Source organism: Balearica regulorum, chromosome 13, assembly GCF_011004875.1.
Source record: "Balearica regulorum gibbericeps isolate bBalReg1 chromosome 13, bBalReg1.pri, whole genome shotgun sequence".
Taxonomy (NCBI): domain Eukaryota; kingdom Metazoa; phylum Chordata; class Aves; order Gruiformes; family Gruidae; genus Balearica; species Balearica regulorum.
Window position 1 is genome coordinate 9,453,858 of NC_046196.1, and position 144,179 is coordinate 9,598,036.

The 144,179-nt window shown below is 37.5% G+C and overlaps 1 protein-coding gene across 11 annotated transcripts; it reads right to left on the reverse strand.

Annotated features, from left to right (window-relative positions):
* Positions 1-7,611: 7,611 nt before the first annotated feature.
* CDH11 (cadherin 11) lies at positions 7,612-86,874 on the reverse strand. Of its 11 annotated transcripts, none has more exons than XM_075765866.1 (15): positions 86,723-86,874; positions 46,369-46,442; positions 46,060-46,190; positions 29,780-29,852; positions 26,344-26,739; positions 25,065-25,359; positions 24,168-24,287; positions 23,498-23,665; positions 20,390-20,577; positions 18,629-18,882; positions 17,504-17,640; positions 17,183-17,304; positions 16,263-16,380; positions 9,917-10,168; positions 7,612-8,921 (listed from the first exon to the last, which is right to left on the reverse strand). In XM_075765866.1, the coding sequence occupies exons 5-15, from the start codon at positions 26,569-26,571 to the stop codon at positions 8,425-8,427; spliced, it is 2,379 nt and encodes a 792-aa protein (XP_075621981.1). In that variant the 5' UTR covers positions 26,572-26,739; positions 29,780-29,852; positions 46,060-46,190; positions 46,369-46,442; positions 86,723-86,874; the 3' UTR covers positions 7,612-8,424. The 11 variants fall into 11 exon arrangements, with proteins under 11 accessions (XP_075621981.1, XP_075621983.1, XP_075621974.1 ...); XM_075765868.1 differs by having other exon boundaries at positions 29,780-29,870; XM_075765859.1 differs by lacking the exon at positions 29,780-29,852.
* Between the last annotated feature and the right edge of the window lie 57,305 nt (positions 86,875-144,179).

The window sequence follows — 144,179 nt, forward strand, 5'->3', positions numbered from 1 at the left end:
ACAGCTTTCAAGAGGGGTGGTGGGTTGGTCACAGCACGCTGCTCTGGCAGCGGCAGCTCTGCAGCTGGCACACCGGCGCTGCTCCCGAGGCAGCCGGGTGCCCCCTCGCCGGGCAGGGAGCCCTGCGTCTCTCGGCCGTCAGTGACTAGTCCAGCTTGTGACTCCCGGGAATATCTCATAAACGCTGCCCTTAGACTCTGCAGCCAACACAAATTGGTAGCAAAGAATGATAACGCCTGAGGCTTACAAGGCAGGTCACAAGAAAGGACATAGTCTGGGCTCTCAGAGACAGATTATTACAGTGACCTCCATAGTGCCGAATAAACCAAACAGCTGACTGTTACTGAAATTTGGCTCACCTCTTGTACGTGTGATGGGAAGGGGCTGGTTCTGCAATGAATCGCTGGCACGCAGCTTCATACGCTGCATTGGAAGGGTTAGCACAGGTTTCCAGTTTTATAGGTGCAGTGGGAATCTAATGCTCTTTTATTAGCACAACTCTATACTGACCTCCATGCTAAAAAAAGCAGGGACTTGCATATTATCTCGTAATCCACCAAGGGCAAATAAACATTCAGAAATTATTTCTTTTTTCCCAACTCTCATTAAACCTGTGGTCTCTGTTATTATCACGCAGACATTTTGCACTAGTTTTTTTAGTACAGTCAATGCCCTTTTTATTTTGAACCAGTTAATAGCAAAGCTTGCTTGCTCAAGTTTCTGATTAGCCACCATAGCTGAGTTTACCAACAATAGTCTCCTGTTATGCAGAGCTTTTAAGTCTTTAAAGAATTTGGTGACAAACAGCTTGTTTATACTGTGATCTCATCTGAAAAGCAGCCAGCAGATTTTTTTTTTTTTTTGAGTGTGCTTGTCCACTTCTTCCATGACCAAGCCGCTGGTTCAGCATCAGAAACATGAAGGTGGTAATGCAAAAGCCGTGCTGCGTATTTACAGATCGACCCGGTTAGTATTAGGTGGTTTTACAATGCACTGCTGGGCACATAAAAAAAAAAAAAAAAAAGCCTCGTATCTCTGTTCTAGGTGCCGGTGTGGTTGTGTGTTCAGTCAGATGGCGTCTGACCTCGCATCGCTGCACCTGGAGCAAGTTTAGTTTTGCAAGTGTGATGGGAAAGGGGAGGGAGCGGACAGCAAGAAAGCAAGCCTTCTGTTTTATCTACATCTTATAGTGGCTTGATAGTAGGTGCTGACCTCGCTGGTGATTTACAGTATTTCTCAGTACAATGAATTCCTGCTGTTTTCTTCTTGCTTTTTCAAAATGTTTTAAAGCAAGTCCTATGGCTTTATTTATTTTCCTCTTCTATTTTTCCCCTTTACTACAGTTGCATATTGTTACTTACATGAATGAAACATACAATCAGTTCTCTTTGGGTGGCCATGACAAAAAAAAAAAAAAAAAAAAGCCATTTTAGCAGTTCTTAGTGAGACACTTAGGTGTTATTGGAGGAATTTTTCTCCATGAAAGGAATTTTACATGACACCGGGCACTTCAGAGTAGTCTGCAGTGCAGTGGCAGTATGTGTAGGTACATAAAGTGTTCCTATTCTTTCATTTAACGATGTTTCAACACAGTGCGAGATATTAGCTTCCAGTAGTGTGGGAGCACTTAGATTACAGTAGTGTTACCTCATTATACTTACTATTATGATTGCTACCATTTATTCACAGTAGTAAACATTGTGCTAAATAGTAAGTGTATACAGGATCTAGGCTTTAGAAAATAATACAATTATGAGTACTGAACATTTTTGAGAGATTGTGTTTAGTGAAAAGCATTTGCTGGAGCACTGTGTAAAGCCACAGAAATAGGCAGTGCTCGGTTGTCAAAAACCTTTCCCTTTGTTCCCCCCCCCCCCGATAAAATTCTGAAAGAAATTAAATGTCTGAGAGTAAATATGATTCATTAGCAACCAAAACTGCAGAACCTAGGGGAGTCACCCATTCTGTCTTTGACCTCTTCTGAGACTATTAGCAAGGGTGACGATAGATAGTTGGGTGATGATGGTTTTTGAAGTGCAGATTTCTGCTAAATAAATGGACAAGCTATGTCAAATTTCTAGTCATTTCCAAGAACTTCTGACCATCACCACACAAATAGCTACTCTTTCATTCAGTATTGTGCTATACTAGAGCCACATAAATTAACACAAGAGAAAATTATGTTGTGTGAGTTTTTATAGTTTAATGCATCCAACTTTCCATTTTAGAAAGCAAAGAATGTAAACATCAGTTTTGCTTATATGTCTGGGTAACTTACAACAGCTCCATAATCAATAATAGAAAATGTTACTGAAAGGCCCGATAGACCTCAAAGAGATAATGTGAATTGGCCATTAACAGTAAGTCATTATAGAACTTATTAAGTGAAGCCTTGGGGCTGTCATAGAGCCTAAAGGTTGACATAAATTTTTCATACACGTTGAACTTTGCTAAATGTGCTTGCATTTGATTAATGATGACTTTCTTCAGTGAGCTAATAAGAAGGAGGAAAATACGAGCTCAATCTGCAGCGGGGAGAACAGTCTCCTGGAAGGAAGGCCATCTTTGGCAGCAGGAGAACAATGGGGCTTTCTAAAGACGCCCTGCCAAGTACGAGGGAGTTTATTACTCCCTGAAAAAATTGCTCCTTACCACCCAGAGACAGGGCACTGAGCACAGCATGCGAACATGGAAAGCCAGTTGTGTAGTTGTGGAAGTGAAAGCATCATAGCTCCAAAACAAACAAAAAAAGAATCCAACCCACCCCCTCCCCATCCCCCTTCAGACCTCCATAGATCACAAAGAACAATACAGAAGCACTTCATATTTATAAAGCAGCTCTGTGAGAGGAGCGGTATTGTCTGCAAGGCCTGCTGGTGACAGAGCTGGAGGAAATTTGCCTTGGCAGCCAAAGCAGTGAGTCATGGACTCATGGAATGATTTAGGTTGGAAAAGAAGACAACAAGCAGAAAATAAACCTTTCACTTGCAGAAAGGCCTGGAGAACAGCATATGGATTTGGTCAATTAAAATAAACATGTTTTTCGCTTGTTTAAAAAAAAAGGAAAAGAAAAGCAATTGGCAACCTCGGTCCAGTCACAAAGTCTAAGTCTCTTTCACTAACCGCCAAAAATGCTAGGCATGTCTTAAAATTCAGGGGATAGCTTTAAAAAAACTATAGAGCATTTTTTTTCCCTCTTTCTAGTTTTATACCTGTTAAAGATCACACTATTAAGTTTTTTATTTGGATTTATTTTAAAAGAGCACTCCTGTAATCAAGAATCTAGCAAACAGTCCTAGCCAGGAGGAATCAAGATAAACCAAAAGTCTCCTAGACTTAGATAGCTAATTATTAGGTATTGGTCCTGATTTTACAAAGACGAAAGGAAAAAAGAAATGCAGAAAATGTGAGATGCATCTATTCCTTCTCACCTCCTGGCAGTATGAGGTAGAAGATGATGTTTTATTCCCCATCGCTACCCGCTATGAATTAAGTGCCACTCCAAAGCAGATTTCCCCCAGCCATGGAGTGCTTTGCCTACCTGCCTGGCTGGGTAGTTCGGCTGTTGCTGGTCTTGATGCAGTTATAAGCTACTGCAAATGGACTAAACACATACGAAAAAGAAAAAATCAGGTTTTGAGTTTGGCAGTTAGAGACCTCACAAGGACTTTGATAATCTCAGGTTCAATTCCCTGCCCCAGTTCATATTTAATTATTTGTAGAACACAAATTAGCTTCAGTGGAAAGTCTGAAAGACTCTTGAAAAGGACACTTCTCTGACCCGTAAAGAGGTCTTGGAGTCACACACAGCCCAAGCGAGTCTCCTCCTCGTTGGGCATCTGCGTTCTCTTTCTTTCCACAAAGAAACCTGAAATGCTCCACATACGGTGCAGAACACCCACATGGGTAAGCACTTGCCCCTGGTGTGTACAACCCACCGCCTCTGTCCGGGAGACAGGAGGTCTTGGACATCGGCAAAGTCCACTGTGGATACGCACACATGAAGTTAACTGTGTTGTACATGGCAAAGCTGCTATCTATGTGTGAGGTCACGGCTTCTGCACTTCCTCTGCTGTGAGAAGGCAGAAGACCTAATTTTGGAAGGAGTTACTGAGGGAAGGAGTAATAAATACGGAGCTAAAGCTGGTGAGCAGGCAAGGCCCAGGACTCTGCACAGAGGTGCGAGCAGCGTGTTCTTCAAGTGACTATGGATCTATGAATCTCGATTGAGAAGAGGTCGGAGATGGTTAAAAATTGTTCTTGTGACTTGGGTATTCATAGCCAGCCCTGCTCAGTCAGTCAAGGATTTGAAACAGCCTTCCTTATCAAATGTTGAGATTAATGATATTAAATAATAGGAAAGTTGTTCACTAACATGTCGTGGCATGGAACCGGGTCAAACTGGTTGATCTCCAGTCTCAGCCCAAATTAGTGGAAACAACAAAGCTCCAGAGACCTGCATCTAACTCATTCTGACAAGCTCACTCATTCCCTTTCACAAGCCATTCCTTTTTTTTTCTTTTGTGGGTTTTTGTTTTGTTTTGTTTTGTTTCACTGTGGTTTGTTTGGGTTTTTTCTATACAGAATGTGATTTTGGTGCCGATTGTTCAGGTTTGGTTACAGTAGCTCAGTATTTTGATCAGTCACCAAAATGGAAACCTGCACAGGGTCTACCTAGATTTTTGTTTATTGAGCCTTTCTGTAAAAACATGTAATTCTGAGAATTCTGCTGGATGGGGAAGACATGAAAGAATTCCAGGCTTTTGGTCCCAGAAAGCTAAGGCTGCCTCTTTGTAAGCCTGATTTAAATTCCTGTTCTTGACTTATTCTGTAAGCTTATCAGCACCAACATGGTAAAATTCAGCATTTTATTTTGTCAGTCAATCAACAATATGGAGCCAAGAAAACATGCAAATTATTTAAAAGCTTTTCTCATCTGTGGTCATATCAGTTTCTGAGGCATGATCTCACACAAGATCATGCAAATGGTGGCAAGCTTGCAAGCTTGTACCCCTTGACACAGTATCAAAAAATGCTTGACAGAATGGCAAGAACATGACAGAGGCAATCTAAAAAATCCCAAACAAACCTTCCCCTTCCATATCGGTGTAAGTTTTGAGAGTTCCCTTAGCAACCAGCACTGAACTTGCATACTTAATTGCTTCTTGCCAGCGATGAGAGAAATTGTGTACAAACGCGCCGCGGATATACGTGAGATGGGGGGCACATCAACCTTGCTCAGATGCAAGTTCTTCTGGTGATAAGCTGCTAGACAAGGAGCCATTTATTGTTGCCAACACGAGCATGCACGTGTACTCAGTTCACAAAATAACCATCACTCCCGACTAATGTCACACTGTTACTCAGGGTATCTGGAGGGGTTTTGTTGTGTGTCTCCCCTCCCCAAATGATGTCTCAGGCAGGACTCACAAGAGGGAAAGAGAGGCCAAAACATCATCTGCACTCGCTACTGTCCCTTACCTTACCCAGCTCAGTCGTGGTGATCCTCCTTTTAATTAGGGTTTGTCTTCAAACCCACTGAAGTTGTAACTAATCTTGCAGTTGCCTTCCATGGATGTGAGGCTCAGTCGGGAAGAGATCGAGCCTACGCTAAAGGAGCTCGTGCACGTAAATCCCTTCCCGGGCTGCTGGGGTCCTTGGGAGCAGTGGGACAAACTACAGCCCCAGCCCCAGCCCCGATCTTCTCTGATTTATGTCGGGGACTAATGCAGTGCTGCTGCGCTGGGCTGGTTTGTGCGCTGCCAGATTATACACCCAAGGCTCCAGCAACCACTGCTGTGAAGTTTCACACAAATCAATGTCCTGTTGCTGTGCCAAAACACGCTGTTCGTTAGGGGTGCTGCAGATGATACGTAATGAGTATAATTCCCAGCATTTCAGAGGTTGTGTTGGCTGAGATTAGCAAGACTAACTTAATAAAACACTATAATAGCTGCACATTTGCTGGGAAGGGGAAAAATAATCAAATGAAAAAGGACAAAACCAGCAGGGAAAGAAAATTTATTTCCAAGCATCTACGAGAGTGCTACAAACAATAGAGACTAAAACTCAAAGCATTTAAAACTATTAAAAAATGTAGTTGACAATGTCCTTCTTAAAAATTAAACATAAAAATGTAGAAAATGCAGTTATTAATTCTAAAACTTGCTCAATAGTGAAATAAACCCAGATAGCATCAATGAGGATGGAGTCCTACAAATGACTTTTTTTTTTTACTTTATTTCCGTTTGTTAATTTGTAAATTGATACTCATTTCATTTTTAATGTTTATTTAAATTTATAATGGAGAAATGTGCAAATCTAGCAAAATATTCTTTGGATTATAAACAGAGAAAAATCAACAACCAAAGAAATTGGAATTGAGTTAATAATAAACTATAGAATTATATAGAATGCATACAGCTAGAATAAAGTGAAATATTACAATAAACATTGTAGAGCAAATCTGCTGATTTAGCAAACTGCCTTATAAAACATAGGGATATAATGGGACAAGTGAATATGTTATGAATATAGAGCTGAAACATCATTCATAATTTTAACAAGTTAAATTTTAATCTAACTACATATATGGGGGGCTTCAGAAAAGCAATACACCAACAAATCAGATTTCCTCTCAGATCAAGCAGTTTGGTACCTGACTGCAAATGAAGGACAGGGTCTGTAAAATGAACGGTAGAAAAATGTATATCATTTCTATTTATTGCCTCTTCCCATATTGCAGCTGCTGATCTCTGACCCTAAACAGCAAACTATATTAAATTTAGCAGAAGTACAGCTGTACACAGATGCTGAAAATGTTGATGCGCGGAACATATTCCAATCCCTTGCTCATTCTGAACTAATATAAAAAAAAGTTATAGATCATTTTTCGATTAAAAATATACATTACAAAGAACAACTCTGAAAGCACTCTGTATTTCTGTCATCACAAATTAAAATGTCTTCCTATCAGTAGATGATGCTATTCTACTGCAGTAAATGAAAAGAAAAAAAAAAAAAAAAAAAAACAAAAGAAAAAAAAAGTGCCAGAATCTTAATTACTACTCAGGTAAGGTAATTGTCAGGTAGAACAGTCTTTAGGGAACTTATAGTTAAACTGGGTCAGATTTAAGTCTCTGGAACCCACAGAAGCTTAGCACAGATACGGAAATTCACAAGCCTGGAGTAAATTGTAAGTACAGAGTACTCCTGTCCACTTATAAAATTATTTCTGAAACCTCTGGAATTTCTAAGATATAAGATAAATGCATATTACATGGGAAATATTGAAAAGTATTACACTTAATTTAATCCAGAAAACACAGTAGTATTATACGAAGATTATTACTGTGTTCTGGGAGCAGCCACAAGCTGTAGATAGAGAGGGTACAAAATGTTCACCAGACATTACATTTGTTTTAATCTAAAAAACATCTGTAAAATGTACTTGATTTTTAAATAATCACTTAACAAGGCAACAAACCAACTACAAACACATAATAAATAAGGCTATTAAAAGGTCACAATTGTAGTAAATTAGTCAGAACTATAAATGGGACATTAGAAACACTATGTTTTTCCTTATATGCTTAATAACCAGAACAAGAATTAAAAAAGAATCAGTTTATTTCAAAGTCTGCTTCTTATATTGAAGCACATATTAAAGCAACAGTACAATGTTCATAAAATATAAGTGTGATGCTGTAACATTTCTTACATGTCAGAATACTGATATTTGTATGTATACTAAAATAAGAATTTTAAAATTGTACAAATAGATACATTAAAAATGACATAGAAATAGGGCGCCTCCCACTGCAACAAGACAGAGTTTTTATATCTGGCACGTATTAGTTCAAGATGAAAGTATAAGCAAAAAGATTTACAAGAATCAGCAGTAACAAGTTTGATGCTCAAGAGACATAATAATTGTACATTGTACTGTACATACATCATATGGGTTTAAGCTGGCTGAATATTATATATTTCAAGTTTAAAAATGCACTACCATATAGAGTGTCCATAGTTTAAGGCGAAATTACAGCTCAGAACTGTTATCTTTCTAATTTGTGGAAGCTTCTTTGACATAAAAGATTTAGATGTTCATAATACATAAAAGATTCCCCTTATCTGTAGGTTTGCTTTTAGCATTTTCCTTCATTTAAATATTTTGTTTTTCTTAAGTGGGTTTTTTCCTCTAGTGAAGTTGGCAGCCAACTTCTATGTTTGCCTTTTGTAGGAAAAGGTACTTCACAGTATTTACCACTTTTATGTCCTTTTTTATCAAAGGAATCCTCTCTGTCAAACTTAAATGTTTAAATGAGATTTTTCTTGATTTTTAAAAAAATACCTGCTTACATTTCTTCTGGATTCTTCAGAACATCGGACACAGTTCTTAAGGCCAAATCTTAAACTTTATTGTTAAGAATCATCATCGAAAGTGTCTTTGGAGCCATACAAGTCTGCAAGTTTCTTAAATCGAGGTCCCCAATTTTGTAGATAGTCATAGTCCAAATCAGAATCTGTTGTCGCTGACTCTAATGAGCTAAGTGAACCAGCCACTGAGCCTCTTCCTTCATAGCCATAGATCTGAATAGAGTCATAAGGAGGAGCAGTTGGATCATTATCAGCCTCTTGTATTCTTGTGTTGATGAAATCATCAACATCAACACTATTAGGAGCCGGCCGAAGCCCTGGTCTTGGCATATACTGATACTCAGGTTTTATGTCTTTACGAGGAATAAATCCATTGATGCCATCGGGGTTCTGCAAAGTAGCTATGTCAAAAGCTTCCGTATCTTCCTCTCCTCCACCTTCATCATCATAAGTAATAATGTTCTCTCGGACATCTTCTTCTTCAAAAACAATCAGAGGTTCTTTTTTCTGTCTTTTCAGTGTTACAAACAACACTACAATGACTGTAGGAAAAAAAAAAGGCAAGTTAGACTGCCGTCTTAAAACAGTAGCTGCTCTATAAATAGATTATTGCATTCACTGAAACCTCAGCTTTTGTGCTGCAGTTCATCATGTATTTTTGCTAACATATGCATTTTTAACATACTTAGCTAGGTAAAAGCATTGAGGTTTGTACACAGAATTGAACATACTGATTTGAGGTTTTCTGTTTGGGCTGAATGCCATTCCTCTTACTAATTGCTCATTACCGCAAGACTAATTCAAGAAAAGCATTTGTGGGCCCCCAGTGCTGCATGAACAGTGTGGCACTGCCTTTGAGCAACCCAATCACATGTATATCTGTAACAAAACAAAGATGAATCTTTATTGTCTCCTGTATTCCCAAAGCTGAACTCTAATTCCATGTTGCATTTCCATGAAAATAGATTTTTTCTTAAGCAATGCCTCAAAACACATGTCTTTGTGTTGTGTTCCTTCTCACTTCAAATTTCTATAAAATAACTTTAAAATATATAAGAAAGACTATAAACTACTATGGGCAAATTAAAACATTTTATATAAATATTTTCAAATCATCAGGAAATGCTTTACAGCACTTTCTTAAAAACAGGTCTTCTGAGCCATTCATTTGTCTTCAACACAAGAGGAGTTAGAGGGAAATAGCTGGCAGGAGCCATTAATCCTGGCTGACCTCAATAAGGAACCTGTCATCCAGGGAAGATCACACAACTTAAAACTGTGTGTCATGACCTCCTTTAAGCAGTGTCCCTGATTAACTGATATTGGGCCGCAAAAGGACGTTCTCTGAGCACACCTAGACAAATTCATTGGTGTTTGCTATTGCAGTTATCATATACTGCATTTCAGCTGGGCAGATTAGTACCTTCTATAAAAATAAAAGCTAAGAAATGAAGATTTATTTATCCATCTTGGAGCTGAAGGCAAGGTTAAATTTTTAACACAAACAAGTGTAGAACAGTAATAAGAACTTCTTTACCTAACAAAATCACAATACAAGCAAGAATGGCAACTAAAGCTCCAGTGCTTAATCCAGCATTGAGCGTGTAGGCTTCGGCATTACAGGAGACCATGGAGCCGTTGCTGTCACAGCCGCAGACCCGAATGGTGAGAGTGTTGGTGCTGCTCATAGGGGGGAGTCCACCATCACTTATTACAATAGGAAGAAGGTACAAATCTTGCTTTTGGCGACTAAATCCTTCACGTCTAACAAGAACACTTGCTGTGTTATCTGTTTAAAGAAGAGAAATAGTCATCATTATTTTTTCCAAAGTCATCCTCTTAGTAAATATTGAAAAAATATATCTTGCTATAATGGCTCTGAATTATCAGATGTTTTAGCATTATTTGTGTAACAAACCAGTACAATGTATCGCTTCCTAACGACCCAAAAGCAATTACAGTATTGTAATTCAGTATTTCATTCATACAGTACCACACTTTTTTAATTATTTTAGGGTTACGCAAGGAACATAAAAAAAAATCTCTGTTAGTACCTCCTTTTAGAACCCCACTAACTTCTTGGGAAATTCACAATATTTCGTCAACTACCAGAATGACTGGGCTTTGGCATTGCTGTTTGAGCTGATTCTAGTCCCTTTCCAGAAGTAAAGCCTTCAGTGGAGGAGAAAAAAACAAATCCCCCTGATATTGTTCTTGGTGTCAGACCCACAGGAATGGAAGGCAGAAATCAGTACCAAAATGGCCTGTGTTAATGAGACTCCCACCAAAATGAAAAGCCAACATTTGCTGTGTGTCAGCAGGTTGGACCTGTTTCAGTAAGAAACACTAAAGTAAGCAGTATTTCGTCAGAACCTGTTTTTCAACCAAGCTCCAAAAGCCAGAATACATAAAGCTTGATCGTACATACACAGAATGTCTGGGCAAATTTTGAACTACATGGATGTGAGGAAGAGTCAAAGTATTGCTCTAGCACTATTTCCAGTTGTTCTCACTGAGCAGTTGCCTGCCATGGGCCTCCTGGTGCAGGGGATGGAAACCAAGCTGCCATCTCTGCCCAGAAGGTCATTTTGGATAGATAGTCCTTCACGCTTCCTGGGCAAAGGCGTTTGAAAGGGAAGTGTGTGACGTGAAATGCCGGGGTGAGACAGCCAGTGCTTCCTGCTCCCAGCCACGCCGGACAAAGGCTAGGAGACACAAACAGCATTTCCTTACTGTGCTCCTTGTTTCTCAGTTCTCAGACTGAACCAAAGTTTATAAAAATGTAAACATCCTGAAGTACATAAAATGAAACAATCATATCCGTGGTTTCCAGACCTTCAAAAACTAGTTTATATTGAAGATTTACTTCACACAATCTTTTCTCTTTTGCCATGTTATTTTTCACTATATAATGGAAAGAAAAAAAAAGAATGGTTCTTTTGTCTACTGAGGGAGGGCTATTCACCTCCAACGGTACCCATTTTACTATTGCCTTAGGGTACTGCAGAAGATTAATCATTTTCCTGTTGAAGAGTCAGCATAAATTTCAGAATTTAATAATGCAAATCATAAAACCTCTCTTAATGATCTAATCACTGCTATTTCCATGAAAGTTTGTGGATAAATTATACCAAAAGAGAAGTATTCTTGCTTTATATTAAACACCCTTGCAGGCAGTACACCCCCGATGTAGGACAAGGTCTGAAACTGTCCCCAAATTTGGTGGACACAGGTCAATTTATGGGATGAGAAGGATGTTTGCACTAGCACCCTGCTTAACTAACTCTCCCACTAATAGCTTCTACAGATCACACCAGAAAGGATGAATCTTTTTTAGGACTGTCCTAAATAGGATCTGTTTGCTACATGCCAGATTAATTCAACACCCCATATCTACACCTCTCCTGCCGGGCCCACCATACCTGATGCCCAGTGTGGTCACCTCGACATGACAAAACTGTAACCTTTGTGATACTGAAGTCTCACAAAAATAATGTCTGGATAGAAAACAGCTTGTTAACTTCTCCTTTGCATGATGGTCATATTTGCTAAGGGCAGGGAAGCTGATAAGGTCTGATTACTTATTGTGGGTTTTGGAGGTGGCCTTTGTCTCTTTTCAATTCTTCTAACCTCCTAAATGTTTACATGCAACATTTGCCCAGCTAGGCTTTGTAGCACAATTTTTTAAAGGACCTTAGTGATATCAATGTATGTGTCATAGGTGTCTTATTTTAGGACTTCAAATTAATGGGCTCATAACAATTTGGTATAAATAGAAATGTAATATCTAATATCTATTAACCTATCAACTAATACTTGAACTAATATGTATTGATATAGAATAAAACTATTCCACAGGGTTCTATAAAATGCATTTAATAATTCATTTCCTCAATATGAGAACAAAGATCTGCTCTATTAAATGAAAGATCACGATAGGACAGATTATTTTTGTAAAAAAATACGAACTTCAATAGTGGGATGAGCTACAAGTGCCTAGAGGCTGCAAAGGCAATATGGAAGGAAACACAGGCAATATCATATATTAGTATATTTAGTCTGTTGGCTACACATTTTTGATTATATTATGTTACTTCATACTGTATCTTTCTTGAATTTTAGGAGCTTAAATAGTATTCCTAACTAGAAATAAGAAAAGGATGGCAAATTATTCAGTTGTTATACAGACCAGTCAATTACATTATACTAAGGATGAATTTGATCCAATGGTTGATTTATCTGGTTTAACTTGAAGTGATTTCTAGTTTAATTTAATTTTTTAAAAAGAAAAATCCAGTCAATGTGCCCAGCTAAAGTTCAAAAAGGACTACCATATATCAACACTAAAAGGTCATTTTTTAAACTTTTTTTGTTTATGTTCACTTCTCTACATTTAGAAGAAACATAATATCCATAAGAAGAAAAAAAACTCTTTTACCTAGATAAAAGATAACATATAATCCTAGCTAATATTCTCATCCTTGCTTTTTCATTATTTTCAAGTCCCAGGACTATAACTATAATCCAGGTATAATGGCATCTTTTAAGCCAAGAAACAGAAGTTAAATGTCAATACCAGCTTAAAACTATTACTTAACACATATGGGAGCTACTTGACTGACAGTCTTAATGAACACAATGGGGGTTAGCACAAGACAGAAGGAAGAAAATAGCCATCTCCACACCATCCAGAAAAATACATATGCTCCTATTTTTCCAGCTATTATCGTCTGGGCTATCCAATATCCAAAAGTGTTGCAAGTGAAGATTACCTATACTCTCCATGAAATCGTCACAATCAGGAGTTAAAATTGCATTACTTTATGATGATCTTTATAGTGATCTTCCTGACCTTTGATTTTTGTCTTTTTCTCTGGTGATCTTATTGTTGGTTTTCCAGTTTTTCCTCTACATACTGGCAAATGTAGCTTAGCTTTTGGGGGCTTGCTAACATATATATTTTGTAAGAAGGCTTCTAGATTAGAGAAGCTGACTGCAGTGTGAACATTATCACCTATATCAGAATGCGAGTGCCGATTCAGCAAGAAACCTAAATTTCAGGGGTCCACCTGTCTAAAGTCATTACCAGGCAGTGGCAATTGCTGTGGATAATCCGTAACTTTATTGTTCATATGTTTCAAAATGTCTTGATTAAAAAGTCTGAAATTGAGAGCCAGAGGACATGTTTTTATTAAAAACATGGATTTTAGTCACTGATTTTAGTGGACTCACAAATTTAATTTCAGCCTTTGTAAAGCACTATTCTTGTGTAGTTGAGAACATGACTACACCTCGCTTTCGCCATCGGGGTGTAATTCGTCCTTGCGCAGCATGGCAAAGCAAGGTGGCTGCAATCCTTCCAGCAACGCTGGCTGTGTGCCAGGCTCTGCACAAGGTGAGCGAGCCCAAGCAAAGGGCATTTCAGTATAGGACAGAGCAGGATTAAAAGCAGGAAATCCATTTGCTAAAAATCCGTCTCTCTGCTGTGAAGTGTCATGAGCCTCTACTGCTCTTTTGAAGCTCTGACTTCAATGGGAGTAAAATTGAACAGAGCCTGGGCAAACACAGTGCTGTTTATTTACGTGTGTTTTATCACAGCATGTGATAAGTCATTATCTCATGTTTTCTATGGAAGATAGTCTCAGCTGAAAAACTTGGTAACACAGTAGGCTATTAATAGGATGTAGAATGTGATTACGTTTTTTGGATTACTGCAATATGTGATTACTTTTAGGAGCTGGTAGAAAGAAACTCTATTAAATGATAATTATAGGACGGTATTCACTTTAAAGTTCTGTAAAAGACCCAAACATTGGAGTTTTCATTAACTGTTCTCCACAGTTAATAAAGCCATTTTTCTTTGAAACTAGCAATTCCCTCTGAAAGTGGTGGCATGGTATATAGACTATTCAGATTTACAACTGAAAAAAATCAAACCTTTAAATGATCATGTAAATTATTTTTCTTCCAAATGGTAACACACTTGCTCTGACAAATGCTTTTATATACAAGTACATAGAATTTTAACTTTTTTACTTTGTCCTCTACCATAACTTACTTAACTACCCCAACCCTTCGCCCCAAAATAGTTAAATTAACAACATCACTGCACTGAGGATTGTACAAAAATGAAGGAAAGGCAGGATGGAAAGAAATTGATTTCATTACACTATTCATTTCCCAAACACAAAATTATACAGGAAGATTCAATCCTTAAATACTGTCTTGTTAAAATAACCTTTTGCAGTATTGTCAGGTACAGTCACTATATTCAACTGACATCACCGTTTCAATTACAAAACATTTTTATCTGGGTTAACTTTGTCATTAAAAAAAAGAATGAATTTGCTGCATATGGAAATGAAGGATTAGTGGAATTGGCTGGATTCAGGAGCCATAATACCATTTGCCTGCAGCTGTATTAGAGCATCTCAATTTTGACCTATGCTTCCTCTGTTAGATTATAAAATCTAATCCATTTTTGAGTTTGATATGGTGACCACAAAATATTTTTTAAAGAGAAACTTAGCCTCAGGGTCTCAAGCAAAGAATAATTTTTTATTTACTTATTTCTAAAAATATATTCATCAATATTTCAAAAATTGTGTTTTACTGCTTTAAAGAGAATAAATATATCCCCTCCACTGGATCCTTTATGAATTACTTATGTATGTACAAGTGTCAAGCACTAGGCAACAGTAGTACTTTGATCCTTCAAAAATAACAAATTTTGTTTGGGAACTCTGATGATAATTACCCTCACTTCAGATGTTGATAGAGATATAAAGTATGCCACAACATAACACTTGAGAGAAAAAAAGTTTTTACTGAAATCATGTATCTGGATTATGTTGCCTTTTGTACTTCTGGCAATCTAGAAGAAATCATTTGGATTCGTTATTTAAACCAGTTCAACTGAGTTCTACTTTTCAGAAAACAGTCAAGTTTCCTTCAAACATTAAAGCTTGCTAATTAAAACCAATTTCTTAGAAGCTGAAGCAGCTCTTTCCCTGTACAGGAAAATAACAAATGAACATTGAATGAGAATATCATATTGATTATCATTAAATAAACAGAATAAATATGTATAAAGGCTGAACCTGTCTTTTTTCTGTTTACTCCTCTCTGGCTTCCTCAACCTTTGGTAAGTTAGGTTCACTGATGCCATTATGTTAGATGATCATAGTTTTGATGCTCAGCTATGCCTGGGGGTTTTTGCCTACAAATTTCTCACATCTTAACATCAATCTGAATGCAAGGCTATACTATATTTCATGAACAGAAAATTGGCACAGGGATCAGGATATCCACATCCTGAGATACACCCCATCCGGGTATGTTTTACAATAGAAATCCACATGTGTATTTACTACCAAAAAGTTAGCATGGCATTGATTTTATTCCATTAGGAATCTAGTTCATATCTCCATATGATTATGATCCATAATTTACAAAAACTAGCAAGCAAAGTAAGGTGAACAAATACAAGCACTCTAACAATTTATCCTGCCTCAGCTAATTTTAACTTAGCAAGTAAGTTTTCCCTAAATCAAGGAGATCTACCAATTACATGTAGGGAATGTTTTTGTCAGTTTTTTACCCTCCTCCTGGGAGATAAAATGGCAGTGAGTTTTCATGTAGGGTATTGTTATGTAATTTAAAATATGTATTCAAGAAAATGAAAGTGAGTTAACAAGCACTACATTATTCCAAGAACATCCTTGTATTTGTGCTATATTTTTTCTGCCTTCCTCCCCTAAATCTCTGGAAAACAGACACACTGTCAAACTTAATGAAAATGCTGTTGGATTACATTATGTTGGCTATTAGTTTTACTTTGTCATTTCCTTGGACTCTACTATAGAGGGAATCTTCACACAAACCTCTGTTGTCTCTGAGTGTAAAATTTGGATTATGAATAATTTCAGGTGGTAAACTGAAGATAAATCTTGGTCCGTTGGCTGAGTCATCCCTGTCATCAGCACTAATTGTAATAAATTGCTGTAAAAGAAAAGTATTCTGTAAACAAATGGCTCCTTCTCTGGATACATAACATATATACAACATTCTGAGAAATCTCTTGAATACAAAGAATTTTGAAATAGCAGAAACCCCCCGAATACCTCAACAAATGTATGCAATTATAGATGCAGAGCAGACTCAAAACTAGAACAGGCAATCTTTATTTTCTATTACATTTAACCAACACAGAATTCTAAATATAAAAGAATACACCTATATATACATTCTTATATACAAATGCCTGCTAATGATAACTTTATAGACAAAATAAAATTCTGCAGAAAATTCAGCAGCTCAGAGGCAGTTAGCACAATGTCCTTTTCAAACTGCTACACTAACTGCAAAAGTGCAGATAAAGTGCAGAGCCATATTTCTGTACGATACCTAACCCCTCCCATGTTCAGGGATAAACCTGTAGGCTAAACTCTACAAGCAGCGTACTGTGGTTTTCCCCACAAGATGCTGAGTATATCTGTAATATCCAAAACAGGCTCACAACTGGGAAAGCTGCTCCTGACCAGCTCCATTGCCCCTGTGATGGTGGATACTCAGAGTCAACACCAATCATCTTCAATGCACAAAGTGCTGTATCTATAACTGTTGATAGCAGTTCAAAATAAAAACATAGGAAAGTGCCTTTCTGTGTGCTCTAGGCATTTTGGCCAAAATTTCAAAATAAATGTTTGTTTACTACTACTCATTTGAGCTGCCAACAAAAACCTGGGTTAACACCCTGAAGAAAGAAATTCATGTGCAGGGAAGGCGGCGGGCACAGACGTACCTGATTGCTTCGAGCATTCTCACAGACAAATGCTTCATAGGCTGCTGCAAACTTTGGAGCATTGTCATTGACGTCAACGACCTTAATTGCGACTGGAACTTTGGCTTCCTGGTGTTGTTTGTCTATGGGAGGAAGAAAAAACAAAATGAAATAGAAGCAGGAAAATGCCTCAAAACAAACAAAATCCCAGCTGTATCCAGGTAAAAATGAAATAGGCTGAAGTATTTCTATTGGGATTTATTACAGCTTATCAAACTGAGACAATTAGAGGACTACAGAATTTATATCATTGATTACTAAATACCTCAGTGAAATACTTACGGACTTCAACTGCAAAGACAGAGATATTATGCCAAGCAATTTCTTCTCTATCCAAAGCTTTTATTGTCTTGATATTGCCATCTTCTGCATTAATAATAAAATATCTTTCAAGATCGGTGTGACGATCAATTGAATATCTAAAGAAGATTGAAAGTCGTGATAAAAGAAGGACGTAGTAGTTTTATGCACCCAAATTTGTTCTATGTCATTATTATATTTAAATAATTGTGAGCAGTACACTTATTGCTACCCTTAATATCATTGTCATAGGGATGATATGCATTCTTTTAAAAGGAGATTCACCTGGTTGATTTCTACATTTAGAAGAAATATTACATCAGAATCTTTGTTGTAAGTGAAAATTATTGGGTTTTGAAGTATCTATATTAAAACACCAAAATATTCTCTATTTTCTTCTCTTATAAAAATGACAAAAATATCTACTGAGATATTTATGTTTTCTTCTGTTTCATATTAATCATGAAGATCTTTTAAGTCATCTGATCTTTTGATTACTCAGAATGTTAATTGATTACTAAATAGTAGCCAGTATCTACACATTTGAATGGCTTTAAACAGCTCTGGTTTTCGAATCTTTACCTTGCAATTCTTTGAAATGTTAACTATACCCACAAACCAGAGTTTCATAATTTAATTTACACTGAAAACATGACAAAAAAAAATAATAGAAAACTACCCAGTGTAACTGCAGAAAGTAGGTGTGTGTGTATGTGCTTGTCATTAGCAACTATCGCTTAACAATTATCCAACATAGTCTCTAATCTACTGCATAGACTTCTACCTTTTGAGAAAAAACATGCTGTGACAAAAGCATAGGATATTTTATAGAAAATATAATTTAGAACAGAGTCTAACAAAGATGTCCTTAAGTACGTTTTAGTTAGACATAGCTATAGTATGCTTTCTTAGTGATACAGGCTTTGAGAAACCAGTAGCTTATGGAACAAGACATAAAAACAATGCTGCATGATGAAGGTTATTAAAATTCTGGGTTAATTTTAAATATTACTGTGCTAGATCTATCGTCACACTATCTTAATAACTTGCATAACAATTCTAAAAGCTAATGCTTAGAAAGAAACAGCCTGCTCTAATGAAGCATACCTTATAGCACTGTTTGCAGCATCAGGGTCTTTGGCATGTACTTTTCCAACCACAGTACCAGATGCTGCATTTTCTTGTATTTCAAAAATATAACTTGGCTTTAAAAACACAGGTGGCTCATCAGCATCTTCCACTGATATCTTCACTGTTACTGTGTCCTTGAATGGCCCATTGCTGATGAACTTAGGATCAATATGTACATTGGCTGCCTCTACCTTCAGGCTGTAGGACTTTTTGGTTTCAAAATCTAAGAGCTGCAAGAAACAACAAGACAATGCATTCCACGGTTAGGAAAACTAGAGTGTAAAAGCAGTCGCCTAGTATTCAATGACGTAAAACAAATGTGAGCATCTCTCAACAAGCTTGGACTGAAATGTGTGTATTTAAAAACATAAAGACTCAAATGGAAGGAGCTACATTCTATGTACGGAGCAGCATAGGAAGGCACTCAAAAAATCACGACAGAGTCCTTGTCTTGCGCTTTGCTTGCTGTATCACTCAGGAAATCATCTTTACTGGGAAAATTAACCTTTTCTTCATGCAGCCTTCCAGGTAGCACAAAAGAGCGATGGATAGGAAAGGGGTTCCCACAAAATGCCAGGCTTGGTCTATCCCAAGCTAGCAGGCATTCCTTTAGAGATATGGATGTGGCTTGAATTGCTACTGGATACGCCATGAGATAGGACACAGAGAAATTAAATAATTTAAGTAGTAGGGGAAATATGAAGATGGTTTGCAGTACTTTCATTTCATAGTTCTTTCCACCCATAGATCTCATAGCATTTTACAAAGGGGAGGTGAAATAATGCTGCATGAGGTAAGTCCTTTTGAGAGCCTAATCAAAGTCACAGCATATCTGCATTGTCATTGACATGAAATGGTTGCAGTGTTGCAGTATTGTACCCTCAAAATGATCATGCAGGTGCCACCACAATTCGCAAAGTATGCTAACACCATAGACTGAATGGTGTGACAGTTCACCCACGTTTTAAAATACACAAAAACCCCACTCCCACCTCCAGAACAGATACAGTAATTGAACCACAGCATAGTTTTGACCAGAGGAAACCTCTGGGTCTCTTCCTGAGTGACTGCCCTGATGTACAGGACAGGGCTAACTTTGAAGTTAAGTTGCCCAGGTCTTCTCCTTTGAGTTGTCATTATGTCCAAGAGAGGTGAATAACTATAAAGATACAAAGGGCAAAATAATAATGCTTAAATAAATGAATAAGATTTATGATTTATAATTTGTAATTTAAAATTCATTTAATAGCATTTTTAAAGATCACACTGATGGATTGTATATGAAATCACCTTGGTATTTTTGCTGCTTTTCGCATAGTCTGTGACTCCTTCAGAACAATATTGTGGACAATGCACAGCTGAAGAATTCAAACTATAGGGCATGAGGCTATTCAGACCAAACATAAAGCAACAGTGAATGTCTGCTACTTATCAGCACTAGGCAAAACTTCATTAACAATGAAGCTGATGGCATTGTATTTTACCGTGACTTTTTATTATGAATTCATTTAGTTTGTGCAATTAATCCACTGTACAGTTTTTATGTAACTCTTCTTGGTTATTTTCTTCCATTCCAATTCAGCTACTGGGGAAATGGAATATTAAGAGTTAATCACAGCTTTAGAAACAAATTAAGTGAAATTGCATTTACTGATATTTTAGCTTAGGTGGTAACCCATTATTACCAAATATTCTGTCAGCAACAAAGAATACCACACATTAGTAGGTATTACTCACCTTCTTAAGCTTTACAACACCTTCCTGAGTCTCATAATCTGTTGTAATTTCAAACATATCCATGCCATCTCCATCAATGATGCTGTAAGCTACTAAGCCATTTTCCCCAATGTCTGGATCTTTGGCCTTCACTCTTCCTACTTCCTCTCCTGGGACAGCTGCTTCAGACACTGACATCTGGTACACACCTGGTGGAAGAAAAAAAGGCATTTGCCTTAAGTATGCAGTCTGTTCTCCAGTTGTATATTTACTCATTTAACTTGTAAGTTACAAATAAACACAGTAATTTTTTACATTTTCAAATCCCCTGAAGAAATGTTGTATTATAAAAAGCTCTGAGAAGCAAGTGATCTGTGAAATCTTAAAACACATTGCTAATCTATATAACATTACCTTCTCACTGATGTTTTACACAACATCTATGTACCTCTCTGTTCAGGGTGGGTTAAAAAGACAACCAATCATTCAGAATGCAGAAATTGTTGTGACATCAAGGTTATCATCCTTATCAGAAATGTTATGACAAAAATGGGAGGGAAATTCTCTTTTATATGACTCATGGTATGGCCTTCAACTCTGTAAAGTCCAGAAGCGTTTCTTCTGCCCATTCATTCAGAAGACACAAATTATACACAACGAATTGGATAAGACCTCTCTGCTGTGCTAGCTAAAGAATAAATCTGCTGCTTTCTATGGCTTTAATTTGGAGTATGAGCATATAGTAGCAATGATTATTAACATCTAACACAACAGAGAATACATACTGATTTGTATGGGATTTCATACCAAACAAAAAATGGCTTGCTTTCATCAAACTCCAATAGGAAAACCATTCCCAAACTTCCCACAGATGTGTTGCCATACAGGTTTTTCCTTGTGTATTCAGGAACACCCAAAGAGAGCAATACTGCTCCTAGATAAATCTCTCCAACAGTTGTCCTTTAGAGGCAGCACTGATTCCAGGACCTTCCCAACCCACTCCAGAGTTCAGATAACATAACCTGATCCTAAATGTACAAATCTATATCAGCATTTTCTGACACTTCATCAGCATTAATATATTGGAAAAAAAGGCATGAGAAAATAAAATAATTTAATTTATGTCCCCCTCCATAATTGCTCTTTATTGCTATAGGAACACCCTAGGAACATCAGGAGACTTACACCAGGCAGGGACTTGGCTCATTACCCATAAAAACAATTGGCACATGTCATCAATATAGGTCATTAACTCCAGTCACAAAGAACCCAAAATTTAAATTTAAGCACATAACTCATTAAGGGTTTGAGCAATGAATAAAAACAAAACAAAAAAACCTAAAAGAAGAATAAAAAAAAAAAATCAATTGCTTGGATGTTTATATAAACAGGTCAAATCCTGGTTTTGAGTTACAAAGCATGCCAAATTAAGATTTTAAGTTGGAGGTGAATGATTAAGTAGAGTAACTGCTCTTTGGCGTTTCTAATAATTTTAAATATTCTCCCAAAACGCTCTGTAAACTGGCTTGAATTTGTAGACAAAAAAACACCATTTGATGGAGTTACTCAACAAAATACCACGTATGGGGGTCCCAGGTTATGATTTGGACTGAAAAGGTACGTTTTGTCATTTAAGCTCTTGCGTGAGGGTCCAGGAAGCTGCAACACTGGAAGAAGAGTTGTTGGAGAGATGGTCATGTCAAGGACGCATCAGTGTCATAATGGTTGCTCAGAGGAGAAACAGGGTGGGCTGGGATGGTGTGTACACTGTGCTCCAGAAAAAAAAAAAAAAAACAACCCGTGCAGAGATGAGATACAGAACAGATGTGTGGGACATTAATGTACTTCCACCCAACTGTGAACACTGAATCTGTTAATGTCAACTCTGATTAATTTTACATGTGAAAAATAAATAGCACAGATATAAAAAATTACTTTATTTGACCACCAGCAATACACTTCAACCATCAATTAAAAAATGTAATTGCACTAAATTTAGTTTGCATTGCCATGGTAAATATAAGTCTTGAGGAGTATCCAGTCTTAAACTTTTATCTTTATGGACATTCACCATTCACTGAGAGCGTTTATAGAAGTAAAGAATGAAGCATCAACACTTAAAATGAAAGGCTGTATGAGATAAAAAATAATGCTCATTCACTTGGAGGTCTGTCAAAGACCTGAAAGGGCATAATCAGGATCTGTTAATGGATTGTGCAACACTTTCATCAAGGGCCAAGAAAAGCAAGAAACTTCATGCTTGAGAAATACATCTGTAAGAACATAAAGTAGATCTCCTTCCCTTTGCCTATCTTCATTGAAAAACAAAGTGGATTTGTTCATTGAAAATGACTATCATAACTATGCCTGCAAATAGCTATGAACTTGGTGTACTGAAAGGCATGACATGAGATGATTAGAGACTGTTTTCAAACACTGTAAATCTAACTGGAGAGCTTTCCAGTGCATACACGCTATTTGACTACTGCATACTGCAACTCTCCCAGCACAGAAGAACCTGTTCCTACCCAATACACGCAGGGATTTTTGTTTTAATCTCCTCCTATTTCCCCGTAATGATTTCTTAAAGTTCTTGTGGCCTGAACAGAGTAGTAAACTCTGCTTCATTTTTTAAAGTGTCTTTTACATCCACACTATAATTATGAAAATGGGAAACAAAGTAAACCAGCTTATCCCAGCACTGCTGCAGAGCAGGTACCTTTTCTAGTATTTTTGACCAATTTGGTTTAACACAAAAGAGAGCTGTCAAGAAATGGGCATCTTTCTCCATTAACAGAGAAGTCCAGACTACGTTTCCCTGATCAAATCATAGGTATATTTATAATATAGCATGATCCAGTAGTTTTAAAAATGAAGTGTAGGGTTAAGAATCTTTGTAATCTAATCTTGACCTTAAAAAAAAAGTTTCACTTTGCAACGCAAAGCAAATAATCCCGTTATTAAAGCTCTATATGTTACTAGCAAAAATACGTAAATAATATTTATCTATTCCCATGTGTGCTGTAATAATCCATCGGTTACTGCTTTTTTGAAGCTTTGAATATGTCTGATACTATACAAATATGGGTATTAGTAGTAAATATGAGCAAGGATTTTGTTGTTACTTACTCTGTGGGAACTTTGGTGGGTTGTCATTGACATCTGTGAGTGTAATTGTCACTTTGGTTGTCCCTGAGAGGCCTCCCATGTGTCCTCCCATATCTTTTGCCTGTATTACAACATGATACTCTTCCTTAGCTTCTCTGTCCATATTCGGAAGGGCAGTTCGGATAATTCCTATAAATACAAAGAAAATATGTCACATACAAATTTTCACAGGTTCACATCACAAAAATTGGATACTGCATTTTTAGCTTGCATTAAAATACAATAATTAATATTGTATTAATTAATATTTCAGTGATGGTGCAGATTCTGTTTTCCCTACACTGTGCATCATGCTATGCAAGGAAAGTAGCCCAAATATTCAACACAGTTGAACATAGAACAACCCTGGAGAATTACAGTTCAGCACAGAAACTGCCATTTCTGTCATATCATGTCATATCACAAAAGCAATAGTATCATCTTTCTAGTGTACTGTACCCAGAAGCTCTACCAAATGCCAAGGGACTAACCTGCGAAAGAGCTTAGCTAGAATCAAAAAAGAATGAAGGAAGCTTTGCTCAAGCACATCAGTAGACAGACCCAACTGTACTGCCTCAGTCAATACATTTAGTTCTTCATTTTAATGCATTCCAGTTATGAGGTCCTACTCAAATAAACTGCTCAATAATACCTGTTTGAGCTTCCACCGAGAAGTACGGCTGACCTTCAAGAATACTGTAAACCAATTTGGCACTGTTCCCATAGGTAGGATCATCAGCATCTGAAGCTGTTACCTGAATAACTGATGTACCTAAAAATGGAAAGCAAACACAGAAGGAATACAGTCAGAAGCAAACACGTCTGTAAGAACCGTGTAGAGATGCTTTCAGTGACACAGCCTATTTCTTAACTGTTTTTATTTCCAGGTTTGGTAAATGAAAAAATTTTACTTGGCAATTTATATACAACAAAATAAGACTCATATGATTCAAAAAGATTTGTCACCAGCTGTGATGTGGGATTAATGTTCTAAACAGTGAAGATATAAAAGTCAGAAGTCACTTTGTACCATTACGGTTTTTTTCCTCAGTAGTTTAAGCATTATATTGCTTTTTGTCGTTAGACAGCCAAACAATAGAGTTTTCTTTTTACATTTTCCTCAGTAAGTTTCAGAGAAATCATTCCTGTAAAAATCTCTGAGACAGACACAAGCTCAAACAGGAGATGAAAATGGGATAGTGTGGCAGTAATCCTTAGCTTTATTACACAGCTCTGCCAAAGGAATGATCTTGATGTTTACACCAGAGAATTCACAGCCCATAGACTCCAGGGGACCCTCAAGTTCCTTCCTAGGAGGAAACAGTCTTGTTCTAGGAACCATCTAGAGACACTTCAACCACGACAGTTAGTAGCTATGCAGGGTTTGATTTGGTCAGCAAATTATATAAATTGACTGAGTCGCTGGCTGAGCATGAAGTAAATTTTAATTCCCAAAATTGCAGAGAATAAATTAAACAAAGCCAAGACATACTGACAATGCGACATCTTCCAGGAGGCCAGGAACTGAAGTGTACTTATGAGTACTCACCTACATTTGATCTCTCTGGCACATTGGCATGGTAGTTTTCATGAAGAAACTCAGGTGGGTTGTCATTTATATCTTGAACTTTAACAATGAATTCAGAAGGTGGTTCCAAAGGTCTGTTAGTGTTCCTGTCTACAGCTTGTGCCGTGAGAGTGTACTGAGCTCTCTCCTCCCGGTCCAGTGTCTTTGTTGCATGGATGTTCCCTGATTTGTCATCAATAACAAAAATGATTCCAGCTCCTTCACCTGAGAGAATGTATTTAATGTTTCCATCTCCAGAATCAATATCTGAATGAAGCTACAAAATGAGAAACAGACATACCTTAACAAGATTGTATACATTTCACGTATGTGTTTATGAAATGAAAAAGTTCATGAAATTACTATAATTTCATAGTTTTCAAAAATCTTGTCTTACATCATGCAATAATCCATACTCAGGTACATGCTGTGAACACATCTGCCCTGCATTCAGAGAAGCTGCCTGCACAGATTTGCACGCTACCACACGTAGGGTGCTGCTGAGACCCAAGCTTTACGATTTAAGGAAGAGAATACATGAAAAGACAGTTATAACAGGTTCTTTATTCAAATGAAGGTGAAAGGAAGAGTCATTTTTACAAAGATTTTGTACACTTCATACTAATCATATTCTACTAGGTTGCATGTAAAAAGCTGTTAAGTGACAGTTGGGATGTAACAAATGAGCCAATCAGCGATTGCCAACTAGTTTTTAATTACAACCTCTTCAATATAAAAGAAGTAACAGATGCTTACTAAACACTCTTACTTTCGCAACCCAGGCACACTTCAGTTTGATGAACGAGGGAAACATTGAGACAAATTACAGATTTATTGATTTGATATTGACACCTACAAATTGCACAATACTAAACATCTTTTAAACCAGAATACTCAGAACAGCATTTGCTGTCATTGATCCTGTTCTCCACTCTTTGTGCTGGGGTTAAGTCAACACAGTTCTGCTGAGAACTTATAAAGTGGTAAATATACTGCTTTGTTTATGTATTTATATTCTGTTAGTGTTAAATAGTAACAGAATAAAAAATTATTCCAGGATGAGTGTACATACACAGGTGCACACAGATATATATCTCCCTCTATAATTACCCCTCATATATTTAACGTTACTGATAACTTGAAAATGAAAGGATGAAGAGATACCTATTGAGCAGTACACTTTTACTGAGCTGCTGGGTTAGACATTACATTTTTGATTACTATTTTTAAATTGATGAATGAAAAAGAATTTCTTTCTTACCCTTCCTACTAGTACAGGATCTGGTCCCGTATACTCTTCTATAACAAAGAACTGATTCCACACCCAGCCTCTTTTTGAACGATGCAGAACTTGTCCTTCTTTTCCTTTTTCATGGTGACCATGAAGTGATGGCCTTGCATGGTTCAGTTTTTCTGTAGTTATGGCATGGCTGTAATACAGCATGCCCAGGCAGATAAGAGCGGCATGTAAACAATTGTCCTCCTTCATTTTTGGTTATTTTTTAGGCACAGGAGTATCCAAGAATCTACCCCTTCCACCTCGGAAGTCAAAAAGTTTGGGACTACTGAAAAGTTTCAGATAAAATGTTCTGCACATAGAATGCCACCACACATTAAACACATCACTTTAATTCTCTGCAGCTTCCCAACTTAATTCCTGAAAGAAAGTAAAATGGAGAAGATTGTCAGTTCTTTTATGTCTTTGAGATGCAACAATTTTTTTATTAAGCAAAATAAAACTAGGACTACATAGGGAAATTTCAAGAGAATAAGAAGATTAAAATATATTAATAATTAGGAAATACTGAGTAATGAGCATATTTGGTGTTTTGTTACATGTAACTGCCACCTTGTAAAATCTCCTGACTTGCTGGTTAGGGCACTCGTTTGGAAGTTGAAAGATAGAGAATCATATTCTCTCATGATCCTTCCAAATGAATTTAACCCAAGATGCAAGATAACTGTAGAAATACCTAATTTATGTCTAAGCCCTCTTTGGAGCTTAGATATAAGCCTTAGATACAAGCTGTTAAGTCATAGGTTTAGATAGAAGAAAGATACCAAGATACTTGCTTAGCAAGAATGGAATATTTCTACTCATGTCTGGAAAAAGGCCTTTTCATAACCAACAGATTTTTATGCTGAAAATAACTACCTATGTTTTTCTAGGCAGGAGCAGTGGCTCACAGAGCTCCAAGGACCTGCATTTTGGATTTAGACCCTTGAAGTAGCCCTTCTACCTCCCTCTGAGGATGAAGTCATCAAAGCGGCAAAGCAGCATTGATTACCAATTCTGCTTTGTGCTGGTGACAATAAATGCCACAAACCAATAAAAACATATTCAGATACTTTTGATAATATTACAATTGATTTGGCTATTTATTCCTACTTTTCCTGTGATTTAAATTACCAGAATTATATGGATTTCTTACTTTCTAATAATTCTTAAAACACTAGATCAGAATTAATATTTGAAGCAGAAATTGCATAATACAGTGAAACCTGAACTAAGGTCTATACCTCCAGCAGCTAACAATCCATCATAAAGGCCACTTTGACTTATCCCTGGGGTTTGCAATATATTCTCCTTCAATCTTTACAGAACAGCCAATTTTTACAAGGTCCCTACAATGTTTGTTTCAGTTTTCTGTGTAATTCACTTTACTGTTCTCCAAGATACTGACAAAACACTCAATGTTATATTCATACAGGCATATTTATAAATATAAGCTACCATTTTCTTTAAAACAGGATGATTTTTTATGAGAAATAAGGGGATCTTACACACACTATTTGTAGCAGAGAAAATGTGACTATAGGGAAAAGCTTGAACATACATCACATTCTATAACTCCAGCAACACATATCTCACTAGTATCAAACTCATCTCAGGATGTCTTTCTCAAATCCTGAGGAGTCATATCCCTTTGCGCAGTAACATGGACAGACAAGGGCATATAAATAATTAATAAATAAGGAATTAAATATTTGAGTTTATTTCCCCCCCAAAAAATATAAGTTTTCATTTTTATTCTACTGAAAACTGAAATCACCTCAATTACACCACCACAATGGCTCCAGCATAATGAATTAAAGTTATACATATAGCTGCAAGCATAATCTGGCTTTCCTAAGCATATTTATTAAGTACAATATTTGGTGTATCCATTTGATCTTTTACTATTGTTATGTCACATTACAGATGACTCATTCCAGTATGAAAGACATGAAAAAGAAAACAATCTATATTATTTTGGTCAGAAAAAATGCTTTTATTATGACACGATATATGTGTGTGAAGTGTGGAGCATTAGGTCTGCGGCTTTAGAGCTAATTTCGTATCTCCATTTTGTTCAGGTCTATAAATAAAGTGGGACCTGAAAACTGAGATTTAACCTATTTTGGAAATGGCTTAAATATGAAAAGCCTTTCAACACTAGTTATTATAGTATCTTTTTATGGTAATAGTTAATTCTAAAAGGAAAGGACACTTTTTTCCCCTCTGGTTTTGCATGGAAAAAATAAAATTCAAGCCCCTAGTATGCAGTATTTACTTACCAAGCTTCCCTATCATTTAACTTTATTAAACCATAGTAAGTCAAGCCATCAAATTCTCTACTCATCCCACAGATGTAAAATGAGTTATTCTGTCCTGTTTGGTAAACGCCTCTGGATTTACATCCTTGTAGCAGGTGTAAATTTAACCCCACAGCAAGCAGGCTCTGAGGTTACCTCATCTGGCTGCTTTGTATACAGAAATCTATTGATGCAATCAAATTCTACACATTAAGGCCAGTTCAGTCTGCTTCATAATTGCATTCAGTTAATCAATGATATTGCTATTTCAGATGTAGTTTGCTATGCAGTATCCTTTGAGCCAAAGAGTCTTCAATGCCATGCCCAGTATAGCTAATTATGCTGGACAGGTACCCTTGCTGTAGGGATGTACGGCATGTTACTCGTGTGCAGCAGTTAGAGGTACTTGGGCTCTTGGGCTGTTAAACGGGGCCTACACGCTCCAAACAGAAATTGAATAGGAAGGTACACCTAGACAGCTGTATGTTTTTAAACCTGCTGTGAAAAAAAAAGTAAGTAAACTGCTTACATTAATAGATTTTGGATGCATTTGAAAATTAAACTCACTGATAATTATTCTTCATTAACATCACATAATGATCTCAACAATGAAAATAAGTAAACAAATATGACCATTATTCCCAAACTTCTCAATACTGTTATGTAAATTAGTAAACACATTATAAAGATGCTTAACAATAATGGACGAGTCAAGCTGATACATATGCTGCTTATTATCAGCTATTCAAGTGTGAAGTGCTGGAAACAAAATATTAATCACACATCCATGCTTAATTTACTAATAAGGATTTAAAGCAAAAATTGTTTGCTACCTTTTGTTTTATCGTCTGTATATACACGCATAGAGAGGAAGCAATAAGGCTACATGTCTTGAAGATAAAGAATACTATTATCTCTCATCCACTACTTGGGCTAAAAAAAAAAAAAATCACTAAGACTGTTTATGGTAATTGCTTCCATTCTGAGATATAATGTGAAAGGAGTCTATGCTAGTAACACCAAGTCGGGTGTTTAGTAAGTGACCTACTGCTAGATAGGCTGCAATTAAAGCTGGAGCTGCAGGCAATAAGGTCTCCCTGGCCTCCTCGTGCCCCTCTCACCTTCTCTCTTCCCGAAGCTCATACTCTCTGTTCAGTTGCGTAGTGGTTGCCACAGCGGTAAGCCCTCTGACTCCTATCGGCACAAGAAAAGCTAATAGAATAAATCAACAGGGTTCCACTGAAGTCTATGAAATTACTTAAATTCAAAACAGCTACAGTTTGGCTTTTTATAAACTACTTTCTTCCTAAAAGGCAAGGTGCACAAGATGCTCTTAAGTTAAAGCTGAAATAAAACTTCATTAAAAAGCAAAGCAGTATTATTAACAAGAAAGAAGTCCTTTTTTTCTTCTCTCTTTTTTTTCCCCAAAACAATCTACTTCAAAAATTTCAAATATTTTAACGTTAATTCAGCTTCTGAAAGCCTAGAGTTTCCTACTTCTTCAAGCAGAAAAACAGCTGAACAATTTATAAAGCAATTCCTTTTCTCTTGTGGAAAAATACCTCATAATCCTGCACGCATGAAACACAGATCTGCGGACAGCAGTTGCCACAGCTGACTGGACTGCTGCTCTGGTGAGTGTCCGCAAATTCTCCGTGTGCGGCACTTTTGTGCAGACACTGTACAACGCTACGCGGGTAGTGAACTGTCAGAATCATTTACTGTGAATGCTTCTAGTCTTTTTAAAAAAATCACAGTCTTAGAGATATCCTCAACATTATTGTGATTTCTGCACATAGATTATATTCCTCAACTACAGCAAAGCAAATGTCAGTGAGCAGTTGACCAAACTGCGCATTTTTCTCCATTGTGTTTAGACTTGTGCAATGTATAATTTTGCAATTCTAAGCTTTCCTAAGAAATCTGCAAAAAAAATCTGCTTCCCACTTCCTTAAACATAATGGATGCCAGATTCGAACTAAGGTGGTCTTTTTCTCAAAAGGAACAATGCCATTAACATGTTTTAACTGCATACAAAGAAATGTTGCAATTTTGGTACTGAATAATAGCTCTATCGGGGGAAAACAAGAGTTAACCAACCACCGCACAAAATTAAATCACATCAGAGGCACATGAACACGGTGAGATTCCCAAAGGCTGCCCAGGTAAGTTGATCAGTCAAAGTATGCGGGACTGAGAAACGTTAAAACAGTATGAAGCCCACACTCTGAAAAACAGCACACACGGTGAGGTGTAGACACAAAATGTTTGCATGGAAATAGAAGATCTCCCTAAACAATTGTGAGAACATGCCTTCAGGGCACTTCTACCTACACAGATAATGTCTGTGTTTTGTACTTGTAATTGTTACTTCTGGAAATGCAAAGCTATTAAGTTTCAATTTTAACATAAGAAAAATCTGTTCCACAGTTAGAAAATAAAATCCATTGATATCCCTAATGGAATTATGCTATTCGACTAATTAAGAACACATCTATCATAAACCTGAAAAATGACATAACCATGTCCACGGACTACGGCATGGAGCGAAGCCAGGGTCCGGACTGCTCCCCAACGCATGAACCCCATGCTCCTTGCGCACCCTCGCGCTGGGAGCCCGCGAAGCGCCAAGAGTTGATGCGCAGCACGGCGCAGCAGGGAGGTGGTGGTATGGGGCTCTCCCCGCTCTGGCCAGCTAATCGACAAAGTCGCTCTGCTCTACAAAACTTCACATGCAAATTTGAATGATTGTTTATAGATGACTAATAGACTAAAATAAAGAGCCGGCAAAGATTATTTTAATGACAAGACCAGTCGCGGAAGTGAAGTCTAGCCAATTTTAAATTTCTTTCATTATATTTATAGCAAAAATAATCCCAAACATTCATGCTGACTTCCTCTGTGCCATTAAATGACCATGTGCCAAATTATAATAGACTAAACAATTTTTCTGATTTGTCTAGGCCATAACTTCTGGATGATACGTTAAAATACCAATTGTTCTTCAGGAATACACTTGGCAGAAACCAGCCAAGAGCACAGTGTAGCAATATAATAATAGCTGATTATGTTCTGAAATGTTTTGCAAAAGTACCAAGTAAATATAGCAAAGTTCCAGTCCAAATGAGAGTTTAGCTGTAATTAGAATTAGCTGAAAAGATGAATGATTTATTTTACAATAATTTTATCATCAGACAAGGAAATGAATAGTTTTTTAATGACAGAATAAATATTGGATCATATTAGTTCTGGAGTTAAGAGTGCCTGAGTTTTGGGCATAAGGATGGAGGGGAGGGCACAGCTGGCTGAGGCCCCGCTGCCCACGGAGGCAGGGAGGGACCTGCTGTGGCCAGGCAAGGCACCACGCTGTGCAGGGGCCTCTCCTCCCTGTAACTCGGCACAGCAAAGCTAACGAGAACCTGGGCATTTTTCTGCTTTTGGGACAGGGCTGTTCTGAGCAGCCTCAGGGCTCATACTCCGTGGTTTAACTTAAATGGTTACCTGAGAGACTTTCTGCCTTGAATACTGTAATCGGGGTCATGAAAAATGAGCAGTTCACATGGAAAGAAGGTAGGAAAAAGATTTCCCGATCAAATAATCTGTCGAGTCCCACTGAGCCCATACTGGTTAATCTTTAGGGCATATCATGAATTTAACTCCTTTGGGAGTTTTTAATAAAATACATGAATTGAGGGATGTGGAATAGTTCTGTGCACAACTGTTTCATTACTCCTGTGCACTGGTGAATGTATGCATAGCAGTGTGAATGGAGGAGCTCAGTCTGGCACGTATTTTTATCCTCTTGTAGATTGCTGTATTCAAATACCTGATGCCTAAGTATTTTCAAGAAATTTATATAAATTAATATGAAAATATTTTTGAAGGATACTAGTTCTTGCTGCAGAAAGCTATTCAGTCCTAACCTCTCTAAATGCCAGGACTATGGTCCTTACCCATCACATACAAAACAGGAAAATTAAAAATTAAAGGACTCCATAACCAGCAAACTGACTTTACAAATATGACTAACCCCATGAGACTAGTCATGTATGTATGTCTCTACAGGTAATGAAGCATTAAAGGCCAATATGCAGTAGCCTGATGCAAAACGTTTTGTCTGAATGGCAAGAACTCTGATCTCTGATACAGAAAAAGATTTTCATGCTGTACATGTAACTCATTTTTCCCAATGTGTAATTCTAAAACAGACCGCCAGCAACTAACTCCCTGTGAGCTTTTCTGAAACACTGAATCTCTCTTCTTGTTGAAGCATATTTCAGGTCTCACTGGAGCGAACAGCAAATAACCCTCATCTGAATGCAAATTGATATCAAATCTTTTGTGTCATTCACAAAACATAATTAGTCTTATGAGACAAAAGTATTTAGTCCAGAAAAGGAAATTTTTCATATTTAAAGATACTTGGGAAAAAAATTCTCTCAGTTATTGCACTGAATAATGAGAACCTCACACTTTCCCAATTCATATTCTGCTGTTTTGCATGGGAGCATGGGTTGCAGTTCTGCAGAGCTAAGTATATATATGTAATTTTTATATGGTGTGCAAACAGCCAAGATTCTAGGCATGTCCTACTACAGAGGGATTCTAGGTCATGGCAAAATTTGTACATACCAAATACATAAATAAAATCTTTACAGAACTGGCGATTTTCATCTTTAGCAATAGAAGTTACCTTAAAAATGCAAAGTAAGTTTTGTAGAATCCTATTCTGAGTTCTGTAGAATCCTATTCTGAGTTTTGTAGAATCCTATGAAAGGAAATCATAATCCTTTGCATTTTTAAATTATGTTTTATAGCACTGTATTGGATTACTGAGATGTTTAAAACCAATAATCCCCAGCTGCTCCAAAGAATAGTTTTTGAAATGTAGCCATATTTTGGTGTAGCAGCTTTGAGACTCAGTATTAGGAAACCATAGACAAAACCATAAAATGATGGCTCTTTGAAAATAGAAGTCATTTTGCAGGAAAGAGGAAGAAAAATAACCTCCTGACTAATATGACGTGATATATCCTTCAGTATCCATCTCTGAAATCATCATGGAAGGAAAGTATTTTCACCAGGCTCTGATTTAATTTGTACTCTTTCAAGAAGAGTGAAATTGCCATTTGGCGTGCCTCATACAAAACAGTAGAAAGTAAGAAGACAACTTAGGACATTATGAAGTGAATGACATAGAAATAAGCCTGAGAGAGTGATATTAAAAGGCTTGGGAAATGAAAAATGGCTGTAAACACAGTTTTACATTTACTTGCTGCCCTGGGGAGATCCACTTAAGATAAATGTGACAGAGGCTGTCTGGTTTTAAGCATAAACTCTACAGGAAAACAACTAGCATAGGAAAGGTAGTCTTATTAAAGAACATAGTGATTGATAGAGTCATTTGAAGTAATGACTAAGCTCTTGGTAGAGTTTATTTTAAACAGTAATTGTGTTCTTGTGCATCTCAAACTGGAATTCTCATAATTTCCTGTATACTCAAAGGCAAATATAGCTGCAACCTATGTCCATGCTCGTTTCAATATAGTTTGCTATTATGTACGTGGCTATAAATGACACCCCGAGGAGGAAATAAATGACAACTAAAGTCAACTTACTTCCAACTACTAATGCTATACTTACATGCTAAGCCAACCCTGATTTTTTTTTCTCTAAGAATTTATACTTATGAATGGTTAAATAACACTTGTGCTGTGACTGATGGTCTTCTTGGTTCATGCCAAAAATGAAACAGAAAGTCAAGAGTGATAACTGAAAACCTATTAAAAAGTAACGACTACAGGCAGGCCTATTCAGCCACCAACCCAAACCAGAAAGAATTCCAACAAGCAATCCATTTCTGTTCTGCTCTATAATCTCTTGCTGAAGGGCTGACAGCCTCCATGCAATCAGAAATCTAAACTGAATCTGTGGTATTGTACTTACAGCTTCATTTCTAGAGGCAGCTTCAGCAGTGCTGCTGAAATGCCAAACTACTATAGCATCTCATGTGGTCTTTATATGACCGATGTGTTCCTCTGCAAAACATTTTTCCACTTTGAATATAATTCTACTAGACTACCTGATCCCCTTCGATTTGGCGTCCCTCAAGTAGAAAAGTTTCTGGTAAAAGATTGCCACTTTGGAAGCGCATACAAACCACCCTGACAGCAGTTTGTTTAAGTCTAACAACCATTGTGACTCTCATTTAGAGAGGTTCACATAATTAGATTCTCTGTAACACTTATCTTTATAAAACTTGACAAGTTAGTCAATTACCAAGAGTTTCTTTTTCAAATACCTTTGCTAGGAAAAGATAGATGAGAGCTAAATTTCTATTCAAAGAGCCTTCTCCTTTTCTCAGCTTTCCTGGAGCTGCAGAGGGAAGAGTTCAGATCCTTCAGCCATGCACAGGTAAGGTTCTTTTTGATAGTTTGCTTAACTGTTCCGGTTTAGTGCAAATCTCTTTGATAAAGAGCATAAAAGCCACTTTGAGATTTTTTTGAATGAGTGATTGAATTAATTTTTTCATAGGCAGAGATTGTCTGTGAAGAGACCTATTTTGGCTCGATAGCATGAGATAACAACATCAGAATATTCAAACACATTCCTAATACAGCGTCAATAGCTCTAATAAAGGAGACCATCACTGTTTAAATACCTAATGGCAGGCCACAGCTCAAAGGACCAAAACTGCAAATTTAAATTATTATTTACAATCCATTAAATCACAAGATTATAATTCAAACAATATTTGCATTAATATCTTGTGAGATGCCTTGTTGTAAGTGGTCACCATAGAATGTTTCCATTTAACTTAAAAAACAAACACACAAACAGAAAGAAAACATCACCTTCATTAGATACAACCCTCCCTTTGGCTTCCTATGCAGCCTGAACTGCTCTGAGCGTAAATCAGAGGAATGATCTGTACTTTCAGTGCTCCAAAGCTGAAGGACTAGACATAATTCCCAATATTATGATACAAAACCAAAAATGCAACAAGAGGTGTTAAGGTGCTGCGATTAAATGCTTAGCATATAAAGAGCACAAAAAACCCATGCTTGTCAGCTTGCAATTAAAATTTCTTTTTCATGCAAATGATACATTTGCAAAAAAGGGCAAATGATTCAGTATATTTTGCATGAACATAATTCATTTTGAGTTAAACCTGTTCATTACATAGTTCTGATTGATCATATGAAACATGAATACATCCCAGAGATTATGGATTGGTACTATTTCTGACCTGTAATTACAGATGATTGTGAGAAAACATTTCATTTCTATTCTTCTGATAAAAACCATTAACAACAATAGTTTTAAGGCAGTGCCTTGCTACAGATGAAACGATGTTTGGCACCACGATATCACGCAGAAGAGGCAAAATTTAAATACCTTGAACCTATAGTTGTTCTTGCATAAAAGCCCTAGTTTCAGAAACTGAAGCTCAGAAATTGGCAAAAATGGGCATTTACTTATTTAGTGTTATTCATAGATGAAGCTATGAATCAGCTATAATTAGATATATTCCATAGGTGCATTATATGTTTTGGAGAGATAAATACTCTACCTTTTGCCACCATTTCTCTGATGTCAAGGGCAAGTCTTGACCTTAAGAGTGCAATAATCAGGACTTGTGGCATATATCTGCATCTTACATCATATATCTTACATCATGAATCGTAGACTTCTGCACCTTAGATCATCAATGTCTTTTTTAACCAACAGGACAGCGAAAAAGTACTTGAGTGTGAATGAACGTTTGGAAGCTTTAGCTTCCAAATCAATAACAGATAGTTTTGTCCCTAATTAAGACCAGTGAAGTGTTACTTAGAAATGAGCTTGTGGAAAAGAAAGAGGAAAACAACCTGACACTTGGTAGAACTGCTGGATTGAGAACAGTATAATTTTTGGATGGAATGACCTTAATATGAGGCAAGTACAGGGGAAAGAATTTATATTCATAGAGGATAAATAGAGGCAAATAAGAATAATAAAAATTAACATCTGTATGTGCATATATATATACACACACACACACATACATAAAAAAGACTGAAATCTTCAGTCAAAAGAATAGGATGAGGCATCTTCTTTTCACATTAAATATACTCTTAAATTCAGCATATTTTCTACAAAAATGTTCTTTTCAAAAAGTTTCCGGGGTGATATCACTATTTCAATCCAACCAATTTCCTTTGAAGTCTCCCATAATGGTAATTAAATAAATTGCTCTTGCAGTAATTATGTTTTTTCTGGGAAAGGAACTATTAGGGTAAAGAGAGATGAGAGAGTCCGTCACCAAACATAATCTTTCTAAATACATCAGTACTTGCTACATTTATTAGAAGAACGATGGGATACTTAGAAACTTCGGACCTTTTTAGATTTTGTAAAGGAAATGTCGACTTGATGGCTGAAATAAGAAACAAACTAAAAGGACTGCTGACAGTCCTGGGAGCGCACAGACAAAGAAAATGGAAGTTGTGTCAATAGAAAGCTTTTAAAGACCATATGTGTTAAGCCCAAGAGAGCTAGTGTGAACTAGAAGCCCAAATTACCATGTTAGAAGGAAGTAGTTGGTGGACAAGATGAAGGTGACTGAAAGCCCGGGACTAAAGAACAAGTGGATTGTATAAAATGGCATTCTCCATGCGAGCACAAATACATCATGTTTGCAAGAGCACGAAGCCTTGGAGACCAAGTTACTACAGTTCTATTAAGAAGGTACTGTGTATGGCAATTCGTCCGATCAAATACCTCTCATCTCTGTGAATTTTATCATCTTTGATAGACAGAAATGAGGCTTTCACAGTTCCAAGTAATTTCCAAACATGTAACTTTATGTTTCATCTGTACTTTTCCTCTTGCTTAGAAGCCAGGCTAAAATTGTTAGTTGTGGTGTTTGAGTGTACCATGAGTTTCATTTATGTTTTTTCTCAGATTAAGTGTTTTTAACCTTGCTAAAGATTCCCCTATTATCTGTGGAAATTTGCCACATACCTGCTAAGCGACCTGTAGCATCCACCGATGTAACCATCAGAACAGACTGACAAAATCCTCTATCTTGTTCTCTGGTCTAGTCTCAGACTTCACAGGCTCTAAATGCAATACTAATGCTTACTGCTTTTCTTCACATTACAAAGAATCTGGAGGGTTTTGTTTAAAAGCCTATGCAAAAGTTCAGAGAGTATGTTTTGCTTTGTGCATAATGCTGAACACTCCCATCTTCCTTTTTCCTTTAAATTTCTTTGGTAAATAATATAAGGTTGCATAAGACTAACACATATGGATTAGTATGTGAATTTCTTTTTGGTGTCTTTACAATATCACATCCAGGCATAGTGATACAGTGTTCTTCTATAATGCTAACCCTATATTTTCTTGCCACTTTGAAGACCAAAAGACAGTGTTTTCAACTCAAAACCTCACAAGAGTGAGCAAAAGGAAAAGGAATGATTTGATACCGTTTGTACTTTACCTACAATCAAAAATAGCTTCCTGGAAATCCAGTGGTCAGAGAGAATAAAGCACCAGACAGGCACCAGCTGGAGAAACTGGATCTGGGGATTCATCCAAGGACTGGGAACATCTTTCTGAACAGACAGACATATTTCTTGTTCAAATGTAATGGCTGCCAGGGTAAACATTGCCTTAAAAAACTTAACACTTTTTTTTTTTTTTAACTTTTTGTGCAAATTTTGTGCACCCCTTCTGGCTTAAGCTTCAGTAAGTCAGCTTAGAACCAGACCCAAAGAATGATAAATATATATTATAAGCAGGAAGAAGTCATTATGAAGGTCACACACAGGCACTTACATTATGCTATGCCATTTGTAAACACAGCTATAACTAAACCCAACTATAATATGTGACATGAATGGTTGTGTAAGAATAAGATTGCTAATATGAATGTTTACTAAATACCTATTTAATAATGGGGTTGAAATAAATAGTGTAAAATATAATTTTCCATGTGTAACATGAACTTTTTAAAATTTCAGAGCTTTGTAAGCCAGTAAAATGGTGTTACCATTGCTTACAACATGCCAAAGGCTGTGTGCAAAGCTGACAGCACAGGCATCAGGGCCCATTAGGACTTGTTAGGCTTCATCGGGACTTGTCTTGGCCTGCCTGGGGCTTGGTTTTGGCTAACTTACCTGGCTGTAACAGGTTAGCTAAGGACCAGGTCACTATTGCCTAATTTGTTTTGGCTTTTGGCTTAGCTTGGGAAGACTGTATGTTGTAATACTATTGGTTTATGTATATATTTGTATATAATATGTATATATTATGAATAGATAACAATTCGCTATTCTACAATTCACTATTCTGCATAGAACAAACTATGTTTGGCCCCTGAATCAAATGCAGAGTAGAGACAGGCATGGGATAATATGAGGAGATTTGAAAGTCCAGGTACAAGACGACAGTGGAGGGCCCAGGGCTGTAAACTACTCACCAGGGGTCAAGCTACTGGCCATTGAACAAGTGCAACCTTGGAAGCTGCACAAAACCAGTTTGAGAGATAACACAGACAACAAAGGACAGTATTGAATATACGTAAAACACACCATTCCCAGTAAAACTGGATGTAATGTGGAACTACAGACCAAGGGAGAAAGTGCAAGGTGTGGAGATGTGGAGCATGTAGCAAATATAAAAATAACTCCAGATGGATTCTAGAGTGAGGAGGAAGAAAGAATCATGATTGCATTGCTCTGGGATGGAAGGGCTCTCCACCTCTCTTTAGTTAGACTGTTAAGACTTTAGGTGAACAGTACATTCTTGGATTTACACAAAAGTTTTGGTCCTTTGGCCTAGATGAGCCGCACAAGCTGTAGCATAATTAACTGATGGAGACTTCAAGCAACCTAGTCTGAACCCTGGATGCAACACACCAGTAACTACTCACAGGCAAAGTAGTTCAGTCGAACAAAAGACAATGTTGTCAACTGTGTGTAAGCTCATGGTAAAGGAAACGGAGTCTGTGCTGAAAGGAGGTAACAGCATGTGGGGAACAGAAGTAACCTGGATAATGACTGGGCCAACAGAGCACGAACTTCTGCTTAGGAGTTGTTTTGACAATTATTAAAAAAGCCATTACCATTCTATTCTTTGCTAGGAAGTTTTCCCACTTAAACATTTAATTGATCTTTTTTAAATGAAAGCACTTTTTAAGCAAATCAAATCACTACAGATCTACAAGGAGAAAAAAAGATCATTCCATCTGATGCGAGGTTTCTTGAATGCACAACTATTGTATTATTCTGTTTATGCTGTAAGCAGCAAAGTAGCAGTAACCACTGGGTCACCAGCTTTACTATGAAACAGCACATCACAGTCTTTGTTGAGCTTTCTTTGGAGTGAGTCATTGTGATTCACTGAAAGATGGGTCCCTGTGATGGGGCTGTTCCCTCCTATCTCTTATGCCAGGCAGACTGGGAGAGGAGACAGAAGTGGTACCTTTGGACACGTAAGCAGAAGAACATAGCGGTGAAGTCTGCAGTTAGTACCCAGTCTTGAAATGAACAGCTCATTAGTGAATGCTACATGTTTGTGCAAGCACATTCCCTTTCAAAATTAAGAGAAATATTAGAAATATTTTTCTCTCCAACATGCTACAACTCATACAAGTTGCCCGCAGTGAAAGTATGAAAACGGCTCAGAAGGTTGAGGGAGAGTCTTTTGGTTGGTTGGTTATTTTTGCTTCAGCGGAGCCTCAGTTCACAAAATATAGCTTATAGCATGAAACTAAGCCAAGATAGCCAGGAGGCCTCTCCAAATGACCAGACTTTGAGGTTACATAATCTGTTTTTCTGTCTTGGGGGGAGAGAAAGGAGAATGGGAGGCCAATTACCCAAGCTCTCCTGTACAAGTAGGTATAAACCTGTAAAAGTACAAGATCCCAGAACCATGACTTTTCAGTATTTTAGGCAGTTGTTTTTAAAAGAAGACTGTGTTCATAAACAGAACCAGAGAATATCCTGGAGGGTCAGTCCTGTACTTGATTCCAAACATTATATTGGCTCGGACTTCCCTTTTTCTGGCCTCTCCTGTTATACCAATGAATTCATTAGAAGGTTGTGGCTACCAGCCAAAAGAAATGGTTAATGCATCCCAGAGCCCATATTGTTTGAAATATCTTCTGAGAGAGGAATTTATAGCATTGCTATAATAAAACTCAGATTTCAACATTAAAGTGTAAGGCTGTGGACTTGCCACACATACCAGAATTATACAGAAAATCTGAACCATGAAACTCTGAGGAAATTAGGAAAATATGCACTAACATCTTGAAAGAGTCCATTAGGATTTGGTTATACCTCTAAGAACAACTTTAAGCAAGAGATAAATCACATATGATGTTACACAGGCAGCGGCAATGGACCTAAAAGAAATGCCATTGAATCGCAAATCCTGTTTTTAGCCACACTGAAGTACAGCTATTTTAGACTGGTCTAGAGCAGTTACTATCTTAGATAAGAAAAGATGGGGCTGAGTCCTGATTCCTCTCTCGTTTTGCCCCTCCACGCCTCTGCCTGTCTCCAAGAAGGCTAGTTTTTTTTTTTCTTTTATGTAACTGTTTAGTATGTTCTGTTCTATACTATTTTATATTATGTTTGTTATTATGCATTCAAAGTATAACGAAATATGTGCTTTCTGTGCCAAAAGAGCACATAGTAATCTTCTGCAGGAATTACAAAGTATTGCTTTTATAGACAAGAAACTGTATAGCTTTTTCCTGTAAAGGAATACAAGTATAGACTTTGCCTAAAACCTTGGAACAAACCTTCATTTACAAGACAGGGGAATCATTTTTATTCCACTACATGAATTCAGTGGGCTGCCACAGGCCAGTCATAATCTGTTATTGTTTCCCTGCAACCTTGTACTATTAATTTTTCTTTTTAATGAAGTGTCCAGCCTAGTTTAGCTATGGGAACTATGATGGAGCTGCAATATAAATGGTTTATGTCATGCCTTTGTCAAAAGGCTTTCCCCTACAGCACTGAAATGTAATTGAAAAGCCATTTTAAAATAAAGTAGCAGAATGGTTGCAAATGCAGGTTGTCAGGAATAAAGCGGGAAAACCCTTTGCATTACATTAGATTTTACCAATCACAACTTGTGTGACTTTATTAGTGTTTATACAGATTGGTAAAGCCACATAAATTGCATATGTTTGCATGGTTATATTAGCAAGTATTCCTGAAAGATACTGAAACCATTTTAAAGAAGTTTTTCTTCAACTGTGACTTACAATGCAGTAATTGGTTTGTTTAAGCACCTGAAAAGAATTAAATACACCTTTTTTTTTTTTTATTTTATAGCATACAGAGTTTGAGACAGTAAACGAGCTTCTGAGCAGAATTCAAGACAGCTTTCATTGCATATGAAACTTTGAACAGCTGAGTACGCAGTAATCTTTTTATATATAATATATATGTGCAAGACATAATTTAGTTTTCTCTTATGCTTATTTGTTCTCACCTTGGGGGGGTGTGTGTGTTCTTGGAGGCATGACGGTGTATATTTTACTAAATGCTATTAATATTGTTATTATTATTAAAGCCTGAAGATAGCAACTATAAAGAGCATTTATAGTTAAAGCTCACATCAGTTTTCTCAGTAAATCCCCATCAAAATTGTTTCTGAAACACTTTGATATAGCTTTTGGTTCACACTTCTCACCTTTAAAATAACTATGGAAATTTTGTCAGAAATTAATTTTATCAGAACACATATTTCACAACTAATCCAAAAATATTTGAAGTTGTTTTGATTCACAAGCGATTGGATTTTTGGTGATTATTTTAGTCAGTGTATCAATCTTTTAATGCCTTTTTCTCCCCTTGTGGCCAGTCTCTGCAGTTTGTGCAGTGGAGTATCTCCTTTGCTTAGGCAAATCTCAAGCCTTGAGGGAACCTCAGGAGTTTCCCGTGACTTAGCCCAGCCGGGCTGCTCCAGCCCACACCACAGAGCACGCTGCAGCCCAGACAGGGCTGGGAATTCCCAGAAGGCTGAGAAAATGCAGACGTGAGTGTTCGATGACTCAGTTGTTTCAGCATTTGAGCTGAAACAAACTTTTTGGTCACCAAGACCTGAATTTCAGTTCAGGTACATTCCAACAACAAACTACACGTTTCAACACATCAAGATTCTTTCAAGGCAACAGTACTTCCCAGAAATCATTTTCTCTTAAAAAGCAGGTAGGAAAATCTAAAATGTCCATATTATGAGGTGTTAAGACTATAAGAGATAGGGCAGTATGAACATATTTCACTCACCACTTGATGTCTTTTAGAAGTCTTTGTAATTTATAACAAAATAACCATTCTTCTTTGGTATCTGTTTGACCAGGATATGTGTCTTATAATTATTCTAACAATATTTCTAAAGGTGTTTGAGCTCAAGCAAATCTTGAAGAGCACCAACAAAGCAGAGGCAACAAATTCAGACTACATGAAATGAGACTGACACAAGCAGATTGTTCTTAACATTCCACTCTCAGGCCTTACTTTAAGAAGAACCTAATGTTTTGATGTACTTTGGAGCATCATTCTACTAAAACCAAAGCTTTTGCCCTCATATATGAGCCTATTTCATTTAGACTACTAATATCCATCCAAAAATATATGCAATTAGGTAATCCTGCAGATATACTAGGTGTTTGTTCTGTGTTGTAGTTCTGAGGGTTGAAATTGAGAATTCAAATATTCAGGTCTTAAAACCTATATAAATGGCTACTTGTATAGAAGTGAAGTGAGACGTGTAATACAGGTTAAAGCAGGCAATTGGAGATGTAACACTTTCTGTTCGGATATGTAGGTCTCATTAAACGTGCTAGCACTGTAATAAGGCAGGGTAACTGAAAACTAATCTTCTTTCCACCTGGCATTTGTGCAGAAACAAAGCTATACTGCGATTTCCTTCCAAGATCTACTTTGTATGTCAGGAATACCATGTTTTTCTCATTATAGTCTAGGCTTACTATGTGAGGATTAAAAACAAATAATAAAAAGGATGTTATATATGAAAGAGGCAAGGTATACATTGTACAATAGTGATGCATATATCCAGTAAGTGAACCTCAGTTTCTCATTTATATGAGAGGGATTTTTAAATGTGGCAGTATTCTTTTTTGGAGGTCTCATGAACTCTTTATTCATATGTAATGCTTTTCAGAGTAATATAACTGAGAAGAAATTTATCTGTTGTGCCTACTCTCACTCCCTCTAGACCTTCAGTATAGAAAATCCAAGCAGTATAGGAAGGAAATCTCTAGTCAGGATATTCCCACTTGAAGCTACCTGCCATCTTCCAGGGTGACACAGTAGCCAAGTCTATGTTACAGCTCCAAACAAGATCAGTAGTGCCTTTCTGTCTGCCCTGTTGTTCTTTGTTCCATTAACAATAGTTAAACATGAATATTTACCTTCTCAACTGATTATCTAGATGCTGTAACAGGAAATTTGCATTCCTGAACAGGCACAGCTGAAAACAATTTAAGAAAGAAAGATCTTTCAAAAGAAGAGAATTTAAGAAGCATATGGATGCCCAGGTTTATGTGATAATCAACAAAAGCGGTGCTCGTTCCTCCTCTTTTGCAGGGAGGCACTTCACACTCCAACCAGAGGGAACGTCCCACAGTCACTCTGCAGGAAGCTTTCTTTCAGAAATTATTTGCTTGAACTCTGAAATGTAAAAAAGTCTACAAAAATAGACAAAACAGTTTTTCAGCTAAGACATGAAAAAAACTTGAGTAGGGATCAGTTTGTTAACATATACTAGTGAGAGTGATGGGCCTTCAAGTTTTCCTTTAAGGTTATTCCTCACCTTTAATTTGTAAAAATTAAATGTACTTGGAAGCGTAGCTCTGAAGTAAGAACAAGAAGAGTAGACAGAGGCCTGAACTAAACCTTGAAGGGAGATACAAGAAAATACCAGAAAAGGTGAACTGAAACAGTGGCAAGAAAATTCACATAACACTGCATGGAGGGGAGACTCACAGAAACTGAACACATAACTAATTTAAGATATTTTTGCTATGTCTTCTGATACCCGTACATGAATTTGAAACCTAGTCAGGAAGTCTTCAATCAAACCAAACACTCCTTAACTTTGTTCTATTGAAAAGCTGTATCTGAACAAGAACTGAGCATTGTTTGCAAAATGACAGGATAAGAATCTCACATGCTGAGCTACAGCTCTTCCTAAGAAGCAAAGGAGCTTATACGTTTTCCATCTAAATTAAATTGAATGCTGTTGGTACCACTGTCAAATACACTCTGTTTCTGCCTGATACTAATTGCTGCAGTCTACCTTAAGAAGTCGGTGGATACCATAAACATATCTCCTATGTAGCTGCTCACAAGGATGTTTAAGTGTACGGTCCATTTGGCTGCCAGAAATAAGATTATCATCATTCAAGGACATTTCCACAGAAATGAAGCATCTGTCAAGCAGGACTTGAGTGCATTGAATGCAAAAACTGTGAATGAGTCAGCTAGACAAAGAGCTTTAATATCCTGGCTTTATACTCTTTATCCTAGACAATTCAGATGGGATCATGCCTTTGTTTCTGTAAAAACAACAGTATTTACATATTTATTATCTATTATATTTAATCTGTTTCTGTGCTAATTTTAAAAAAGCATGGATACTCCTGTAAGTGGACAATTCTCAACTCTGTGGAATCACCGAGTTCAGTAATAGCATAACTGAAAGTCACAGAGGATATGAAAAATTAAAGGCATCAGAGCAGCAGATATAACTATTTTTAGGACTAGGGTTTTCCATACTGCTCTATTTCCACACTTTACACAGCTGCCTTCTCTGAAGCCTAAGAGTCACCACTAAATTCTTTTTCTAACCCAAGTCTGAGCTGTTATATTAAGCTCAGTGGAGTAGCACAATATATTGGAGAATTAAACCAAATATGGAATTAATCACTCATTCATGTAGGCCTAGAATAAGTAAAGTGTGAATCTTTTTGACTGGTAAAATCAAGTTGGATGCATAAATATTAGAGAATTTCTTACATTCCTATTCTTCAGTGCCACATGGCTGTGAGTTTTCTAGAGGTTCTCTGATGTTTTAAAAAAGAAATTTTGTTTTGTTTTAGAAATTTTGTGATCCAAAAAATGCACCTCATCAAACCGTGCTTTGCAGACATCGAAGGATGGTCAGTGTCCTACAGCATCAGCTCTCCTAAGTGACAATCAAGACCAATGGATAAACTCTATGATGCATGAGAAAAACTGGCTGACAGCACATATCAAGCGAGGGATTAGTCTTTGCAGAAATATTCCCTATATTGTAAAATATTGTAGACACTATGGAAACAAGAGACTGACATCACTCAGTAGACCGTATGTTTGGAGGCTCTACTTACCTTCACCCACTGGAAACTTGTTGCCAATTTATGTAGCATATTCCACACATTTGAAATACTGCTTAATGAGACTATGATGACGATACAGATGTAAGCTTTCTGCTGCCACTTATCCAGTACTTCAGCTCTGGCTGCAAAGAATGAAAAAGTTCATTTGAAATCCAATGCAATGCTGGTATCATAATAAAACTAAAGTCTAGCCTATAAACCATCACAGTAGCCTAAAGAGAGTTTAAAGACTAGCAATTAAATAATACTTATAATTCCAAGGAGAAAATTAATAAATAGCTTTTACCTTAACAGACTTACTATTGCAAGAATGTTCCCATAACTAAAATGCTGGAGGCCATATCAAAATTCCTTCACATCTTTTCCGTTATCTCCTGAAAAAACAGAGTTCTATGGAAAAATCTGTTCTGGGAACATTATCCAATACAAGACACACTGTAGGGAAAAAAGTAACAGCTGCAGATACCATTAGCCAACAAGATGTGCTTTGAACATTTCTAAGTGCTCTAAAGGCATATTAGAAAATTAGTATTTTTACCATTACGATGGAGAAGGGAGTAGATTATTTTAGTAAGCAAAACTACCACTACAGTAGGAAAATGATATCTAGGATAAGACATTTGAAGGGAGAAAATGAGCAAGAGGTACCTCTACCTGTAAAAAGTTCACCTATGGTTGTTTTGATGGTTAAAATTCTTTCATAAATGGATAGTGAGTTGAGACACTCTGTATAAAAGGTGCAGAAATGAAATGAGCTGAATCATTTCTTATGAGGTAAGTCTTTTCTTGAATTTAGATTAGTAAGTTAAGAACGCTCACAGTTTCACAGAGCAGTCCCACATCATCCTATGTGTCTGACATGTTCTCACACAAGTAAAAAATAGAGTTAATGTGATTGAATGCAAAAGAAATACTCAGTCTGATCTATTGTTATGTACTGATGTAGATGCTGTGTTTCTGATGCTCGTTTGATACCTTGATACGCTGTCAAATGGGTACTAAATGTACCTAGGACTAGGATTCATTCTAGCCAAGAAAATCAGGCTGGATTACCCAGTACTTTCAAATTTATTACTTGAGAATTTCTAGGAAGAATTATTGCAAAATAGCCTCTATAATTTGGGTTGATACATCCAAATCAGTAATTTTCTGCAGTATTTAACTGTTAAAGCTGTCTCATCTATATCAATCCTCCGTTTTATACCCACTTTTCACCCCCATTAAAGCAATCGAGTTTTACTTGCAAAAAATAGTTCAGCAGCACAGGCCAAATTTCAAAGCTGCTAGCGAAAGTGTTGAGGAGAAATGAATAAGCGTTGTCTGAATACTACATATTCAGTATTGCCATATGACACAAACATATTTCATGCTTCCTCCATCAAAGGAAGAAATAAAATCATGTGGCTTCTATTGCCAGTTGTGACTGCAGGTATGTTGATTCACTGTTTTGAAAAACATTGTGGTACACATACAATAAAAACCACACTCCTAGAAAGTGAATTTTGCTAAGATAGGGTCTATGAAGTAAGGTATGCTTTGTGTGATGACTGAGTGACCAATATATAAAGCACTTGGTTTATAAAAACACTCTACACATGCAACATATTTATGCAATTTGCTATGAAGTACATATGGCATTTTAAAATATGCTTATTTTGCAAGCAAATAATTTTTTTCATAGATGACCCTTTTCAACTAATACACAATTCATACGAATGAACGAAAAGAAAGACTAAAACTGAATAAACTTTCTCACTTTGATAACTTGTTCAATATCTTTACAGATGACAACACGTTTGCAGATGACTCTGCAGCTCAAGATTCCTTTTTGCCAAAGAAATTTGAAGTTGTTTAGATATGTATTTCCTAAAATATCCTCTTACATATCCCTATCGTCTAATTTTTTCAAGACCTGCTTTTGCTTTTAAAGGCAGCAAATAGTTGATGATAGATAGTACCAGTCCTCAACCTGACCTGCTGCACTGTTAAGCTTTTTTCTGTACGTACACCTGACCACCAGACAGTGAAGTGCCCATGTACATAATAATTTAATTGTCAAGTAAAGGCTCCATTTTCCAGTTACATTGCATTTAAACAGACATCAGAGGTTACAAATCAATATTTTTTGTAGCACTAATCATTATTTCAAGCAAATAAATCTTCATATTAACATCAAGCAAGGAAACTCCTCCAGATATGAATTTTCACAAAGAAACATAATTTAAGACTGCCGAATTATTTCCATCATTACTATAGCACAAGCAGTAGTTTAGCTAATTGATACATAGGTATCAGATATTACTTTTACTGTATATTATGTTTTTATTTTCTTATTTCCTGTTGCAGTTGAATATGGCTTTAGTAGTAAGGTTCTACTAACTCTATAACCTTTACAAAAGGGAACAAAGCCAAAAGAAAAACAACTGCTGTATTTACAGAAGGCTGTTTCAAAGTACAATTATAATTACAAGAAAACTCAAAAAAACATCCATTAAACAGTTCCAACGCTCCAAATAGATTTGACACAGTGGCACTTTAAATCAAATTTCCTAACAAGATTTTTTTTCTTTTGTAAAATAAGCCATGTCTTCAGAGTCGGTTTATACAAAGTGACAACTCAAACAATTTTGAAATGTTGCTAGTTAGAGGGGAAAAAAACCCCAAACCCATTGTCACTATGGTAATTATTTCACAATGCCTGATGTTAAATGGGCAGTCCTGTGGCCTCAGAAGCAGCTGAATCCTGCATTGTCCTTGCATGATAAAAAGATTTGAAAGTCTGAAAAGCAGAGGAACGGAATCTCACAGCTTCTTAGACTTCGCCCTGAAAGGGCCATTGTAACATCATCATAAATCCTGGGCTCCCCAGGCACTTGACAACTAAAGCAGTGGACAATAGAATTCTTGTGTTGAACAAAACACTCCTTGTCTGCCAAAGGGCTTATCTGCTTCATTTACAAATGTCTTTCATTGTACCAAAATAATTCCCTATTAGAAAAACTATTAGAAACAGAACTAAATAAATATTCACAGCTTTGTGGTCTGTTTGGCAAAATGAATAAACTAATACAATCAAGGAGCATGCAAAATATGAGCTTTAAATCAAGTAAACCCAAAACAACCCCAAACCTCTATTTATTTTTCTCTCTTCATTTCCCTTTTACTGATTGCAGGGAATTACACTGAATACATATTTGTCTCTAAAAAAAGACCTAGGTACATTACACTCACTACAAGGGATGAAAAACATCAGGAATCTACAAAGATCTCAGATTGGAGCAACAGTGTATCCACTGTGCTTTTAAAGTTAAATATTTCCAAAAGAGCAATTACAGAAATAAACTTGGGAACATATTGGAGAGAGTTTACTGAAATAGAGACAAAATACTTACAATCATAAAAGGATTTAAACTGTGGATTGATAACTACATATGTTTAGGTCCTTGTTACTGAGACACACAAAGGCATTAGGGATCAGTTTCTGAAATGAAATGGTTGCCAGATTATTGCAACTTTTTTCAAGCCCAATGAAAATTCTGGTAGCTATCATAGAAAAGAATGAGAATTAAATATTCCACATATATATATATATGCACAATTTCAGAAAGCATTTCTAACACGGTCAGAATTCCATTGCATCAAGGTCTCCACATAAACAGTTATTTGATTACAATTTACTAGAAAAGTGCTTATGGAAAGACAATTTAGACCATACACAATTATTAAGAAAAACCCCTACCAATCTAAAGTACTGCCCAAGCAAACAGCACTGACCATATTCAAAGCGTCAGAGTAACCCGTACAGCTGAATTAAAACCTGAAGAAGTTGAAACTTCTTGACTGAATTACTTACCATAAACTACCTATTCAAATCCAATATGGAAACAATGCTTTCAGACAGCCCAGGCAAATAGGCTGAGTGGCTGAATAGCTTTTTTCCCCCGTGTCTAATTATTACCAGCTGACAAAACATACAGGTATTTCTAACCTGCATATTAAACAGATATTCGAGTGAGGAAATTAAATATTCAGAACACACACAATAAACAACAATACTGTTAAAAATGAAAAAAAAAAAAAAGAGTCTAACAACATTTAAAATAAAAATAACACAGGTTTAAGCTCAGAATCACAAAACAGAATTCAAGATTTAGGAATATGTGAGCTTTCCATGGTTCTACTGTGAATTTGCAGTCTGACCCTGCCACACACCACTTAACCTTGGAGCCATTTCTAAGAGTGAACGAAGGCACACTATAAAACATTTCACCTATGAAAAACGTACTAATCAGTTTAAAAATCAGAAGAGAGAGGCCTGAATTCAGACCTCCCACACGCCAGCTGAGTATCTCTAGTGTTTGGGTGCAGAGCTTCACCATTTTTTCTCTCACCTTCTCTCCTCAGTGAATAATTAACTGTTCTAAAGATATAGGTATAAGTTCTGATTTAACATAAAGTTTAAACTTGACTTCTCGTATGCCATTTTTTGATGTTTGCTATTCTATGCCATGCATCACTGAAACTCCCCTCCTCTTGAAGCTGTATCATCCGTATAAATATAATTTGCATAAAGTTCTAGTTCTTCTCATCATTTAGGCAATTCGTAATTCAGGAATATATCTTCAACAAAATCTGTTTCCTGCCAGCTCTCATAGCTTTATTCTAGTTCCTACTACATGACACACAACCACACCACATTTTTATATAATCAGTAGTCTCTGTTTAGGTGTAAAAAAATGGATCTGCACTGAAGTTTAAGTCTCTTAGTGCAAAATCAGCATTGAACCCTGCTAGAGAATATATATCTGAGTGCCTTGACTAGGAGGGTAGTGTCCTTGGCTATGTATAAATTGCTCCTGCAAGCTATTATCTTAGCATCTAAATAAGCTTATGCTCTGAATCACCTTCCAGGACAATCTGTCTTTTTCCACTTACTACAGGCATCTAAGTCAAGTTATGTGAATCCCCACACGCAGCAACCAATATAGCATGCCAGAATAATTTAGGTAGGAAGGGACCTCTGGAGGTCATCTGGCCCAACTCTACCACTGAAAGCAGCACCAATTTCAAAGTTATTTTAGGTAATTAAGGCTGTCACTTCATCAATGTTAACAGCTGAAATTAGCAACGTGACCAAGGTCTCTGGGCATGAACACTTTAAGGGTTTACCAACTTATGCTGAAAGACGGTCACATGAAAAGTAATAGAACAAAACAAAGGGCAAGCATTACATCAGAAAGAATAAAAAGGCAATCTTGTATAATTTGCCTTATAAATACATACATATGCGCTTACAGATCTATTGGCAGGTCAGGGCCAACGACTGATCCCCTAGGGTCTGGGGGATGTTTGCACTGCTCTGAGTGTGCTCCTGGGCACCCAGAGCACCTGCAGCAGACCTAAGATGCACCCCATGTTGAGCAGCAGTGATGGAGGAGCACACACTTCCTCTATTGTACTTGAATGCTTCAAATTGTTTTTATTCCCTCCTGGTTCTGAGGTAGGAAAGTGTTAATATCTGTATTTTACAGCACAGAATTCAGTCCCAGAGGAGCTAGGTTTTCAACCCATGATTCGCATAAGAAGCCTGTCATAAAATGAGGCTTGAAAACAGATTTTGAACCAAACAGTTGTACTGTCCTGTACCTCCTACAGAAGGAAAGAAGGACCTTGCCACACAGGGGGATGCCTCGTAGAAGGGAGGACACGCAAGAAAAGGACAAAACCCAAGAGCTGCAGAGAAGGTCTGTTCACACAAACAAGGTCTGTTCAAACCAGGTAAACAGCCTGTTTCTCCTTCTTATGAACTACGCTGACTTTATATTACACTCTCTACCAAAATATTTTCCCTTGGTGTTCCTATCCCTTCACTGTGCTGTTGAGTACTGACTAATATTCAGCAGGTTGCAATGCCACAAGCAGGGAATCGGTCAGCCTGACTGCTTCCAAATACTGAAAAGTATTGAAAGCATTGAAAAGTAGTTGACCATCCTGAACAAAAAGCTGTTAGACATGAAGGCCACGAACGATGGTAGAAATTAACAAACTTAGAAGCAGAACAGCTCTATGCTCTCACAAGAGATAAAAATACATCTTAATGCTTTTCAGAATATTAACAGAATGCAGACTGAAGCCCAAATCTCATATGTCCAAGGCCAAATTAAATACCAGTAAGAGAAAAGGTTCATGTGGACTCACAAGGAACAAATTAGCCCTTCTCAAAGAAGCTCTTTACAGATCACATGAGCGCCCAGGCCCTGTGCTCACCAAATACAATATGACTTCTTGTTTTTTCTTGCTTTTGGGTCACAAGTGCCTGAAGGTAGATGATAGGCCCTTGAGGATAAAGTCTGTATTAATTAGCTTCATGCTGCTCCAGTCCCGTCCTATCCAGGTACTAAGAATACAAGTGGATTGGGAGGCCTGAAGGCAGGTATGTTCTGTCATTTTAAATATCATAAATCAAGCCCCCTATTTCAGTGTTTCCAACTTCTCTGAGTTTCTTCTAAAAACTAAATTTGGAAGAAGAGGATCCACAGCAAGTAGATACATACATGCCTATATAGATATATATGCATGTAAATAAATCTTAATAAAAATATTTTGTACAAATTTTTCATGCATAAACAAATATTTCTGTCTAGCTCACTGGATACAACTTAAATTCACTGCATTTGGAAAAAGTCTTCATTTGTCCTCTAAAAGTTTGACTCTTTACATTTGCTATCTAACAGATTAACTTAAATGTATGTTCTTGAACCACCACCTCCAGTAAAACGCTCATATATATTCTCTCTTAGATAAATATATTAAATGTACTAAGCATACAAAATCAGTTAGTACCATCGCAAGAGGCATACAGAATTGCTCTAAAGCCTTCTAAGTCATGCTGGAACTCAGCTTCCACCAGGAGCAGATGTCAGAGAATACTGGAGCGGGATATTGTCATCATCGAAATATTTACATGGCAAATTTTCCCTGCAAATTTTTGTTTCGTGCTTGTTGCCTCCCCTTGCCATATTCATATTCATAGGTGCTTTTCTTCCACTAAACACAAGGTCAGATCCTTCTTCTAGAGCAAAACTATAGCAAAGACTGTCTTCGCTAGCATTTGGCGGTCTATTTATCTTATCTTTCGCTGCTGCCAGTTTCAATAGGCTGTTCTCTATTTCTTTCCTCTGGCTTTCTTCTGCTCTCTTTTATCAATCTCTCCTAGTGACCTGAAAAGAGAACCTAAAAATTGAGAGCCACTGAACTATATGCTGAATGGCCCCATTAGCCAAGCTGTAGGGGACACAGCACAGAAAAAAAATTCAACTAACCTTTCAAAAAATCTTTATATAAATGTTCTACAAAATCATCCTGCTGGTTCCAGGTCCACTGGAGACGCCCAAGAAAGAATAATTCTGAGACATCAGAGATATCATAAAGGAGAATAGCACAGAATTCGTCCAAGAGACTCAAGAGAGATGGAGTTCTTTGGTCTTAGGGACATTTTTTTCCTACCTTCTCCCTTTTATTAATAAATAAAGAAGAGTTGTTCAAAGGCACCACAGAGATCTAATGTTTCTGAATTTCTGTGTGCCTCATTCAACTCACTGAATATCTCTGTCATCCCAGAAAGATACATGATTCGTTCTGGGAAGCCTATTGCAAACCCTGCAATGACTCTTCAAACATTTGTAAAGCTTTTTTTAAAAGTTTAATTCAGTCTTATTTCTAGACCAAATACACCTCTTTCCCTATTCCCCCTATCCTCCACACAAACTCCCATAGGTCATAGCTTGTCTAGATCTAGGGAGGGTGGAAGGAACAGAAAATGGATAGTAAACTCACTGTAGGTCAACCAAAAGGCATTCAGTCTCTGTCTTTCCTAGTTGTCTTTTCCTCATTTCCTTTTGTGTTTTCTCAAAGGACATTACACAGTTGGCTCTTCAATCAAGGATAAGGCAATGTCAAACGCATTAATTTGTCCATGAAACAGCCTTTAAGTGTTGACAAAAGAAAGCTTAAAAAATGAAGACAGACAAGCTAAACATTACTAATTCCAAAACCAAGCCTCTTTAAATGATACATTTCAGTTTTCAAGACTGAACAATACTGATCAACCGATATGTTGATACTGTCCTCAACAGTACATAATTTTTAAGAAATTGCAATTAAAGATACAGCAAAATATCAGTGAGTAAGTACAGAACTTGGAAGATGTGCAGGCACTAAAAGCATTTCATGATGCCTGGTGGGCAGTTCCTAGTCACAACTATTACAGCTTTCCAGAATTTCGGCAATGTTTATAGCAAGGATGACATGATTTTCCACCACCTATCATTTCAGGATATTCCATTCCAGAAATTCCAATATACTTTTTTTTTTTTTTTTAAATGGAGTTATTTTGTTATTTGGTGACATATTTACCTATTTGTTCTTGAGAGTTGAAACATTAACAAAGATCAGTATTTCATCTGTATCATGTAATGAAGTACTCATATCACTGAAGTTCACAGCCAAAATTAACCAGAATATTCAACAATATTAATATTTAACATTTGTCTGCTATTCATTATGCCTCCCAAATACCACCGAGACTTTAATTTTCTGTAGTGTAATTATTATAACCTATGAGCAAGTGCATTATGAGGTTTCTTCAAAACAATGATTGTGAAATAGAAATATGCATAACCAAATAATAACAGAGCAAGTGCTCTGCATATTCAGGAGAAACTGCATAATTAGGAAAGAATTCCTACTGATATCGATGGGAGTTTTGCTTGATGAAGCTAGTTCTAGGTGCTATAAAGGCATTTGCTTTAAATAACAATAAATGAGCTCCAGAGTACTGCACCACTAGCAATCATCTAGCAAATTCATATTCAGCCAACCAAGAAGATATATTTATGAAATAATAAGGATGATAAAAAAAAACAAACAACAAACCCAAACAAACAACCAACCCCTAGTTGGTTGAAAGCCGAGAACCTATCTCCACTATTTTAAATGACTTCAGAAATGCAGGTACTCTCTAAGTTTCAGTTGCTTTCTTTTGGGACTCAGCCAGGAGTGCCAACATTAACATAGCAATGTTAACATAAAAAGAAAGTCTGCATACAGAAATAACCTAATGCCTAATAAAAATCAAAGATAACTTCAGAATAACAACAGAAGTTTCTTTGCCAACTGTGCAGAAACGTGACTCTCCAGCAAAAGCATGGAAAGGTCTATTTACCAAAAGTTTAACTAAAAACATATAAGTGGAATAATTTTCATGCAACGATAACTTTTTTCCTTTTCAGCTGAATTGGACAGGGATGGAAGAATATTCCAGGCCATAAACTTAAGTCTCCTGGGTGGCCTTGGGCAGATTTGCTGGGAGTATCTACACAGCGTATTGCTGGCAGATGTGAGCTTTTTCTGCCCAAGTTCCAAGCTGAGTTGAAGCTGAATAAATGTGGTTAGCACAGCACTGTGCCCAACCCACCAAGTCCTACTGTGAGCCGAGGCATATGAGTTTGTGATCAAGACCTGCTAATTCAGATTTGGCACCATGATAAACATGTTTGTGTAGCTCTAGTGGGCTGAGATTCCATCTGCCAACAATAGACTTTGTCGACATGCCCTCTGCTCCTCAGCTCTGTCACTAAACTGGAGGTAATAATTAACGCCTGTATCTGAAAATGATATTGTGAAGGTAAGTTAATTTACTCTCACAATGGATGCTCTAAAACTAGAATCATATAGCTGTGTAGTTATTACTTAAGGGAGTAAACTTTTTTCCATATGTACGCTATGGAACTGAGCCAAAATAAGGCTATATACATACTTAATGTTCAATTTGGTGAGCCCTCCATTTGGATGATATGAATAGGTACTCACGTCTTTGGTATTATCTTCAGGTTCATGAGACTTACAAGTATTTGACAACTCAACATATATAAACAAACCTGTTGCTTTGTTTTCAGAAAGCATCAGCCTAAGCGAGTTGTACGGAAACAAGTCACCTAATCAGTTTACCGAAGAGTGTGGGCAACTTTGCTTCAACACCTTGCTGATGCTCCGCATTCACAGCCGTTGTAATTACAATGTAGCCCTTTTTAACAGACAGCATTCTGCACGCTAAATTATGGCAGGACACTTCAGAAAATTCATTTGAGAAGTTTCAAATGACAATAATAAGCTTACTCTCTCCCTTTTAAAAAAGAAATCTAATTATTCATTCTGTCAATCCCATCCAAAATGTTCATTGTTTTTACATTATTGTGTACTTATTACTGTAACTGTTGTGCACAGAGAAAGAGAGAAGATAAGGAATAAACCACAGAAACTCCACTTAATGTTGGATTTTTCCTTTTATATTTTGTATTTTATTCACATGCCCTGAAAAATAAAAGCATAAAACCAGCACAGGAACTTCCCCAACCACATTTGAGAAAATAAACCTCAATAATCCCCCACATCAAGACAGTGTGAGTTTATGCATGGTTATATAAATTATCTTCCAAAATACTTTGTGAAGAAATATCTTGTGGTATTGAGAAATACACAATGCTGTAACTTAAAAGGTCAAGATTTCATGGTTTAAAACACTGCACATCCATGAATATGGTACAACAGATTGAAATAAAAATGACTGAAAGTTGCAAGTTTCAGAGCAAAAGCTTGTGCTGCACCAAACAGATAAAGTTAGATGACAGCAGGGAAGCCCACACATCCGCACAGCACCAGGGCAAAGCATCCTTTCAAAATGCACTGCGAGGTTCCCCCCAGACGCTCGCACTGGAGCACTGTGTAACTCAGCCAAGGCGCAGCCACGCGCTCCTCTCCTCTCGGTACACGATAACCCACTCATTTACACAAGCTTGCACGGTGCAGGCATGGCCTTAACAGCCTTTGGAAACACATAAGCCCGCAAAGCTGGACTTTATGCTACACAGATGTTAGTAAGTGCCTTAGAAACAGGATGTAAAATTGCGTATTATCAGAAATATGAAACACAGACAGATGGAAGTGGAGTTGTTGAGCTGTACTTTTTCCCTATGGATTTCTTCGTGCCCTGAGTTTCCAGAACTAGTTACCTCATTACAGCAATATCTCAACTAATTACAGAAATATTTCAATTAAAGGAAAAAATAATTGCAGGAAAGGATACTTACAGGGAAGAAAAAATAATCCAAAGCATCAAGGAGATTGAGGAGCATAAATTCTATTGAAAGTCTTAAGTTCTTATATGATTAAATCACCTTGACTTTGAAAAAAACATGTGATCCTGTGAATTTGAAGATCTCCCCTCCCAACAGCAAACTCAAACCTCATAGTTAAATGTAATAAACCCACAAGTGCAATGAAACTTAAGTGCAACTGTTCAGTACCTTTCAGCAAATGTCATTTATTTTAAGTTTCAAAATCAGAGGCAGCATTAGGTTTGTGCTTTAAAGAGTATACTTTCCCAGAAACTCTCCGGGCAGGGAGGAGATTGCTATCTGAGCTCCTGTATGTACAGGGCGAATGACCGTGTAAAGATACTTCAGCGATACACCAATGTCAGGAACGGTCTCAAGGGACACCACATTGCACCATACCTGCATTTACCAATCTGCCATCTCTAGGAACAGGCATGCCTGCTCTCCCATGGCAGGTCGGGGCCATACAGGACTCCAGACTTGCTAAACTCAGCTCTGAGTTGAACAGAGCAACTTGTGAAATAGAAAGACAAGTTTAGCTGTCTTGAGGGGGGGGGGGGGGGGGGGGGGGGGGGAAGGGAGCCTTAAGAATGAAGCCAGCAAGCTTTGAAGAGCCAGCAGGCTCCCATGTTAGCCATATGCCTTCATATGTCTGTTCTGTGGGAGTGTTACAGCTCCTGCTGTTCCATTCTTCACTTTTTAAAGAAAATGTTACAAGGCCACAAGGACTCACAAACATTTGTTGACATTTCTTCTGGGTCAGCCTTAGGAGGCCTGCAAGAATTTAAACATATGGCAGTATTTAGTTGCATGAGGGAATGGGTTGTTTCAGAGAAAAGCTGTATTTAGTTGCAAAACAGTTTAATCCACCATAAAGGTTTTAATTTTTTTGGCCAAAATCCAAACTTTTCTCGTTATATTTTTAACATTATATTTTTAAAGCAACAGCAGCTTATCAGTTTAGCTGGTATTATGAAATATTTCACAATATTTTCTACTGTCCTCCACACAAATAGTATCTTGATCTGGGGCTCCAGCTCAAACAAATTTGATTTACGTTTAGAGTTGAAAAGGGGAAAAAAAGAAGGGACCAACTGACTACTGAAATGAAGGTTATATCCCAAACTTGTCAAAGGACACAGAACCGTTACCATTTTCAACCACAAGATTACCTGAACTGGGTTCACAACATGTTTCAGTAGCAGTACATATGCATTTGCAAAGCTGAAAAATGGGATTTCCAAGGCTTTGTTATTCAGATGACATTGTTCTAAGTCAGTTGCTAGTAAACGCACAATAGCTCACTTGCTGGCACTCTTTATATCTTGCTGTTAAAACCAAAATGCATTGCATACAGAGATTTGAGCAGAGGTTTGTCTCAAGCCATGAATAAAGGGCAGCACAATGTTAAACTTGCTCAAAGACACGCTGGGAACACACCTGATACAGCTATACTGACCGAGCTACACTGCGGCATCAGGTGCAGACCATAGCAACCTACCTCACAAGTAAAGCTAAAAGCCTTGTGCAGACTGTTTTTTCTTCACTGCTTATCTCCTTCAATATTATAGCATATTAACGAAGGAGCTCCTGCCGCCCTTTTCACTTGCATGACATTAAAGAGGCCACAATCCTATTAATTGTATAGCACAGTAATTAAAATGAGTAATTTAAGCAGTTGAAATGAAAGGTCTTGCATGGAAAACAAGGATGCAAGAGCCAGTCTCTATTAAAAAATATTTTTATTTTTTCCAAACTATACAGCAGGTATGGTTTTTAAAAGGTAGACCTGACCCAGAAATTTTTCCTAAAATATTCAGTTAACTAATATCTAATCTAACAAATTAACTAATATGGACCACAAGTTGTCAAACAAGCTACTAGGATTTTGGTAGAATTTCTGTGCAAGCAGGCATGCTGCAGCATTTTGAAACAATTCTCCTGTTTACCAAATACCTCTGGTTTTGAACAACATTTTGATGCCTAAAAAGGAACCCAAGATTATTTTGGTGAAAACAATTGTAAAAAATTCATTTATGAATGACTGAGATGGATAAGGGAATTTTATAGAAATTATCAGGGAAAAGCAAGGTTAACAGGTATATTGCACAAATAAATAAAACATATGGATGAAGAAGTTCAAAAGATAGAGGTAGTACACTTTTTGTATGCATTTCCTCGGGAGTTTATTAGCTGGCAGCAGGCAGGGTAAGGTGAATTATCTGTGGTGTTAGCTAGAAGAATGAAAGTTGCTTATATGTGTTATTTTAACCCGATTATGGACTGGAAAAGCATCCGACATTCTGAAATTTAAAACAATTGAGAGGATAAAACTTTGTCATTACAAATTGTGTGGACATATAAGCGATGTGAATAAAATTCCAAGGTCAAGTTACTTTTATTAACTTTCCTTCTCTCAACGAAACTATCATCCAAATTTAGTTAGAGAGATAACTATCCAAAATGTTGTGGACTTTGCAGTCCTTAAGAAACAGAGCACGTTACATCTCATAAAGCTTTGCAAAAAAAAAAAAAAGTTTTTATAATTTTGCTAAAATTAATTTGACATTTCCTGAAAGTTATCAGCCTACATTTAACCTTTATCCAAAATTACCTTTTATTCTAAACTGTTCAGTAATAAACTATATGAGGCATTCTGATATAAAGGGAAGGTAAAGACTGAGTTTCAGAATCCAGTTATCAGCACTGATCATAACTAGGCAAAGATTACTACGAGGAAGAACCAGTAACTTCAGAGGAAACAGTAAATCAAACAAACTGAGATTGTTAGTCACCACATAACGAAACCTGATAATTTAGGGATGGGAAGATTTGTGCTTAAAAGCTGAATTTGGCCATGATGGAAAGTTCTGACTGTACAGAAGACACATTGCACAGTATGAAGAAACTAGTGTCCTCAATGGAAACCAGCAGTAAAGATTTTAGTCAAACGCACAGTTGATGCAGTAAATAAAAAGTAGTAGTTGAAAACAAATAGTCTAACACAGTCGTTCCCAACCTTGCAGCTGAATTGAAAGCCTAAGAATATGTGAGCCAGATGGATCACAAAAGATATATCAGCAGCATGGGGAAAATAATGAAACAATGAATAAAAGAGATTGTATGACTCACTTAAATGCCAGTTAAAAAATGGCATCAGAGAGCTGAAGCCATCAGCTCGTAACAATAACTAAAAGGTTAAAAATAAGTTTTACATATTCAAAGAGTAGCAGGAAGACTTAACTGCAAACTTCTCGTTGCCTTCAATGGCAAGGCTGTAAATCAATTAAAGCTAGGAATTATAAAGAAATTTTTACAATGAAATTTTTATACAAGCAGTTGGCATTAATTCACATTCTTCCCAACATTATGATAGAAGGCAAGAGACACAAGACCATTCTTATCTCTGAGTAGGGCAAACAATGGAAATATTTTAAGTACCCCAGCCTGAGAAAAAAAAGACGTCAGATTCTTTAGTCTACAAATCAAGGGCATTTTTCAAGAAAATGATGGATTCAGTTCTGGATCTGGACAGAATATAAACGAATGTAAAAATAACAGCATGGAGTATAGAACAACAAAGCTGTATTGGGTGAGGGGATCCTACAGGAGTGACAATTTCTTGTAGGATGCCAGTGGTACGCTAAGGGTTTTCTCAAACGCTTCGGTTCAGAGCAGCGTGGGGTGCAATGCCCGGGTGGGCAGGCTGCTGCAGGGAGCCAGGGAAACTGCTCTGCACCGGCACAACAGTCTGCCTCGTGCTGCACCGCACAACCGGGGCTATTTATCACGGGTTTCACTGGTACAAGGCTTTGTCTTACAAAGATGAGAAGTTGTGCTTTGGACTCTTGGATACAACTCTAGCTATCAGTTGTATTAAGGAGAACCTAATTCCAGTTATCTGAAAGCAAAGAAGAGTTTGTTTCTGCATTTAGCTACTTACCCCTATCTAATTCGTTCCTTTCAAATTATAAGAAAATAGAGATATTCTGATATACCCATGAGCAATTATAAAAGCTATGCAAATATTGCCAATGTAACTATAAATATTCATTTCATATTAAATCTCTTTGATCAGATTCACACACTTTCAGATTCTATTTCTGTAAATATTTCCCTAAATTCAGATTATCAAGCATGTTTGCTGAAACAGCATATTTTAAGTAACTATTCACAGCAGACTTTCAACTTGTAATTGCTAATATTCATGTCAGAAACCTAACTCAAAGAACTACACTTATCCATTTAGGAAACTGAAGGTTATCACATTACTTGTACATCCCATCAACACAGCTCAAAATGCATCAAACGCCTCACAAAAATGACCAGAATAAAATACAATTATGCTAACGATGCATGTTAGTGACCTTGTGCAAGCAGTCTACTGAGATGAGGAAAGCTGATGACATACAGAAGTGTTTGCTGAATATTTTGCTGAAATTAACTAATTTTCAATGAATATATTAGTATGTAACTATTGCATGAAGATACTGCAAATGGAAAAGCAAGATGACCCTCATTTAATGAATTCTTTGTTACAAATTAACTATCTTCCTATAAAAAAAGACTTAAAAAATTCAACTATATATACATAAAATGCTTCTATATTAAATGGATTCATAATGCCTTATTAAAAGATACAATTCTAGAACAAACAACTAAAAATTAAGTTGATGTGGTTTAATATTGTTGGGTTTAGACCCAATGTACCTCCAGCTGAAATCAATGCAAGCCAGTTAAATAAATGCTCTTGGCAGCTACTTGTTTGTGCCTTAACATATTAGCCATTCTTTTGATTAAATCAATATTTATTAATGATTTTTTTCACTTTTAAAACACTGCAATTGTTTCTGAAAGTCACCAAATGTATACTGTCTTCTACACAAACACGTAGACAAAAATCCTTGACTATCAAGTTCATAATTACAACACATCAACACATTTTCAACTCCTACACTTCTATATTATTCTGTGGTCAATATTCGTATTCCTTTGCCTGCTCAGCATGAGACAGTGCTTCGGCTACTTGTAGAGACTCTCATCCAGCAAAGCTACCTCTGAGGCAGCGTTTGCTCTTATTGCTTTGTTTTCTTAATATAACCCATCAGCTGAACATGCATCCGTATTCCATCATCGTTAACACAACCATGACGAATCCAAAATCTCAGAGAGAGTTGTACTGTATCTAGTAATAACTTTCATTTGTATGAAGGACTATAAAACATAAAAAGGCCTAGCTAATATTAGATTGTTGTAAAGCTTCCTTAGCTGTCTGTTCTCATTTCAACCATTTGTAATAAACATCCCAAGATGTTTTTAAGACCAACTCTCGGTGGCACAATATGTGCTAACTTCTGTTTCAACCTTTCATACCATGGCTGATATATGTTGTGAGCCAGATACTGTGGAGATATATAGCTATTGAGAAATATCATAATAAAAAAACCCAGTAAAGTTCTGTCACATGTGAGTTTAAATGTTACATCCATTTATTTAATTTTAACTTATAAATTCTGAGGAAAGGAGAATACATGGCCATGATTTTATGGCAAGTTAGGACCATCCGTTAGGATAAACTGCAATAATCATAGCTAGAATTTCTCATTCTCTATGTCCAGTTGAATGCCCAACACTTCTGTTTGTCAAATCTAAACAAACCGCAGCCCAATTTTGAGCAATAATTAGCTACAATTAGCAAACTTGATGGCTGCCTCAATCAAAAACATCACAAGTGAGGTTTTGTAATTCCCACCACTTGGGCTGAAATACAGATTTAGTCAAGATAATTTCCACTGATATGAAGCCTAATAAAATATATCAACTCAAGAAACTATTATTTTTACTATCCAACAATATAAATGGTTTTGCTGCACTGAAAGAGCAAACATGGTGAGAGCTATTCAGACGACATCTGATTTAAACTCAAAATTTGGTCCCACAAAATTAGGAAAAAATAGATAAGCCAAGCACAAGTTCAACTCACTACTAGAGTTTTTAAGAGATCAAGCCATCCTGATGTATTACCAGTACTACTCTGCAACCCTGGCAAGCTACTAGCAGAAGCTCGGTTTGCTGCCTGTATTCTCATTAGGAGAATCTCTGCAGTATTTAGCAAGCACTTCATCCTCTTTCATTATCATTTAGTACAATCCCAAATAATTCATACTGTTCAAGAGTAAACTCTTCCTGCTCTTGGGAAGGAAGAACTCCAATAAATTTATATTAACCTTTTTACTGTCTTGCACTAAATATGCGCATGTTTTCAGTAACAGTTTCAGTTCAGATTTTTCTCAGGTGGTTTCTGGCTGAAGATAAAACCCCTTGTAACTGCTATCTGTTTAACAAGAGCTGAGAATTAACCAGCTTCAGCTAGAAGGCAAGATGAAGTTGACTGTGTTTTTAATAAGAGCACAACTTTTTCTCCATGGACAAAATGCCAATGCTAGGATCAATTCAGTACAGCCACTGTGCCAACATATCACCCTCCTTTCATCCCACGCTGAGCTAGTTTTACGTCTTTTAAAATTTACATATTCTTTTAATTTGCCATTTTCACAACCTTCAGTATCTTTCTAGCATTTGCATTCATCATTTTCCTGTTTTGGCCTAACTCACCTTCTTATTCCTAAATCCCAAAAGCAAAGAACATGTTTTTCTTAATTCACAGGATTTTTGTATGTAGGAAAGGTGACAAAAATAATAAAATTCATAGCATTCTATTAAATACAGACAGTAACAAAAATATGGAACATATAAAATTCAGTCAGAACTCTCTCACACATACACAAAGAAGAAACCAAATCTGCACTCCGTTTTCATTAATTTTTGGAGAAAGAACAAAAACAACAACAAAAAATTATCAGGAATTCATGCTAAAGGACAATACTACCAAAAAGAATATGTTTGCCAAGCACTTTTCTCAACCTACCAGCAAAGAAAAGTTCTAGTGTCAGGTGATTCTCACTCTCCGTATTTCATTTTCATTCGCACTGAATGTCCATAGCATAAACTCACAGATCCATTGCATGTAAGCCAATAATGGTGAGGAGGAAAGAGACCCTCAAAAAGCTTCCACAGAAAGGAATGCTGCTAATATTTGTATCTCACGTCACTTCCATCTTTTATCTACTTGAACATCTTCCTTAGTGTCTCATTTCTGCTCAGCAGCTCTAGCACACCTGAACCTAAGACAACCGTAACCCTGGACAGCTCTGACCTAAAGAAATACTAGCCAGTCGATTTTGAAAGAACGACAACTTGGCATTGATAGTTTCTCACTTCTCAGCAATAATGAAGTGCTTTTTGCACAGCAGAAAAATGCTAGAGCGCCATGTGTGCTGCAGTAATATTAGCTTTCTTGGTGGGCAAGAAGCAAAAGAGCTGTACCGATTTAGCAGTTTTACCTCCGTGTAACTGCTATTGACATATCCAAAGACTGATCTGTAACAGGAGTTTGAGGGCTTTTTAACTTCTTTTTTCTGTCCTAACTCTCCTTAAACAATCATACCTTCAGACACAGACAGAGAAAAACGCCCCAGGTCTGGAGTAAGTGTGTGTTGCACTCAAAAGCTTATACACAGAAGAATGGAAAATGGTGCTTAACCATAAGCACTAAGGATTGTATCATACTGTGTATGGATGACATGTGTTCCACCAGCCATCTATTAGTCACATTTCCAAGCTAAGGAGTGATTAACTTTGCAAATTTAATGTTGATGCATATAGTTAACTATAAGTCCTTCTAGAGGTTCTGAACTGAAGGCCACTGTTGGCCATATTCACACTCAGGCTATGTTATATCCACAGGTTTTTAGTCTCCCGCACAAGGCTTTTATCTAAGAAAACTCTTCAGACATTTTAGATTACTTAGATCGGAAATTATTCCTGGTTTGACAGTAGGACCTATTTCCCTAAAGGCTATTCATTTCTAAAACCATGTGCAAAGGTATTATAAGAGATGGGCACAGCCATCTGGGAAGGTGTAAAGAGATGAATGACCTGGATAAAGGCCAGAAAATAAGTCATTAAAAGAATTCACAATGGTAGAAGAACCCACATTTTTTTCTAAGATGCCTCTAGATTAGAAAAATGTGACATTAACCCATATACTCTATCTATCAGTCTTTTGTGTCAGTTTGTACAGGACCTAAAATCCCTTTTCGCTGACACCTTTTTCTGTTGGTGATATCAGTGTTTCTTTAAAATTGTGACTTAGAAATATATTTTTTTTTAAATAGCAGAAACTCAAGAGAGATGTCTAAATTTGCAATGTCTCACTTTCTCTGCTACCCTGAAAATATGGGCCCAGCCTACATCAGTCAGAGATGTATGGTTTCAGCCTCTCCTCACTGACAACGGTGTAAGACAAAAACCTGAGAAGTATTTCAGTTGGCAAAGACGAGTCATTTCTGCTATATGAGTTTTATTCATGAACTGATAAAAGTATTCCTTTGCCAACACATGCTGTGCTTAAAATAAGGATGGTTATTGATATAGATATCCTAGCATAACTATATTAACAAACACTTTCTACTGCAGAACAAGACCAACAACGTATCTTCTTCACTAGAATTTTTTTCTTTTTTAATTTTGAACCACGAAATACTTTAAATTTAGAGCAGGTTTGGAGAGAGTTAAGTTCTTTAAAAAGTAACATCTTTTACTTTTGAAGTAAATGTTATTTTCTGCTACTGTCCTGACCTAAAATTAATTACAAATACTAATATGAAAAAAAGAAGTAATTTCAGACATCTTACCTGTAAAGGTCACCTCTATATTCTGTAGTTCCATGACTCTAACCTTGTGGATTTTCCCTGTTCTCATCATGCTAAACAGAAACAGCTACTACTGATGTTACACAAAAGAAAAGACTCTCCCCACTAACTATACATACATTTCTATATATCCATATGACTTCCAATATATTCATATATTTTGTCCTATACAGAGGCAAGAAGTAGACAAAGAAATAAATTTGGAAACTAGTTTCAGTTGAGTCCAACTGACATGATGTGGGAGCTAGCAATTCCTCTTAAGTTCAATCTTCCATCTTATCAAAAGGAAGATTTGGTAATGACTTTGAAAATTCTTACATGAGTCATTTGCTAAGAATACTAAGGGATGGAATTAATTTTCCTCTGAATTTTTTTTTTTTTTTTAATTTCAGGAAAGAAGTATCTAAAACCACAGCAAGTCGGTTGATTTATGATTTTTGCCTATTTTAGCATCTGAGAAACAATAACTTCAAGGTAGTAAATGTCCTTTCTTTTCTGCATAAAGAATTGCAATTATTTGGCCCATGGGTGAAATAGGTACTTGGTAACATTATGCTAAAAGAAGCTGGAGAAAATAATAACAGTTCAAGAATAAGGAAAAAAGCTATTGAAATTCTATACAATTATATCTGGAGAAAATACTTGGAAGATATTATTAGCCTGTATTGATTTAATGCTCTTTCTTTTGAAAACCGTAAGAGTTTCTTGGGAGACTATTACAGCCAGCTTTGTCTGAATTTTGTCTCGTTCTGTGGTACCTTCATCACCTCCTTGAGAAACAGTTTACTGCAGAAATAAAATATTTACATTTCCTCCATTTTAAATCTGATGAAAAAAAATAATCAGAACTGAATTAGTAGCACTGAACTTCTTAAAAAAAAAAAAAAAGAATTGGAGAAGAGCAAATTTAATGCAGGGAACATCTTGTGATCTGATATATTTTAAAGAGTTTTCACAAAACTTGTTTTTCAATGGTAAGGACAAGACTACAGATTTCAATAGAGGTCAATTGATCAAATATACGCCCTTTGGTTTTCTCAGGATCTGTGAGAATATAAAAAAATATGTACTATTTGAAAGAGCACAAGAGTTATTTTATACAGAAAAAAAACACTGAAGACAGAGGTTGTCATCTCTGAGCTGAAAGATGTCGAGCAAACCCGAAAAAGATAATTGTAACAAAGAAATTTTACTGTTTATTTTCTTATTATCAGAATCTTTTAAGAAAAATGCTGGTATTGCCTTGCTAAAAGATCCCTATTCCAATAGTGTTTCTTTCAACTGACGTTAGAAGCAACAACTCACACCAGGATGTTATCGGGGGTTAAACTATTTAATGACTGCAGTTCAGAAGAACCAGACTGATTTAGTGGGTTCAGTCCAGGTTTAGGTAATTAAAGCGTGTACAGCTGAATGAGTTGGATGGACTGTAGCAGCTTTATCTTGATCATTCAACAGGAGAAACTCTTCTGACAACCATTTAGGCTCAGTGCCATGTAAATATTCTGGCATAAGTAATTCAGTTCGCTCAGCTTCCTTGCAGCAATCTATGGCCTCTTCAAAAGACTTCTAATACCATTGCTTCTGAGGATGGTAAGATGCACATGATCTGCCTATTTTAGTCTTTTGCAGATCATTTAATACTCCTAAAATTTTGAAGTACATAAGTATGCTTGAAATAGTTAGAATCATAGTTAAAAAAATAACACAAATAAAAACAAGCAACAAAACCAAAAGAAAAAAAAAAGGTGGTAGTGGTGGAGGAGATCCCTGTAATAAGTGTGCTGGAAATTTTGAACTGGGTTTGGGAATCCACTGTACGTGGCACTCTGAACACTTAGACCTGACCCATTTAAAGTTCAGCAGTAAAAACCTCATTGAGTTCAAGGAGTTCAAGAATGTGGAAAGGGAATCTGTGGTATTAGTATATTTAAAAATGGGCGATAGACACATAGGTTAAAAGAAGGATCCAGGCACTGAAAACATGAAAGACTAAGCCATATGGGGGTGAAAAGTCAAGAATAAGAATTCATTTTATCTCTGTCTTCTTTAATGCAAGAGGAATAAAAGGAAATTTTATTTGACAGAGTGCATATGGAGCAAAGAAGATTCATGTTCTTCCCAGCTCTGGCACTGCTTACTCTATCTTTTATTTCAGCTCTCACGATGGACCCCATAAACATAGCTTGCTACAGAATAAAACTTAACATGAAACAGAAATTTTAAGTACAAGACCTCCATGATCTCTCCCTTTGCCTATACTTAAGCATATTAATCCATCCTCAAAAGTACTGATGCCTTCCACATAAACATGTGCCAAGATTGCTTTGATATCCAAGAATATATAGTTGCTTATCATCCCCTATCACAATGCTATACCCTGACCAAAACTCACTGATAGCACTTCAGAAAAGAGAAACCAAGAAACTGGTGTTGGTAATATCCCTGCATTAGTCATATTTGGAGTCAAGGGTCCCTTTCCCCATAAACACTTAGAAATCATAGTTTCACAGATAAATTCTTTGGAAATTTCTCGAAGGACCACTGATGCATGTCCTGTATTCAATGACATAAAGCAAAGCTGAGAGATAATTATCCTGTGAGCATGGAGTCAGTGCAGTGTAAAAAAGGTGCCAAAAATTCCAATGCTGTCATTAACTGCTGCTGGCTGCTTGTCATCTGAGAGTGGAGGACAGCCCATCAGCCTGTACCGGTAGATGAGGAGATGAGAACATACCTGTACGCAGTAGGATATTTATAAAATCTAATCATGCAGGGAAAAAATACAGAAATTGCCTCACAAAGAGTTGTAGCACTTATTTCAGTTACATGACATTTCATTTTTCCTCTAGAGCCGGCAATGTCATATTGCTGATCTTTCCCTGATTTAAAACTAAGTTTCCAAAAACCTATTAAATACTGAATTTTTGTATACTCCCTGAATTGAAACAGGGTCAAGGCGCAAAAACCCCACTAAATTAGTGGAATATTTTGCCTATTTGCAGCTGATTGATTGCAACAGTAATATTTTTAACTTTTTTTAAAGCACCCTGTAAATATTAGCACTTAAAGGGTTTCTGCTCTCACTTCTGTGTTATCATGCAAATAAGCAAAGAAATTGCCTCTATGCATATAATGTTGTACTACTAAACAAAAAAGACGAGGAGCACCAGACATTTTTAGTCTCTGACTCCAGCCACCTCAGGCAGGCAAAGAAGAATCACTTCAGAAAGGTGCATCCACTCAAAAGCATGATCATATGTATACAGCATATAGGTTTCAATGCATGCTATAGTAAACTTAAGACATGCAATACAAGACCAAAAACCTATAAATATAATGCGCCACGAGAAGAGAGCTTGAGAAATGAAAAAGTTTCACCACTGACATAAGTCCTGGAAGAGGAACACATTTGTTTTATAAAAGCCTCAGATAATACTATTAAAAAAAATATATATTCTCTGTTACAGAATAAGAAAAGCATAAATTGAAAAACAATTCCAGTGAGTCTGATCTGAGCCTAAGTCCTGCCCAAACCACACCATCGAAGAGAAAAGCGAACCATTCCTTTGTTCTCCTGCCTGGATGCCAAACCATCCCCTCAGGAGGTTAGAAAGGAAGTGCTGTTGGTCTTTTAATTACTGTAATCTTAGGAATTTCCCTAAATGGATTAGCTATAGCCTTTTCAAACAAACCTAGAGTCATTGAGTTGATAGTAAAACTGTATTTTGGTTTGCAGGAAAAAGTGTTCCTGTTTATTTGTAGCATCATGATATTTACAATAAATATCTTAATCTGCTATTTCAACTCATTAATGTACATTTTATTTTATTGTACTGGCTGGCCAAGTTTTGTAGCCATTTCAAGACACAACTTGCTAAACTTCTAAAATGTTTTAACTTAATTTGACTTTTCTTTCATCTCTCATATTGAGTTGTAAAACACATTTTTCTTATTCATAAAGAGTGCCACAAACACAGATTTCAGTTGAAGTCTGATCTACATGACAGCTGCTGAAGCCACAGACAAGAAAAACTATATATCAAATTGAATGAAGCAGGATATAAACGATAGGACCTTCAGCGGTAGGTACATTGCTGAAGATCGTATCAGCAGAACTGGTTAAGATATATTGCTTTGACTATTGTATTCTATTCTCGTGGCAATAGCAGATTGAGTGTACTTCTGTTTAGACTTCAGCAGGTCTTACTCTCCTAGACAGCTCACAGCAGCAGGACTAAGCCAACTCTGCAGCACTACTGCATAAAGTGAAATTTCCCAAACTGAACTCAGTGGTTTAATGCATCCCTGTTAGATGTAAACATGGAGCTTCACTTGGTTCAATTAACCTCCAGGTACAATTCCCTGGAGAGGGCACATGCTCAGATAGTATGAACTGCACTAACTCTTCATATAATTCTACCTTTCCCCTTTTCTTTTTGGGCTTTGAGGAACATCCATTCCCACCTACGCAGGCAGGTAGGCTCCCCCCAGATGGCCAGGAGGAGCTCAAAGAACAGCTTTGGTGACATTTCCAACTGGCATTTTTTCAGCTGATGCTTAATCAACAGCAAGATGTGCTGATGCTTGGAAACATCAGAGTCCAAAACCAGGTGCAGTTCAAGTGAGATTTCAATTTGACAACAATATTCTGCAAAGCTCACAAAATCAGTTTGGGGTTCGTAGAGCTCTCATGCACTGTGCATAGAAAGGAAGTCCTTTAAAAACTGTAGCGCATTCCCTCATGCCCCACTCTACAGCTCATACAATCGGAATGGGTCCATTATAAGAGTATGAACTGAGCATATACATCATTTATCTCTGAGAATATGACTGGGCAAACAGAGAACCATTATTACATTACCTGCCCTTGCTACATGCCTCTATCTGTAAACCTTCCCCCCTCTTGATAAGTTCCTTGCAGATTTTTAAACAACATTCAATAAATGCAGAGAAATGGTAGGAAAATAGTGAAGGAAGAAAAGATGGAAGGTGAGGAAAACAGTCCTTGCCAGAGGAGCTTGAGCAGAATGAGATGGCATCTTCAAGGACTGTGCAGCACATACAGTAACTTCTGTGAAAAGCTGGAAAAAAAAGTGGCCAGTGTTACAGCTTCATAATCACTTTAATAGGCCCTTTTATTGGTGAGTTCAGTTGCAAAATGAGTCTCTACTTTCCTTAGATTTTCTCTCTCTCTCTCAAAGGTTAACTAGCTTTACATTTGTCTTTTGCAGCTCTCTAAACCTACCGAGCATTATCTGATTGTCTGTGTATTAATCTTATAACTTTAGTAACGTGAACTTTGTTATAGCGTTCACTCTCTTTTTTTGGCATGCAGTCGTTGCACCTACATTGGCATAACACTGTTTAGAAGCATTTTGGCACAGTTACTATATAAACCAAAGTTTCATTCCAATTTCAAACAGAGATTGAAATATTCAGGAATGTCAGATTTGTGTCTGCTCCTATACTTATATAACTTGAAAATACAAGTAATCATGCATGTAATAAACCCGCACACCCTTTTCGTAGCATGGACTAAAATACAATTCAAATACAATACACGCTGATGGCTTAAAACTCTTGACATCGGATTAGGGATTTAATTCTGAATTAATAAAATTATTTGTATGAATGTTTTCATAAAGGACTGAAACATCTGTCCATATAACCTCTTACTAAGAGCATATATTTAGAGACACCTAAATATATTCTACTTTTCTGTTAAGAGATTCTACAGAGATTTTCTTTGATCAAAGGTAGATAAACCTTGTACTACCTGAATTTCTGTACATGCTAGAACATGGAACATATTTGTTTATACTGTTGCAGTATAAGATAGTATGATGTAATAAAAATAAATGTACATTCCTACATTTTAGTCTGAATATCCTTACTTTGGCAGTAAAAGGGAGCGGGAACTGGCTGATGCATGCTGCATGTAAAGGTCAGTAATTCAAAGATCTAAATGATAAATCTTACGCTATGGTAGTTCTGTGACGCTCTGTAGAAGACCTATGTATCTAAACCAATGGACGTATAACATTCCTCATTTAGATATTTTCAACTGCTACAAATGTTATTAAAAATCCTCTGGCTTTTTCTTTATTTATTAAAACATAATAATCTTCTATCAAAAATATCTTGCTGAGCACTTTTATTTTCATAAAGCAAAGGTTGGTCTTAGCAGGCAACAATCAGTGATGGAAGTTTATATTTACATCATCTTCATTTCTTAATTGCTTTTTAGTCCCTAACTTAGTTTTGGAAATTTTCATAGCAATAGACTCTATGTAGCAATTACCACTATACGAACAAAAAGGTACCTTTTCATTCAATCTGTGAATGTTTACCTTCGGTATACAGCAACAGAACACACCACGGTGGTTTTATACCTGCTTTCTCCTGAAATCGGGAAACACAGTCCAGTTTTCAAAGCTTTCCCTTAGCACTTCTCATCTTTCAGCATGACATTTTATCCACTTATTTATTTTTATAAAGATACTTCTTCCTAACAAATGTTGTATGGAACTTGAAGGCTTGTATAATTGAATTAACAAGTTTATAGAAAATAAGTTATGGCCAAAATTGCAAAGGTGAGGGTGGGGAAAGAAGGAATATTTCAGCAAGATGCAGCCTATTATGTAAATTTGTCACCACATGCCATACATAATGAATAAACCTTGTGCTCTTAACACTTTGATTATAGACTATACAGACAATGCAAATTAAAATTCCTGCTGCTCTATAAATGCAATGAGAGGAAATTATGTAAATTTTAACACATTAGATTGATTTGGTTGAAACGAAACCTGTTCCACTTGATGTTTTAGGGGAAGAGCCACAATTACAATGATTGAGAAAGTGCAATGTTAATGAAGTGTGTTATTGCTAATCAATTCCTCCTCCTCTGGTAATGGCACAGGCATGTGCGCCGTCACTACATCATCCGCTAGCGAATGTAACCACCCACACCACCACATAGTTTATATGGCAGAAATTAAGGCTTCCACAAATTCACATATACGGTCCTGTTTAACATCAGAGATTTCACAGTAAAACTATGATAGACATTCAGGAAGGGTGTGTGTTCTCCTACGTAAAACATCTTGGCAATACTGCCTGGCTGACTATAATGCTGCTGTCTTGAATGCTACTGTAGATTTGGTGTGATACCAACCAAGTAACTTCACTTTGAGTGAAATAATCACCTTTCTACTGACTGATCTCCTGGAAAATACCAAATGAGTTTATCACGTGGTAATAATTTGAACATGTTTAGTTCATTGAAATGAAAAGCAAGGTCTTTCAAGCTTAAAAGAAAGTTTTCTGTCCAAATTGAAGAAAGTGAAAAATCAGACTCAGCGGTTTCAAAAGATTCACACAAACAACGTATTCGTCTAATAACAGAGTTACCTGGGAATTATGGTAGGAATTTGGAACATCTTTACAACTGAGTACGGTTGGTTTCATTCCGTAACCTTTTTTTAAGGAACCACAGAGCACATAGCTGATAGAGCTATTTTACAGTCAGCCAACATGTGAAGTGGATTATACCTTCTTTACGCAAAGCAGAGGAGCACGTCTCTCCAAACATCATGTCACCATTTTAAACAAAATACTTTGTAGAGCTCCTCACTGGCATGACAATGAATTGCAGAATACTGCATTGTTATCTTGTCTTAATTATTTACTGTGTTATATGAAATAATTAATTAGATTATTTATCATAATTTTGCATCCTTTGTTCTATAAAAATTTCCATGGCATTTTTAAAGAAAAATTTTCATTTGCAAAAGGATCTGCAGTATTAGAAATTTGTGGCACTTATTATTTCACGGGTAAATATGCAAAGGTAAGATAAGCCAACCCATTTTATTTTATTTCTATTTATATAACTTTTATATTATTCTCGGAAACATTTGTCACCACATGTAGTGATTGCATTTGTTTTCTGTCTCTACTGTCTTGTCTCCCACTAATTTATTTCTGTTCCTGCTAAGATATAAGGATGCACTCTGCACAGAGACATCTCACTGGCTTCAATAGCAGTTTGACACACAGGAATATAACACATACAAAAAGCAGGACGATACAGGCAATGAGAGCACTTTTATGCAGAAATGACATAGCAGATAAACATACAACACACACACCAAGACCGGCACTTACCATAAGAAGTTTTATTATGTTTGGTCCACGAACATGGAAAAAAGAGGGGTCAGACCCCAGCTGTGAAAGGAAATCTGGCAGACCAAAAGAAAAATTGCAAAAATAAAAGGGGATAGATACAAAAGAATTAATCCTTCCTAGAAATAAAGTGACATTTATCTTTGCAGGCTGAGAATCCATTCTTGCATCAGCATGCACATCTCTGCTATGTTTAGCGTTTTAAAAGTGCCAACCAATTTTTGCATCATTAATCCTGAACTAACATGACTGCCACTGATGGTGAGAAGCACAGACAGTGCTTAGGACTGAGCATGGTTCCTTCAGACCATGGGCTTCTGTCACCACCCTAAATTTCTTCTGACTTTTGGCTGGGGCTGCTGGAGGAACCAGCTATGAACTCTCTGCTCCGCACTAGTCTACATTACACTGCACTAATTAGAATCTCAAAGCATGATGTGGTCAAAGAGCTACTTAGAGCTTGGCAAACAGAGATTTGCAAAACAAAACATGAAAAATCACATAAAATTGAGAAACAGGAAAACCAATGTCAGCTAAGTGAACTTACAGGAGTAGGAACTAAGCATTTCAGTTTGCAGGATTTGGTACAGATGTTTAGTTATATAAAATAAACACAAAGAATCACAGTGGTAAATATCTCACCCCACAGGAAACAGCTTAATTTCCAGCTCACAAAGATCCTAGAAAACTGAATCTCTCCACACTAGCTTTTGCTTGAATTCTTTGACTTCGGACTGCTTTGTTTATAGGAAAAAGCTCTCTTTGATGTTGGAATATTAGAAGGAGTGAAACAATAGATTTCCCATATTCTAATATCCAGACATCCTGAGCTTATTCAAGGACCCCTTGATTCATGAAGGCAAATAATTAAATTACCTGAGCTTTGATCAAGGAGTTGCTGCAGTCCCTTTTTGATGTAGAATGTGGCTGTTTGAAGCTCCAGATGGACAACTAGCCCATATATTTTTTAACCCTTTTGCCACAGATTTTATGCAATGTTCTGGCATTTGAAAGCCAGCACCACAATATCACTTAGGGATGCTGTGCCAGTAGGAGTATAGTAGGTCCAACAGAATCCTTATACCACAGACTTGATGGGATGTTTATTGAAAGGCTGAAACTCCCCCTCCTAAACAAGCTGAAATTATTTCTCAGTCAAATTAACTTGCCTTAATATTGTGCCTTGGAAGCTGCTCTTTAGATAGCATGCACTGAGACACAGAAAAGTACTTCTGAGAAGCAAGGGGGTTTGCCTTTGCAATACAAGAGTTTTCATCATGTCCCATGCTTTCCAACTATTTCCCCCAAAAGAAACATGAGTGGACATGCACTCATCTAGTCCAGTGAAAGAATGCTCTTAAAACAGGAAAAACAGATAGATAGACTTAAGACTTTCATTCTCTCTCCTCAAATGCAAGCACCTGAAAGAAGTCACCTTTGCCATTAACAAGTCAAAGTCCTAGCCATACTGCCTGCAAAATGGAACAGAAAGTAAAAGTCAATATAGATGCTGTTCTCTCAGCTGATTTGTAATTTTGAATATGAATACTGAAAGAATTCCTCTCCATAAATGAGGAATTATGCTTCTCTTCATTCATTCTAGGATTCTTTTGGGACATGAGGAGGTTACTAAAAGGGAATAATTAGAAGGCATAATTAATGTATAGGGATCTCTTACTCAGTTCCCCATACAGCTTCAACAACTTAGCCACCCTAATTTTAGCAACGCTTCCATGGATTATGGAAATTACTTCACCATACTACTGAGAAGTGGGGAAAAAGAGTTTTGCAACAGGACTTTTTCTGGTATCATTCATGGTAGAAAGGCATCTGTCCTTCAAGGCACAGCTGTGGAAAGGATTCATGTCATTCAGACATCTCAATTCATAGAGCTACAGGCTTAAGAAAGCATAATGAATATGCCTGGTTTACTATAGATAACAGACATATTATTTTGAGGCATGAGGATGTAGATAGAAATTCCTGTCTTTACACTTAAAACATTTGATACATTATTAAAAAGTTGGTATGTTTCTAATTTGTTGGAAAATAAAATTTGGGGCTTTTAATAAAGCCCAAAGGGGAAATATGCATAATCAATTGGTAAGAATGAGAAAGGAAGTTAATGTGTATACAATTTTATGTTTTTTCTGTTAAGTCACAGGAGCTGCACATATAAGTAATATGCATAACAAGAAACCGTCATATCTGAGTGACTCAAAACACTCCTTGTAACATTATTGAAAAGCATGAAAGGGGGAGCTGCTGATCTCAAATTCAACAAGCAATTAGCATTCATTAACTCAAAGCAATAAACTACCCAAGGCATTTATGGGTTAAATATAGTCTACTTTTAAGCACATGGAAACAGTTAAAACACAAGCTTTTCCGCAGTTTATTTTGAATTATTTCATTTCTAGTAAAAATGAACTTAATTTCCAGATGGGTTATACCTCTAGGCACAAACATTCTTCTTCTCTCCTCCAGTAGGCAAAATGATTTAATACCAATGGAAAAGTCTTTTGTACACATTATTAATTTCATTTACATTACTTTCTTTTCTTAAGAAAGTATCAATGACCTTCTGTAAATTTTTTGCAAAAAATAAACAAAAGTTAAAAGGCCCATTTCTGGTAGCTCTCACATTATATACAGCTTTCAAGAAATAACTGGCTAGTCATTCATTTTTAAGAGAAATATCCTAAAGGCTAAGTTGTTCAACAGACTATATATGGCAATAGTCAGAAACAGGATTTAACAGCTATGAGAATAAAATACAAATTTGCACCTAGTTCATCAGTAATCAGATACATGTAGACAATCTGGTTTAAGTCTGCTCAGAGAATGGCCTACAGAATCTTATGAAGGCAGTAATTACAGCTAGCATACTTTCTGACCTCTAGCTCTTCATAAAAAAAGCCAAGGTCAAGACAACGAGCAACTGTCAAATCTCAGTAAGTATCAGAGCTGGCACTTTCTCTATAGACTTGATTATTTCAACGAAACTCATTTCTTGTCCAATTTTATTGGATAATTAAACAAATATTAGTGCAATTTCTTACATATGATCATGTATTGATAGTATTCCTAACACTAGTAGGACTTAAAACCAGCTTGGCCCTGAAATGCACACCTCCATGTAAACTCTGTTTAAAAATTAGTTAATGTAATTACCAAAACTACTTTAAATTTTGCATATAAAGGATATTGTTCACTAATACAAATGTCAATTCAATAACCCTGGGGACTCCAATACAGTTTTCTCTGTTTTATATCAGGTTGACCAGACAGAATTTTAAGCAGTAACGTGTAAACGTCAAATAAATGGTTTAAACTCATAGAGGTCATTAAAACAAGTCTGCTAATAACATTAACAAAATTTTGAGCATATATTAAATAAGGTGGACATTTCCCTAGCCTTGTAAATGTACAAATACTTACAGAAAGTCACAGTAAGGCGGCATTCAATGTCAACTCAATGCCATTCAAAAACTATTAGACTTTTGTAATTTGACTTTTCATTTTCATCATGTGTTTTGACTGCTCCTTTAAAACCCAGGCCAGCAGCCACTTCCTAATTTGTTATGCTATAGAATCACAGCACATCACTGCAGCATAGAGTAAATCTTTGTGTTTCCTTTTTCAATGAAGTTCATTGCATCCTAGCTACCTATGACATCTGCGTATTGTACATAAACAGTCTATGAGGCAGTAAGGAGGCTGGTTTCCATTTCCTTTTTCATGAGATTGCTTGAGTATTTCTCAGATCATACCACTGTCACCTTATTTAAATGAGTTTTCTTTGTTATGAAGTAAATATGTAGCAAGTCATTCAACATACTGAAAATTAGTTTTTATCATATCTAACTACTCCCAGTAGTTTGACATATACCTAGCTAAATAGAAAGAAAGACTTCTGCTTATGGATCAAAAAGACCTAAGTAATGTGTACAGAAGGTAACTAAACATTACTAACTACAAGACTGTAGTGAGGTGTATGATTACACTAAAGGTAGAAGTAATAGTCAAAGGAGAAGGCAAGTGTAGGATTAGCCTGATCCATTCGGAGAAGGATGTCTCCACGTTTGAGGATAAGTGGAGATAGTTGGGTAAAACAGAAACATGAAAATAAAAAGGAAGGCTAGAAGAGTCCACTATACTTGATAAAATTGAGGTTATGGGAGGGCAGAGCAAAGTTTGCAAGTGGGAAATTTTGAAGGTGAAAAGTTCACTGAATATTAGATTTTGTGTTGTAGAGGGGCAGCAGAAGCTAATAAACTGAATCACAAGAAATATCATCTAAACATAAGCAAGTTCAATGAACTCAAGATCATGATTCAGGATCCTGAGAAACCAAGAACTATGCCTAGGAGCACAGGCTCAATCTTACCAAGGTCATATAGACAGTAACCTTAAATACAGTACATGTTTTATTTTAACCCAGATCATGCAGATACCCCAATTAGCTCTGAAGTCTCCAAATCAACTTTCTTTGTACAGAGCAGTGGACTGTGAACTGCAGTGCAGTCATTGAGTCATTGAGTCAGGAGTCATTGAGGAAAGGATCATCTTAAACCAGGTTCACTAGAAGGGGACAGTCAAAGACTACACCATAGAAAACCACATACTAGAGATCTCTACAAGGACTGTTAAATGTAATACATGAAACATGAGAACATATTCAGAGTTTATGAACATTTTTTTTTTCATATAAATATTGCAAAATTCACAATTTTAAGGACAGAAAGAACTATAATGACCATCCTAAGTCTGACCTATAGCCACTTGTATTGCTACCTAATCAGCCCTTTTGTATGTAAATGATAAATTCTTTGTATGTAAATGCCAATGCCTGCTATGTTTTCTTCTTGCTTTAGAAAAAGAAATGCTATGTAAATTGCCACCATGCTAAAAAGAATTGAAATGCATACTAATCAGTCATATTCTCTGAGTTATACCAGCTATAACTGGAATGGTAACAAATAAAAAGGCAACAATCAGTGGTGGACAAAGTTTTCTATTCAAATCAGAGCCTCAAGTAAAATTATTATTCAACTGCTTTTCAAAATTTTGGAACCTCTTATGTCTGGAGAAATTGGGTTTGAAACCATGAATGAACAGTAACTTTCACTAACGTGAAATACTGAAGATCTTCACTGGAATTTCAATTGCAAGAAAAAAGATGCTGAAAGACAATGGGAAGGAGACATTATCTTTAAAAAGATCTGTTCACTGTGTGCATTGGATAAATGTTTGAGTGATTCTTCAGTTACATGTGTTTGGTAATCTCTGTGGTTAAATAACAATGGTTACATGCAATATGAAACTAGAGGTTTTGATCACTGCACTGTACGTACTGAATTAACCTGGCAGCATTCACCTGTTTTAATATTGGTCATTCCTCAGAAAAAGCTTACAATCATTTCTGCCCTGACCAGAAAGTACCCTGTAATGAAGAAATGCACTGAAATCTTGTCTTGAATGGTGATCTAAAACGAACTGAGTGGTACTTAGAAATGCCTAACTATATCAATATGTGGTCAAGTCTGCTGAAAGGGAAGACTGCGTGTCGGAAGCCGTGCTCTGAAAAGGATAAGATTTAATCCTAAAATTTCAAGTGTGTTTTCTAGTGCTAATGAGGTCAGGGTTTTATTTTATAAATGCTATTCAAAGTCCTGTATTTAGGTCAGGATTTCTCTCAGATAACATCAAATTATTATTTCCAAAAATTAGGTATAAACTTTTTGAATGTCAATTTTCCTCAAACAATTTAAAGGTTGCATTTTTTACCTGTTGCAATTAAAACTTTCCAGTAACAGACAAAAATTACCTATATAAATGAAAATATACATAAACATGCATAAAGTGCAAGTAAGATGTAGGCAGGTACATAATGTTTTATTACTCTAAAAAGGTCTAAGAATTCTTGGTATAGTTACAGGTATTCTGCTCTGGTAATGAAAATACCTTTATTTTTGGTTCAAATGCCAGCCAACTTTGCACAAACCGTATTTCTTTTGTTTGCCTTACAACATCTACATACAAAAAAAAAAAAAAGTTAGTTGATAAAAGATGAAAGGAATAACGCAGTTATTCATTCAGCAGCCAAGATCTTTGAGATAATTACTTTAAATCAAGAAGGGACAGGCCATTTAAATTTATGACTTAATGCCGACACATGCATGTATTAATAAAACAGTTAGCATTAATGGAAATAGGGTTTAGTCTCCTGATTCAAATAGAGCTATCATTTCTGGTTTATACTGAACTAATGACTTATCCTTGGCAGAATGATACGTATGCATGTATTTAACTATTTAACTTAACCACTGAGACCAATTAATATGTTTCTGAAGTTTTGTTTTATTTAAAAATATATATCAGCAGCCTCACTGGGATAAAAATTATGTTGAACCAGAGTTTCTATGGCACCAGTTTAACCTTAAATGTAGTACTTTCCCATGGAATGCCTGATGATCACACTGCGTAAAATGAAGAGTACTGAAATGCAGTGCAGAAACAGCAGCTTTTCAGTAAGATTGACATCAATATAAGGAACTTTTCAGCTTACTAAGGTAGCATAGACTCTGTGAGATTAGAAGCTCACGTGAAAAGAAATGGCGACTGCAAGAAGGTACACCGTTAATTTAATCTCTATCCCACTTGCTGGTGTGAGAATAGAAGCAAAGAACAAACGTGTGCACAGCCATCTAAGCCAAGCTGTTTTCGAGCTATGGGGCAGTACTGATGTGTGCTGCCTGCCATTGCATTACAATTAAGAATTGTGATGAACTCTTGCCGATTCAGAAGGGAGAGGGCTCTTACTCATTGCCAAGTAGGGCAAGAAAACCTGTACTAGTTGCGCTGTAGAAAGGGAACTAAACAATTAGTGCTGTGAAGCTCACAAACATGGAAATTATGTGAATTGCGTTTTAAAGGGTTACTGAATATAATTCCTTCTGCCCATCTGCCCACTTCGCCTGTGTGGGCCTGTGTCTCCACAGCATCACTGGGAGTTCACTGGAACAGCGTCGGACCGTACCAGCGTAACTAAATGAAAACTTAAGTGTAATTACTGTCTAGGTAGGTACTTCCTACAGCTTACATTGATGTATCAAAGTTCTGTTCAATTTTGTCTACTTGATAATACTTCATGATCCACAATTGCATTTTATACTAGTTTATCTATAATATGGCTATAGCCTATCTGTTGATGAACTATTAAATCATCATTATAATAATGAATTATCTCTGGAAACCTATTGCCGCATTGTTCACCAATCACTCTGGAAAATCCCGGCTCCTCTTTTACATTCAGTTACTTGGTCTTTTTCTTTTAATCCATTTACATTGATTTCTACTACTCCAACTCTGCCTGCCATTGCATTACAATTAAGAATTCTGATGAACTCTTGCTGATTCAGAAGGGAGAGGGCTCTTACTCATTGCCAAACTTTGGAGGAAAAACACAAAAACCCCTTAGAATTTGCTTAAGCCAGCACTTTAAAATTGAAGAGCTAAATTATGGCTCATGGAGCCAGCAGAACTCAGTGGGACTGGGATGCCTGAAAGCCACCGCACCACCCAAGCAGTTATGGAGGAAGACCTTATGCCTTTGTCAGGCAAAATTAACTATAATGTCACCTTCCCCAAGGGCACTGCTCAGCAGCAGGACTGGCTGCGCCAGATATTAGTCTCTGAATTCCTGCTGGCTTGCAAGGCACTGCTAATGTCCCAGCCATGCGTAATGTTCTCTGGAGGACCTTGAACATGACTGGCAGCTCTAACTTTTCCACCCACCTTGAGTGCATCTAACAGCCTAAGGGATGTTCCCTGCCTTGGAGCACAGAGGATGGGCAGTCAACAGGTCTCGGACTGCTCTTTGCAACACAGTGCTCCTCAGCAAAGTGGGGCTCGTTTTCCAGCACAGTAGTTACTAACTCTCACACCAAGAGTTGGTACTCTAAGATAATTCTTAATTAATTAACATCCTAAATCAGGTGATTTACAGAAAACTGTACAACTATTATGGCATCGTGTTGCCCATTTTTGTCATCAAAGTTGTAGGGAACAATTTCTATTAGACACATTAGCTTCTCTGGCTACGTATCTGCCCAAGTGGATATATTACAACATAATTAAATTCTACGCTCTCTTACTTAGAGTATATATTTCTTATACACAGGAATTTGATTGGTCTGTGAGCGAAATCAAAGACCTGCGCAGTCCAGCATCCTGCCTTTAGCAATGCCCCAAAGTGGCTGTCTAGGGAAGAACATCAGAACAGGGCAGGTGGAAATGAGACTCCTTCCAAGCCTACAACTGTTTAAAATCTATACTGTCACGCATGTCCTTTTTGGTCAGCGTTTGCAACGACGGGTTGTAACAATTTCTTTTATATTCCAAGGTGCTACAGGACATACGGAAAGGATTTGGACCAACCTATTTTTCTCATTTTTTCAGTTGTAAGCTCCACTGACCTAGATGCATACAGATAAAATTAGATGTAATATATGTATTTCTTTTTTCTATCAAGGATGTCTTTATAAGAGCTCTCAAGCAGAATATTTTTAAAAGAAGTATTTTTTGTCTCGCGATATAATTTTTTTCTGTCTTTAAACTCTTTCTCTCAGCATAGCAGGAACCGACGCTGTCTTTGAAAAAGGAAGAAAGAGATAGCAAACCCCTTAAAAACCACTGCCGCTGAGAGGACCGAGCTGTTTATTTTACACCCAGACTCCAGCTGTGGCACTCTTCAGACAATCTGAAGTTACACGATTCCAAAACTTTGTAGCGAGCGCCAAGGTGGTAATACGATGCCGAAGGTAACGCGATCCACTGACTAGAAAGATGTTAATCCTGACAAACTGCCTGAGCATTAGCCCGAACCGCAGCGAGATTGAATCCTCTCTCCCCAGGGAGGGCCAGCAATGCCGGCGGTAACAAACCGGCTTTTGATAGCGCCCTGAACAGCAGACGGGCGGGCGGCGGCGAGGCAGCGAAGAGCATCAGTGCCCTCTAGTGCCCGCCCGCCCGCCGCCCCGCCGCTCCCGCCGCCACCCCCGGCCGCGCCGCGCTGAGCCGGGGAGCCCCGCCGCCAAAGCTGTGCCCCCACGGCCGATCGTGGGGCCGCCTTCAACGGACCTGTTGAGCCAGGCGGAGGGACAGTCAGGCTCAGCACCGGGAGAATGGCTGCCAGAAATCCCGTCTCCTTGAGTAAAATCTCTCCTCTGGGAATATCGTGTGCGAATTTGCTACCCTTCGGTAATATTTAAATGCCTTTAAAGTCCTTACTTACACAGGAAAACAAAATGAATGGGTTTAATAATTCGGCATACACAGGCTTGCACTTAAACGAATGGGTAATTTTGCAGTCTAAGAGTAAGTATCCTAGTCTCCAGTATCAAAAGCCAAACACGGGACGACATCTTCTCCTAAAATACTATAAAAGAGTTTTAGAAGTATATGGCTACAGTGTTCCTTAACCAATAAGAGATAAAGTAAAAAATATGTACGAGACATAAAATGGCAATACTTACGTGTAAAGTAAGTCCTCTTAATAAATACGGACAAAGTGCCTGACCCAAACTACATTTAAATCAATGGCCATCTTTCCATTTATTTCCCTAAGCTTTGGGTTGGCCCCAACAAAGGGACAATGAAAAATGAAGTGCCGTTTTAAAAAAAAAAAAAAAAAAAGGCATAGCATAGGAAATTATACACATATTTTTAGCTTAAAACGCTCAGAGAAAAAAACTCAGACAAAAAAAGTCTAGAAAGTATGTTGCTAAACTGTTTCAAATTAATTGATTCCAGATGAGACCTCTGTTTCTCACACAATGAAGATATTTCGCTAAACATCCAGCTTACAAAATGGATTCAGAATTGATTTAGAGAGTTCACCAAAAAGAGGAGAAGCTAGTTTTAAGTTTGAAATTACTTCAACATTTTATGACATCTGAGCTAGAAATAACTTATATTGTAGAAATCTCAGCAGTAAAACCTTTGTTTCTCAGGTTATGCTCTGTTTAGTTACAACATTTGCAGAAAACAAAAATGTTAGTCTCAGTCTACTAGAATCCTGAACTTCACATATCTTTCTTACACTAAATTAAATATGTCAAATGTTGTCAGAACAGCGTATTAATTGAAGCTGAAATCATATGATATATTTTAAAGCATTTTATCAGATAAATCACAGAAATCATTCTAATCTTTGTAATTTCCCCATATTGTTATGCAAAAGAAAAATGAAATTAGCTGTCCTGTCTCTCAATCAACCATTTACATACATATTTCCTTCTGAAACTGCTGATGATAAATCGCAATTGACTTATCTCATATCTTGACATACCCTATTGTAGCAGCATTGCTGGTAATGAAGTAATCTAGTTCCTAGTGATTTTTTTGGACAGGCAACACTTAAAATTTTAGCAAACTTAAGGCTGATGTAGAGAAGTCTATAAATAGCATTCTCTGTCCATGCTCATTCTCTGATGCTCTAGTACAGGGCTGAGGTGAAAAAATCAAATAAATATCTTATTCCAGTGCCTAAGAACAAGAGCCTGCAGAAGAAAGATGTCTTTTAAGTAATTTTCCTAAAGAATTTCTAATTAATTTACTGAAGATCTTGTTCTTAGTTCTGCAACTCTATTTTGTTCTTCTCCTGCAAGAAGAAGAACTGCTTTAGAAGTACAGTCTGAAACTTCTTATTTCTAGAAGGTAGTAAACTAAGAAATATGCTACAAGAATGTTTTGTGTGTTAAGGTATGAAGCTCAAACCAGACCTTCTGTTCTCAGTCTCCCTACTGCCCATCTCCCAGCAACATGAACTGTGCCGCTCTGCGATGAAAATGCTGTTCATAAGCAAACATCTGCAATTCCACTTCCACATACTTCTATATATCTCCCCATATAAAATCATCCAAAGGATTGAGTACAATCATTGATTTGTATTCCAAATCTCAGTGGACAGACCTAACTGAGGCAGATGTCAAATCAAGTATTGCAGAACTTCTACACTGAAAGCAAATTTATTCATCGTTATACATTGGCCAGTATAGAAAGAGAACAAAGTATTTACCTGGAGAATCACACAGACTTTGGAAACATTGAAGCAAGCATAAGAGCAAGGGAGGGGGAAAAGAGATTAGATTCAGTACATCTAAGTGCATGCTTCCCTGCTTCTGAATCTGTTAGTGCTTTTCTCATTCAACAGTTTCATTATTAAATAATTAAAAATATTAAATTTCTTAATAGGGAGGTGTGAAATTAAGAGGTCTGTGAAATTCTTGTATCACCATCACAAATCAACAGGAAAAAAGTCTTTCCCAGGGAATTACTAGTCATTGGAACGTGAAAAAGAAATGAGCATTCTCCTTATAAAGGGCCAATTTCTGAATTAGTGACCTCATTTGCTAAAGAGGTTCCTTTGTCACAGATATCTTAGTAGGTAAATACTGTGTTACACAGCCACACTGTCTTTTGTAGCAATGGTACAAAGATGATCTCCTAGCATATACTGGTTCTCTCCTCACCAAATGAATATTTAAAAGAGTAGACAATAAAGGGGGACTTCTATAGAAGGTAAAGGCATTTGTATCATGATGTCAGACTGCTATATGTGCTCCCAAAGGACTGCACAGGAAGCACTTTTATTCTAAAAGTTAATGGTATTTATGGGGACCCGCAGCCTGATCTATTTTACCTTTCTTGGGGATGTGCTTATGCATGTATCACCCAAGAGTCTAATGCTTTTTGGACTAGCCTGTATTAGAGACAGATACCATTTTGGTACCTTGTGAATAGTAATGCATTTGAAAGCCAGCAAGCAAAATAAATAAATTAAAAATATATAAATCAAAGTCTTTCCCTTTTTTTTTTTTTTTTTTTTTGATTCTGGATAGAGTATCCTTCATTTCATGCACTCATAATTTCTGCATATCCATTTCATGCCTGGGAGCAAGTAAAAGATTCGCAGTTTAGGGCTTTTGATATCTGCTTAACCAGAGGAATATTTTAAACCAGACAAATACTCGTCCTCCCCGCTCGCCTCCCGCCCCCCGAGCAAGAGCTGAAGACAAAAAAAAAAAAAAATAATTAAAGAATACCGTTTGCCATAGTGTTTCTTTTCTCCTTTGGAGAGACTATCCGGTCCCTCCGGGAACCGCCGGCCGCCTCGGCGCGGAGCTGCCGCGGAGCCGCGCACCTCGCCCGGCGCTGCCCGGCCCCGGCCCCGCTCCCGGCGCCCTCGCCCCACGCCCCAGCCCCGCTGCTGCTGTCAAGTTTCTGGTGCACACGCACGCATCCTCCCGCTCGGAGCTACAGGAGACGACCGTTCCCCCGGCACCCCGCTCCTTCCCCCTCTCCCCTTTCCAAGCCGCCTCCTCGCCCGGCAGCAGCGCGCCCTGCACCCCGCCGCCCTGCTCACCCAAGACAACTCCGGCGCGGCGTGCCCCGCTGCTCCCCGCGGCTCTCCGGGGCTCCCCGGGGTACGCGGCTGCGGCCGCCGCTTACCTGCAGGTCCAGCAGGGCTGGCTGCTTCCCTTGGCCACCTCCGGAGGAGGGAGAGGACGCAAGTCCCATTCACAACTAGACACTGAGCAGGCACGGCAGCATCTTCAGCCTATTACACTCCACTGGCAGCGGCTGCTGAATGAGGCTCCGAGCTAGTGGCAGGAATTAGAAAGAGGGAGGGAGGGGAAAGGGGAGAGGAAAGGGGAGAGGGAGGGAGAGGGAGCAAGGAGGAGTGAAGCAAGATTAGAGGAAGGGAAAAGCTGGAGGCTGTTGCTTCTTCTCTATTTTCTTCTCCCTTCCCCCATCCCCAAGAGGAAAGCAGACCCCAGGGCATGCCCTCCTGCAGGACCTGCGTCCCGAGTGCCCTCTGATGCCTGCGGGGAAGAAGTTGGGGTTGGAAGGGCAAAGTGAGGGGGGTGAGGAGCCCAGGGCACTCTCTGCTTCTGCCCAACCAGTCCCGGGGATGGGTAGGGTACTCTGTCCCCACCCCACGGGTCGATTCTGCACCCCCTCAGCCACATGGGCACCCACACGCACTTCTGCGAGGGGGACGGAGACACCCATCCTGCTGTGCTGGTGGGCTGTGGGGAGGGATGCCTTGTCCCTGCCCTGCCGCCACTCCTCTGCAGGCAGCCCAGGACCACCCCACGGCAGCAGCACGGGTGGGCTGAAACCCACGCCAGAGCCCCGGGCACGGCCTGCCGCCACCACTGCCGCTGGAGGTCTCCTGCCTGGGGGGCTACCCCTACCTCATAGCACGGTCAGAGAAATCATCTGAGCTGGACAAACAGCAGGAGCATTTTATACTGAATCCAGTCATGTTTCCTGTCATGATCAGACATTTGTCCAGGAAAAAAAAAAAAAAAAAGAAAAAAAAGAAAAAGTTCCCCAAGCATTTCTGGATGTGGAAAATCTTGGTCTGCTGCAGCTCACAGGCAGAGGCCGAGGCCAGGCCTCTCTGCCCAGGCAGGCTGCCCTGCTGCTGAAGGGGTGACCCTTTCCTTTTCAAGCACACCTGACCCAGGCGCTGCTGCTCTGTTTCCATTACCTCAGGCAGGGTTCCCAGGTGGGGCTGAGCTCCATGAGCCCAGGGAGAAGTGCCCTGCCGTCCAAAGCCAGAGACAGCACACAGTCCCCTCCTGCCATGCCCACACAGGCACACATGAGCCCCCAAGTCCCCTCTCACCCATCAGCTTTCCTCATAGTGGCAGAGACCTGTGCGCTCTGAGGTGACTGTCAGCATAGTCGGTGCCATCTGTGTAGCTGCGGAGCAGTGTGGAGCAGAGCAAGGAAGGATGCAACGTGCAACCCCTCAAGAACAGGGATTGCATTTGCTGTTGGAAATAACTAGGTACCTCTTTGTAAAGATAATCTGCCCATCCTCAGGCAACCCATCCAGCCGTTCATCCCCCATGCCACAAAGCAGCACTCGCACTGCTCTGTGACCACACCACTCGGCCCCGAAGAACAAGGCGCTTATATTCTGTGGTTAATTAGCTCTGCCAATAACTCCAGGCAAAGAAAAAAAAACAAATTGGCACAAAAGCTGCCACTGTACAAACAAAGAATTTGAAGGAGGAAAGCTGATAAACAATGCATCCTAAGGAGGCCGAGGGCCACTGAACTTAGCGCAGCAGAGTAGCAAGTCCTGCCTGATGTCAGCCCCAGGGAAAGAGCAGGAGCCTCCTGGCTGCAGAGCTAGGGGCCTTGGACAATTAAGGCTAAAATTTACTTCGGAGAGATGTCGACAGTTCACAATTCGATTCACAAACGCACCAGGGAAAGGCCTGCACATACCATGAGGTGGAAGGGGGCAGGTGGGAGGGCTCTGAGGTGAACGCAGGGCGAGGCAGCACCCCGGACCGCGCTCTGGGACCCAGGTGGCTGAGCGCAGTGCAGGCGACTGAGGAGGGGAGCAGCCCTGGGGTGGCGAACTGACAGCTAGGGCAGACGGGGGAAACAGTGAACAAACCCAGGAACACCCTGGGCTGCGCTGAAAGCATAAGGTAACAAGACAGCTAATTAATCGGTATTGAAGTACTAAGGCCTTTGTTTTGAGAGGAATAGGGCTGTGGTGCTAAGAAAACTAGTTTTAGGAGTGGGTTTTGATAGAAAATTCAAGGATTGCCATCGAGAAATAAAACACATAAAGGTTCACCCAGGAATGTTTTGGGGAAGACGTAGCTAAGGAAGGAGGGTGATGCACATTGATTTTGGAATATTTTGTCAAGAAATTGGTTTTGGGCAGAAAATATGAGAGGAGGGGGAATATATCTCAAAATGGTTCCATATAGTCACAGTTCAAACCTATTGCCTTTAATGGACACCATCACTCTCCTGTGCTGATTGTATGAGAATTACCATTTGTTTTCTGTATGGATACACCGTAGTTGAGTACTACTCAGCGCATCTGTGCCAAAATTGCTACTAAGCTGAAGCCTGGAGCTGGGCAGTTGACTGAGGATTTTTTTCCCTTTTTTCCTTCTCTTGCTGGCTTTAGGAGCACGGTAGAGAGAATTACTTTTGTAATTCCCTTTTTTAAACTGCTGAGATCTGATTTTTTTTTTTTTTAATATAAAGGAAATGTGAAAGCAATTTCAATCTAATTAAGTATATACAATAGGTACCCATAATATTCTCTAGTCAAAGAGCGTATTGATCTATAATGAAAGGTTTCATTAATTCCATTCAAGGAGGCATGTTAACAAATGAGTGTAGTAACATCTGATCTGGTGAGTGGCTTGTTTCCTCCCTTCCTTCTGCATTGAAATCCCAGTGTAAACTAACCAGATTCTGCTATTACTTTTCTCTAATTTGTTCATCTTCCTATAGGATCTATAGATAGACAGTCCTTATCTGCAAACAAAATTAAAGCAAATCTCCTGCTGAAATCCACAGGTTTGCACCTCTGGCTAAGTCCCAAGTCTGATTACATTAATAACCACTGTGGAATTAATTTCACCTACCTTAAGCCATTTTCAAATTGAGTATCTAACAGGCTATCTATAGTAAGAGTTCATTTAACATCAACAAAAAGAAGCCCCTCTAACTGGGACAGGCCGCAAGCTGGAAATACCTCTCTCTATACCAATGGGTTCTTAACAGCTTGCTCAGACTAGAAACCTACCTACAACCATCTACAAGTCACGTGAGATGAGTCCTACTTTTTATGTTAGATACAGAAAATAAGAAGTGGTCAAACCAAAATCAGTTCGTGATGCTGATAAATGACGAGATTTGGTATATTCCCTTTAGCCATTACAGTTTACATTCAGGCAGTTCCAAACTACCTTCGTTTCAGGAGAACTATTGCACAGACTACTTGCACAAGAAATGACAGCAGGTCTCATAAAAGAGAAGCATGCAAGGAGTAAGGGTACCCCAGAACATCTGCAGAACTACTCCTCTGAATTTCAACCAGTGCTCACGTGTGCATTGACGGCACATTAGATGGGAGATTTTCGTGGGCTGCCCAAGTCAGACCTTGCCATTCCTACCATACCCAAAGTCAAGGAAAAGAGAATACGCTACTGCAAATTTCTGCCTTTGTGGACTATTTCCACTGATTGGTGACTCTTCATCTATGAAGCCTTAGGCTAGATGGTAACTTTATCAATGGCAACTTTATCAATGGCACGTTGAAGCCAATGTAAATTCAATGTGGACAGTATCTGATTAACTAGTGGGAAATCTTTCTAAACACACAGTTGACACCTCTCTTTACAAAATGTTAGATGCAAATCAAGAAAAGCAGGCTTTAGCTATCCTGCTGCCACGGAAGTCACCGCAGAGCAGCAGGGGAGTACAGTGAGGTCTGGAGTTAGCATTTACAGCTGCTTGAAACCTGGTGTCAGAACAAAATCAGTGTCAGACATAAATAAAGGAAGTTTATATATATTTTAAACAGTATTTGTTTTTGCATATCCCTATATTTAGGTTAAGAACATCTGTGATAACAAATCTGCAAAACCTAAAAAAAAAAAGGTTTCTCTATCTACTGCAGGCTCAGAGAATCTGAAGTTTGTTAAAATTCTGCTCATTGCTTGGTAAGTTAACCCATTTGTCATTTGAAAATAAGCTAGCTGATTTGTTTTCTAAGCATCTGAAGGGGTACATGCACTTCTGCTAATTGAATCATTGTTCTAGGAAACCTTGCAGCTGAGTTCATGAAATAAACATGAGCAGGTATATTTTAAGTTTAAGCTAGACATTTGTATTAGGGTGCATGAAAAACGTTGAACTGTGAACTTCAGAAACCAAACTCCAAAAAGCCCTTTGCAATTCAAAAAAATTTATCAATATCCCGTTTACTCAATAGCTTGGGCACATCTATGCAACAAGTATGAAAGAAGAAACTTCTCTCCATCTTTTGACCATTTTCTCCAGGCCCTACAGGACCTTTTCCCACATGGCTTCCAACAGACTCTTCCTTTTCAGCTACCTTTAACAGACCTGCAATTTCCTTCACTTTTCTTCTCACCTGGAAAGTATTAGAGATTTAAAAGGCACACAAACAGCATACTGCTATCTGCAGGAGTTGGGAGTTTAGGAAGAAGCAAGAGAGATAGTGAAACAGAAGAAGAGATTTATAATAAAGGACACTCCACATAGTCTGAAGAAAGTTTTTGTCCAAAACGCCCTTCAATTTTAGTGTCACTTTGCTAATGAAATAAAGAAAAATTTGATTCCTATGTGAAAATGTGAAGGTTTAGCAGGATTGAAGGAGAGAAAAAAATTGTTGTTAATGACTTAGAAAAAAAAACAAACCCTAATTAAAGCCACAATACCAGCACAGTGAGAAAACAAGTGTGTAAGAAGAGTATACCTTAAGAAAAGTGCACATCTTGTGGCAAGGAAACAAAGCTTTTACACAATGAAAAATGCACAGCTCAAAGCAGCTGATATCTAAACCTGTTTTTTCCCAATAACAAATGTCTTGCTGGTAGAAATATAAGACTATAACAACATATGTTTACTTGAGAAAGGTTAAAACAAAGGCAAAACCACTGAGGTTAAAAAATTACACACAAAGCAACTGATACAAAAACTATCTCCACAAAGTCAGCAATGCAAAAATCTTTCTTTCGCTATACCAGTGGGGTTATACTTGAAGCATTGAAACCCAGAAAGAAAAGGAAATTTTGAAGTGGGAAGAGGATTACAGTAAAAAAAACCAAACTGAACAATGGAAATACTGCAATCTTATAAACAGTGCTATGCAGGGGTTTTGGGGGGGGGTTGGTTTTTAAATTTCAGATGTGCACATGGAGCTTCTTGTAAGTGCACTAGCTACACTGATAAATCATCAGCTAGAATCACATATTTCCAGTAGTGCGCAGGGTGGTAGTTTCACGTACAGGACTGATGTGCCTAGTATATCAATGAGGAACCCCCCCTATTTTGGGCTTGATTATCTCCTTTGCCTGTTCACTACCAAAAAAAAGTTCTCATTCCTATACCAGAGTGAAGGAAAGCTCATTAATTTGCTGATGGAGTCTGGCCTTGTTGGCATTTCACATTTGAAGTTATCTTCATGATGAAGATGAAAATCCTCACCTTCCAAACCCAAGTGGCCACACTCAGGCCACAGAATAAGCACCCGCCTAGCCATAAAAGACAACAGAATTGAGTCCAATTTCATTGAGACTGCAGTAGAATAGAAGTCTATTTTTCTCCTGTTTTCAGAGACCTTTTAAAGCTAGGTCTGTTTTTATTAAGACTTTGATGAAGAGAGCTACCTTGTTTTATAAAATCTAAGGAAGTGGTTTGTATGTACTGAGTACGGACAATTAGAAATTCTGTCACCAAGCCTTGAAACCATCTTACCCTGATAAAGCCCTCAGAATTTTCAGTTTTAAAAACTGTCGTGATAAGTAAGGATGCAGCAGCGTTCTGGCCATCATCCCATTTCCTCAGCTCTGCTGTGATGTGCTGAAGACCAGGCAGGACTGCAATACTCAGCTTTTATGTTCTGAAGGCTTCTCTCAAGCCTGGGAAATCTCCAGAGGCACCGAGACAGCCTTTTGGTTGCCTTGGGTTACAGATTTGACCCAATCAAGGATCAAGCCTCATCTGGGTGGTTTTTACAATACTAAAGCAGATTATCAGAGGATAGTATTGATGAGGACATTAATTAAAAAATGCTGTATGGAAAGGGTCTGCTGACCAACGTGGATTCCCAACTATCAACTCTATTTATTGTTCCAACCTAGTATCCAAAAATGACAATGCAAAAGAATTCAGGGGGAAAAAAAGGCCTAAATGGTGAGTCAGACAGACCTCATAAACTTTTTAATGTATCAATGTCTTTTGCTAATGGGTTTTTAGAAATACAGATCAGAAAATTAAATTTCTCATTTAGACAAGGTATTATTTAGTTAGGAACTTGAGACTCATTTATTTCTGACACTGTGCATTAAAAGAAATAAATGCATTTATATATATATGTGCATGCACGCACATCTGTGTGTATGGCACTGTCTGCATAGGCTGTCAAGCAGGATATATTCCTCTAATGTATTCAATAGATAGCTTATATAATTTATTTTATTAGTAAACAAGTTTGGAAAAACCACTGCATCTTACTAGAGAGCATGCATCATTTGATAGTAAGATATAGCATAGCTAAATAACTAGTAATAATTATGTCTTTTAATTCCATTTCTGAGTGTCACTTATTTAGTGCAGGATGTGCTGTACAATTAATGATTACACTTCTTCCAAAACCAAAGGAAAAAATACAGTAAGTCTTCACTATTTTGCAATTTTTTCCATTTTCCTGTGTTTTGTTTAAAGAATAGACATTTGATTTGTTAGAAGGTATTTCTGCTCTGCTACAAATACTCTATACATGTATATTGGGTATATCTAACATCAGTTTGCAAATTGCCCAAACTGTGCCCAAGAAGATTTAAAGGAGAATGATGTTCTTGTAATCTCAGCTGCTAACCCTTCTGTACTGATGAACACCAGGCAGTCATGCTTATCTAGCACAAAGATCTTTCTTCATTTAATGCCCACAGCTTGAGATAGTCAATCTTGCTCAGCATGCGCCTCAAGTATTTCAGATTGTTATTTGTGATTTTTGTGTATGTCCCCATGCTATTCCAGGTACTATGAGTTGGTAGCTACTTATCTAGCCATACAAGCCATATTCAAAGGCATTGTAACATCAACATATGAATGAACATGTTGCACTGATCCAGTAGATCAATCGCTATCATGATTGCAAGAGTTCAGTAAAAAGTTATAAATTGAGCTGCTGTATATAGACTAGAAAATAATGGCAAAATTATAAACCTTTAGCCATAAATTCTGCTTTAAGCCATACATAATACTGAACCAAGTGATATGCCATTACTGCATTAACATCTATCTGCTACTGAAAAATCACTAAGTGACTTTTCTCTCATGAGCTGGAGTAAAAAAGTTATAAAAAGAAACATAGGTTTGCTTGACTATTTAAAGCCCACAAGATTATAATTCTTTAATATTACTTTTATCAGAAGATAAAAATATAACAGACTTTAGAGTTTGTCAGATGAGTCATAACTAAAAACATTAGATGATTCACACAATAATCAATCACAAAACATGAAAGCAATTGCAGTTATTAAACTTGTTGAAAAATGAAACAGCGCTGCTTTACTATAAATCTGCCATGTGGTTTAAAATTTCATTAATTACTAAGTAAAAATATATATATTTTTTAAATCCTACGTATAATAAGGTATCATTTTGTTTGAGTGCAGATAATTATTTAAAGAGTCTGGTGATTTTTTTTCTGTATTTCCCAATAACATAAAACAAATATTGCATAGCATTTTTAGTTCCTCATACAAGTGAAAGGTTATAAATCACACTCAGAAAGGTAACGAGAGGTGTGCCTGAAAATGATAGGCTTTACCTCAGGAAGCTCATGCGTATATATATTTATCTTTAATTCATGTCTAGATAGATAATCTAACAAGCTTCTATGAAACAAATGGCCCCCTTTAGGCATCTATTAGAAATCAGTACAAACATTAAGGTTCTACATCTGAAGGACCACAAGATGAGAGATTTCAACAGGGCATGTCCAATGACTACAGAAGTTGGGGAAGGCTTCGCATTGACTTCTGTGAGCTTTAGATCAGGCCCCATAGCTTTGCAGCATGGGAAAGGGCCGAACGAGCAACTTTAACCCTTTGACTAACCAGTGAGCGCTCATGAGAAGACATGTGTTGGCCAGTCAGTCATCAACTGCACCGCTCAATTCATCACACAGATCCACTGTATATCTACACAAACAGCCACTACAAGTACACTGTCGCTGTTACAGGACTAATGTCACAGCAAGAATCATGTAAACTAATGCAAACAATTCTTATGTGACTTGTATTTTGGATATCAATTTAATTTTTTCTATTTCCCTATTAAAAATATAAGATTTCTGTCGCCACTATACTTTGTGACATCAGTGAAAAATATAGCTTTTTATAATGCATTTCTGTTGCTTGGTCATTTGACGTTTTTAGTTATTTGTTCTGAATATTTGGTGATGTATTTTAGTTTTTGAGAAAAAAACCCTAAAAATTTTCTGTTGATTCAATAGCTGAGATGTGTTACTGTTTGCCTTCCATTTTTCAAAATCAGAAGGTAGATTAACACAGATGCGTAAAGCATCAAAAAATGTCAGGTTTTTTCTGAGTGAAATATTGTGAGTGCTAACAAATCGTGGAAAACATGCTCAAACTATGCTGCCGCACTGTCAAATACAACTAGAAGAAAAACATATTCCATCTGAAAATCCAATACACCATCCCCATTAATTTAATCAACAAAGGAAGAAAAACTGCATATTTAAAAAAGAAAATAATGTGAATTTCCACACAGACTAGGCCTCTTCAGCCTATGTTCGGGTTATACAACACAAAGAAATGCTTCACATAAGCATTTCATACAATTTAACACATCAGAATGGCTCTTTCCTAGGAGCACTGGAGAAAATTACATATGTTCTGGATCTGCAGAGCCCTTAATCCATGGAAAATGCTTTCATTTCCATAAGACCTACTCAGAGAAAGCCTCATCTTTCTCCATTTTCCACTGCTGCAGCCTAGGAACGTGCAAGTAGCCCTCACTAAACTGTTTAGCATCTAGATGAACTCATTTCCATAGAAAGCAGTACCTGCAAACCACTCCTGTCTAGTAACCTCTAAGAGGTTCTCTGTAGTTGCTTTCTGCTTTTAGGGGTGTATTTATTACCCTGACTCTCCTTAGCTTTTCTAAGCATCTTCCTGGAAAGGGGTTGCCTTTTGCAGCATTTCAGAAAGAAAGGGATATTCTCTTCCATGGCTGCCTACTCTGCATGCCTCAACAGGCACTGAAACCTGTCCTGAATGGACCAAGATACTGCTCTATAATTTCAAGAGCATACCTACAAGATGGTAAAACGAGCCTCAGATTTTAAAATTCAGTTATTTCCATGGATTCTCATCTAGCCTTCTGCAAGCAAATAAAGTCACGGAGGTGCCTCTTACAACTTGATTTTTATGGTGCCATATATAAAGTACATGGTACTATATTATAGGCCTAGGCGTTTTCTTTTTCACTTTGATAATGCAGTTTGGCTTCGTTCTGAAGTTTTAACTGGATTGCACTACTTACGGTAGATCATAGTATTTGAAAATTTTGATTCAAGAATACCAGAAACAGAGAATCTAAGAACAGCATTGATAAATAACACTCGTACGTCCCCAAAAGTTACACATGCTCACACATTTAAAAAAAGACTAGATCCATGGACCTTTTAGCCTTTAAATTGTAATCCTGGAATTGATAGTAGTGATGGCTACAAGTGTCCAACAAAACCAAGATTAAAAAATATGCCCAAATGGGTGAAGTTCCTGATCTTACAGAGAAAAGGGAGATTTTTTCTTTTATTGCAGCAATTCAGGCAATTAAACTAATATTGTTCCTGTACCATTTCAGTATCTGCTGTATTGAAAAGTTAACAAAGACTGTAAGATCTGCAAAATAAAGAGACAAACGGATGAGGTAAAGAAGCTAGAGAACATAATTGATTAATTATTAACGTTAATAGTCTTCAGATCAAGCTCAATTAAAGCAAACAAACCTTTTGGCTAGTAAAGATGAAGAAGGAAGAGTACATGATTCAGAAACTTTTACACTCGCTATTTCAATGAGCTAAAACATAAGGATGCTATGCCAGATTCTGTTCTCATATCATAAATCCAAAATAACTCCATTGGCTTACTTAGATTTTACATTGACTTCAGGAGAGTTACTTTGAATTTACATCACTGTAAGATCAGGATAAAACTGCTGAGAGGATATTAAAAGGAGATTAAACATGATCTTAAACAGTGATATCCCATGAGATCCAAGGATTTTCAATTTGCAAGATTTTACAACTGTCTGAGGGTTGGATAAATTTCAAATGCAGTTGCTGATAAGAGCAGTTGCAGCTGCCAAAAGAACCTGTTTGAAGGACCTGGAAGTTGGCAGAGAAACTGAACATCATGGGAGAGTGTAACAGAACAAGTAAAGCTGCAAGCAGAAAGGAGCTCCGGGATCATTCATGAGAGAGTATGTTACTGTATTAATTTGATTTCAGTTATTGGATAGGTTTATGCTATTCTTCTAGCCACTCATTCAACAAAACTTTGACTATAGGTTTGATATCCAGGTCCATGTTTGGCTACCTAATTCCTGTTCATGATAGACTCATACTGAAATCAACTCAGAAGACATTTCAATATCTTGGTGAGAGTAACTTTGCTTCTTCCTGGGCACAAAACTAATATTCAGCATTTCCATGTCTGAATATTGACGCCAATGACGATGCCTCATCTTGCTTTCCTTCATTCATTAAAGAGTATTCTTATAGAATTTAGTGGAAAAAAATTATTTTTGTCTGGAGGCCTGTGCTCTTAGATCTTTGTAGCTGTTATTTGCAGGATACTCTAAGAGTATCAGCGAGATGAGTGCAACAATCTAATCTGTAATTCTTGAGGCAGGGGATGATTTTCATTTCATTCAAACTAATTTCTCATCCGGCATAAGAGGACACAATATCCATCTTCTGATACTCTGAAAGTCATAGGCTCAGTTGACAAATTTTCTTGAATAAATGCGAATCCCAAAGAACTGATTAAGAAACAGTGAATTCTGTTCTGCTGCTGATCTATAGGTAAGAGATGCTGAGAAGAGATTAATGTTACTTTCCCAAACCATGTGTGCAATTTTGAGCATTGTGTGGCCTTTCAATTTGCCTATCTATAAATGTACAAAATGACGTCATGAAATTGAGTATATGTATGCTTTCTATGTATGCTTTCTGAGTACAACTATAATGGTTCTGTACACCAAAATACCGAATAAAACCCACACAAAGTAGAGATATACTTTTTTTGTACCTCTAACCCTGAAAAACAAGCACTGTAAATCATCCTCTTCAGGGATGTGCTGCAGTAACTGAAGTATATAGATTTTAAAGATACCGAGAGAATCATTTTAAGTAATCTAAACTACATATAGACATTATACATTAAACACAAATTATATAATGGGCTAATTTGAAGAAGTTAATTTGAAGAAGTTAATTTGAAGAAGTCTCCAAATTCTACAACCCTTAAACTTGGCTGAGGAAAAACCTTAAAGAAAACATCTTCTCTAATTCACAAGTGATTTTTTATTATTTGGATGATACGATGCAACAATGTTCTAGTTCACATTTCATACAATTATGTAGCAGTTTTTCTGAAATAAAATGGAACCAAAATGCACATACAGAGTAAAATAGTTTATTTTTATTGCCCAGAGCAGTTATGGCCTGAAATCACACATAAAGGCTGCAGAGCCTGATCTAAAAGACCAGAGAAAGTATTCAAATTTCAATATAACTTCATTCTCTAGAAATGAAGTTGTCACTAGGAAATATAATGCTGGTATTTTTTATTCATTACAATAAACCCCCCCAAAAAATCTATACCATGCACTGAAGCATGTCTTACATGACATTCCTGAGTAGTCCATGAAATAAAAATTATTTCTGCAGTACAGTATTCCTAGTCCATGCAGCTTGCAGTTATATCCATGGCCTCTATGCATTTCACCTCTTTGTCCTAAATCAAAGCTTTCACCTTCCAAAGCATTTGGCACTTCAGCTTCTGTAAATCTCCAATTAAAATCCCAATTAACAAAAAGAATATTTCTTTTCAGCACAAAATATTTGGCGCCTTGTTTAATTTGGGCCTTAATTTGCATGTCTTTTTTTATCAGCTACAGTTTAGAATGTTCATTTCCATAACAGATTTACTTGAAGTTTTATTTGTTACCAATCAAAATATTAAACTGAAGTTTTAACAACAAACTGTTGGTAAATTGACATTAAATCCAGTGTGCAGGTTTGACGGAAAAGAATTGGGAAAGGGAATCATTTTAGAAAAGTCAAAACATTGTTTTCACATATTTTAAAAAAATGTGTGACAATGTTGTTTATAAATGTAAACCAAAATGAAATATAGCTAAAGTTAAATTTTCAACTCTGGTTAAAACCTAGCTGTAATGCTCTCTTTGAGCAGAATACAGTGTTTAGTTCAACTATAAAAATATTTTGAGTTTCATTTCAATGAGAAAAACTAAATGTTTAAATTGTATCATTCAGCTAACAAAATGGAAAAAAATAGTTCTCTACTCAGTTTAAACAAGTTTTATGAGAAAACCTATGAGTGTTTGTACCAATTAATACGACAACGATGTGCACAGAAATATTCCACTGAACTTTCAAATTATGAAGTTCACTGGTTTGATAATAAAGTACTTCTAATGACTTTGTTCCCCAGGAGCTTATGGATGGGTTCTCATGATAAGCTATCCAGTATAAATATCTTTTTATAATTTACATATTCCCAGGAAAAAAAAAAAGAAGCCTATTTTTATCAATCTTCATACATATTAGATGTGTAAAAGGCAATGAAATGTGAAAAGGCAGCAGTTAAAATGTGTAAAAACAAACATTTATAATGATACAATCAAGTCTGAGCACTAATTTCAACTTATTCATGGTGCAGATTTTATGACATCTGATGATTGATGAAGATGGTTAAGTGAAGTTCTATTAAAAGCAGTGCGATATTCAAGATAACGAGGTTATCACATCAATATGCATTTTCTGGATGGAATTAACAGGAAAGGCTCACTGACCATCAAAATATTGTACTGTAACCAAAATCCTCAAAAGTACATATTTGAAAACCAATCTAAACAACAAAAACAGATTAGATAATCCATTGTTACAAACTGTTATATAACTAGAAAATCATGGAAATGTGTAAAAATAAGAGGAAAATATGTATATTAAATGTTGCTTATAATTATATAATACAGTTCTTCCACAGAAAACAAAAGCATTGTAATTGTTTTGCAATCTTTATAAGGCCTACTCAGGAAAAAAAAAAAAAAATTTTGATCCATATGTCAAAAATAGACATTTGCCCCAATTACAGAGATACTTATGCAAAACACAGGAAAGCCATTAAATACAGTGGTGATCTGTGTTTTGTGCTACCAGCTCAAACCTGGGAAAGAAATAGAAGAGTTTCTGATGATGGCTAAGATCTGGGAAGAAAGTTCATCTCAGTGCATAGAAGAATTACACATGGCTTCTTTTTAAAGATGAAGACCTTATGTTCAAAATAAAGAGTGTTTCCAGTGTATTTTTTGGAAATATTTTTAAATACTAGTAGTGGCAAATGAAAAGAAAGCAAGAACAGCAAAGTCAATCAGATTTCTGTCCATACTAATCTACAAAAAGATGATCCACATCAAGAAATGGGAAGAATAAGTTAAAATGAAACATCATCCTAAAGAATCTACGAACTCGCCAATATATTAAAAACTTACGTACTGCCTTCTCAACAAATAAAATACCATAACTCCATTAAACATAAATGCTAAAAAGGTGTCTCCATAACAAAGCAATTATAATGAGACTTGCCATTCATCTCCTTGACAAGGGTGTCGGAGGCACGATTCATTATGTTTGTTAAGCGTTTTGAAATCCTGAGATGAAAGATGCCAAAGAAATGCAAAGTATTATCATCATAATGCAAAGTAGCGTTATCATTGCCATCAAGCAAAGTGCCTTAGGAAAGGGCACTTTTACACATGAATTAATTTCTGACTTCAACAGCTCGCTTATTCCAACGTAAAGCTTCTGTTACTATTAGATCCAAACCTGGACCCAGGGAGTGAAACTATCAGGACTATATTCTGGCACTCCCAGCCCCAAGATGTCATTGCTATACAGAGAATTGCATCTGAATTACAGTTTAGCACAGTGCAGGCACATTTAGTCTATGCCTGCCAATTCAGCGTCTACCTCGGCGAGCAGCAGCTGCAGCTCAGGAGCACCTCTCCTCCAGGACCCTGTCCATATTAATCGTCTCTATTCAGTTCACACAAGTCCTGTTCTAAAGAATATTGCACAGAGAGAGCGCCAAAGTAAAAATCTATACAGATACATAAAATAAAAAGGTGAAAATAACATTTTTGAAAAAAATTACCCTCTTCCTCTGTATTTTAACACCTCCCTCTCAATTCTGCAAGTAGTTCAACTTCACAAATGCATTGAATTCCTCCAAAATTTCTTCAATATTAGCTGAAAACTGAGATTCTTTTTGCCGTTCCAGGCAGCCACACAGACTCACTTTGAGATCTATGTCATTAAAATAACGGGGTCGTGCTACTACTGTTGAAGAAGAGTCTGGTTCCATATATCAACACCAACCCATCCCCTGTGATAGAGGAGCAGATTTGCTACAGTCAGCATCTGCATATGCAGAGGAGTTTGCGGGAAAGCACCACAGATGCTCCCCACCAGCGACCCAGCTCCAACAAACCCCTTTGCCAGGCGGACTTGTGGCTGAGTTATGGCTTTTGCCACTGATGTTTCCCACTGAGTAAGTATTAATGATTCTTTACAAGATTCAGCTATACCATGCTGGTAATCTGTCACTTTTACTCACTTATCTAAAAGCAAGCAAATGACATCAAAGATTAAAAGGTTGCATTTTTTATTGATCTTAAACCAAGATCTGACAGGTATTACTTTTTTCCCATCAGTGCTGGTTTTGGCAACGTTCTCAGCTGAATAGCATTGAAATTAAATTCCGGCTTTGGTTCATTAGAATATTCAGCAAGTTAATACATTTATAAATCATAATTAACTACTCCTTTCTGTTTTGTTTCTCTCTTGAATTGTTTTGCATTTGTTTGTTACTGTTTTGGGGCAGAGAGAAAGTATGTATATTAAAGATTTTGGACTTCTCCTGGATAAAAGTAGGTTGTCTTGATTGTAGCTGAAATAATTTGTTCCTGCTTAGAGAGGATCAAGCTCTCATTGCTTTTCTCCGGTTAAACCTAAACCAGTTTACTAACTTCTACAATGCTGTCCAGTCTTCGCGTCCAGGGCTAGTCGCAACTTAACACCTACGGCTGTTAAAGTCTGGTATTAATTCACACAAGTGTTTTGAAGTCAATGAAGTTGTGCCAGTTTTCACATATAGAATATTCTGCCCATTATTTCTGACATCGTACAATTATAGAAAAGCTCTACCAGACTCCTTGTTTTTATCGAGAAACAGTTTATGTAAATCAAGTGTATTGTATTGTACAACACTTTAGAAAAGGCTTAAAAAGCCAAGGGAGTATAAAGAGTAGATTACTGTATTACTTACAATATGGGGGTGGAATAGCTTCATTTTTATGTAAATTCCTCTAAGGAATGATGGGTTCATTTTGCCTTGATAATGTTCAAGGTAACAGTAATTCTTTGTGGAAACATCATATCAGATATACAGAAAAGGTTTCCATTAAGGTACGCTGGAAACTAACATGCCTGTTACTTTTAATGGAATAATAGATAGATTAGTTTGGGAGCAGTTTCTTTTACTTTTGCTTTTTCTGATGGCTTGGAAAATAATTATCAACATTCTCAGCTCTTAGCACAGAATGGCTTGGCGTAATTAAAGGACACATATGCCATGTACAAAGGGTGAAAAGCAGATGACATTGCTATTCATTCTGACCCCGACCAGCCATCAGAGCAAATTGGACATACACGCTCATCATTCAGAGGAATGATTAGCATAGTGCTAATCCTGTCTGCTAAATGATGATCATAGTGCTAATCCTGCAGACGGAAGAAGTCTAGGATTTTGTTCCTGGGATAGTTCAGTATCACATCTCCACACCATAGACATACAACTGTCTACCACAATCTGGCCTCAACCCGTTTGCTTACTGAAGTGTCTTCTTACAGAAGAGTATCTGACTAATGCTTTCTAAAACATGATTTCCAAAGACAATACAACAATTTAAAAACTCATAAAATCAATCTACTCTCTCCCTTCCTCCTGCAGGACAAATAAGGGAACAAATACATCTCCACGCTCTGCAGCCACACAAACTCTATTCCTCATCTACAAGACCAGTGCAGAACACACAGGACATACTCTACAGCTCAGAAGTCAGAGGAGATCAAACCACCAAAATCTCGGGAAGCTCTGACTGAGGTGCCAACTCTACAACTGCTTGTAGTTCCCATCTTCTTAGCAGTGTCTAAGAATGAGCAATCCACTGGTTCTTGGCTTACAGACTACCAGGTCTTTACAGACAGGCCACAGAGTACACAGGGATGTTAATGTTGTTTAAAGTACCATTTGCTCTCCATAGCTACTCATTTGGATCATTCCTCTGGTTCAGAATACAATTTCTCCTGTTATGCTGCCATTCTTCAAGTCACCACTAAACTCATTTACATTTATGCCCCTGGCAAAGAGAAATATTCTGTTTCTTTATTTATATGTTGGATCCTTGTCCCTCTCCAGTTCACAACATGATTATAAAAAATAAAGTGTTGATCCTCCAATAAAACTTAGAGACACATGAAACATTGTCCAGGAAGCTCAATAAAACAATATAAAGTGAAGAGAAAGGTACAGAAGGAAGCTACATATTGCTGCTTCTGTTCAAAGCACAGACTGCCTGAAAGAATCCAGTATGATTATAACATTGAAGTGACCTACAAAAATCATAAACACTTGCTGTTTGAATTGCAAGACAGAAAAAACCTAGGTAAGACATCAAATAGAGTATGAAATTGTGAAGATAATAGCTACAAGGCCAACGTACAAAGGTGAAAGGAAAGAGATATTACAAAAATCCTACAATAAAAAGGCGCTAATTGCTATTCATCTTAAAAGTATGCAATTTTCCAAAGCACTCTAACTAGTTATACTCTTCCTGTTAGTAAGGAAGAATAACATTTCAGGTAGAATGCTTCAGATAGGAAGTCAAAAAAAATATCCAAAACAGAACACCACCACCACCACGTCCAAATAGTGCACTAAATTGCACTAAAACTCATTGGGTTTGTAAAAACAAAACATGGAACATATTACGTTGCCTGCAATCATTACACCATCCTTTGTCAGTAATGTCTTAGTCAGTAGGTTAATATGATTATTTGTATAATTTAGCACAACCATCTGGAAATACATAAAATATTATTTTAGGAGTCCCTGGGCTTATTTCTTTATAAAACTTGTCATAGTTTTGCTTAAACTATCACTTTAAAAAAGAAAATATTTGCTTTTTAACTAACTCTTATATTTACTGTTAAAGTGAACACATCAGAATGCACTTTCTTCTTGATTTTTAGGTATCATATTCACTTAGTCAACAGAAATTTGCAGGAAAATATACTCCGAAATGTACAGGTTTCAGTCAAGGAAATATGGAGCTTGTGGAAGCCTTGGAGCTCTTTCTATACCCTTAGAGCCCTAACTGAGCAGCTGAAATCACTTCGTAGTCTCAGAAAACAGTAGAGTTCATTCTTAGTAGCTCCTTGGGGAACCTTTTGGGAACTAGTCAGACTCTGCACTACAGCCCCGTCACTATGGCGTGGGAGTGCCTGTGCCCAGCCACGCTTTGCCAAAGTGTTCATACACTTCAGTGCCTTCTGACAGGAGGATTAGGTCTGTTTTCCTACGCTCATGCTTTGAATGTGGCAAGATGTCCATTAAGATAATGTTTAAAGTAAAACATTCCAAAAGATCAAGAACAGTACAATTAATGATCTATATTAGTAAATCCTAAATCACATGTCTATGCTTTCTTCTCCAAGCACATTAAAAATAATATGGTATGTAATGCAGAAAGAAACATGATCTCCTCCTATCGTTTTTTCTCAGTCAGCGTTTCAAAGACTTTGGGATAAAAAGTTCTCGATTCTTACACAGCCATTACTCTTCTTGTTGCTAACCTTTCCTGTGCTCTCCATTGCACAAAAAGTGGGGTACGCCTGACTCTGTCTTGCCTTTCGTGACCTGCTCTACATGAAACCTTCCTGTTTTGGGGATACTGAAGGAACTTCTCTTCACCTTGAAGCATCCATCGCATTTCAGCTGAAATATTTATTCCAGCTTTATTTACTTTATTATTTATTTCTTTGTTTTACTTTATTATTTATTATTTATTTACTTTAATTACTTATCCAGGGTTACAAAATTTCATTTTTCCTCAATCCTCTCAGTACAGGCCATGCTAGGACCTGAATTATACACAATCTATGGAACCAGAAAAGCTGCACCATGGCCCATTTCCTCCTCTGAATTCTCTTGTATAAAATGACTCATTTATTAGTATGAGAAAAAACAGCACGTGCCCCACAAGTCATGATTAAAACCTTCTATATCATCTTGAGGGTTTGTAGTCATAAAAGTCTTAGCATTTACGGATTCTCTAGAGGAAGCCAAAGAAATCCTCACACTCTGACAGCACTAAGGGATTTATATGGACTAAAATATCCGCCAGAACATACTAAAACATCCAGTGAAGAAATGTTTGGTTTAGACATTCTTATTAAAATCTCCTGTTAGTCTAACTCCATCTGTGACCTGTTGATATTGACTTGCTCACTACAATAGAGCGGTATCAACTAATCCAATCCAAACCCATCTCTATGTTACACATCTTGTACTACTGCTATAGTGAGCAGTGCTTCCATCTGGGAAAATTCACTGGGGAAAACAGTAATGAAAATTTTATGAAAAAAATGCAACGTTGCCTCTATTTGAAAAGCATTTTGTTATGCCTTGAATGAAGAATACAACATAAAAATAAATTGGATTCTACATTGTAGATGCAGAACTGGCTGGCTGCTAGAAGAGAGAAAAAGCTATTGCAGTAGCAGGAGATAATTATGGATGATGATAGGACATCTCATAAAGTCTCCCGGGGAAAAAAAAAAAAAAATTGATCCAGGCTATCGATAAGATAATTCCACTCTATCTTTCCGTCTCTTCCTCTGCTTCTTTTTCTTCTTTACTACTACTCTTATTTAACCTTCAGCTAACATTTAAGTAACCACTGAACAGCAGTAATAATTGTATTAAATCAATAGTGTGGTATATAATCTTCTTGCTTTTTGCATTAATGTCAGGAGGTTTTCTTCTTCTTGACATCACTTTCTTAATGTTTCCAGTATGATAAGAATGTATTTTCTATTATTTGCAGTGCTTTCAACTGTTACTGCAACTGTACTACTTATTTTCCAAAATTTGAAAAATGCTTCAGGGACAGGAACTAAGATCCTTAGCTTAATTTCATCTTCCTGACAATGACTTGGTTTTGGATCCGTGCGTAACTCTAGACCCGGTTGTATGACAGCAACTGTTCAGTCCATTGTATCCTTCAACATTTAAATAAAAATTACCTAAAAGTCCCTGGAATTCTCACTGATAAGGTGACAGGAAGGTACTAGAATACTGGTGTTGATGTAGCACTGCTAATAAGAGGAAGAAGTGCAAGCTTAAAGAAAAAAATAACATACCTACTTTTCAGTTTTGCTGTAATTCTGGATAACCTATTATATTACCTATTACCAGAGACTTTTATGGTTTCAGTTCTGCAGAGTATAAACATCATCTTAACAGAATTAATAACTATAAGTATTATGGCTACTAAGAAGGTACTAGCAAAAATGTTGTAAAGTATTAAAAATATTAACATTTAAAAGAAAAAGTGCATATAAATGAAATGGTGAAATGAAATAAGACTCTTTCTGCTGGCTCTTCATTTTAAGGCAATACTTGAGTTTTACTCACAGAAACACTATTAGGAAATTCATTTAACCTGACCATGCATGCCAAAAACGGTGTGGGCTCCAGAAGATGAGACAGCACAAAGAGATGACTTCAGAACCATTGTTCTAACCAGAGCCCCTGCACAAAGACACTGAAACATGCCAGCAAGACTAGAATTGAACGGTTTGATTTGTAGCTAGAACTGCACCAACAAAATCTCACTTTGTCTCAGTAATGTCACAGTGACAATGGGAACTTTCAGTGACAAATGGAGGACGTGCGAGACCAAACGCTATTTTTTACAGAAGAATAGTATTAAAGTCTTTGATGAACCCAGTGAACTTAACAGACAGCAAACTTAGCTAGGGATATCCTAAACATACCTGACATAAAACTCGATGTAATCGGACAAATCCAAACTGGGCATATATTTGCAATGCATAATTAAACACAGCAATAATTAAGGAAGGACGGTGCCTTCATCTTTACCCATCCAGATGCTTTTCTTGTTAAAATGCTATTGCCTCATGCGTGTCATGGGGCCCAGTACAGTAAAAGGGCAAGATTTATTGCACATAAAAGGCCAAAGCAGATAACCTAACAGTTCCATCCAATCCTGAAATTAAAAACACTTTTTGATTACTTGCTCTCTAAGCTCTATACACAAGCATGTCTTCATAAATGCCTGTACTACAGAAGGAACTTCCTTCACACTGCTTTCTTTACTAGCAGTTGCTACTGTTCTCCATAGTTGGGTTTTTTGTTTGTTTGTTGTTGTGTTGTTGGGTTTTTTTAATGGAGAAGAAACAGGATAGCAAAAGAGGCCTATGAACTTTTTGGTTTGTTTTTAAATACAGGTTATAGAACTAGTCCCCTTATGGCTTTATAGCTGATATTTTCAACTTTAATATTCCGCATCAGTAAAAGGTGGAAACGTTCTACAGTATGCACCAGGCAGCCAAAAGCTATTCACACTGAAAAAATGAACATTGCTCAAATCAAAAGTTTAGATCGCATTTTTTATGTCTATGAAAAATATCCCATTTTGACTTTTTTAATCCAAAAAATATTTTTTCTGAACAAAAGAATGTACCAGGATGCATTCAAGATATGTTCTTAGAATGAATAAAACTAGGACGTAAGTGCCATCTACAGAAATATCTAAGATATGACTTTCCAAGATTAGTAAATGGAAGAGACAAATTATATAATTTTGGGGGGGGGGGAAAAACAAAACAAAACAACAAAAAAACAAGCCAACCAGCCACGACCAAATCAACAAATCTAGTTTTGAAATATCTAGTGAATATCTTTGTATAGCAGACAAATACTTCAAACAATTTATGGGTTCCTTCCATCTCAATTTTTATGACTGGAAAACCAACAGAAAGGACTATGAAAAGGGCAATATTGCCTGCATAAATATACAGAATAGATATTCACCAATACTAGTTATATGTAAAAGAAAGTAGTGCTTTCACAATGCATTTCTGTCTTTTTGTAGATCTCCATCCAAGCACATGTTGAAAGAATGTCAATTTGAGGGAAATATAAATGTGTTCTGGATTAGAATTGCACATAATGAAGAAAGAATTCCAGTCAAAATAAAACAAATCTCACATTACTTTCTTGGGTTGAAGAATCAGATACTTTGTTTCCCCTTTTTTTTAACTTATGAATTTGAAAAATGTTTCCTCATTAGGATGTAATCATGAACATGTGTGAGAAAGATCTAAACTGATGATACTCTCACAAAGCAATGAAAGAAACAGATTTTCAGAGATAGGATTCTGATTTTGTAATGTATATATATAATTGCAACTATGAAGGTGAAAGCATAAATTGCTAGAAACACCTGCATTCAATCCACTTTTTAAAGTAAATAGAACAGTTCTAAAATTCCATATTTAACCCCAAAATTATTGAAGTCACAATCCCACAGGAAACAAAAAACACCCTTAAAATATATCTAACTGGCTAAATATATATATATGTATATTTTAAATCTTGCTTTAAAAAAAAAACAATCAACAAACAAAACCAAAAAAAACCCCAAACACACAACAAATCTCCATTGGATCTGTGATTTGATAGAGGCATAACTTCGGGATGTTATAACTCTTCTGTTTTAAAATTTTAATTTGCTTGTTTTTCACCAACCACATATTTTGTTGTTCTATCTAAAAGCCAGTAATGAGAAATCTCCCAGAACATACAGACTTAGCATTTGTGTTGGGTACAACATCCAAACAATCTCTGATATTTTCTAGGAAGGTTTGATTTGCAAGTTTTCAAACAAACCTCTGTTGAGAAATATGAACGTCAGACATACGCGGGATGAATTATCTTCCACATATTCCTGGAATCCTGAGTGGAGCAGGAGAAATAATGTCACATAAGGGAAACAGAAGACAAGAAACCAGGGAACAGAGCTGAAGTATTCTCAACTCATGTCTGTTCATATTAACCTATATCCCCTTCATTAAGGTATATTTGATGGCCAAGTATCAGCATTTGAAAGCTTCTTGGGGGGTTGGGCTCAGAGCACAAAGACATGCAAGCACAAGCTTTCTAGCACACAAACTTCTTTCAAATTTTTCTTCAAGTTCTTCTCTGCAACAAACTCACATACTGGCCATTCTCCCTTTTTCATGCATTTATTAGCTATCACAATACATAATTTTAGTCTCACATCTTCATTCTTTCAGAGCAAACTTGGGATTTTTAAACAAGTAAAGCAGATTTGATGAACATACACATATTGGGAAACTTGGATTTAATAACTGCATTGAGGACCGGATTTTCCACCCTTCAATTTTTTAGGGGATATGTATGAGATATAGCACAAAAACACAATCATGCATCAGGTAAAGCTTAAGAAAGAAAAAAAAAAAAGGCTTCAAAGCAGTTGATATTAAGAATGTTGATATTTTGTTTCTCTCCTTAGCCCAAATATTTCTGGCAATTTTCTGAACATAGATAAGATTCTGTTATGGTGCAACTGGAAGTCAGTAAATCTGAGCTAGCTTACTCCAGGAGATGATGTGCCCTTATAAGACAAACTTGAAAAATACAAAAATGAACACAGCATGAAGGATGAACACAATTCCAAATGTAACTATTCTGATTTAAAAAACAAACAATAGTTCTGTTAGAAATTGGCAGCATTCCCAATAATAATATTTAAACAAGGAAAGACAGAATACAATATGCACAGGCATACTCCAACTATTTTTAAATGACATATTACTGTACACTTTATGAGAAAAGTTCAACCAGATTTGTCAAATAACTCAAGGTCTACCTATTCAAATACTCACTGCACAGAGCAATTACCTCTTTTTTTTGATACCTGTATATTATTTTTTGACAATCCATATAGTTATTAAAAATGTGCTTAGAAGCTCCCATCTTGATACCAGCAGGAACATCATGCAAATTTTCTTGCACAGTTTTTTGTGGCAGAAAGGATTTTAAATGACCAATAAAAGGTACTATTATGATCTGACTTACACACTGAGCAGGCTGTGGACATGCTGATTCCTGTCTGCCCGTCTTCAGATATTTTGCTCTTCGGGGAGCAAATTTTGCTTTCCCTAGAACAAAACGTCTGCTCTGGTGAAAAGTCTCTGCAAGACTGCTCAAGGACCTTGAAGCTTCCTGGGAAGCAACTAAAGACTTAGAACAGTTTGTCCCAATGAAAACTTCCCCAGCACAAGGTCTGTTAGATTTAACTGCTTGACACCATTTGAGCCCCAACTCATGGCATAATTGGAAATTTTTTAGGCCAACACATATTTATAGGGTCTGTCTGACACTTAAAGATGTACAAGAGTTATGGCTCCACACTGGGTTTTTCAAAGATTTCTTTATCAGCAAATAACAAAGTGAAACCCATCAGTACAGACCCATGGAGGAGATTAGATATGTTTTTAGGTCGCAAGCTAAATGCTTGCTAATGCTCACAGGCATTCCTTGTCTAGGAATGTTTGTTAATTTGAACTCCCCTCCCTTGCTGGGTTTCTTTAATCTCCCAACCAGCTGTCTCCCATAAAAAGATATTTCTGTTTTTAGTTACAAATCTGTTTAGAGATAAAACTTGCTCATAAATACACAACTGCATCCATGGTCTTTTTTTTGCTGACAGTAGAAAACCAACTCCAGATGAAAAATATTAAACTTTATTTAGGAAGAGAAAATGTATTCTACTCGCTCAACGCACGGCGCACGTGCTATAGACGCTCTGGGGTTTAGGTCTAGCATGACACTGTGAAAGAACTCGCTGAAACAGCCTTTTTTGTCACCTTTTCAGATTTAGAGCTCGTGAGATGGGATAAATTGAAGCGCGCTCAGTGCCTGTTAGTATTTTTACCTGCAGAACACCTGAACATATGAAACGGACTCAGTGTAAACAACCAAAAAACCTCCTCAAACCTCACAACTTCTGCTTTTCTAATAACAGCCAAACAGAGGGTGATTTCTAACTTGTTTTCCCTTCCCTTGATTTCTAGGTTTTAACTAAATACATTGTACCTATCTCTTCATTGTATTTTCACTGCAGCTACATCAATCCAGAGTTCAACATCACTGGGTACGGTGGTTTTGAGGACAATTAAAGACTGTGAGGCAGAACATCTAGATAAAATATACGCACATTTCGATAGTTTTTAAGCATTTTCACTAGAATGCATTAAGAGTTCTTTACTTTACCTCTGTCCATACCATATTCTTCTTAAAGCAACCTCTATCTTCTGAATAGTTCTGGTTTCCATTAAAATTATCAGATATTTTATTAGAGATAAATTGAAATATTTCTCCCTACAATTCAAGATAAGCATAAAAGATCAATAGATTAATTCTCATGCTGAATTTTACTGCTGCAGATTTCAGTGATATTCAAGCAACATTCTGCAAAATGCTTCTACCCGTCATCCTTTGTACGTACAGGAAAACATATACTGCCTCAAATCTATGATTCCCCCATTTGTCATCTCCTAATTGAGGCTCTGGAAACTCATCTTGCAGTATTACTTCAGAATTTAGCCAAGTATATTTTTGTATATATAATACTCTGGTACTTCTCAGTATATGTCCATTATTAAAAATTACATCAAATTTATTTTCATTAATATTTACTTTACTTCTGCTACAGTTCAGCATACAGTTCTGTGGAAAACTGATTAAAAATATAGTTGCATGAAATATATGAAAATTAAATTCTACTAGTCTCAAAATATCAAGATTTTATGGACAATGTGCCAAAACTCTGTGTTATACTGTAGCGTATAAATATTTACCATTGAGTTTATATATTAGTAGTTAAATGTTGTGGGATGTATTCATTCTCCCAAGTGAATTCACATCTGAAGAGACTCTGCAGTCTGTCGGTTAGTTATTCCACATAGTTATTTTATCTAAACTGCCTTCCACAGGAGGCTGTGCCATTTAGATTCTGAAGCGATAGGTGCCTTATAAATACCTGAGATAGATAAAGGTGACTGACAGGAGCTACAAGGAACCAGGAAACTACTTCAAGATGAAGAAATACTTCCTTGGTCTTCACCTCAGGAACGTGCTTTTCAGACACAGAAACTGCCCTTTGCTTCTGCCAGGGCTCGTTCACCGCATTTTCTGACGTAGCTGTGCTGCCACTTGTTTCTGCGCAGTGGGTACACAGTTTCAAGGGGCAGAGCCAGGAATGAGGAACTTTGACTCTGGAGTAGATGTAAAATTATCTGAACTTGGAAGGTTTGGGGCAAACAGCAATCTCCTTGTGGTCCAGCTTCACACAAGCCACGTGACAACCCTGGGATCCAGCCCCCTCCAAGAAGCCTTTGAAAGTACCTGGAGGTCTACAGGAAGCTAATCTGAAATTCAGTAGCAACAGGAGAAATTACCCTGGCTACTACCATCCATCTGGTCACATTGTGCTCGCATTTAAACCAGAGCAGAACCATATAACCCTCAGTTACCGCACGATCATAAGATTACTCAGTGCAGAATACACCCTTTAATAAAAAAACCAACCCTGACAAAATGAAGACTTATCCAAAACTTACTTTAAAAGTAATGATAATAATAGTAGGTAACAAAATGGAGCTCCTAAGTGCCCCATCTATAAATTAATTAAAGAACTTGTTACAGGGAGAATAAATATCACACACAGGCCTGTGTGGCACAGTTGAAAAACGATCTGACAAACATGATGCCTCTAGAGGAATGAGCTAGCAGTTAAACAAGACAGGTTAATGCCCTACTTACATCCACAAGACATTCACAATGCTCCTGTGTAACGGCTGTGACTTGAGACTAAAAGCTTTAACCAATAAAAACCATTAAACCTAGGCAATAAAACAATGCCAACCACAACAGACCATGTGACTATGGATCAATACATGGTATTTCCTCTAGAAATCATGTCATAAGGTTTTCAGTCTGAAAATAATTTTTCCTGCTTTAAAAACGCAGAGAGAAAAAGAAAATTTGGTCAGGTCTAAGTTTAAAGAACCAAACCAGAAGGCAACAAATAGAGGAGATTCATGGTGTAATCGCTCCCAAAAGGATAAAAATGAGACATGGACAACTCCCAACATTTGTTCTCACGAGTATGTCTTTGTAGGGCCAATGGACCCATATACTTGTTCATCCACAGCTACACTTAGTCTTTAAGAAGACAAATATATATATATATATATATATGTGTATTAAATAACAATCCACCAGATATTCTACAGAGCTTCTCCAACTTTTATCTTATAGTAGCCAGGCTAATACTAATGAGATCCGGAGTCAAGTAATTCCTTTCCAGGACTCAGGCATTACATAAAAAGAACCAGTAAGCCAGTACTGTGCTACCTAAGGAAGGCAAAACTACCCTGACATTAAGTAAGATTTCCCCTGGGAAATCCCCTTTTAGTTTTACACCACTGTACTCTCAGCACAAGGTGGGGGACCCAGCCAGGGCTTTCTCAGCATGTTAGCTCCTCCATGCCTATGAACAGTTGATCAGAGATGGAAGTTCTTATCCTTCACCAGATCTTCATCACCGTGGGGACCTGTATCTTTTCCAATATGCTATTTAATGTATTCATAAAGTATTCTTCATATTTATATACTTCTTCAGTATTAGGTAATATGCTACAACAAAGGAGAGAGAGCTCAAGACAGAGGTCAAAGAATATCCACAGAATGTTAAAATAAAGACTTCTTCCCTGTATATTTTCTATCAAAACCCCTTCCCTTTTTCACCCTTTTGCAACATCTCTGATAAAAGCAACACTCCTAACTTCACTCTACTTTCAAAGAAAACTGAACTTGCCACACAAATCCTCTGTGCCAAACATCAGGAGGGCTTCTGAGCTAGCTTCCCAACTCTGCCAGGCTACTTCTGTGTCTTCAGGTAAAATACACACACTGCCTTTTACTTCCTGAGAATCACTCTGTTGTTCAGTTTTCCCTTCTGTAAAAGGAGCATGATCTGTACTTACCTCTGAAAGCTGTTGCAAAGCTTCATTTATGAAGTCTGACAGAGATGGGAAGGTAACGCAGATCCCTGGACTCTCCAGACCTGAGTTTTTCTGGTTCTACAATCCTTCCTGTCCATGTTATTGCTAAAGGCGTCGGGGTGTTATATCTACACAGTCAGTACATTTATCTAACCCAAACACTTGAGTACAGCTAGGCAACACCACATTTTGTTGCTTTATGAAAAAGAACAAAAAATGATATAAAACCATGATGACACCTTAATTCTTAACTGAATGACCCATTTGACATCAAATTACTCTGATATTTCAATTCCTTGTGCCTTAACAGGGTAGCAGCTTTCTCTCTCTCAGTGTTAAAGGCCTCAGAAAGTTAGATTGGCAATCAAAGTAATAGAAAAAGCAATACAGAACGTATACAAACTGAGCTGAATATCCTCAAATGTTTCCTCAGCATGTTGGCTGTTACAAGATCAGGCACCTGGATAGTAAATTACTGGAATTTGATTTGTGTAACAGGTATTTTGTGTGTGGTTACCAAATTAGCAGAAACAATCTAAAAATTCCCCATAGTTACTGGCATCCATGTTCTGGTTTTGAAATGTCATTGCAAGTTTACTTGGGAAGGAGCTTTGAAGGGCAGTTTTCCAGAAACAACTTAAATACATTTTCATGGGTCAATTTCTGAAGAATATTATTTTTTCTATTCTGAAGTGTTTGACCTTCATGTTATGAAAATCAAAGTCATGCAAAGCCTTTTTTATATAAACTGAAATTAGGAAAATGTCACTTCTTACATTGGTAAGAAAGGCTCAGAAGCATGCACACACGCATATACACACTGCGTTTCAACTCCTAGCCAATTTTCTATTTCAGTAAATAGAGAAAAAGGGAAGATTTATGGCTAGAATAGTTTCCATTTCTTTCTCCATGATTTGATTTTTTTTTTTCCCCTGTTATCCACGTATCAGAGAGAATATATTCAAGTTGAGTAAGCACAAAAAAAAGTTAAAACTTTATCAGAGGTAGAAAAAAATCTTCTGGATGTCTTACCTGTTGGCTTGGGGGGGGTTTTTTTGTTTGGTTGTTTTTTTGGGGTTTGGGGTTTTTTTGCAATTTATAGATAATATACGAGTTTGTTGTTTTGTTTTGGTGTGCATTTTTTTGTTTTTTTGTTGTTTGTGGGGGCTTTTTTTGGGCAGGTTGTGGGGTTGCGGGAGGGGGGGGGTGTTTATTAGAGCAGTCCTTCTGGGCAAGCAGGAGAAAGTGAGGTGAGGAATTTCTCCTGCTGAGAGAAAGCGTCAGGTCAGAAAGAAGAAGAAAAGTCATGGGAGGAAAAATCCTCCTCCATGTTACCTTACCTCCTTATAAAATCTGAAAGATTTTCTTCTTCCATGATTCAAAGTCAATAGATGCAAGAACATAATGACCAATTGACCTTAATGAGTAATAAAAGACTTGCACCACTTTTTCCTGTCACTAACAAGTACCACAAATTTTTCATGCTTTAGTATACTTTCCCTCCCTCTTTCACTGCTTATCTTGCAGTGCAACTAAAGGTCATCTTTATTAAAGACTGTTTCTGCCTATTTCTAGTTTGAAAATCAGAAGTCAGTTAACACATTAAAAAATTCTGCTACTACTGGTTGTTCTAGAACTACAGTCATGGACAGGTCAAACAAAATGGCACAGAGAGAGAGACCAGAAATAATATTGCAGAAGCCAAAGGTGAAGATAGGAAGCTGCTTCCTAATGGCACAAGTACTTCACAGTGGTTACTTACCTAGAAAAGCTTGACGTTTCATATATGACTCTATTGTTACTACAAGCCAAATTATGCGTAACTAAAGATCTGCGTTTTGGTTTTGGTTTTTTTTTTTTTTTTAAAGACATTTTAAATGTTTATTGATTTGTAAAGACAGTATGACTCAAAACTGTACTGACCTTGGCAAGCCGGGGAAGGCAGTAGTTTTAACATTTTTACCAAATGACCTCCAATAGCTATAACGAGCATTCCATCACCGACGTTAAACACCTGGGGAGAGCTTGTGCAGGACACTCACATTTCCAACTTTTGATCGCTGTTGGGATACAACATCAAACTCACTAATCTAGAACCCCACAGCGTCCAGATGCTGAGAGTTTGGAAGTGATGAGCAAATGATACATCTAGGGAGAAGGAAAAAAGCATTTTATGGCAGAGAAGAGGAAGAGGGAAGGTGAAGGAAGAAATGTTACCTCTTATAAGGAAGTTTTTGTTTCAGTTGGCTAGATTAATGGCTGAAGCTCAGATATGGGGGTTTAAAAGCACTCGAAATGCACACACACGTACATTTCCAGACTGCAAAATTAGGAGTGAGAAGCGCAGAACATTCCAAACAAGTGCTGGTAAGACTTTTGTACCCTGACCCATCTCATATATTCTGTCAAAGAAGTATTTATTGAAAGATAAAAAGGAGTTTGAAAATAGATTATTGAAACTATTTTTGTAGCCTGTGCCCACAAGCCCCAGTTCTACAGTGAGTGCCAAGACTGAGGGCTCGGAGGGAGAGAAAAAATGTGAACTAATAAATTCAGCTCTGCTTTTGTGAGTAAGGCACCCCCTCCCAACCCCATGCTGATAAAACCTTTATGCCACTCCATCACATATTCTCTCTCTCCCTCAATTTTAATTTGAGTTTTCCCACATCATATGTAGCATATGCAGAATACATGATGGTGCTTGGTATAAAGGTTTCATTAGCACTCATTTGGGATGCAGCACAAGTCCCTTATGATTTCACAACATGGAAGTGAGGGAGCCATTCCAAATACCTCCTGCTGAAACATTTATAATGCAACAAGCTATCACCCACTTTCTCTTTCACTCCACATCCACCCTCCACCCACACGCACTGACTACCCCATTGCAAACTCAATTTTGTTTAGTTTCTAAGACCTGAATAAACAGACCGCTGCCGTCTACGTGTGCCTCCAGGTGCCTGTGTCTTGCTGTATATTGATATCATTTTAAATCCTCTGTTTGTGTGGGGGTTTGGTGATGGATTGGAACAAAATAACTAGAATGACTCTACTAAAAAAAAATAAATTGATAAAATCCTCACCCTCATTTAAATGCCCTTTCAATTTTTGCTTTTTCCGTAGAAATACTGCTGATAGCTATTGCAAGAACTCAGTTAGCACTGTATCTTTAAACACAATATACACTCTGAGGACTCTGTATATTAGAAAAAGTTGCAAAAAAAAGCTGAAAAACTTAATGCTTTAGCACGATGCAATTGTGTGTCTTTATTTTGCTAGTCATGGAAATTAGAAGGAAATATGTATATGTTTTAGCTAATCAGTAAGTAAAAATCTCAGCAACAAGTCTTTGAATGTATCTGTCATTTTAAAGTTAGGTACTATACATAGGCTCTAATTGTACTGGGGAAAACTGTGTTGGTACAAAAAGCTATTAGGAAGAGTAAGAAACTTTTGGGTGGAATGCAATGTTAATGAGAGCTCATTACTTTCCTGCAAATTTTAACGTACCGCATGTTTTTCTTACAGTCCCAGGTCCTCAAGCAAAGTTTTATTTCTCTAAAAAGTTAAAATAAAAATCTGCTTCCTGTCTCCAACAACAACAAAAAAAAGCAGAATAAAAGGTTAAATAATTTAGAACCCTATTTCTTGAAACTACCCTAATTACTTAGGATAAAGCAATTTATGACTTCTAAATAAATGTGGCTAGCAAAATAAAGAATATTTACTATCTGTCAACACAGAAAATAGCTAGGAACTGCCTATCAGTGGAAGAATCTGCCCCTCCCTGGCACTAGGCTGCAACCCTTCTCGCATCACTTCGCCAACCAAAGCCACATGAGGCAGTTGTTCAGTGTTTACTTTTCAGCTTTACCTACTGCAGGAAACATGAGACCATTACTACTTCTGATTTCAAAACTAACAGTGATTTAAGAATGTAAGGTATTTTTATTAGTTTTAGACAGTTTCTTAATGACATGATTTATAGAGGTTATATTCAAATGTTAGAAAAACGTATACAGACTTCTACATACAGATACACTGGCCCTGAGCAGCTTTTTAGTTACGTGGTCTGTAAGAAGATGGGTCTTTCATACAGATTCAGTTATAAGTTGGAGCATCTTAAATAAAAAGTATGACTTTTCCTTATTCTTCTTAACTTTTCCAATATTAAGTAGCATTGGAGCAAACCAGATTTTCTGTTCCATTCAAAAGTCTGACTGAATTTGCCATATAATAAAGTAGCAAAATTGTAAACAGAACAAAAACTATACCAATACAAAATTTCCTGATCTACATTTTTATCTATTGTGAGCCCTTATGGTAAATTAAAAAAAAGAAAAAAAACGTAGCATCCCTTCTAGGACACATCTTCAGATCAGACTGCGCTTCTATCTTTGCATTCAAATATTCATACCAATGCACGGGCAATGCTGTATTCCCACCACAGATTATGGATAATTATGTTAGACTCTTTTCAGAAGGATACGCATCCTTTCTGCATCTGCTGGATGACTAAAGGAAATGATCTCATTGTTACAGCAGTAGCATCACAGTGACGCAGTCAAGACTGTATCAATCTGATAAAAATTCTATTCTTCCTTGTCTTACAGCTGGACAAGAAATGAAATGAGAGCTGAATCCCAGCTTACAACGGCATTTTTCTGCCTACTTGTATCCTTTAGCATATTTTACGGTCTTTTTTTCCCAGAAAATTAAAAGTGATTTAGTCCATCTCTTTTTTCTTTCAATACTCAATTTAAGGCATTCTTGTGTGTATAACTCCAGCATAAGTTTGTTTTGAAAACTTAAATTCACCACTCTGTACATTCTAAATTTAATCTAATTGCTGTTGCTGTCTAGAAGATAACGTACCACACAGAAGAAGCCCAGCCCAGATACGTATCTACTTCTCTGCTGTACAGAGGTGAACACAACAGCAGAAACAAATACTGCGCTACCTAGTTATGTATATTGTAAAGGAGGCGACACATTTCCCTGCATCGTCTGTGTTGCTTGGTATCCAGCCTGTACCATACAATGTACATATAAAGGACATACAGCTGAGAAAAAGCTGTAAAATTTATTCTAGTTTACATAGAGTTTAACACAAGAGGACTCTAATTCTAATTGGTCTTTTTGGACACTACCTAAACCCAGTAAAGAATGGTAATAGCAGCAAACCGTACTTCTTCCCATCAGCTTTTATTCCTATTATTTTTCTCTTGTGCCCTTCACTGAGAAGATAAAAAAATATTTTTCTTAGTAAATGAAAGGTTTGGTTTGTATCGCAAGTCTTTAGGAGGGGAGCTCTGGTTAACATTTCCTAAACTGAACTTCCTGCACTTTGTGGCACTCGGGTGACAACACAACTCAGTGTCCCCCCTGGATACAGAGGTTTTCCACTTAGATGTAGGAATTGCTAATGCAAGTAAGAAAAAACAAATCCCCAAATCAAAACCAAGAGAACTCCCCACAAAATGCTTTGAATAAATCTATTTTGAAAACGCTTAACTAGAATTGTTTTAAGACGCTCTTTAAAGTGATGTCACTGGGTTGGCATCGTGGTGTTTCCTTCAATGACTCCTACCCACCTGAAGAGGCATCCCAAATTTCACCACCTGTGCTCCAAATGCAAGGCACACTCCTGGCCAATATAAACAGAGACAGTTTGTATATAAAACAAATCAAATGACAAACCCTACCAAAACAAAGTGCTCCACTGCACACACCATTCTCCCTTAGGGAGAGAATCAGAGAACAAAACACATAAGACAGATGTAAGTCATGTTGCTTAATGCACTCCTGGAAGGCACTCATAAAAAGCCTATTTTAAAAACAGAGTAATTTCCTGTTCCTACTCCTTTTTTTCTACACCACAACAATAACAACTCATTTTGAAATTGAAGATAAAGTTTAGTACAATTACACTAAGCTCATCCCATCTCAGAAAAATAAGAACCCAGTGATTCCTGAAAGGGTCAAAAAAAAAATTCAGGTCAACCAAACCCATGAAAAGCTGCAAGAGGTAAACAAGGTCTAGAGCTACCAGGAGGAGGAAACGTGAAGCCTCTAATACCTCACACGCTCTATTCTGTTAAATTAATTTGAAGGACATATTTGGATTATGTTTCTGCACAAACACAGCAAAGCTCTTATTTGCATAGCCTTAAGTATATGCTAGCACACATTTACTTAAGTAAATATTACTTTTTAGAACAATTTTGTTTCTTTATTTCTAATTTTTCCTACTAATGAGCAGAGATGACAGCAAAATAAGTGACTAATTTGACTTCAAACCTATTAGCTTAAGTGATAAAGTACATTGATGTAGGCATCAGCTAGTTTCACCCATAGCTAATATATTTTTAGAGTATCTTATATGCACCTTGGATAACTATGAAAGCCGTTCACTACTTCTACATAAATACTCAAATTATCTTTTGGAAACAATACAGTAAATCTAAGCAACTTGGGCCTTTTTTAGACTTACAGTTAGATTTATAGCACTACAGGGATGGGTAAGGGTTGAATCCCCGTTCTGCAAATTCATCACGTCAAGCCAGTTTTGAGAACACTTACCTGACATGGGACGAAAAAACTAGCTGTGAATTCCCATACTGAATGGCTGCAGCGTGGTACAGTCATATTCTGCCCTCATTCTTGGCAGAAGTTACTTGCGTTTAGCTCCAAATCTCCGTATTAATAATCAAGCCTTCCATTAAGAGCAGTTTTTAGAGGAACTCCGGCATACTGATGCATGTTACAGAATTTCAGCCTAAAAAGGGAAAGCATGGAGAGAACTCCTCCCTAGAATAAAAACAATACATAAATTAGCAAAGTTTCTATTGCTAATTTAACTGGTACTATACATTACCATATGCCAAGCTTCAAAATGCTGCCTGCAAACATATATGATTACTGAAAATATCACATGGGAGCCAGAAATCATCGTTCATGGCAATGTGTTTAGGTCAGGGGTGGGTTGAAAAGAAAACACAGTCCATGAGGACCTCTTGTATTTTACCAGCACAATTAGCATGAACTATTTCTCTAGGGTATGAGTTGCACAGTCCCTGAATCTGATCCAGAAAATTGTACATTTATTCAAACTGCATTAGTCAATACCAGCTACAGTGAACATTAACATGCTGCGTAACATGCAAAATAAATGATGTGTTCTACTACCACAGTCAGTATTATTATGCTTTGTCTGTACAAAAAGCTTAAAACACAGTCCTTCCTAATTTGTATTGCATGCAGGCATGGCATTGTGTTAAACAGTTCTTGACTTAGGGATTAAAAGTCAGCTGGACAGGAACGTGGAAATTTCTTCTGCAAAACAGTCTGGTTTTCTAAATAAATTAACGTGCTTTTATTTCCTTCAGAAAAGAAGCCACAGAAACGAGCGCAAAGTGTTGGCAAGTTTCTGAAAGCACAAATTGACCAAACTTCATAAAAGTAGGGGTTTTAAGATGCAGAAGAGGGTTATGTTGGTATTGTTCAGGGTTTTGTCATAAACCGACATTTTTACTTTCCCTATGGTCGTCTTCTGGGTAACCTGTGTTTTGTCTTAATCATTAAACAGATGATTTCCAGATTGCATCCCTTTCTCTCTCACACATTTCTATTCTGGTCCCAGAATAAATTTATCAAAAGTAAACTTCCATATCATACTGTATTCATCAAATAAATACAATTATTCACACTGGAACCACAGATCTGTATTTAAATACAATCAAAGACCCCTGTTTTTTTCCGCTGGAAGATGTAGATTTCTTGGGAAATAGGATGATGAAAAGAAAATTTGATTCCAGAATACTTCTAGAGTAGCTACTGAGAGCTTATTAATCTACCTAATTGTTCTCCTCAAGTGATCAATAAGATCAGATTTCTTTAGCCAGATGTGCCATAGGCTTCTTTCTTGCTCAGCTGCTAGAGAAGAGAATCTCAGGCCACAGAAACAAGACAGCATGGAGCATAAACTAAAACTGGCTCCAGAAGATCCAAATCCAAGTTTTCAACAGAAATCAAACCTGAAAACCCAATTTTCTGACTAGAAAAACAGAATAAAATAAAAAAAGAAATCATCTGAACATTTCCAGAAAGATTTCCCCCTTTAATTTCGTAGGCACTAGGAGGATTAGTGACACAATGATTGCTTTGGAGAAGGCCTTTACAATGAGACCTCATTAAAATGGGCAGACAGATGCAATTGTCTGTCATTACTATCAGTGATCATGTCACCAACTGAAAGCGTAGTTACAGCACTATCAGAAAGGTAAAGACACCCTTAATCTGTCAATTATAATAAAGAAAATCTCTCCAGCTGCAGCTCTTAAAAACTTGCCAGCTCTGTCTTACACCTAACACATTTTGGATAACATCAGATACCTACCGAACACGCAGACTCTATTAAAAGTAGAGTCCTGTCCTCAATTACAGCAGACCTTTGCGGTTTGTATCCAGTCCACGGCATGACAGACAACCTCAATCCTGCTAAAAATTCAAGAGTCCAAAATGCTCACCACCTTGCCTAACCAGGCCATTTGTCATCCAAATGACTGCTTACCCGAGGAGTGGCTAAGCGACACGCGGCTGGATAACGCGCGTACCTTTCCGAGGCTATTTTAGGCTCACAAAATTCAACTGCCTTAGCAAGCTCTGCCTCTGGGTAATTCAAACCATTTTACCAGGTTGAGGTTTTTATATTGGTTTTATAAATGTCTTAAGGGATAGAGAAATAGCTTCCACGAGCTAAAGATTCACTGAATATGCTATGATAGTATATAGTACATTTAGGTCCAGCTTAAAATAAAAGGGCCATAATTGGTCTCTTGTTCAATATTTAAGGTAAAATAAGTGCGCCTAAGTTTTAAAAAGTGCAGAGCTCAAATCACTCATAGGGAATTTAGAGAGTGCTGAACAGTTTTGAAAATGAGAACAAACATTTTTTTCAGCCTAAATATGAATAAGAACCTAACCTGAGGCTGCAGTTCTCTGAAAATCCTACTGCCCTATATTTGTTTTTTACTTCTCTGTTTTCACACCCATACACGGGGAAAAGCGTCTTCTCTTTCTGGTCTCCATCCTGCTCTGGCAATTCCCTTCATGGTGGAAAGTGAGTCTGAATCTGAGTCAGCCTCCTAAAGCCATGAAGTTAGGTAAAAATTTTTGCTCCACAAACAGAGCTCACCCTTTGCTACCTAAAATGCATATAGGATTTTGCAGAAAAAGCCGTGATAAAAGCCGAGTCCTCGCATGAAATATCCACATCCAACAGTCACAGTTCAAAATTTAATTACTTAATAGTCCATTGGGAAGCACATCCCATTCCCCCACCCCTATGTTTGTTATTTACTGCTAAAATAGAAGATTAATATCTGCAATAATCAATAACATTATAGTTATAACATATTTTCATTCTGTATTTAAAGCAACACCATTCACCAAGGAGTCTGAACGGCTGCTTCAAGTCTTCTGAGATGGGAGTTCAAGAAACTTAAGTTTTCAATTAATAATTTCAGCTGAACAGGCACAATAAGTGAGAACTCTACAGCTTTTTAAGCTTGCCTGACTATAATTACTTTATAATTGTTAGAAATAAAGATCATCTACATGGCAGATGAATCTGCAGCATTCCTGTGTTTCACAAACTGTCAACATCTTTTATCTAATCTCCTCAGGACCTTTAAACGCACAGCTTGAGGGGGAAAGATGCAGCTCTCCAAGCTGTCTGTGCACATAGCAGATTCACCTCTACTTTCAAACAAAAGATGAAAATCAGACCAGAAATTTCCTTTTGCTGCTTTTCAGAGCATAAATCTTTGTCTTACAGTATTTATCAGAGCTGCCCTTAGTTATCAATTTCTGTAAAATTGCTCCACAGACAAAAGAACAGAGTTAGTCACTTATATTCTCTCAGAGAGACAGAACATCATGGCCACATAACTGCGGTACATTACTGTCACCATAGTAGGGCACAGAAGCACTTGGCAACAGGCATGACCTTACCCTTCCAACACTGGCTAGACGAGGCACATTTCTTCATGCTAAATCTTGAATTTGCAATGTTATATAACCCCATTCCTTTTATACTTTCTTCAGCATCTGATGTCGTATCTTAAAAGGCCAGCTTTTTATGTTTGCTCACATAAAATTCATGTTCCTATTTCAGTTGAATTAAGAATGCAAAAGATTACACATGCACCTCGCTGGTTAGAAATACGTAGGTTCCCATTTTCTGACAGGAGTTTTCTTCCCAGTGTGAGCAGAACGTTAAAAGTACCCGGGAATTCAACAGGGAATGGAAATGGAAATGACATTGGCCTGAAGTGAAAGGGCACTTTAAATGACAGAAGAAATAAACCAAATGATTTCATATCTGAAAACGCAGCAACTTAACATCAAACTGATTGGAATTTGGAAGTTTTGTCCCATAGAAAATTATCGTTTTTCAACCCCTCCCCACGTGGGATAAGAAGGTTAAATATCAAGTAATTATGGAATTAAATATTACTAATGAAATGCCAGTTCTAGTATGGAATCAGATGTTCTAAAAATCGCTAACATAAGGGGCACTCCCTTGAACTCCAGGAGTCTGGATCGGGCCCCGGCGACAGACCTCTGCGTGTGTTTATCCAAACTACACTTATGTATCACCAAGTATCGCTCTGGTAAAGTCAGTTAGGCAAATCGTGTGAGTGTCCTGGGCAATTATAAATCTTGAAGTGTGAAGAGTTTAAAAAGAAAACACAAATATTGTACAGCCCTTAAGCATACTTGTATGTTTTTTCACTACAGCTCAAGATATGCATAATTACCTTTAAACATTGCTAAATTTAAAGTGACGAGCATTGTTGAATACAGACTAGCAAGCATAAATTACTCTCTTAAAAAAAAATATTCTACCATTATAATGAATTGTCCCTAATGACAAAAAGTACATTATAGATATGTTTGGGAAATAATTAGAACTATTCAGGCAGGCTTACCTTGCTATGAAATAGAGGTTATACAATACTCAATAATGTTCCTAGTATTTTAAGGTCTTGAGGAAACTAGAAGAACATAGGATTACTAATAAAGTAATAATAATAAAAGTAATAGAAATTAGTGTTTATAAGAAAGCAAGTATATGTGTAAACCTACATTAATTCCCATTGAACTACTCACTTAGCAACTAAATATTTATGCGTTGAAGTTATGTGGTCCAAAATTCTAAAGATTTTTTAAATCTGTGAAGTTTTTAAACACTTCTGCTGCTTAATACAGTTGTCAATCTCTACCAGGGTCTGTAGATTGCAATTAAAAAATTATTGATCTCATAACTACTGTATTGAAGTCAATAATATTATAAGTGGGATTTGGGTTTAAAATGCCAGGTAGGATTTTGAGGGGGCTTAAAGGGGATGGGAGGAAGTAAAGTTACACAATGACAGCTGATAAAACAATATTAAAGCTAGAGACAAGTGAACTTCACCAAGCTCAAAGTTTGAGTTCAGGTCTGATAAGCATTCAGAAGTCCAGGGCCTTATCTGGGCTTATCAGAAATAGCCAGATCCTCTGGGTCTGCAAAATTGAACTGTAAATCTTGCAAGAGATCTGTTTCTGGTTAGAAACACTTCAAAGACAGATTATTTCATTGCATTTTAGTATTTTAATTATCACTCTGATTGGAACTCAGTTGCCATATGAAAGTGAAAAGAAAAATAAGCACACCATTTTTAGAATTTCCATAAAGATTGCTCAAAGTCCAAGTTTTCTAAAAAAACCCCACAACCCACCTTCGATTTTGGAATTGGATCTGAGATGAAATGCAGCTTTTTGTTTGCTTGTTTTCTGTAACTCCATTTATTATCCAAACCTAGTCAAACTAATGAACCACGAAAAAGGATATTAATTTTCGAACTCACCTAGCATTGTTCTGGGATCTGCTGAAAATGCCATCAATAATAGAAAACATATCTAGCATGAAGGCAGCTTGTCAACAAGACGACTGAGTCCTGCACTCTTAAATTGGTTATTTTAGCTCACATAAGATCTTATTGACGTAGATATATCTGAAACAATCCCCTCGGACGTAGTCATGAGGTTTGACAAGATCTAAAGCCAAGATAAACTATTGAGCCACATATTTTCAAAGGTCAATATTATTTATTTCCTTCAAAAGAGGAGATGGTGATGAGCAGGAACTTGCTGAATTTTGTGTCCTGGACATACCACACAAGCTATCCAATAAGATGGCTTTTTATTTGGCACATCCAATATTTTGGTCAGAAATTTTAGTTGCTATTTGTTAATACTCCAGTTTGTTATTCAAGTGATTTCTCAAGGATGAAGATAAACAGCTATGTTGGATCTGGCTGAGATGGAGTTAATTTTCCCCAGAGCAGCCCTCACAGTGCTGTGCTGTGTATTGGTAGCTAGCAAGGTGTTGATAACACACCAGTGTTTTGGCTACTGCTGAGCAGTGCTGGTACAGCATCAAGGCTGTCTCTCCAACATTTCCCCCCCTCATCAGTAGCCTGGGGGTGGGCAAGATCTTGGGAGGGGACACAGCCAGGACAGCTGACCCGAAGTGCCCAAAGGGACGTTCTGTACCATATGATGTCTGCTCAGCAATAAGAAACTGAGAGATAGGGGGAGGAACGGGGTGAGGGCATTTGGGGTTTTTTACAACATTTGTCTTCTGGAGGAAGTAGTACGTATACTGAAGGCTCTGCTTCCCAGGAAGTGACCGGACATCACCTGCTGATGGGAAGTAGAGAATAATCTTTTGCTTTTTGCTTTCGTGTGCAGGCTTTTGCTTTAGCTACATTAAACGGCCTTTATCTTGACCTATGAGTTTGGGGTTGGTTTTTTTCCATCTTAATTTTTCTTCCCTCCCTGCCTTGCTGAGGAGGGGAGTGATAGAACAGCTTGGTGGACACCTGGCCTCCAGCTGAGATTAAACCACCACAACAGCATTTCTAAATCATACCACCTACTTTTTAAGCAGATTGCCTTTGAAACCCCTCAGAAGTTGTTCTTAGACAGAGCCACTGGTTTGACATCCCCTGCTTCATCAGACTGCAGTAGAGATTAGACCTGACCTCTCACTATCTGCCAGCATTGCCTGTTGCAAGGCTTTTCTGTCAAGAGACATCCTGATATTTGTGAAAGATAGAAACCCTCAATGTTGCTATCAGTTGTTTTGAAGTTCTTCCATGAGCCACTATTGCTGTTTTCTTTCTTCTAAAAGCTCTTCGCTAGGCTTTACTTCACAGTGAACAGCAATGCATAGCTTTTCTACATATCTTGCCTTTCCCATCTACTGCCTTCTCCCCACAAGAAGAAAGTGCAAACATTGTGGGTCCACAGTGAGATTTCATTTAGCAGTTGCTTCAATATTCACTGAAGCCAACAAAAAGTTCCCGTTGACCTCAGCACACTTTGATTTTTTCATTCTGCAACGTAAGAAAGTTTTACAGGGAATGTTAGAAGACACTCTTTTTGTTATTAATTTTTTTAGAGACACAGAAAAGACCAAGGCGTAACCAGTAATTCCTAAGGCTGGCATATTTTTTAATCTCTTACGCAGTCTGTTATCTACAAATAAAAGCATGATTGCAAAAGTTTGTATCTCACCCACCACTAACTTTAATTGGCTTCATGCAAACATCTCCAGGTGTCTGAACAAGTGTTATGCGGACTAGATGAATCTCAGGAATTACAGTACCTACCCCAAGTCTTGGATGGTGGAAGTCTGGGGGAAGGGACTCATCTACTCATAACATTCCTAATACTCCCAATGCAAAAATAATTTTCTTAGTGCCATATACCACCAACTGCTCTTGGGATTATAGAGATGAGAAGCAAAACTAAACAAATTTTTAAACACAAGGGGATATTTTTAGGGACCAGCACTTCCATGAACATTTTGGTAGTTAGTACCCCATTGACCGAGCCCAAACTGCAAAATACAGACATGATTTCATACCACAGCACCAATTACTACATTCAGTAAGCTGTGACACTGTCATTTTTGAATACATTAGAAACCACTGAACTGTCTCTGCATTCCTGTACAGGTGCTTAAACGTTCCGTCTTTCAGCATTTTTCTGCCAATGAACCTTAGCTAGGACTCTGAGGTCATTCTGGCATGCGAAGATAATTCACATAAAATTATCATTACTCATTTGAAGGAAGAAAAATGATTGTACAGAACTGTGCTTTTCATAGGAATTCAAAAGGCACAGAATATGACCTGAAATGTCCAACTCTGAGTTACTTATGTCTAATTCTATTCAATTTTCAAGATACAAAGGATATATTAAGTTAAAAAATCAAACCCAGTGTATTTTATGCATGGGAACTATGAAGACTTGCAAACAGCACATTGGTATCAACTGCAAATTTCTTTTTTTTTTTTTTTTTTTTTTTTTTAATTAAAAGAAAGTTCTTACAGTGATGTTAGAATGACATTAGGCATTTGCTTTCCCAGTCATAGCCAGGTTGGTGTTTTCCCCTATATGAGCCAATAGTGGGGTGTGGGTGTTGTTTGTTTGTTTTTTGATATATATGTATATACACACACATATATGCATGTATATAATGCATATATAATTATACTTACAAATATATACATAAAATAAATGCAATATATAAAAATCATTTCACTTGAAAGGAAAAGCACCGAAAAGCAGAAGTTAGTTCTCTATTGAACAGAAGCTAGACAGAGAGTGTGAGCAGGCACAATACTGACTCCTTTGTAGCATTCCAGTAAAGGCTGACCTGCAGACACTCTTCTGTACGAGTGGGAGGTAAATCTGCTTCTATGTTAACTTAATCTTTGGCCTTTCTCAGACAGACAGTGTGATTGCTTCACTGTGCTGCCTTTTTTTTTTTTTTTTTTTTTTTTTTTTTACACTTAATGTCTTCCCAGGAAGAACACTGTTCCAGAAGGACCAAGCCTACACCACCAAATAGATTTCACACTGGACTGGACCACCAATTAGATGGAAACTCCAGTCCCAGGGGCACAAGTTTAGTGCTTTATTCATTCTTCTGTATCTATTATTTATCAGCAAGGAGAGACTGAAGAAGAGATGGAGAGAAAGCAAGATCTTGCAGTTTAATGCAAAGTCTTAATCTTTCAGATATCAGAGTCAAAAAAAAGCTGAAAAGAGTGATTGAAACATGGTCAGTCATTTCATTATAGCCCTCACTGGACAGCAGTGTGGCATCAGACTGCTTTTCTCTCCAAGGATCACTTAACTAGAGGAACATGAAAAATGAATTAGTCCCTTCTCAGCGGAGCACAGGTTACAAGCACCCAGCCCAAGACCCACTGAAAAAAAAACAGTATTGGCAAAACCAAACTTTAAAAGACTTGTTAGACAGAAAATTAATTTTGTTTTTACCTTAACAAAGATCTTGTGAAAGAATAAGCAGAAATGGTTTAGTTTAAAAGCTTCCTCGACTCGAAGGATAAGCAGTTCAGAGAGGAAGCAGCAGACAGGAAGAAGCATACCTTTCAAGCATACTTGCTGGAAGAAGAGCACAACCCACGTACAGAACTGCTGACACCTTGCTATTAGTATTCAAAGCTGTATTAAAGGACTAAGATTCCAATAAAAAATCCAAGGTCCCATTACCTGCATCTATTCCTTCTGCTCTGCTATAGAAACAGATTGAATGTTATACTAACTGGAAGCGTGAAATTATTTCACTAGTTGGAGTGAAACTTTCTGCAACTCTTCCCCTGATAACTAATCAATTGAACTCCCATGATGGCCACAAAGTATCCTTCAGATATCCAGGATGTTCATGCTCTTTATGAACATCCTGAATTATACATGGAAGCAAATGGAAACACATCACAGCTCTCCAGCTGGTATAGTATATTCACATCAAACTAATACTACCAAACATATTGGCAGCCTTATTTTGCATCAAGTGAACTTCAAGTAGATTTCCACATAGAGTGCAGGAAGGTAATTGGACTTGTCCCAACTAAACCATAGATCCATATGCAGAGGCGAAGATTTAATGGAGGAACTTGTAATTACCTAGCTGCATGCAAATTATAGTACATTTTCCCCCAGGCTACTGTTGCTGGCTATCTAATCTCAGCCACAGGGTGGATTCATAAATTCTGCAGTTCCCTAGTCTCTCCCTGTGAGAGGCATCTAACCTTTTTTTCACTCCCTTAGCATAGATTCTCTTCAAGTAAATCTAGTCCAACAGTCAGACTTTTAGAATTATCACAAACTATAACATGCAAACATCTCTGGATCTGAAATTAATTCCAACTCCTACCCAACACTTCACCAGCTAAATCCCTCCACCCCCAAAAGAGTTTATTACCCTCCCCATCTGGCTCTGGCAAGAGAAAACAAACCAATTCATCTCAAAAAAAAAAAAAAAAAGTTTTCAGCAATTTCTCAGCATCATAAGGATTCCTGGAAACCAAAGTCCTTCTGGATGTGGATGACAGGAATATGAATTTGTTACCCAGAGAGAGACCTGCATTTCTATTGCCTAACTGCACAGAGCCTGCATCCATATGTTTATATAATCTCTACTGAGGTCAACAGGAATAACAGCAAAAGAGAGAGTTACCATGTTTTAATACATGGTATTCTATATATTTAATCTGACACGACAATTAATGTACCCTACTCTGTTTCTATTCTTACGTTGAATGCACAGTTACTCTGCATCTTACACCTTCAACAAGTCCCTAGGAGAGTTTGCCGCTTCATATTAATACTAATAGTTGTCCCTGCCTCCTCGGATTTAGTGTTCAGACTTCAAGATTCTGTCTTTGGAGTAATGTCTTCGCACATAAAAGCCTTGTTCTTCAGCTGAAAGAGCAGGTCTACTGCGTTTCAGTTCTTCTCACGTGATTTAACCAAAAGCACGCTAACTTTATCACTTCTGAAAGAATAACCAATTGTCACTTTTTCTGTCCTGCTACCTGCAGACTGCTGCTGCCTCCAAGGTGAAGCACCATGGCAAAACATCACAATGTGAGAAATCTCCCCGTTCTCTGCAAGAAAACTTCGTCCTTCAAAGCACTCATCATTCCTCTCTACCTTTTTTTGAGTCTGGTGGTAGACATTTAAATCTTCACCTATACGCTAATCAGGCCCCAGATGAATGATTTCCAGCCTGATTGAGCATATAATCCCTTTCACTGTATGTAGCCTGGGGGCAAATCGAAGCCTGAATCCCCAACAGAGTCTGGAAAAGACAAAAATGCTTGAGACACACAATGTTTTCCCAAAATTTTGTGAGAGAATGTTACTTGTTAGTTTCTTCAGAACAGATCCAGAAGACGTATTACATGAGCCCTGTAACATCGAGTCAACTAACTGAAGCAGTTTAGCACATAAATATGTGGCTGTGAAAGAATACAGTAACTGTCATATATTTGGTCCCATGGCTTTCAAAAAAATTAAATCACCGTTGTTATTACGAATCGCAGCGTTGTATTTACGATGGGATATTGATCTCAATTTTCTCTCCTTCACATTGAAATAATGCAATTGCTCACTTCACTATGGGAAATCAGGGGACTTTAAATCCTTTTGAAGAATAGCTGTGAAATCTTCAGTTTTACATAGTATTAATCAGGCCTGATGTCAAGTGACAGAAAACCAATAGTGGTGTTTTAAAGTAAGGTGGGAAAAACTGAAAGTCTTATCAGATTCTCTGTTGTAACATTAGTGGTACCTTCCCCCCCAGATTCTGGACAGGAGCAGAGTATCTGGTAGAAAAGCCACTGGGAATGCACACAAAGCAAACATCATTTCCCATGGATTCCATGCGCAGCAGATACATGCAGAAGGGTAGGAGGACAAACACCATCCACAGCATCAGTTACAACAAAGACTAGTTTATCTGCTTAGTCTCATAGGAAATTACACAGAGGGATGACCACTGATCATCACCGTGGTCTCCAAGACCACACCAGAAAGAGACAGAAGGGAGTCTCTCTCAAGAGAACTGTGGCTGCGGAAGTTTCACCTGAAGGAAGGCAGGCAGGGTGAAGAGACCTTTTGCTGAAGCACAGATCCGTGTGGCCTCAAAGACTTTAGTCCTGTAATTACGGCAGAGGCTGTCCCTTGCATGCCTCATCATGCTCCATATCTGCCAAGCTTCTCAGAGCTCCACAGGCAATACAACCCTATGAAGATGCCCAGTTACAGTTCTTATCACCTAACCCAGTGAGGTTTTGTTTCAGAAGATAGTAAGTGTACCAAATTTATTACTACCATTAGCATTTTCACATTGCATTAGCAAATAGTGCTTGCAAGGAGCAGAAAAGTACATGGAATTCATTAAAACCTTCTGGATTTGGAACACCAGGAAGGGGAAATAACAGATCCTGCAAGCAAGGGAGCAAAATTTGCTACCTGAGACGCAGAGAAATCACAAACAGAGGGAGCAGGAGGGCTGAATTGTTTTTGAGAGACATTCAGCTATATTGAAGATCATGAGTAGCCTTTGAATTTTCAAACCAGCAACAAAACTCCAAGGAATTTTTTTTTTCTTGTGATATGTAGCAGCTGCACTAGAGGTTTTTCATGCCCTTTAACTAGTTTTCTGGAGGAAAGAATGAGCATATGTGCTCTGATAGTGTGGTAAGAGAGCTGCAGCACCATCAACAGCTGACACTGCAGAACAGTTTTCATCATTTATTTAAACCGGTCTGTAAATCTTTTGAAAGCATATTCCATTCTCATAGATCCAGCTGTGAAGATACTTATCATACTATTCTATATACATGCTTCTCTGGTCAACTTCTACCCAGACATCCCTGGACCCATTCCTGCTTCTCTTCAGTGTTTACAGTCTTAAGATTTTTGCAGATTGTTATCACATCTATTAAGCTATACAACAGAGAACTGCAGGCAAGAAAAACACTGAGCTGACCTTAGAGGGGCTCCATGTGGCCTCCTGAATGACACAAAAACCACACAGAGTCAGGAGAGTCAAAAAGTTAAAGGGAAAGGAGTACTGGGAAACAACAGTTTAGATAACTGAACTGCTTACTGAAAAGAGCCCTGTAAGATACAGTCATTAATTTCATGCATCTGAGGAAAGAGCAGAGAGAATCAGCGGTCAAGAAGCAAGTACTAGAGTTTATGAATAAGGCATTCATTTTGATTGAAACACAGCAGCTAAACAACAGGCCTATTAGATAATTTTGTCTTATAGCCTTACTTGCTAACTCATACTAGATTTATGCACACATTTAAAGCAAAATATGATAATGAAACAAAGAAACAAAACTCTGTAGAACAGAAATTTCCTGATTAGTCTCCCATGAGAATTTTTAAGACTAAAGCTTTGCTGTCCTTTCAGTCCTGCAAGCCCAAATGCGGAGATCCTGTGCTCCATGAAACTCTGGAGTACAGCTTCTTCTCTGCAGCATAAAATCGTAACAAATAGGGCTGGAAGGGAACTTAACAGGTCAGGCAGGACCAGCAATACCTACAGAATTCCTGGCAGACATTTGCCTAATTCTCTCTGGAAACCATTAGTGGTGGTGGTTCCCAAAGCCCAAGGCAATCTATTCCAGTACCGCGCCTTCTTTGCCATTTGGGTGTCTTTCCGAACATCTAATCTAGTTCTTCCATGCTGCAATTCAGAAATGCCCATTGCTTCTTTTCCTAATCAAGAACAAAGCAGCTTCCTCCTTTCCTCACTGCAAGCACCTTTATTTAATAAACGTGAAGGCTGCGAAAAGCCACTGCACGATCCAGGAGGAGATACTGTGCGACAATACTGATGCCACCTGCTCATGTGCTGAGAGAACATGTGTTTGGGGACAGGCAGAAAGAAGCCTGTTTCAGCAAAAACTAAGCTGCTATTCAATTTTGTATTTTTTCCAAGTGTGGGGAGATGGCAGGAAATTCCACAACAGAACAGACTAAGTGCTCACACCAATTCCCAGACCTCCCAAAACACAAAGAATAAAACCTAACAGAAAAAACTTAACCAAGCATTAAGACAGAATATATAAATAGGGGTACTGGCTGTTCCTTTTGTGGATTTTTCCTGTGCTGAGAAAATAGGAAAGTGATTTTTGAAATACAAAGTAAGGGGCAGGATTGTGCTTTGGGAAGAAAGGGGATTTTGTATATACACAGACATCAGGGGCATTTTGTTCAGGACCTGTATACCTTGTGTGAACTACAAGTCTCAATACATCAAGTCTGCAGTCTCTAGGCATATAGCTGTCTTGTAATTCCTGTGCCAGGGAGTCTGCTAAAAAATCTGACAGTGATTTTAATAAGTAGGTACCAAGCCCTTCAGTAGTCTGTGTTTGTTCCTTCTTACCTTCAGAAGCCTGGGTATATGATGTGGATGTGGGTCAGTCTTTAGCAGGATTTTCATTTCATTGTGTACAGCCCTTTCATACAATTTGCTGCATTTCTGCCCCCTATTTAATAACCCATGTAATTAAGAAATGTACAGAAAGAGGAGTCTCTTGGGTTTAGAATTAGCGAGAGCTGACTGCTCTGTTCATTGGAAATCAAGCTAAAAGCAACGGTTAGGGGAGACCTTCATATAGAAACACTCAGAGGAACAGAGGGTATAATTCTTTAAAAACAAAACCTAAGAGCACTGGAAGAAAGAATTTCCATCATGACTAAAATAACAGGCCTTCAAATTCAGCATTGCGCTGCTACGAGCAGTTAGCTGAATATCATCAGCACGTTAACTCCCTTGGCACATTCATTCCTCATTGCAGAATCAAATATCTTTCCAAAGAGAACACAGACACTCAAGTGCATGATATTCATTCTAACATCATAATATTATAATCCAATCAATATTTTAGTAAATAAGCCTAATCTTTGAACATTGCTGAAACCCTGCAGGGCCAGGACTTTTTCTTTGTGAAGCAATGGCACTTGAATAGCACATCTTTGAAGTCTTCTACATTTTTTAAATCACTGTGTTCATTATAACACTGTTGTTAGTTTTATTTTTCTGTCCTATACCAAGTGGCATTTTTAACTCATGTTTCCATAAATGAACGACAGAATAGTCTTACGTTATAAGGTTGATTCCCACTTGTTGCAGTCAAGATGATGGCCCTATTTTCATACTGATCTTTTAAATTGGATATACAGAGCTTCAGAAAAATCTGAACCATGATTTTCATTCCCACTGTAAGCCACACAGAGTCTTCAGGCTCAGAACAAAGACAATGGAATAAAACCCAAATCAGCTTCTTAAAATACCTCCATCCTTCTGCGTCTAAATGTGCTGATAATTTTCAGCCACATTTCAACCTGTAAAGGTCATGAAGCAGGTCAGATAGGTTAGGGTTAAGCCACTTTAGAGAGTGAGGAGAGAGGCCCAGCTGTGCAGAGATGACTTGCTCCTTTACTGGATAATTAAAATCAGAATAAGAGGTGGGATGATCCTCAGCATTTTCCCATTCCATGTCTCTGTCATCCCTCTGAAAAAGCTTCCAATTATATATTGGAAAATTTGGCGAGGTCAACTATGAACTTTTGGACTGTTTCCTACTTTTTCTCTGTGTCTTTTAGCCCTTTTTTCTCCAACAGTAGGTGCATACTATCCTGCCTCCCCATAATTTTTTGCCATTTTCACTCCCACCTTTAAGTCTTAATCTCTTTTCTCCTGCCTGCCAAAAAGTATTATAGTCATAGTCTCTCCTTCTGATCAACAGGCTACATTCAGTTCATTTTTCTCCCCAAAACTTTGTTTTTTTGGTTTGTTTCGTTTTTTTGAATGACAAGAAATCTCTCCGGTTCATGCTACCTCACGCACACACAGATATTTCACAGCCTCACTGCTCCTGACCACAGGACATCCTCTGCCTTCCACAATGCCATCCTGCCATTCTGCCTCTTCCACATTTCATACAGCTCTCCAATCGTATTTTAACCATCCTCTGCCCTAGCTTTTGCATCTCTCTAATGTCAGAGTCAGTCCTCATATAAAATAGCACAGGTGGAGCATGGAAGAGAAAGGAACAACCCTACTTCGCAGCTCTTGTACTGCCATGAAGTGCAGGACCCATTCTAGCCAAGGGTGCTACTTTTCCCCTTCCAAACCATGAATCAGGACAGAGGCAGAAACGAGGACTGCACTGCGCATGCCGTGATTTGCCTGCGCTGGTACACGACCGTCGGCCTGGCCAGCTGTGCGGTTCTGGGACGGAAGGGTGCTGCTAAACAGAGGATGCTGCACTCTCAGGAAGCAGGACCTGGAGATGCAGAAGTTAAAAGAGGAAAGAAGAAAGCATGTACAAAAGAGCAGAGACAAAGAGGCACGAATGCAAGCTCCTTCTACCAGGAGGTGGTAGGTGGTTCCCAAAGGAAGAGCCCAGTACTACGCTAGAGGCAGGAACAGAGAAAATTTGGCCAGCCCAGTTAGCTCCTGGAGCCAGAGGGAAGCAAGAAGGCAGGAGAGCACAAAATGAGCTGGTGTAGGTGCTGAGAGTTAATGGAAGGTTGGACTTGTGCCACAGACCCAGAAAACATTCAGGGAGAAGAAAAGCCTCATCCTTTGCTTTTGCCATGGGTTGTGTGTTCACAATTCTGTTACCTGGTCTCGGGGTTTTCAGCTTTTAGAGTGCATGTGCTCTTTACACTTTGCTCCATATCTGTACCACTAAGACACAGGCTTTTCTTTTCAAACGTCGTCTCCAGGACCGGGGGTTTTAAAGAACACACCTTACACTGCAAGCAAAAAAAGTCACCTAAGAGAACAATAAAATCACGAGAGCTGGCTGTAGGCCAGTACAACATGCTGGCAGCACTACAGTGGCAATGCAGAGAACAGCTCTGGGAATCCGTCACCATGCGTTCGTTCAAACTACCACCATGAAGTTACTTCCTTTGGATTTAAAGGCCACTTTTGTTAACTGTATTAAATACTAGTTTTATGACATAGATGTGATATAACTGACTGGCAATACAAGTTCTTGACATGAACCCCGGCCTTCCTATAGAACTGTTTTGTAGATACGTTTTCGGGGGGGGGGGGGGGTGGGGGGTGGTGATGGGTCATGCAGCAGCCCTCAACAACAGCGATCACAATAATTTTCAACATATCTGAAAATACTGTAGCTTGCCCTGAATGTCCTCTGCTTCCCAGATCCATTTGAAAAATGATTACTTCAGGGAAGTTTGGGTCATTTCAGTTGCCTCTCACTGAAGTGTCTGGCTGGCCTTAACTCTTTTACCAACAGACGTCCTGAGCATTGATCTTCCTTGCTGCACTGGATAAGTCTGAGCAATAGTACGTGCTTTGCCTCTGAGCATGATCTGTATGTTAAAAGCTAAACAGAGGTTTTCACATTTTAGCAAGTTTGCGCAGGTTTCAGCAGTTTCTCCACTGAAGTTGGCAAGGAATCCCACGGTGTTTGTAAAGTTTCAGTTTTGCTATGAAATGAAAATTGACGTTTCAGCACAATGCTAAATTCCAACAATTAGGCTTAAATTGAAGTTCTACTGTATTCCCTAGAACTAAGGTTTTCAAAACATAAAGGAAAGGAATATTATGCTAAATACCAATTCTGTCCTCTCTCATGCAATAATCAGTTTGCAATCATGCCATTCATTCTAATGGCTTTGCATACACTTCTTGTTAGAACTGTCACATAAAAGGCTTGCATTGGAAACCAAGCAAGTTGGCTATTTCTCTCCAATTCCAAAGGTATTCAGAAACACTGGAATTAACTGAAATGTATTTTCATGACGCAGTTAATTTCATTACAGTTGATCACAGAATGAAATAACATGCACAGTAAGTATAGCATACACAAAGAGCTCACTAATAAGGTTGCAACACTAAATGCTTAAAAGTTAGGAAATACCATTAAGGTTACCATATAACTTGAATACCTGTCTGTTGTGTCTATACATACATATAACACATAAAGATATAATCTACAATAATGTGATTTCACAATATTTTCCCTGCAAGACCCCTGCCATATTGCCACAGTGCAACAGGCAGAGCTTACTTAATGAACAGCTATTCGATATTTTGTTTTCTCATCATTGCTCAATGCATGACCTAAATCTTATTTATTGCTCCCTGTTTAAACCTTGCTCTGCAGACAATTATTCTTGAGCCTTCCACTGTGCCTGTCAGTACAGTATTTAGCACCCGCTATGGAAACTTTCAGACTATGCAGTCAAAATTTTGGGAAAAATCTTAAGCAACAAAAAGCATTTCTGAGTGGAAAGCATCACTGGACTTTAACAGCAGACAGTGCTACAAGGGCAACTTCTAAAACGTGAACTCTCGAATCACACATCTGTACATTTTCCTGCTGGGGGACCTCAATACCTCAAGGAATATATACACTTAAAGACAACCAATTTCTACTATAGTTTTGCACTAGTTCAACACTACACACATTAGGACAAATTAAATACTGATCTATTCTGCAAGAACCCATGACCACGCTATTATGTTTCAAGGAAAACCAGAAATTGCCATCCAAGTGTGTGTGCACATGAAGGAATGCAACAGAGAAGAACAAAAGGTGGGATCAGAGGAGGAGGGGGAGAGGGAACACAGTGTGTCCGCACATGCTATAAACCACACAGCTTTTACTGCAGCAGAGCTCTGCGTGCCTGTGCTGGGAGGGCTCAGCATCCCAGGAATGTCCTTTGGTCTTCCTTATTTTTGCAGGCAGACACCTAAAATGTTCTGTGCAAACTTAACAAGGCAACTGAGAGAAAAGCAACTCCCAGAGTACTGGTGTTAACTAAGCGCACCGACAGCAAACTGCAGCCACCCCATCTTCTCCTAGTCAAAAAACAAACCACAGCAGGAATATCCCAATTGTCTCAGTACCCAAACTGCAGCACTGGTATTAACATTTCTCATAGGCAAGCTGTTCTATCCATGCTAAAAAAAAACCAAAAAAAAATCACCCAAAAAACCCCAAACAAACAAAAAACCCCACCAAAAAACCAACCACCCACAGTAAAATAGAGAAGTCAAATTCAACTCTCAGCACAAAGTTTCCTTGGCTAGAAAACTGGGGGGTTTGGTTTGGGATGTTTGTTTCTGGTTTGGTTTTTTTTCTGGTTTTTTTTTTTGTTTTTTTACACAAGACAGGTTGGAGCACTTCTGCTTTATTCTAAGTTATATTCCAACCCTCCGCAGATCCTTTATTCAGTCACAGAATATTTCCAGACTCCTAGAGAGCTTTAGAGCTTGACATGTCAAAATACTCATTCTGTTTGGGTTTCTAGAGGCTAAGGATGATCCTACAGCTGAGACCATACACTACGAGACTACTAAAGCTTTTACAATGACTTTACAGTGCAGACCCTGCTGCAGGAAACCAAGGATAAATAACGGGATGTCTATTCCATATAAGCATGTACGTGTGTGAATCCATCTGTTCATCTACATGGACAAGGAACTGAATAAAATTTAGCTGCTTACCTATCATTATTACAAGGGTCAGAATCTTTTAACAACAGTAAAAATCATACTGCAAGCTATTTTAACTACAATGGCCACCAATAGGAAATCTGCTGAATAGAAGCACAGAAAAGGAACTGCAATTTTTGAAGCGCAAGAAAGGCTTCTGAAAGTACAGATCATTTGTGTGCTTATCAAACATAATAGACTTCTATATACTTTAGCATAAAATGTAAAAAGCTCTAAAAAAAGACTCTAAAAATCTTTGGAGCTTCCTATAGCTATACAGAGTCCAACAGGAATAATTTGATCTACTTTTTGGAAAGGACATTAGTCCATCTTGGAAACAGTAATTGTAGAAGAATGTGTGGAAATGCATACAGTAAGCTAATTCACATGATAGCAGTGATAGCATACGAAAAGAATGTTTTTACTATAAATCTGGGAAGAAAGAGTACAGGTTAATTGTTTCCTGTGCTGCAAAGTGGAGATCTGAAAACCTAGTTTCATAACCAGCAGTGATAACGGATGGAAAGGTTGCTCTGATTACAGCCGCTCTGGATTAACTTTGCAAAAATTCAGAACGTTCAAAGGGCCAGAAATGGGTTGCATCAGATGAATCTAGATTCAGACATCTATATTTGGATAGCTAGAGGCCCGTGGTAGTTTCATCTATGTATGTGAAAACACACAGAAGAACAGCATGAAAGAGAGCACAATGTACAGCCCCACTCTGCTCCTTCTGTATATAACTTGCTTGGAAGGTGCAGGGCTATTGTATTTATTTTTTCCTGCCGTATGCCTTGGGGCAAAAGGTGACACCATCTGTTTCTGTTTAGGTTCCACATTTATTCTGAGGTTTTGGCTCCCTTCTGATCATGATTCACATAGGAGCTGTCTGATATCTTTTCTCCGTGCTGTCACTTACGCAGGGACGGGAAGAGCCTTGCTTTCCTTTGAAAAGTAAGTCAGCCACCACTACGGGCTGACAATTCATAGCACCTTTCAAGATGTACTTTATACTGGTTAAATATAAATAAATATAACATCAAATGGTGGTGTTGGAAATATGTCCTCTCTTTCATGTTAATGCATTCAATTAATTTAGCATCTGCTTTACAAATACCGCTTCCTCTTTCCACATCGTCCTAACAGAACATCAGTATTTCCATATGATGACGAATGCTACCGTGGGGAACTTTGTAAGAAAGGAATATTCTACGTTATAGGATCGCGTAAAATAAAGGGCACTTTATGCTACAAAGGGACAGCTAAAGAATAGATCTTAAGAATGGCATTCCCCTGACCAGTGGGTCTAAAAAGACAGCATCGTTCAAGCTTGGAACCTTCTGTCTTTAGCACTGTGAAGTTTTTGTATTTTGCCTTTGGAAGGAACGCAGCCCTCTGTTCCTCTGAATTCACCTTACGGTCGCTCTGATGAGTAGCACAGAGAGAAGTCTTCGATGACACATCAGTTTGCTCTCCTCTCAGATAGGTCAAAAGGGCTACAGAGGGGGCATGTGAGAACAGTGCTTATGGAAGAAAGACAGGAAAACACTTCCAGAGTGAAAATTCAGAGAGAAATGCCATTGTAACAGATCAATTAGAAACAATTAGGCCGACAAAGAGACCAAGAAACCAAAGGTCTGTTTCTACAATAAAGTTTTCACAATATAAACCAGATTGACCAGATGTGACGCACAAAGAAAGCGGCAGATCTAACATGTCGAGGTTCACCCATCAGCAAAAGGCACTTGGCTAGTATCAGCCTTGCTTTGCCTCAATCATTTCCTTGCAAAGCACGCTCATTTTTCTGATCGTTCGAGTCCTTTTCTCTTCCTGTTGTTAGCTGCCTCTTCAAAAAAATACCAGTATTTCATTTCCACAGCAGTCTGGAAATATTTCATTGTACTACAGCAGGGTTCTCTAGGAACTAGGAATACGTGTGCCTGCCTTTTTTTTTTTTCTTCTCATTGAGGAAGGCCCTGAAGCCATGTTCTCATTAAATCTTTACGGCTTTTTAAAACAGGAAGCTATTGTCCCATATACCTCCTTAATTATGCACCAATCAAAAAGTTTAAAAGAACAGCTCTGCCCATGACAACTAGAAGGCAAGTGAAAGGAAAGAAACCTAACTTATGAATTACTGTTTAAGTTTTTTCATGTAACGCAGGAACCTATATAAGCATGAGGGTGGCTTAGCACAGGAAAGGGACTAAAGTCTCCTGAGGGAAAAAAGTTCTATCTAAGAATCTAGTTTTTGTCAAATTTATATTCTTATTTAGAAGACATACATTTATTGCCTCACGTAGGCTTCATGATACTTATAAAACAGATATTCAAAACAGACTTTTGAAAAACTATTTAATTTCAAGTGTCCATTTTGAGACACCTGGACCTCAAGCATTAGAGTGACTTTAGAAATAAAGCAGGTCAGTAGTATTTAAGTAGCCAAATTCTGATATGTGCCATGTAGTATTTAACTAGCTAAATTATGATATGTGCTACATATGCAAATTGCTTTGAATTCCGTGACAGCAAGGCAATGCAAAAACCAAGAGAAGAAATTTCTAAAATTATACCAATAGTATGATCAGGAAAATTTCTATGTCTAATTCCAAATTAGGTTTGCATTGATTCACACGTAAGATTTAGAAGCAACGTTACTGCTTCTCACAGGCTTTCCTAAAGAAGCTTTTAGACAAATTATAGAAACCTCTGGAAGATGAGTTTTCTACCACCTTCCACCACAGGAGTAAATGCTGCTAACAGTCTCATAGTGTCAGTTTTGACACCATGAGCTGACACTGCGGGAGAAGTCGATGCAGGTCTTAAACCTGCCTGACAAAGGTCAGGAAAAAAACACCTCATCCAGTTTTAGATCTGCTGTGGAACTAATATCAAGAGTTTAGGTTTAGGCTTCTTACTTGAAGTTTGAATGCAGGTTTGTAATAAGGAAAATTTCCATTTGTTCTTCCGCAAACTACGAGGCCGTACCACAACACGAACGGTACTAGCAAGCAGGATTTTTAAGTGGCTCAGTGGCTACATCCAAATCTACAGCTCTAAAGTTGGGCTGTCCAGAAATCAAAGCGGAGCTGTTTAAAATACCACTTGTTTTCTTTGTAGCTGTATTCAAATTTTATGAAATTGTACCCTGGGGCATGAAGAAAAGATTCTCTGGGGATTAAATGCTTTTCTAAACCTAGATGATATTAGAAATAAATTAACATAATTATTCAAAGTTACTTTTTCATTAAACCATTAGCATTTACACTCAAATTAATATCACTTTTTGTGCATTTTTACCTATTTAAACAACGACTGGAGGCACTGTATGAAGGGTTATCACTGACTACAGCGGTGCTGAACACAGACACTTGTGATACATTCCCACATGAAAAAGCAGTGGTGAGAATGTGTACAGCAGCCCTGGATAAGCACAGTGAGAAGAAGAACCGATCTTTGGTTCGACTGCTAATCCAAGCTCTGGCCCTCTCCGTCCTCAGTCATGCAACTCTTCCAGCAGTCACAGTGACAGATGTTTTGCATGAGTAATCCTTCATCCCTCTAATCCCAACTGAGGGTTAGAATTGATGGACACCGGGTACACATAAATAAAGAACTCGAAAATACGTAAGTTCGGGCTTGAATAAACAGTATTGAATAAACATATTAATAACAATACAGGCTTTAGAACAAGATTAGCTGCTGACACAAATAACATTTATTCACACTACAGGGAGTCATTCTAAAGAAATAACATGAAAGTGCACAGACAAGCGTTAAATCAAAAAGGCTTTACACAAAGCAGCAAAAAAAGGAAAAAAGATACGACAAGGAAAGTGATGATGTTTCCTCTTTTATAACTGCATAAGAGAAAATTAAACAGCTGTAGTAACTACAGGTGCAAAGTAGAAAACGGGGAGGATGGGGAGGATCAAATCAATGTTTCTTTTCAAATGTTCACAAGTAACTTTTTCTAATATGAGACCTAATTAGAGAAGGCAACTGTTGGGTTATACACAATGGCATAGTCCATAGCTAAAATCAGGTACCATTTCCATTTGTGGCACAGAATTACCTCTTTAGAAATGTCACAACACATACAGGGTATCTACCTTCTATTTTCTCTATATGAATCCATCACATTTACATCTGAACACGTGATTAAAACGCTCTAAATTTGTCATCTAATGTTCATCTAAACATAGTTGACTCAAAGTCAAGGCCTCATAGTTGGAAGCATCAGGCAGGTCTGATTTTTGTCAGGTTTGGCCCCTAAAAAATAAATTCTCCAAATGGGTCCCAGTATCTAAAATGTATTCCAATGACTTTTAATACATACAGGACACTGAAACGTGGTTTCATCT

Coding starts and splice junctions, on each gene's coding strand:
- CDH11 (XM_075765870.1), bottom strand. CDS start 26,571: ATGAAGGAGGACAATTGTTTACATGCCGCTCTTATCTGCCTGGGCATG. Junction 23,666..24,167: donor CTCGGTGGAAGCTCAAACAG/GTATTATTGAGC, acceptor TTGTATTTATAG/GAATTATCCGAACTGCCCTT. Junction 16,381..17,182: donor AGAATGCTCGAAGCAATCAG/GTACGTCTGTGC, acceptor TTTCTTTTACAG/CAATTTATTACAATTAGTGC.